This window comes from Neofelis nebulosa, chromosome 9 (genome assembly GCF_028018385.1).
Source record: "Neofelis nebulosa isolate mNeoNeb1 chromosome 9, mNeoNeb1.pri, whole genome shotgun sequence".
Taxonomy (NCBI): domain Eukaryota; kingdom Metazoa; phylum Chordata; class Mammalia; order Carnivora; family Felidae; genus Neofelis; species Neofelis nebulosa.
In genome coordinates, this window is record NC_080790.1 from 58,813,519 (window position 1) to 58,935,414 (window position 121,896).

Below are 121,896 nucleotides of genomic sequence, written 5' to 3' on the forward strand. Positions count from 1 at the left end.
TTCTGCACTGTTAGTAGGAATGCAAACTGGTGCAGCCACTGTGGAAAACAGTATGGAGGTTCCTCAAAAAATTAAAAATAGGATTACCATATGATCCAGAAATTTACTACTGGGTATTTACCCAAAGAATGTGAAAACACTAATTCAAAATATGCACCCCTATGTTTATTATGGCATTATTTACAATATCCAAGTTATGGAAGCAGCCCAAGTGTCCATCAATAGATGAATGGATAAAATATATATATATATATATATATATATATATATATATATATATATATATATAATGGACTATTGCTTACCATAAAAAAGAATGAAATCTTGCCATTTGTAACACCATAGATGGATCTAGAGAGTATAATGCATATGTGGAATATAAGAAATTTAAAAAAACATGCAAAATTAAAAAAAGACAAACCAGAAGAACACTCTTTACTACAGAAAACAAACTGATGGTTACCAGCGGGAGTGGGTAAAATAGGTGAAGGGGATTACGAGTATACTTACTGTGAGCACCGAATAATGCATAGAATTGTTGAATTGTTATATTGTACATCTGAAACTACTATAACACCATACGTTAACACTGGAATTGTAATTTTAAATACAAATAAATAACAATTAAAAACATGAAAAATTAATAATTGCCAAATGAAAGTCCTGATTTTTTTTTTTTTAAGCAGACAAATGTGTTCTAAACACAATTATTTACTATGGAGTTATTTAACAAACTGTTAATACTGTGTTCTGTACAAGGTCATTTCAGAGATGAGAAAATCACCTCCACTATAAAAGATTCTTTATGCTAACTGATACATGTTTTGGTGTTTCTCACTCCCATCCTTCTCAAAATGCTACCATTCATCTCAGATGGAATACTGCAGTGAGGCGGGAGGACAGTTTCTTTGCTACTTATACTTAGGACCCTGGGAAGGTCTCCTTACAATGTGCCTTACTTTCAGTAGTACAAGGGAAGTGAGTTGGTGTGAGGGCACCGTGGGTGTTGGGAAGATGGGGGGAGGGGAGAAATAGTATCTCTGAAGTCAGCTCTAACTCTGGTAACCAATTTTCACTGTAATATTGGTGTTTTGTTTTAATAACAAAGGCTAACTTCAAACCCAAAAAGCTCTGTATGTACACACACATGTGTGCATGCGTGTGTGTGTGTGTGTGTGTGGGTGGGTGTGTGTTTTAAAGGTTTCCTTTCTTTTGGAGGGATGGGAACAGCAGGAATTCCTTGCTGTTCCGGTCTTTACCACATTCCAACATTTGTCGTTGTCTAAACCATATCATGATACTTAAGACACAGCGAATATTCTGAAACTCATTTTTATTATTCTTTTAAGATTAAAAAAAAGTTTTAAGCTTATGTATTTATTTTAAGAGAGAGAGAGAAAGAGTACAAGTGGGGTAGGGGCAAAGAGAGAAGGAGAGAGAATTCCAAGCAGGCTCCGTGCTGTCAGCACAGAGCCTGACGTGGAGCTTGAACTCTGAAACTGTGAGATCATGACCTGAGCCAAGATCAAGAGTCAGACACTTAACCAACTGAGCCACCCAGGCACTCCTGAAACTCATTTTTAAAAGCCTGATTTAGGGGCGCCTGGGTGGCGCAGTCGGTTAAGCGTCCGACTTCAGCCAGGTCACGATCTCACGGTCCGTGAGTTCGAGCCCCGCGTCGGGCTCTGGGCTGATGGCTCGGAGCCTGGAGCCTGTTTCCGATTCTGTGTCTCCCTCTCTCTCTGCCCCTCCCCCGTTCATGCTCTGTCTCTCTCTGTCCCAAAAATAAATAAAAAACGTCGAAAAAAAAAATTTAAAAAGCTCCTTACATTAAATCAGGCTTTTAAATTTTTTTTTTCAACGTTTTTTATTTATTTTTTGGGACAGAGAGACACAGAGCATGAACGGGGGAGGGGCAGAGAGAGAGGGAGACACAGAATCGGAAACAGGCTCCAGGCTCCGAGCCATCAGCCCAGAGCCCGACGCGGGGCTCGAACTCACGGACCGCGAGATCGTGACCTGGCTGAAGTCGGACGCTTAACCGACTGCGCCACCCAGGCGCCCCAAATGTAAGGAGCTTTGAAAACATCTTCAAAAAGAGAAGATAATAGTGAATATTGCATCCATGATCATAGGTAAAGATCATCTCTGAGTAAAAGGAATATTTTTATCTTCTATCTTTTCACTAACGTGAATCATTTCAACTGAGCTAACTATATAAGTAGTTTCATTTTATAAGAATAAATGTTGGCTCTTCCCGTAAGCAGCCTGAGGTGATCTCTGAAAACGGTTTGCTATTCACTTGACCCGGAAACCCAACAAAATCATGCAAATCAAGAGGTTCAAATCCTCGTGTTCACTTTAAGAACACACGTGAAACTGCCCAGACCATCAAAGGTATGCATATCTGAAAAGCCACCAAGTATCTGAAAGATGTCACTTTGCAGAAGCAGTGTGTGCCATTCCATTGCTACAATGGTGGGTTGGTAGATGTGCCCAGGCCAAACAGTGGCGCTGGACACAGGGTCGGTGGCCCAAAAGAGTGCTGAATTTTTACTGCACATGCTTAAGAATGCAGGGAGTAATGCTGAACTTAAGGGTTTAGGTGTAGCTTCTCTGGTCATTGAGCACATCCAGGTGAACAAAACCCCCAAGATGTGGCATAGACCATACGGGGCTCATGGTGAGATTAACCCATACGTGAGCTCTCCCTGCCACATTGAGATGATCCTTACTGAAAAAGAGCAGATTGTTCCTAAACTGGAAGAGGAAGTTGCACAGAAGAAAAAGATGTTCCAGAAGAAACTGAAGCAACAAAAATGTATGGCCTGGGAGTAAATTCTGTATAAAATAAATGCAAATGAAAGTAAAAACAGACAAAAAAAAAGAATAGATGTTGGAATAATATTTACTATATTAAGAGAAGACTTTCTAACGAATGGCAATTGTTCAAACTACCAAGAACTACTAAGTTTCAGAATTACACGTATCCTAAAATACTATGAGGATAGTGTTGCTATCATTGCTGTGCTAGCAACTCTCCAGTTGCACTACTGAGGGTGATGGAGAGCTCTAGCACCGGCACCCACAGTGACTTTGATGACCTGTGAAGGGGCGACAAAGGAGTGGGCTCACCCTCATGAGACCACCAGTGCACTGCAGAGGCAGGCACAGCACAGGGTTTTATCTAGGAGACAGTGGCTCCCATGGTGCAGGGTTTGGAAGACAGAACAACGCAGCTGCTGTAAGGCAAGTAGGGCTCCATGCAGCAGAAGCTCCATGCATAAAGTGCTGCTGTGCTCAGGCCATGGTGACCTGTAAGCTGGAGAAGTTCCAGGACCAGCCAGCCTGGTGAACCCACATTACAACAACTAAGCCAGAGACTCGTTGGATGTAGGGAGCAAGTATGTGGACAGGCACATAAACCACATTACTTCCATGATCAAAAATGTAAAGGGATTTCCCCCTCTCATTCACTGAGGAATGAGAAATTTTGCCTACAGGGCCACCAGAGATGGGAGCAGGAATCTGTTGAAAAGAATGGAATGTTTTCTCTTTTAAGCAAAACTAGGAAATGATGAAACCAAGAATTGCAGCAAGTTTGAATCATATGTTATTTGCTACTGGCTGCTTTGCTCCATTATGCATTTTAATCCATAGAATTGGAAACAGAAGAAAGTGGTGCTAAATTTTAGGAGAGGGCTAACACAAGATTTTTCCAGAGCCCAGATTTCATGCAATGAGAGCTTGTTTTGACACTATGGATCTCTCTTGTCACAGCAAGCCAGAGCCCTCTAGGTACCAGATTGCTCTTGATAGACAGGTAGCAGTAGGCTGGGAGTATCCTCTATCCTGCTTGTGGTCTGGTGCAGTTTGAGGAGGGGTAATTGTGTTTGTTGCCAACCTCTCATATACCAACAGTACTACCGCATCATTTCCCACTGGCCATGAAGCAACAGCCATGCGGTTATATCCAATATGAAGAGAAAAAATACTTGGGTGGTATTTTTCTTTTGCTTGGTTTTGTATTAATGTTCAAGGGCCTGGAATTGATTAAGATGTGGAAGTAAGAGAGGACTGGTCAAGAGGAGAGTTTGAGAGGCTCCTGATGGATGTGCCTTTCTTGCTACCAATGCACGGCTATGCTTTTCTTGAGGTTCCTGCACATCGCATCTTCCAGCCTTGACCCCACATGATACCTGAGAGGTACGTGTCACACTGGTTTGAGAAGCAGAACTTCCCTCTCACCAGCTGCCATGATGGCCCCCTGAGCCTGTCTTCCTCCGCTATTCTGCAGGAGAACGGTGGGAAGAACAGTGACACTTTGCCTTTGAAAGAAAAGGGGGATTTGAATTATAATATGTACCAGTGTCCGGGAATGTACAATGAAAGATGGATTCTTGGCTGCTAAATTAGGAAGAGTTGTTAAGTACTGGGTTTGGGAAGACCTGTTTTTTGTTTTTTTTTTTTTCTCAAGCAAATGGAATTAAGGTCTAAACATGGCAGGCATTGCTTACTTAGCCCCCTGAAATTGCAGAGCCCCTGAAAAGGTGGTCTGGCAACAATAACGATAAGGAAGCTATGGATCCCTCAGTTCAAGGGAGGGGTAGCATCCCCTTTACCAAATACCACTTCCTGTCAGGCCAGGGGCCTCTGGGCCATGCCATCTTCCTTCTTCAGCACTGGCATCATGCTGATTAGGAGGATCTTGTTCACTTTCTACTACTTATTACTTACAGTAATAACATAGCCTGTATGTTTGACGTTTCAAGGCTATGCTATATTTGCCTAGTGATTAAAAAATAAATAAGGTTTACTACCTCCTCCCCTAATTAAGCCCCAACTAGGAATCAGTCCAGTATTTGAATCCCAGCCCCTCAGTTTACTAGCTAGGTGGTTTGGGCCAATTATTAACCAGCCAGGGCCATGGTTTTCTCACTGGTAAAATACATGGGAATCATTTTGCCTAACTTCATGGGTAAGGATCAAATCATTTAATGTAGATAAATAGCTCGGTAACTAGTAAACCCTCAACTGTTGGGGACTATGAGAGTTCACTATTTGGATGAAGAGGATATGATTAGGAATCCTCCTCGAAAGATCTAGGAGAGGAGGGTCTGCAGCAAAGTGTGCAGTGGGTAAGGGGAGTCAATGCAGCAGGTGCATCTCCTGTCCTTGGGAACTCCTAGGAACGGCCACATCAGTCCCCATACTGCTCCCAACACCCTCACCTGTGCTAATAACTGCTCTGGTGGAACTGAAAGTACATGGAGAACTTTGCAAAGGTCAACTGTGGCTAACTATGGCTAATTATCCATTCCCCTGAGAATCCCATACCACAAGAAGACACACACACACACACACACACACACACACACACACCCATGCACGCATAGACACTGCTCTGGCTTCAGAGCAACAAAAATCAAGAAGGTAGGGCAACTCTAGAACATGATTTCCCTTGGGCTAGAGCAAGGTCAGAGATACTCTGGGACCTATCTTCAGGGCAATTATTTCTAAGAACCTTGATAAAATGTACAAAGCTAGACTAGGAAGCAGCAACATGAAAGCAGTGGTTAGAAAGAAGGGTTCTCTAAGAGAAAGAACTAATTAAATATTGATTCCTACTACCTCCCTGATCAGCACCTCTTTCCAGATGATGAAAAAATGGTGAACATACAGCAAGAGGGCCTGGCAGATGCACAGAGCTAAGCTGACAACCATCAATACTGCCCCCTAAAATATGTGCACCCCTCGTTTTAGGGGAATTGCTTCTTCTTAGGGTCCCTCCCACTACTTTCCTGGTAATAGCACCTAAAAGGCTATGAAACAAATCCCAAATTTGGGTCAAATTTGTAGCTGCAAGAATACAGCACGGGCTTTGGAGTCACACAAAACTGGAGATCTCTTAATAACAGCCCAAAAACTTGGCTAACTTACTTAACCTCGTAGAGCCTTAGTTTGCTCATCTTTTAAATGAGTCTTTTTTTTTTTTAATTTTTTAATGTTCATTTGATTTTTGAGAGACAGAGCACGAGCAGGGGAGGGGCAGAGACAGAGGGAGACACAAACTCTGAAGCAGGCTTCAGGCTCTGAGATGTTGGCACAGAGCCCAACACGGGGCTTGAACTCATGAACTGTGAGATCCTGACCTGAGCCGAAGTCAGACATTTAACCAACTGAGCCATCCAGGCGCCCCTAGATGAGTCTTAATAAGGTCTACTTCTCTGGGTTGTTGCCAGGATCAAATGAGAAGTGTATGTAAAGTCCCTAATAGGGTACATGATACACAGAAAGCACTGGAAAAGTGGTAGAGCATCATCATTAAGTAAAAGGTGTATTGATTCTTTAATGGTTTCTTTTAACATGGGAGTTTCTATCCATCCCAAATACAGGAGAGCTATTCTAATATTCTATTCTAACCAGTCATTATTGGAGTTTGTGATTATGCGGTCCAACCCCAGTGTTCCTAGAATGTTGAATGTAATCAGTCTGAAGCCCCCAGCAAGTTCCCTGGGCCTGGATCTTTAAATCCAATGTCACTGTGGCAAAGAGCTGGAGGAGGGGAGAACAGCACCACTGTATCAGATACACGCTCCTTCCCTTTTTCCTAAAGCCTGTTTGTCCCTGTCTCTTGGTAACTCTTCAGTTCCCAGAGAGCAGAGACTCTTGGGAAACAGGAAGTAGCAAAAAGCCTGTGAGAAAATCCCCAGATGAAGATCAGCAATAATCTCTCCAGACAACAGTTTGGTCAGATGAGGGAAATTCCCCACCAGCCCTCAAAAACAGTCCCTCAAGAAAGCTTAGAGGTTAATTTGGGAAATCCCCTCAGAGGCAACAGAACAGCAACGGAAATATACTTCTTCAGAGGAATCTAAACAGAGTAAGACAATTAGTTGGTGCCTGGGGAGCTCTCTGTGTAAAGCCACTCCGCTGCTCCTGCCCACCTTCCTCCTTTTCATCCTGATCCTGAGGGTAGCCCCAAAGGTTCCCAGTTGCCAGGGCCGCTTGTCGCCCACTCTTCCCCACACTGCCAAGCCAGGGGAACTAATACCACAATTCTTAGCCTCTTGACTTGAGCTGCTGCTAAGCCAGATTGACTTCCAGTTAGGACCTCCTGTACACCCTCCCTCTCTCTTTCCTCCTCCCCATGGTAGACTATCAAGCCACAGTTGTCATACTGCAAGTTTCCCATCAGGTTTTACTGACTTCTAATCTGAATGTGACCTTGAGGGTCACATTTTTTAGCTGCTGCTAAGCTCCAGGAGGCAGGGAAAAATCCTTCCCATAGGGAAGGGGGAAAAAAATCACATAAACCTTGTTCTATGAAGAGCCTAGAAGGACTATCCACTGATGAACTGTAGCACAGAAAGTGTATAAAGACTGTAGGAAAGGGGCCTGGGGAGCGGAGGTGGGGGAGACTGTTGGCTCTGTGGTTCTCTGATCTCCACATGCAACTGAGGCTCAAGTCAACCAGCTCTCCACAAATCATTCCCTTCTGATAGGGCTTCTATGTGGGCTTTTTTTTTGGGGGGGGGGGATGGGTGACTTAAAATGACATTTTAGGAAGATGACAAAAATGAGATTTTAGTAAAAGAGAGAGGAAAGTAGTCTCCTTCATGAAAGCTAAAATTTCCTTTACTGTATACTTACCCAAAATAGGTATCAAATTTTGGTAAAGAGGAGTTTTTAAAGGCAAAGTACTCTGAGTTTAAAATCCTATAATATATTGTGCTCTAACAGGATGTGTGCCCTTTTACAGAGTCAGGACCTATCACTGTGTGATTCACAATTACAGATTCCACTTTCAAATATTTTCTGACTCCTAGAAAACAACAAATCATTTTCCTGGTACCTTCGAGCAAACATGGTTCTTACTCACTTCAATTCATGGGGCTTTGTTAAGATTCTCTTTCCAAAAGTTGTAAACATTCTCAGCCACCTACTTTTCTCCATGCTTGGAATAAGCCAGAAAACTCCTCGCTTTGGGTTTGCATGTTTCTATGCAATTTGAATAGTCTTTAAATTCATCCGGTATACACAAATAATTACAATAGTTACATTTAAATCACTATCAGTCTCCTACACTGGCAAATTTTGGATAGATCATCCACAAACCCTCAATAGGTATTGTTCCATTTTTTTCATTTGGGAACCTAGGAGATAGTCAACCCACAGTTCCTAACAAGACCAAGGAATATTTCTGATTTCAGGGGAAATTTTTCATCTGCTCTCAGCTCTACTGTAGTTATGAATGTGAAATCAATTAAATGATAATGCACATCAGCAAAAAAACAGTCCTTTCATGCAGGCACAGATGAAACAGAGTCCAACATGGGTCTGAGAGTAATAAATAAACTAATAAAAAAAAAGGAAAGCAGGGAGAAACTTTGATGGAAATAAGCTGTTTGCCTTTGCCCTGGAAAGTTTATAGTGTTTTAAACAATTGTAAACATGTCAGTATACATGGATACTGTTTCCATAGCAGCATAGCAACAGTTAAGAGTTTCTCCAAACATACCCAAAAGGAAACTAAAAATAGCTTGTCTTCAATATCAAAATACATACATATACATATTCAGACAACAGTACACAAAATGATGTGTAATTAGATGTTCTGCAGACACCGACCTTTCACAAAAGCACATTGCAGGTAGCTTTGAAAAACAATGAGTTCAGTACCTTTAGAAGTGGGGTAGAGACCAAAGTGCCCAATGGAGGGAAAGGCAGATGCCAACTTGAATTCTAAGATCAGAGGCTCTTGACCCTAAATGCCTCCAGCCATGACTTTGCCTGCTCCACCTGACACATTCCTGGCTGCCAAGGGCCCTCGCATCCTATTCACCTCAAGTTCCTACCAAAATTGGAGTTGAGTGTATGATACATAGTATTACCTCCGTTTACCTCAGTGTTCTCTCTCTTCTTGAGTTTTCTAACTGGTTTTCTGTCCTCCTGCTGGAGATTGAACAGTACTTGCATTTTTTAAAAATAACGTAAAACCAAATGCCACACTTTCCCAATGAACTTACTTCACCTGATACATGGTGACAGAAATAGTGATTCCAAAATGAAGACAGAGTGTCAGTACATTTTGGGGGCCTTCACTGTTTGTGTTTTTATTTATATCCAAAAATTACAAGTATTTCAAAAACATCATGGGAAATAGTGGGAAATATTATTATAGGGTATATGTAATTTATCACCCAAACTTGGACACTTTTTAGAGCGAAAGGGGGTGCTATTCATAATTATTGGGGAAATAGGTGTAAACCAGGACTGACCAGGCCAGTCAAGATGAACAGTCACAGAAGCGTCTTTAGGGCAGGGATGATGTTTTGTTTACTTTTATATCTTCAGCACCTAATACAATGCTTTACACCTAGGAAGAATTCAATAAATGCTTGTTAAATTAAGAAATTTTATGGGGTGCCTGGGTGGCTCAGTTGGTTAAGCATCTGACTTCAGTTCAGGTCGTGATCTCACAGTGGGTTCGAGCCCACGTCTGGCTCAGCAATAACAGCTTGGAGCCTGGATCCTGCTTCAGATTCTGTCTCCCTCGGTCTCTGCCCCTCCCCCGCTTATGTTTTTTCTCTCTCTCTCTTAAAATATATAAAGATACTTAAAAATGAAATTTTATAATTAGGTTATGTTTTTGTAAAACTTTTGGAAGTATTTACATGTAATACTGTAAAATATGAGCATATTTCTTTTTTTCAGTCCACAGTCCATGTGTTGGGGTTAAATAAAATCCCACAGAGCTCTACAGGGTGAATCTTACTTCATCATCTAATCTTCTCCTTGAAAGTAAAATGGATAAAAATGGAGAAGCAAAATATATCTATGAGTCATAAAGAAAATAATTCTATCAGTCTGGGGTGGTTTATGAAAGCACTAAAAATGGGTTGGAGTATGAATTCAGATAAGAAGCAATTTCATAATCTCTACAATGGTTATTATCCTGGTTTCATTTTCTCTGCCAGGAATGTTGGTCCCTGGGGAGAAATGCAGATATTGGATGAGTGCACTCCAGCTGGGAAGAACGCTATTTATCTTTCATGATGAGGAGCTGAGAAGGGTACTAGCCATTGGCGAACTCCCAGGAGCGAAGGTGAGAGCCTCTTTACTTTCTGCCCAGATCTCCCAGGAGCACAGGGAATGTCTTACGCAAGTCACTTTCCCATTTGATGGACCGCCAGTTCTTGGTTTATAAGCTGCATCAAAGGATTACATTCAAGAGAAGCGCTTAGCAGTCCTCCTATGAAAAGCACTATAAATCTCCCTACCCCTCCGTGGAGAGGCAGCAGAGTTTGGGAGGTGGTGTGGCCTGTCTTTGGGATCTCAGGATCTAACTCTGCAGTCAGACTGTTTGTTTGGGTTTACAAGACAGATCACCCTACAGCATTTTGGGTAAACTTTCCAGGCCCCCATTTCTTCATCTCTTAAAGAAGGAAATAATAATTGTACCTACTTAAAGGGTTGTTTGGGAGGGTTAAATGATACTCATGTGAAACACCTAGAACATGAATATGAGTTATTACTCTTATCCAGCTCTATATTTCTTTGGATGTCAGGCAAGAAAACTATTGGAAATAAATTTTTAATTAAAGGAAAAAATTATGCTTTCATGTTTCCAATCCAAATCAACCCAAATGTGTATACCTAATGCCAGGAGGAAGCTGTTAGGCCGAAGCCACTGTAAACTAGGTCCACGCCTTTCTCTCATCAACCTCCTCAGAATTTAATTGCTTGTCACTCTAACATCAAGGGAGCGTTGCACTTATTATTATTACTCATTAAATTTCATTAAATCTGAGCCAGTTTGTAGGCTGGACTGTAACTAGCCCCTCCATTTCAGGGAGAACTGAAAGCCTGTACCAAAAGAATAATATCTCTTTTTAAATATCTAACTTAGAGGCTAGGAAAGCTCTAGAGAAGTAAGGGGGTTTTTCGCAGAATTATGTAAGTCTTTATATTTAATGAATTTCTGGTGTCTGAACTGGGGGGAGGGGGTGGGAAATGGGCCCTTTATAAATATCAAATCATGTTGTTATCTACAGAAAGTGTGCCAGTTGGTTACATAGAGCCAAATTCTGTTCAGTTTGATAATTACTGAATTTGACGTTCATAGAGGTTCTTGTTTAATTCTGGGAATAAGAAATCTAAAAACTCATTAAATTATGAAATGTTCCAACCCCATTATCCTAACATAATTACCCCATGGACTACACTGCCACAGGAAGTCATCGGGACCACTCCTGGAGTTTAGGAAGACTCAACAACAGGGATTCAATTCATATAAAAGTCACCACAGTGTGGTTTTAAAAAATGAAACACCTGATTTAGGGTTATAGTTAATAATCTTAAGGAAAGGGCCGCCTGGGTGGCTCAGTCGGTTAAGCGTCCGACGTTGGCTCAGGTCATGATCTTGCGGTTTGTGAGTTCGGGCCCCGAGTTGGGCTCTGTGCTGACAGCTCAGAGCCTGGAGCTTGCTTCAGATTCTGTGTCTCCCTGTCTCTCAGCCCCTCCCCTGCTCATGCTCTGTCTCTCTGTCTCTCAATAATAAATAAACATTAAAAATTTTTTAAAAATAATAATCCTAAGGAAAGATAATGTCATTCACACCCAACGCAGAGTCTTCTGTCCAACAAATCCACAATGACATTCAAAGAGAAGAAAGGCAAAAGAAACCTGTTTAAGAATATTTGAGGGAAGGAGAATAGGCCACAACATCTGTCTGTTTCTTTTGAGTAGTAATAGTAATAATTCATTTATCTAGTTATATTGCCATTTCTTCCTCAGTCCCATCAAGGGAAATCTAATTATTTCTCCCAAAACGGGAGTTTCTAATGAAACTTTTATTATTCAACACATTTAATAAACAATGAAGGTCTAAGCGGCACCTAGCTTTTCTGAGTCTTTAGAAATCCTGTCTTCTATCCTGCCTGAAATATTCCTGGGCTAATGAATGGAACAAGCATAGTGGAAGGAAAGTCCTTGGGACTGGGAGTCAGAGTTCTGTGACTTGTAGCTACAAACTTGGGCAAGTCATTTAGCAGTGAAATGTTGTTGGAGAACAGGACATTCACATGGTCTCAAAATATCGCCCCACAGAGTAGTTCCTAATTACAAAGGGGGAAGATACCTACATAATAGAGAAATCTTTTAGACAACTCCTTAACCTAATGATCCAACGTCATCATCCGTAATGGACAAACTGATGTTATGTGACCTCATTCCATGCCCATAGCAGACATCATGAATGGTTCTCAGCGCAGTTTCCCATGAAGCCAGGGCACAACCTCACAATCTTTCTCAAGATGGATGGCATCCTCCTAGAGAAGGAGTTTGACAATCTAACATGGTGCTGATGTCATCCCACTTTGGCCTGCAAGTAGCAAACACAGCAGAAAGTGGTGCCACTTCTACAGTAATGAGGGCCTCCAGGATATCTCCCTGGTGGCTCTGAGGTCCTCAGTAGAGGAAGGATTGAAGATCCTATAGGGCCTTGCAGGTAGTACAGTCAAGATGGCGTTACTGATTGAAGAGAAGAGAAACTGTGTGTATGTGTGTGTGTGTGTGTGTGTGTGTGTTTAAGCCAAAAGCAAAAAAAAAAAAAAAAAAGTGAGATACAATCTATTTGATATTACAGATTATTTGTGGCAACTAAATTTGCTGTGGGAAAAGTGGGCTCTGCCCCGTCCATTCAGGTTTCAAAACTGTCCTCCAAAATTAAAGCTTACTCATTTGGATATTTGTGATGGTGGCCAAGTGGACACCCTTTAATGCCGAATTCGTACTTAGATGTCACTTTTCCCATCTAACAAGCTGGTTTCTTCTCCAGCTCAGCTCCTTATCTGTTTCCTTTATACCATTTATCCCAACTGGCACTTATTTTTTTTTAATTTGTTTGTTAGCATGTTGTTATGGGGGTGGTTTTGGTTTATCTTTCCAATTCCGTCAGCTCCAACAGAGCAGGGACCATTTCTGTCTTGCACATCACTGAATCCTCAGCTTCTAACACAGCCTGGCACACAAAACAGTCACTGGATGTTTACTGAATAAATGAATCAACAGATGAATGAATAAATGAGTAGTTCTGATTTCTTTAATATTCCAAGTTATTTGGAGTTAAGTCTATAGAGGAGAAAAATAAGTCATCAGCCTTCTGTGACAGGGCTAAAAACTGAGGTGAAACCCTATACAGTCCTCTGTGGTTCACAGACTAACCCTGGTTCTATAGGCAACTCTAAAATAAAAAGTTCCAAAATGCTTTGGAGCAATAGTGTCTTTGCTAGAATAAGTATATGTCTCCCAATGTGACTCCTTGAAGGATAATACTAATTTGAATGTATAAATTGTGTCATTTTTTTTTAGTTATGTCTGTTTTTAAAGCAAGTTTTATTCATTGCCTCAGAGTCCTGCATGCCCCAAATATCTTACATAACACATGGAGAGGAATGTTCTCACTATAACCCTTACTTTAGAAAACTCTCTGGTTGTCAGCTGAAGCCCATGAACAAAGTGTTCTTTCAGTGCTGAGCAGGACCACAGCTGAATAGCAGATCAGATTAACCAATGCCACCATAGCTGTAATGACATCCTTAGAAACACGAGAGTCCTCACTGAAAGAACAAAGATCAATATTTAGTTTCTTATATTCCTTCTGGCCACTTTTATGGCCTCCTGTTCTGCCACCTCCCTCACCTCTAACTCCAGTTTGCTCTTCTCGGAAAATAAAAGGTCGGACTAGAAATAATAGTAATACAAATGTAAAAGCACTTTCAACAAAACGTGAAGTTTGGATCGCAATATTTGTGATTTGTTAACACCAAAGTTTGCCCTTTTTTTTCCTTAAATGAATTTTTTGCTGATCTATTTGCAAACCTTTAAGTATATTTTTAGTACAAACCAGGTGGACTTTACTCTTTATTAACGATCAGAGGAAAGGAAGAAGCAAAAGTTATTGCCTAATTATTTTATATCCATTTTATTCACTGAATCCTGCAATCCCAAGCTTTGCGATTAAACTCTTGGCCTCAACCATTCCCAGATATAGACTTTACACACTGCTGCCAAAGTTCCAACTCACGCTAAATACACCAACCTCCTAACTTTCACACATTTAATTTTTTTTACATGGGCTGAAAACATTCTTTTATTGAAAAACTATATCCAGACATATAAAAACTGTATAATTATTATAAACACTTTTATTTATGTGACTTTACATAGTGTAATCCATGCAACAGTGCTTCAAACATATCTTTAAAAGAAGTAACACTGCACTTATTCATATCCAATACTACCATCCTTATAAACATCTGGCATGAGCTCTTAGATAGTGTTAATTTAATTTTTTAATCAAACAAAAAAGTTAAGACTAGTTTTGGAATAATAAAGTTAAGCTGTCCACCAAAATATTTGGGTTTGGAGCTGATGGTGTGGTTGGGAGTGTTACTGGTGGCCAGTATAATGTGATGTAATATCAGGTGCAGGGAGGAGCTAAGCCTGGTCCTGGTCACCATCCGTCGTTCCCATTTAGAATGTATGAAATGGTTCTGAGAGTCAATTTCCAATGTGGGGAGGGAGTTTTCCCACCAACACCAGCAAACAAGTCTCAGATACCTGCTGGTGTCTGAGAAATCCAATTCAATCCTGACATTATCTACCCAGAAATGGCATCAGATTTCACAGGTTAAGGGTTCAGTCCCACAAGACTACTCCTCCCCCCACCTCAGATTCTAGGTACAAGTCCAAGTTGTTACCTGTGCTTCTGACCAACTGGCTATAAATCAGATGTTCCCATGACCCTCTCCTTGGATTCAATTAGTTTGGTGGAGTAGCTCCCAAAATTCATAGAAACATTTACTTACTAGATCACTGGCTTATTATAAAAGGACATAATTCAGGAACAGCCAAATGGAAGACATGTATAAGGCAAAGTATGGGAAAAGGGGGTGGAGCATCCATGCCCTCTCCCCCTCTCCAGGAGCACTGTCCCAGCACCTCCATGTGTTCACCAGCCTGGAAGCTCTCTAAACCTGGTTCTTCTAGGTTTTTATGGAGGCTTCATTACATAAGCATTGATTAAATCACCAGCCATGGCGATTGATTTAACCTGCAGCCCCTTTTCCATCCCAGGAAGTCAGAGGGGACTGAAAGTTCTAACTCTCTAATCACATGGTTGGCTCCACTGGTAACCAGCCTCCATCCTTAGGTAGGGTCCAGTGGTCACATCATTAACATAACAAAAGATACCTTCGTTCTCATCACTGAGGAAATTCTACGGGTTTGGGGAACTGTGAGCTAGAAACCATGGACGAAGACCAAATATATATAAAAAATATATATTTGGTCATTCATATGACCAAATATATATTTCTCATAAATCACAATATTACGTAACATCTATTAGCATTGCTAAGGGGCTCCCAAGTTAAGAAATAACAAGACGATTGCCAGGGTAAAAAATGGAAGTTATCTCCCAAATGGAATGAATGACCAATATCACATGAACAAGACCACAGCCAGAGGATGATGAGACAGGGCCAATCAGATTTTCAAAAGAGTTGGGTGGCACGTAGCACCAAGTGTGACAAGGCTTCCCATCCCGTATTCCTACAGCAGATGCGGTGGAGAGCATGGAGAATGGCACAGCTAATGATTACAACCTACTGCCTTCTGCAACTCCGCCAGACGTCACCATGGACCTTTTTATTCCCTACGTTGTTAATAACCATTTTTATGCCTTCACTATTTTCCATAAACTTATTGTTTGTGGAAATAAATTCCCTGGTCATAATAACAAGATAAACAAATAAAAATGGCAGACATTTTTCTACTGACTGGAGCATATTTCATTTTTTTTTCCTATGACATAATTCACTTTTATGTTTTTAAATTACTCACTTCTGATGACCCTAACCATCCTGTCAAGCAAGAGAGAGATGGGGAACCTTGCCTGAGGTGCCCAGGTATTAGTTGGTTGGACCTCTGGGTAGTGCTACCATTGTGGTTCTGTCACAAGTTTCCTCTCTACCTCTTCCCACAATGCCCTGTCCCCACACACCCACCCAGCATGCCTGTCGCTGAGGGCCTTGGATCCTCAAAGTGAGCCTCATATTTTTGTAGCCTCATATGAAGAGACCAGCCATGTGAGGGGTCCAGCCTCATGCAAAAATGAGAAGTTGAAATGTTCCTTTGTTTCCACCGTGTCTGCACTCTCTGGTATCCCTCTCCTCTGACATTCCATAAAGGAGGAGGAAAAGACAGAGGGGTTGTAGGAACATAGAAATCTTTGTGGGATCATCTCTTTCTTTGGGCTTCAACCTACATCTTCTGATATGCCAAGAACTTTCCATTGTCAGGAGGAGTCAGATAGGAGTCAGAAGGTGGCCGGTCCACTGGCTTAATGATTTGTTACCCAATTTGTGTTTGAAAATTACTTTATTGGTTTGCTGTTTCACCTGGTTGTGAATTGTCAATTAATATTTAATAAAACTTTTAATTCCATTAGAGTATTTTGTGTTTAACCATTCTTTAAAATGATGATTTATGATATCTTGTTCACTGTTCCCCACTCTACAGTTTTCCACACACTCAGTTCTTCTAATTTCAGAGTATACTAGTTAGGGTAACACTAGTGCTATACTAGATAACTATCAAAATGTTAATAGGTTAGCACAATATATCTGGCAGCCTTTCCAAGTTATTCTTCCATGACAAAAAATCCCCATATCAACAGCAAAGACTTATTTTTTGCTCATGGTATATGTTGACTATGTGTTAGTTGCAGCTCTGCCCCATATGTCTTCTTCATCTGGAACCCAGACTGAAAGCTTCTACGTGAAGCTTGCTGTTCTCAGGGCGGGACAAAGAATAATGGTGGAGTCATGCCACAGCTCTTGCGGTTTCTGCTCACATGTGGTCTATACCAATTCTGCTGACATTTCACTAGCCCGAGCAAGTCGTATGGCCAAGCCCAATATCAGTGAGCAGGAAGTACAATCTTCCTTCGGGGAGGCTCACCACCAAAGACCCCTGCTGTAGCTGTGCAGCAGCAGAATGATGGGAGCAATAGCACAATCTGTCAAACAATAGAATTTTGTTTCTCACTCACATAGCAGTTCAGTACAAGTGTTGCTGGTTTCCAGGCAGCTTTCCTCCTTGTGATCATTCAGACCCAGGCTATTTCCATCTTGTGGTTCCACCATCTGCAAGCAGCCAGCAGATGGGAAAGAAGGAATGGAAAGAAGCTCCCTCACTTTTTATTTTTTTATTTTTTTTAATGTTTATTTATTTTTGAGAGAGAGAGAGAGTACAAGCAGGGGAGGGACAGAGAGAGACACACACACACAGAATCTGAAGCAGTCTCCAGGCTCTGAGCTGTCAGCACAGAGCCCGACGCGGGGCTTGAACTCACAGACCATGAGATCATGACCTGAGCCAAAGTCAGACACAACCAACTGAGCCATCTAGGCACCCCTCCACTCACTTTTAAAAAGCCTGGCCCTAGAAGAGACACATGTCCCTTCTGTCACATTTATTGATGACCACCTGAATGCAAGGAGTCAGAGAAATGGGTCGTGGTGAAAAATGTAGCCTCTGCCTGAATGGCCACAACAACTCCACTAGGGAAGGGAGAGGATGAATTTTTGGTGATCTCCTAACGATTTCTGCCACACAAAATTTCAGACTCCCTATCCTGGACGTGTTTAGGCTTTATTTCGAGACCCACTTATGCTGAAATTGGAATGGCCAAAAAATATTCAGGACCTCATGGTTTGGTTTTATTTTTGTTGTTGTTGTTGTTATTAATATAGATCTTACTCAAATAACAAGGCATCCGCTACTTAGAAAATTACTGTGTTCCTTGTCTAAGATAGATGTTTACTCTATCATGTTCCAAAGACCAAGTATAGAACTTTATGTTTTGATAGTTTAGAAGAAAACCATTAGTAACGATTTTCACAGGTTGCCTATTGTCCATTGCCAGTTTGGGGTAACACAACCCCCAACATAGTTGTGTTTGTCTCCAAACCCCTGAATTTGCACATGCAATAACCTGCCTACCCAAGTGAAAAAAAAAAATGGTTGGCCATTTTAAAGCACAGACTTGTGAGTAGGAAGAAGGACCTCACAAAATTGGGGATGCAAATATATAGACTAAAATTGAAAATTGGCCTCAATGACCACAAATAGCAAAAGTGGTTGCTTCTGCAGTCATCTGATAACCTCTTGATCACTAAATACCCCAACTAACTGCCATCCAATCCTTCTACTTCTGCCTTCTCTAAACCTAATGGTAGCCTAGACGCATAAGATATTGGCCCAGAGTTCTGTGCCACCATAGCCCAGGGCTCCCAGACAACCTTGTTTTTACCTCTTTCTTAGCACAGTCACATTCTATCTTGTACCTTAGTGATTTATATACAGCCCTTCTCTTTCCTTCTAGATAATAAGCTCCTTGAAAGCAGGATCCATGTCATGTTCATCTTCCTATTTCCCACAACACATAATCAGTACTTACTATGTATTTGTTAATGTGAATTAGGTCAAGTTACAGACGAATCTAGGCCCAAATCTGAAACTAAGGCCACATTCAGATGGTGCTTCCACTAATTTAGCTGCTGTACGCCCACGTTACATTTGCTAGGTTGGGTGCCTTCAGGCTGCTAATTCCCTTCTCACATACCCTCCAATTCTATCTTTTCAACAAAAATTGCTGATGTCACTGAATCTTGTTTCTTACAGCTTCACATGCTAGAAGAGGAACTTGAGAAAGCAAGGGAAATCTTTGTCCAGACTTCACCCTTAGGTTCCTTTTTTCCTTTCTTGGTTTCCATTTTGGTCATGTGACAAACACAGGCAAATGTTTTGGAGTTCTCACTATGAGGCTCCTGAAAATGTAGAGAAGCCTCCTAAAACTCTGAAGGCTTCTTTTGTGGTCTCTCCTTACCCTTACATTCAGAAGCCAGAAAGGTCATCCTGTTTCCTTTGACTTTTTAGAAAATTAGAATCTAAACCAAGACAGACCTTTCAGACTTCTCTACTGTGAGACTTTACACATCTCACTAGTATCTGTGAAGAAACCAGAATCCTACCTTACAACAAAGGAAGAGGAAGGAACCATAGGAAGTAGATATGACGTGATGGAAAGAACCACCTAAGCAGGAACGAGATGACTTTGGGTTTGATCTTTGGCTCTTTTCCTTTTCACCTTGCTGACCCTGGACAAGCCAGGTCAGCCCTCTGGATCTCACTCCTCAATATATAATGAGAAAGCTCATTAGGGCACCTCAACAGTCCTTTCTGGGCTAGGAAGTTGGAGTCACTCATTAGGCAGGCGATGGCCATTGTACTGGACCCAGCATCTTAGGCCACCAGGGGTGTGGTTTTCAATCCAAGCATCTGCCCTCTGCTTTTTTGCATGTTAGCTGCCAACCCATCACCTGGGCCAGATATAAAATCTTATCTAACGAATTAAATGACATTTCTCCCATTTCCCATTTAGAAGAAGTACAGAAATCCACATCCCAACCCAATAAAAACAGATTTCTGTTTTTTAAAAAATGTGACTAGAAGAACAATACTCTCCCAGCACCACCACCTGATAATATATCTCCAAGTGTTTATTCTAGATGGGACGATAACAAGGCCTGAACTTCCTCTCTTCCGTGTAGAGCCCAGTAAAGTAGATAATGTTCCTAAGTAAAGAAAAAGCTTTAAAGCTGTGATTTCTGAGCTCTAGTGGGAGCAGGGGGTTCTGTTGTTTGGCAAGATGTTCTAGTGAGCTTCTCATGGTAGGAGTTAGGGCATTATCTGGTGACAGGAAAAAGGAACTGAAAGTGTGTTCTGCATGAAAAATGTAAAATTCTATCTCCCTTGTGGGCACAGGGATTTGGGCATTTATGTTGTATTTAGAAGGGAAAAAAGTTGGGCGGGGGAGGGGGGTCTTGCTCTTAATTTGAATTTAGTCTACTTAGTCTCAGAATTGTTGCTTTTTCTTCATGGGCACCTGCACACGTGTATGTGTTTGTGGTGTGTGTGTGTGTGTTGTGGGAAGGAGGGGAGTAAAGGAGAGATGTTCTCCTATTCACCCACCCAGAACAGAGCCTGCAGGAAGAATAGGAAACTTTTGCACATCCCAGCAGTGAAGAAACTGTAGAGAGGACCTTTCCTGGAGGGCTAGAGCCTGCTATTAACTATCTTACTTAAGTTCCCATGGGGCTGTTCTTAACTAAATAACTCAGACCTTGGGAAATGGTGTTGTGGCACCATTAGACTACCTCCTCAGACAAACAGAAGCATCTGGTACTGAATTTAAATAGAATTTCCCTGGCGTGCCTGGGTGGCTCGGCTCAGGTCACGATCTCACAGTTTGTGGGTTTAAGCCCCGCATCAGGCTCTGTGCTGACCGCTTGCTCAGAGCCTGGAGTCTGCTTCGGATTCTGTGTCTCCTTCTCTCTCTGCCCCTCCCCTGCTCACGCTTTGTCTCACTCTGTTTCTCAAAAATAAATAAATGTAAAAAAATTTTTTTAAATAAATAAATAAATAGAATTTCCCCCTTTGGCAGTTAGTTTCATCCCTGAGTCCAGTTGGCAGAGAACTAAGAAGGAAAACATAGGGTTCTAGATTTCTTAGGTGGCTTTACCATTCCTCTTTCCTGCTCACACTTTTTAGACCTGAGGGGTAGAAATGGGAAGGGGTTTTCTTAAAAAGAGAGTCAGGGAAAAGCTGGACTGGACATAAGCACTAGAAAAATTGAAGAATGGGCCCCTCAGAAAGAAGAGACAAGAAGAGTCTTTGAAACACTAGAGCAAGGTTAAGAACGGAAGTGTGCCTACAAAGAAAATTTATGGACAGTTTAAATTGCTTTAATGATTTTACTTTGCTCTGCCAGAAGATGCATTTTCAGCAGGGATGGTAACACCCCAAGGGGGTAAAATTGGTCTTTGGAGGATGAAAAAATTTTTAGATATTACAGTGGTTTGTAGCTCTCCAAAAGGCTGTGGTGAATAAACAGGTATACAGTGTATCATGGTGTTTAAATATTATGGGCAGGAATGAGGGATGGGGTGGGGTGTGAGTTGGAGAAAAAAAGGTCCAGAAGGTCTCCTTGGTGGGGGGTGCCTGGGTGGCTCAGTTGTTTAAGCATCCAACTTTGGCTCAAGTCATGATCTCGCAGTTTATGGGTTTGAGCCCTGCATGGGGCTTGCTGCTGTTAGCACAGAGCCTAGAGCCTGCTTCGGATCTTCTGTCCCTCAGAGAGAGAGGGACATTAAAAAAAATTTTTTTAAGTCTCCTTAAGGGGGTGATAATAAAAAAAATGTTAAGGAACAGAGTACTAGAACTCAGCTTCAGTTTCACATTACCCACTTCTGTTCGTAATTCCCTCTAGTTACAGTAAAACCTTGGATTGTGAGTAACTTGTTCTGTAAGTGTTCCACCAGACGAGCAAACATTTCTAATAAATTTTAACTTGATAAACGAGCGATGTCTTGCAATACAAGTAGTACGCAATGCCCAACGTCACACTGAGCCAGTGGTTCTTGAAATTTGCTTTGATATACAAGTGCTTTGGATTACTAGCATGTTTCCAGAATGAATTATGCTTGCAAACCAAGGTTTTACTGTATTTCTATCTTTCCATTAAACACACAAACCTCAGGGCACCTGGGTGGCTCAGTCAGTTAAGCATCCAACTTTGGCTCAGGTCATGATCTCATGGTTCATGGGATTGAGCCCCGCGTCGGGCTCTGTGCTGACAGCTCAGCCTGGAGCCTGCTTCAGATTCTGTGTCTCCCTCTCTCTCTGCCCCTCCCCCACTCATGCTCCGTTTCTGTCTCAAAAATAAATAAATATTTAAAAAAATTAAAAACAAACAAACACACAAACCTTGTATTAAAGGGGATGTGGGGAAGTTAAACCTTCTTCCCATGGGCTCCCAGCAGTGGCCACGAAGAGGAAGCAGCTAGAGGCCAGGGATCCCACTGGTGATATGCAGTGATGGAAGCAATGGCCCAAAGCAGAGATAAAGGCTGGGGGTGGGGAGGAGAGAATGCTAGGGTACAATTCAGGAGCTGACAGAAGGCCAATTTCCTCTGTGGTTCTCAAAGTATGGTCCCAGGATGGGCAACATCAACAATCATTGGCAAGTTGTTAGAAATACAAATTCTCAGTCCTATTCTACACCCACTAATCAGAAACTCTGGGGGTGGAGCCCAGCCATCTGTTTTAACAAGCCCTCCAGGTGAGTCTAAAGTGAGTCAAATTTAAGAGGCACTGAGCTAGAAGCTGGTGACCCAAGGGAGTGGGGAGTCATCCTTTGGTGATAGAAGGAGATAGAAAGTGGGAGTTCAGTAAATGAAGATGTTCTACTTTCTAGTTTTTAGTCATCTTTTAAAAATTTCCTTTAGATCTGACTAATATAAACATTGCTCATTTTCACTGGCAAGGGAAACAACCCTGCAGTCATATTTGCCGAGTATAAAATGAAGGGAAGTCCACACCAAGCTGGCTAATTAAGGCCACGTAAGTAATCAAGGCAGGCAAGTCAAGCACAATAAACCTCAGACTCTGCTGGTTTTTTCTGTCACTTCACTGATCACCTAAACCAAATAATCCTCAATCATTTCTTTGGTTTTTGCTCTGTAGACATTGACAAAATGCTCATAAAGGGTTCTTAATTTATAGCAGAAAGATTAAGTGATTTGCTCAAATCTTTACATGGGGAAACTAAGTTGCCTATTCAGGATCACACCATCACCGGTAGGCAAGATCCAGCCTCCAAGATTCTGATTGTAAACTTGCAAGTTCAAGTTTTTTTCTTTCCCTTTTAATTCTTTCCTTCTTTATTAACTATAGCAATTTAATGTATAACTTTAATTTGTTCCATTTATGAAGCATTCACATTATTTGTCCAGAAAACAAATTGCCTATTTAATAAGAGGTAAACTAAGGTTGAACTCAAACGGTTTGGTAACAACTCACTTCAATTTAGCCAGTTCCGTTCCTTAGGCCACTGCCCATTGTATGAGCTTACAAAACTCTGCATTAAAACCCAGATTCCCAAGGATGCTTTTTTTCAGAGTTAATTTCTATCAGGGACCTACTAATCATAGACTGATTATAGAAGAAACCCTATAGAATAATGACCTTCCAGTCATTCAAGTATTAGTCCCTCCCTCAGGTTACACTATGGATTTTTCTTCTTGACCTAAACTAGTTGAGTCTATAAAAATTTGTTTGGTGTGATTAATGTTGAGGATATAATAATTATGCCTCTGCGTTATTCATGGTTTTCATTTAAAATGACCTTGTATCAAGCGTTTTGATTCCTGTGGTAAGAGATAGTGAAAAGTAACCTAAAAGGTTATTGGGTACCCCCTCGCTGTAGGATTTAAATTGACATTTACACCCCAGGATTTTTTTACATTTTTTTCCCCTTTCTCCTGCTGGGCCAGGTGACATGACACTTTCACAATAACTTATCCCCTGTGTTTCTCAAAGGCATGTCCTGGCCTAGATCACACATTGATTTTCAGATCTGTGTAGTTATTTGAAAGCTCACAGCATCTTTCTTCTTCCCATGAGCTTTTTAATCAGATCCTCTTGTACACGGGTACAGAGGTCTGCCTCAAGCCAGCACTCGCTCCCAAATCCCAGATACAGACTGACCCAGGACCTAATGAGAATGTATTCCTGCAGGAGAAAAGGACTCTCTCAAGATGTGTACTGTCTCCTTTGTCAAGTTCTTCAATTGTCTTTTTTTTTTTTTGAGCAAGTGAGACCGTGAGCCACTAAATGTCCTATTATGTTATCAAATTGGTGTAGACGTAAGGAAAGCCTATTGTTTCATTCTTTTTGTTATATGTAACATTGAATTAGCCAAATAATTCAGGCTTAATGGCAGGTGTAATCCTTCTTAAGGACATTTCTTAAGGATCACCACCCTTAAAGTGTACCTGATTTTATTCGAACTACGAAGGGATACCCAGGGGAACTTCTATATTCCCAGGGCACAAACTGTAGATAAACGAATGAAACCACATCATAAAAGCAAGCCTGAGCTGCAGATAACAAGACCTAATGTTTTTTGACCGTTTTGGGTTTTGGCCAGGTGCAACCTATATGTTTTCCATGTATTAATTTGTGCTTCTTAACAACCTGATGACATAGGTACTCTCATTATCCCCACTTTACAAATGAGGATAGTGAAGCCCAGAAAGGTTAACTTACAACACGTCACACTCTGGTGAGTGGCCAAGCCGGTTCACAAGAGCTCCCCTTCCCTCGCTGTTACTGCACTGCCTCCCACTAGCCCTCCTTCCTACCCCCACCCTATGCATTTTATACTGTGGGGTTAGCCTGGATCCCTGGTTGCCTTCAAGCTCCTTTGTCTCCCCAGATCCTGTGTTCCTGGTAGCCACATCCCTGCCCCTGGCTGGAGTCACACAGAAAGCCTCAACATCTGACACGCATTGGTCATGCCTCCTCCCTTTGGGGACTAATTTCATGCTGTGCTTAGTGATGCATACAAGAGCATTATCTCCTGCTGCAAGCAGCAGCCCCTAGGGTATAGTGTACTCTGCCCTTGGCTAAACTTGGGGAAACCAAGGCACACTAACAGTGCAGGAGTAACTTGATTCCTCAAATGTTTTTCAGATGAGACAAGGACAAGATGGGTATTTTTGGACTTGTGTTCCAGTCTGGTGGCTCGTCTATCACACTGCCCCTCCCCTCAAGCCTTCCTCCCTCAAGGACCTCTTGGTGGGGTGTTGCCCAGCCCACACCCAAGCCAAAGCACACTGACAGAGCACTGCCAGGACACCAAGCACCATTTCTAGTAAACGCAAGTGACCACTGCGACTTCCTCTTTCCCCTTATGTGAATACCCACGGATATAGGATATCTGACCTGTGTGTCCTACCTTGAGAACCCCACAGTATCAATTGTCATTAGCTTCCAAAGCCTACAGGATAAGAGAGAAAAGAGCCTGTCCACGAACAGTAAACATACTGTCCTCCTCTGCTCCGCACCCCACCAAATACTTGTCAAAAGCAACAGGAGGCAGCAATTGTTCTATTCAGCATGTGTCCACTTGAGACCATCTTGGGGTCTGCCTTATCTCTGCCAAAGCCAAATCCATGGAGAGTTTTAAGATGAGTCAATGCTAGAGCAGGTTTATCTTGGACCATATTGAGGCTATTATCCCAAACTTATTTGAGGATGTTTGCTGTAATATTCAGGAGTTTGGGAGCCTGCTTAGGGGAAGCACAAAGCCAGGCTCCTGGTAGGGCTGAACTGTGGCATAAATAATTTCTCTTCATTCCACAGTCAACACAGATTGATGGTGTCTGCCAGGTGCCAGGCCCTGAGCATGCAGTGGTAAGTGCCACAGACAAAGGTGCCTGTCCTGGTGAGACTTTACAATGGCTTCTTCTGGGAGATTCTTGGACACCAACTATTTACTTTCAAAAGACTCAGAGGGAATTATTTTAATTTAAGAAATACTCGTGACAGCCGGTTCGGGGGCAACTTTTCCAAACATGCTGTAACAAAATTGGCAATTTTAGCTAAATCACACCCTGTTCTTCAGACACTTGACTCAGATTTTTCTTTACTACGGTAAATCTGTGTTCAGCATGTGGAAATTTGTAGGGACCAGCCACTCCAGCTCAACCTTAAAGACAGGTTTTCAGGCTAGACTACACTTTCTAGAAGAACAAACCCTTTAAATATTTTTATTCAAAGAGGATAGTAACAACAACTTGCAATAGACAACCTGAATATTTTAATGGAAGCCCTAGGCTTTTGTACTGGGAAAACCAATGGAACTAAAAAATTTAAGAAATGCCAGAACGTCTAATAAAAAGGAAAAGAAAACATATACCCTCTTAGAGATGTGCTAGTGTTTTCCCAAGACTTAATTAAGCACTGGACACTGCCTCAGATTCTGAGTGACTTAATATATTAGGTTTTTTTACACCTCATCCTTCATGTTATCCAACAAATGCCTAATCCATGTTCATTATGTATCAAGCACTGTTCTAAACATTTTACTAATGTTAACTTTTTAACTTAAGATCTTCCAAATTTTGTAAATTTTATATGTGTTTGATGCTGCTATTTCTTTTTTCTTTTTTTTTTTTTTTCTCCCTGAGGGTGGGAGAGAGGCAAAGGGAGAGATAGAATCTTCAACAGGTTCTACACCCAGCAGGAATCCTGATGCGAGGCTCGATCTCATGACCATGAGATCATGACCTGAGCCAAAATCAAGAGTGGGACATTTAACTGACTGAGCCACCCAGGCGCCCCTGATGCTACTATTTTTGTTGGTGTCTTCTGAAAGTTATGCTTTTAGGTGTATTTTCCTCCCACATCACTAAAATTAGTGTTATCGAAAAGCCTCTGTATATTCTACATGCCTTAAGTAAATGTATTAATTTTCTGTAAGATCACTATTCTTATAAGCATTAAAATAAAAATGAATATGGTCTTCTGTTCGTTCTTCCATTATTAATGGAATGTTCCATCTTCTGCTTTCAAAAATTCCCAATTTTTCAAAGCTGCACATTTCTCCTGTTCTGTTATATATGATGACAGCGTTGATAAGTGATTGAAAGAAGATACATTTCCCTTAAAGTTTTAAGAAACGCCCCATTCCATGCAAAATTTCCAAACAAAAATTAATGAAAGAAAGGTGGCACAATAATTACAAAGAATTCCTCTTTAGAGTCCAAAAGACCCAGGTTCAAGTCTCCAAACCCCAACTCCACCTCTTAATAGTTAGTGTGACCTTAAGCAAGTTACTTAATATTTTAGACCTCAGTTTCCTTATCCACAAAATGAAAATATCAACACTGTCCTCAATGTTACTCTGAGGATTAATTGGAACAATACTTGTATCCTGCTTAATCCAGTGCCATCATACAACAAGTTCTCAATAAGTGATTGCTAGTATTATTACCAACACCTAAGAGTGCCAGCTATATGACAGGCAGTGCTGGGAGGTTTCACATATCCTATCTCATTTAATCCTTCACAATCCTGTGAAGCAAGGACAAATTCTTCCAGTTTTATAGATTAGGAAGGTAAGGGTCAGAGAGGTTAAGTAACTTGTTCAAGGCAGGGCTGGGATTTGCAGTCAGGTCTACCTGACTCCAAAGTCCATTTTCTTCCACCACGGAAGAAAACTGTCCTTTCCAAATTTCTTTTGCTATTTCCTGAAAAATGTGGATTGCCATTTTCAGTTTTACATTAATGCATAGCTATGTGAAACCACTTATTTTATCTACATTATCACAAATAACCAATACGTCTTCTACCCCATTCAGCTCCTTTATCATTCCACTCAAGATAAATATTTTGCCTAAAAGTTGTATTGGCATTTGGAAGACACTCAAGGTCTGTACTTAAGATCTATAAACAAAAACCAGATGAAATCACAAAGTAAAGTGATGTCTGTTTCTCCAATTCCTGGTGCTGGATGTGGATCCATCTTGATCTGAATTTGAATTATAGTCATTGTAGCCCATCTTTTTACATTTCTTCTTTTTGAAGAAGAATGTTGAATGTTAGATGAATTAATCCCAAGTCTTTCCTTCAAGGGACTTTAAGTTCAATAAGAAAGGTAAGATGTACCAAAAGATCAGTAATTCCAGACGAGAAGTAAGAAGTCCTAAAAAAATAGAGATAAAAAGCTAGGGAGTCTCAAGGATGGCAGTTTCTTCCTCCTGGAAAGAGAAGGATCAAAGTTGGCTGTAGGGGGAAAGTGCCCTCCTCGATTAACAGCCCCATCCAGGTGCAAACTATTCATGAATTTGCTTCAAAATAATACAGAAAGGAGTGAGTAGATAGGCAAGCAGATGAAATAAGACCTGTGAGTTAATCTGTGGAAGCTCAGTGATGGGATACACAGAACTTCACCACCACTTCTGCATGTGTTTGAAATTCCACATTAGAAAAGGTTGAAAGTGGGGCGCCTGGGTGGCTCAGTATGTTAAGCGTCTGACTTTGGCTCAGGTCATGATCTCACAGTTCGTGGGCTCAAGCCCCATATTGGGCTCTGTGCTGACAGCTCAGAGCCTGGAGACTGCTTCGGATTCTGTGTCTCCCTCTCACTCTGACCCTCCCCTGCTCACACTCTGTCTCTCTTTATCCCTCAAAATAAATAAACTTTAAAAAAGTTTTTTTAAAAAAAGTTTAAAAATGGGGGCACCTGGGTGGCTCAGTAAGTTGAGCACCAGGTCATGATCTCACAGTTTGTGGGTTTGAGCCCCGCATCGGGCTCTGTGCTGACAGCCCAGAGCCTGCTTCAGATTCTGTGTCTTCCTCTTTCTCTGCCCCTCCCCCACTCATTCTCTCTCTCTCTCTCTCTCTCTCTCTCTCTCTCAAAAATAAATAAACATTAAAACCATTTTTAAAAAAAGGTTAAAAGTATTCACCATATCATTTTCTTAGGTAATAAACTACATGTAAATGGCTACAAATGATAATATAATGATTTGGGCCTGGAGGACTGACTGGACAGATAGGCCACTGATGATCAATGGTGAAAGAAGCAGAATTCTCCTCCCTAACCACTACTATTCCCCGCCTCTCCTTTCACACACAGAAGACTGTGCAACAAGAATTCCTTCATGTAAAACTCTAGGTCAGAAAGAGTAAGCATAGGGTAATAACTCAGGGAATGCCCTGGTACCAATGCCTACCTCTGGAGAGAGAATGAATACATGTCCTGATGAAAATAGTCAGTGTGGGTTTTATAGAAAATCGAAAATCCAATCAGTGAAGCTCAGGGGCTCCACGATATCTGCAGACTTGAATTTTGAGGCAGTATTCCATCCCTCTGATCACTCATGAAGATCTTACATGTAGGCTCAGGGAGGGATATGTGTCAATATTTGTAGGTGAGATAAAAACATTCAATACTGCATTGACCCAAGAGTTCTTCATGGCTCTATATAGCACATGTCCCCAGAATGTTCCATAGGTGTGTTATGCAGGGATTTCTGTTAATTAAGTGCAATATAATTTTGATAGAGTCATGCCCCTAGCCTAATTCAGCTGCAGGCACATCAGGTAAATGGTGGGGGGTGGAGGGGGGTGGGGGGAGAATAGAGCTCAGCCACCTGGCAGCATTCAGTAAAATTGGACAGATTTATTATAAAACATGGCACTGGGGGAAGTGGTAGATACAATCTTATACTCTTCTGAGGATGACAGAATGTATTTTTCTTGGCCATTCTGCCTGGATATTTTACCAGAATCATGATGTTTTGAAGAGGCTTTGCCACCCTGACTCCAAACCCCAAATTAAAATTATAGCAAGTAAAATTAGAGAGTGTCACATGCTACTTTAATTCTGTGCTGCCACACTTTAGTGGCTTCTCATTTAAGAGTACATAATTATTTTCAAATTATCATTTATCATTTCACGGTTAAATTAGATTATCAACTAGAACTTTTAGGGAGGTTGGAATTCTACATGCAAACTAGATTCTTCTGATCACTATTTATGCTCCTTTTGGTTAACTTTATTTCCTGAACCTTCAGATCATGTATTTCACAGATAACCATCCTAGGGCACTGGGAAGTATTTTAATGGGAGAGATCAGTACTGTTTCATATGGCATATTTGCAAAAGACATAGTTTGTCTATATGAGAGACATAGTATTCAGTGGCGGTTTAGGTTTCCAAGGATATTAAAATATTTCTTTAAGGAAATGTAATTCACGTGACTTCTAACTTCTTTATTGTACCCAGGTGTGTGCATGAGTGTTTTTGTGTGTGTTTTCTACACCTTATGTTAAGAGAAAAGTTCTTCAAAGTGTCTCTGACTTTATGCAAGGAGACAAAATGACTTGGAAACTCCCTGGATATCCTCTGACCAATGGTTGTACTTGCAGTTTTGACGGCTTTAATGCTTCTGTAACACCAAGTTCCTGATATTCTTCTTCTTCTTTCTAAAGAGAAACAGTGATTTTATTTACACATGTTGATATGATAATTTTCTAAATGTGTTTCTGCCAACCCTGCTTGATCTCTGTAGTGTCAACTGATAAAATCTATCCCTTTCATAGAGCCAAGCAGCTTTCAGATCCCAGGTCAGCGGTCACTTCCTTGGGGAAAATCAGAAGACTTTAAAGAGGTTGAAAAGCCTGGATTTCCTCAGAGAAATTGCCCACGTGGGATAATCTTACAACCTTCATGTTTTCCTAATTCCTACCAGCCGTGTGATTATTTGCTTGGTGTTCATCTATTCCATAAGACACTATAAACTCTATGAGGGTAGGGTTTGGGTTAGTTTTGCTCACCATTATGTTCCTAATGCCTGAAACAAATAAGGTGCTCAAACAATATTCATTGAATTAATGAATGTAAATAGATAGATAGATAGATAGATAGATGAATGAAGTAAAGAAATTGCTCAAAAAGACTTTATCCGTAACACTTTAGAATAGCACTGTCCATTAAATAGCCATTAGCTACACATACATTGTTTAAATTTAACCTTAAATTAATTAAAATTAATAAAGTTAAGAATCTTGTTCCTCACTTGCACTAGCCACATTTCCAACACTCAATAGTCACACACATCTAGTGGCTATTGGATAGCACAGATTATATTTGACAGTGCAGATTACAGAGCATTTCCATCATTGTAGAAAGTTCTATTGGACAGCACAGCTTAAGTAATTCTGAAATCCCAGTCAAAGGAGAGTATTACTCTTCCAGGCTCGATCAGCTCATTATTGTCACTGCTATTGTTAATACTAACTGGGTGACTTAAACCCCTTTCCTATAAAAATGTTCTCCATTTGATGATTGAGCAGAATCTTCATCTCTTTTTCTTCCAAATCATCAATAAATCATTTGGCTGCTTTGATTTATAAGAGTCCAAGCACCTGTAGTTCTACCTACGTTCCCGAGTATTCGAAAGAGTCCTTGAAATTGAGAAAACCTACTGTTCTAAAAGTGCATTTATGACACAGGCTGGGCCTCTGTGTGCTATACTGGGAATAAAAATGGGAAAGATATAATGTGTTCTAGAAGTCATCATTAGTGTACGAGGGATTTGGATTTGTATTAATTTATTTAATTATGTTAAGCGCATGATTGCACACATTCTGAAATTGTAATTATGCATTAAATTTGTATAGTCTTCCAAATGAATAGCATTCAATATGTTTACTGAGTTTTTTTTTATTTCAACAATTAAGCATTTTTAAAAATATAAGACCATAGTTATAGTCATCTTATTCCATTCACTACAAGCAAATATTTTATCTCCGAGAGCAGAGACTAGAAAGCTGCCAGGGGGTAGGAGAACAAAACTGTGACATTGATACTTAATTAAAAGTAATGATTTGATTTAAATACTCATATAAGCAAAAGCATCTTTAGTGGTGATACAACTGCTAGAAAAAGGTAAGAGAGTGGTGAAGATGATACGATGCTCAGATTCAGGCACACAAACAGGAAACAGAACACACCAGGAGAAATATTCAGATTTCCAGGAAGCTTTTCGTCTCTTGTAATAAAAAAACAGGTTCTGGAGCACCTGGGTGGCTCACTCGGTTTAGCAGCCGACTTCAGCTCAGGTCACGATCTTGGGGTTCATGAGTTCAAGCCCCGGGTCGGGCTCTGTGCTGACAGCTTGGAGCCTGGAACCTGCTTCAGATTCTGTGTCTCCCTCTCCCCCGGCCCCTCCCCTACTCAAGTTCTGTCTCTCTTTCTCTCCCTTTCTCTGTCTCTCTCAAAAATAGATAAAAAAACATTTAAAATTTTTGAAAGAAAACCAGGTTTGGTCTCCTTTTAGCAAGCTAGACTATATATAGTCCCATTTTTCTTCATATCTCTCTAAAAAAGTTGTCCTCTAGTAAATACTATGGTTACCATAACTGCATCCATATTTTACATTATATATCAGAAACCTGTCCATCTGTATCAGAAAATACCCAAACCAGTTTTGGAACCAGATACTTTTTACTGCACCATCATTATCACATCCCAGGTTTCAGGGACGTTAATAAATGCAATGAATACTAGCACTATTTTTGACAGGCAACAACCCCAATGCCAAACATGCTTGTCAACATATCTAAAACACTATCATTTACCATATTCTGATAGCTTCAAATTTTCATTCCACAGGTGTTCCAAACCATAGGAAATCAAATATCACCCTGAGAGTACACTTTAAAACTTCAAACCCTACAAACTGAAAAGTACACAAATAACTTTTGTTTTTCCAAGTGCCTTTGCAGGGATTGCACCTACCAAGTGCCTACCTACAAACAGGCTTGGATTTTCTACTTCGCTCTTAGCCTTTATGTCTCCGGATTTTTTGTTTACCAAATGCACATCACACTTGGCAAAGGTGAAATTGTATGGTTCCACCACTGGGCTTTTAAGCAACTCAGATGTTATTTCTTAGAAGGTAAACCTAGGGGTTGTCAGAATGCCACACAGCAAGTTTATCGATAAAGAACTTTAAAGAAAAAGTTCGAAGGTGAGAGGCCAGATGAGTAGAAAAAAAAATTGAGAGGATTCATGTCCCTCATCTCTGCTAATTTCCCTGTGGAAATCCAAGACCAGCTAACCCCTTTGAAATCTGTCCTCTGAGAGACTGTTACTTTGTAGGAGTTAGACTCTCCATGCCTTCTACGTGGACTCTCCATGCCTTCTCCATGCCTTCTTCTATAAGGGATATAATAATTGATGAGTGACATAAGGCTAGGTGACAGATAAGGAGGGATGAGTGGGAACTGTGATAAACCCCATCTGAAAACATTTAAAAATTTTAAAAAGTATTTAAAAGATAGCCCAAGCCCATTGAGTACAATCTGTGGAGTTGCAAATTTGAAGTTTCTGCTCGAGCTTAGGGCAGAAGCCAGAGTTACTGGCTGGTGTAATTTAAGGGACTTTGCATGCCAATGAAAGTCACAAGGCCATGCTTTTAAAAGGGCCAGAGAGTCCAATTAGAACAAGTTTTTCAAGTTTTAGGTTGTAAAATTATATCTAATTATCAACTAACTTGAACCTTTCTTCAACTTTTCTCTATCTCCCAAATCCCTCAGCCTTCTGTTGGCTTGATCACAAAGGTGCTTTGCCCAACACTGCCACATACTAACCAGTCCTTTCTGACCACTGGTGTTGTCCGCATCACGGAGAGATTTAGAATTTGCTCCAGTTTTGTGTGAGATGATAACAACAAAAACGGACTTCTGAGATCCTTTGCAGGTTTTGAAGGTGCTGTGTGCCTGAAGATGATCCTCCTACACGTGGTACTCCCACTTTTAATGGGCAGAGTATTTAAAATGGTTGGGCTTACATTATACCACTGCAAATAAACAGGTACCGTGTTCAAATCCGTACCCACCGTGTGATGTGGGCCAAGTAAATTATCTTTCTACTTCAATTTCCTCAACTTTTAATGTAAATGATGATGGTATCTAGCTCATAGGGTTGTCGTAAGCATCATATGTGTTGACGCATATAAAGCTACAGTGCATGTTACCTAGTGAGTACTCAGTAAATAATATCTATTTTATCGTAACACTTCTCACGTCATTTACTAATTATCCTGATGATGATACAACGCCAATGACAGTGAGAATTTGGTAATAGTGCTTACGTACAACTTGGATTCAACATAAGAGGAAATGGTTTGAAAACAAAGGAGAATTTATTGGGAGCTCACTAAGTGTCAGACACTGTGATAAGTGCTTTCTTTACATGTATTAGGTCTCATCTACTTTTTACAACATCTCCACAAGTTACGAACTGTTAATAACTGCATTTTGAAAATGACTCATAGGGTGATTTGTACTGCAAAAACCTAGTTAAATTAGACCTAGGTTCCCCAGAAGCTGCTTCCCTGTACGGTTCTCAGTTTGATTTGGCCAAAAGTGAAATTCACATTAGATTTGGAATGCAGAAATAAAGCAGCAGCCATTGCTTAAGGTCATCATGGTTAGATGCAGCAGGGTCAGATGTAGAGCCGGTAGGTTCTCCTCCATTCCACATCCTGCTCTTCTGAGGACCTCTGGCCGTGTTGATGAAACACAGATACCTGCATGCAAAGCTTCTGAGGCAACAGCTCCCCATGGATTTCTTCACAGCTCCCTATTCACAGGCCCATTCTGGCAGTTGGTCACGCCTGTCATCTCAGAGGGACTGGTGGGTGACCCCTCTGATCTTCCACCCCCCCCTTCAGACCTTCACTTCTGCAGTGCCTCTCACACTAGTGGTTCTGTTTCCCTAATCAAACCTCGACTGATATACAAGGTAGTAGCATTGGGGCAAGATTAAGTAGCTCACCCAGGGTCACTAGGTGCATGATGGAGCTAGAACTGGAAGACTTAATTTGTTTCTAAAGCCCATGTTCTTAATAACCACTATGCATCATTGCCTTGAAGGAAGGAAAAGGAAGAGAAGAAAGAGGCTAGACTTGAAGAATATAAATGAGGAGGGAAATAACAGAGGTAACATGGCTAGAAGGAAGCAGGGAGGAAATGATAAGAACTATGGTAAGCAATGGGGTGAGGGGAGGAAAGTGCAGAGGAAAAACAGATAAAAGGGGACAGGATAGTGGCATTCCCAGCTCTATTTGGTCTGCCAATACATCCCCTTCAGCACAAAGGGGGAATTTTAAGCATAGCTAATATATGCTGGAGGATTGCAGAATGCTGGTGCTCAGCTGTGAAGGAAGCAAATGTCCTTGTGGTTTTATTCTTCTATTAGGAACTGAATCTAAAATGTCATAAAGGTTTTATTTTTAACAGAGGACCTAATAATTTCTCACGTTATTCACCCTTTTCTTTAGCCATTGCTAATTAATTTTTTACAATCTCACAAGAGTCATTGGTAAATATCAACTTGTAAGCCAGCAACCTTTGTTACAGACTCTGTCCATGAGTTGAGAAATCAACTATTTTTATGCAACAGAACAATGATGAATAATTTAATTACAGATCATCATGTTCAACTGGGGTGATAATTTAACTATGTGATATTTAACATGAGAGATGTGGCAAACTCTGCACAGAATTCGAAAATAGAGGTGTGAAATATCATTTTCCCTTGTGACTACTTGGTTTACCCCAGATATTTACTATGTTTAATATTACAGCTGCCAAGGAGGCACAGAAATTAATTTAAAATCTTGTTGGGCTTTATTTTCTACTTTGAAGCAGCTAAGCCTTTAAAAATATCCTGTTCAGGGTACAGAAAGTGCTCTTCGAGTGTCCTGGTGTGCATAGAGGCGAGAGGACATTATGCCTGACTTGGAGGACAAATCGTCTCATCCCCACAATCATCCCGAATGATTGCCCATGCATTGCTCCTGACTTGCATTTTAAGCATTGGTCAGCATGCTTTTGGCAAGATGGTGCCAGGAGAACAGGTTTTATGAGAGCACAGTGATAAAAGATGTGACAACCTTGCCCTAAAACCATCCCTTCTCTCCTTTGGACCTTGATATCATAGTCTCCAGTCAAAGGAACAGGCTATACAGGAACAAGGGGACGCCAAGAATGCTTTTACAACCAGTTGCTCTCTTCCTGCCCCTAAGTGAGCTTTAGAAGGGCAGGCTTGACTCAACATATTTTTTTAAATCCGGTTATTTAAAAAAATTTTTTTAATGTTTTATTATTTATTTTTGAAAGACAGACAGACTGTGAGCAGGGGAGGGGCAGAGAGAGAGACACAGAATGCAAAGCAGTTCAGGCTCCGAGCTGTCAGCACAGAGCCTGAAGCTGGGCTCAAACTCACAAGCTGTGAGATCATGACCTGAGCTGAAGTCGGACGCTTAACCGACTGAGCCACCCAGGCGCCCCTAAGTCCAGTTATTTTAAAAGACTAATTCTCTCCTGAATTCATTTCACTGAATTTTGGTGAATTTTGCCTCTTAAGAGACTACCACAACCTCTGAATGGCATCAGAAGGCAAATTTCCATATGTTATTTATATGGTATGTATTATTATAAAAATTAATAGTTAGTAATTTTCTTTTAATTATCATTACACTAAATAATTGTTCGTTATTTGCTATTGCTGTGAAAAGAATGGGCAATGTTAGTCCACTGGAGCTTCTGAGGCAGGGCCTGGAAAACCACCTTAACCCTTTAAGCCCATCCTTTTAGCAGCCACATATAACTGGGCACATGGAGTCCCATCACCTTCAGCCTTTGTCCTGTACCTTTTCGTATACCCGTCTCACACCTCTTTTCTCTACTAGTTTTCAGCCTTCCCAGATTTTAGCATCTTGGGTTACTCTCTTGTCTACAGCCTCAGGCATGATGCTGTTTACCACTTCCCTCGTGCTAACCTCTGCTTCTCCCTCTGTTCACAATTTGGATACCCAGTGATACCATGGGTTCCTACTCCTCCCCACAGACTCTCCCAGGTAGCAAGTTCCCGGTTGACCCAGCACCAAGGGGACGTGAACACAAAGGTAGAAAGCAGAGAGACATGGTATTCCCTTAACTCTGGGGCAACTATTAACAGCTCACTCCAGTCCCTGCGTTATGACTCTGGGGGATAGTGTGGCCATTGTAGTGTCAACATTATACTTGCACTAAGGTTTCCTCTACCTGAACTTTGTAACACTGGCAGGGCAGTGGGGAGTGGTGGACAGAAAATATGGAGGGATTGCAAAGCAGGGAGGTGGACATTCAACAAACAAGTGTGTTCGCATTGCCTGGGCTTATGAGCAGTAAGGTGTTCTCATACCATGGAGGCAGCACCCAAAAAAGAGCTCCACTACTCAATCATAGCCTTCAATTGGACTTTTGTTTTTTTGTTGTTGTTGTTGTTGTTGTTGTTTTGTGTGTTTTTTGTTTTTTTTTGTTTTTTGTTTTTGTTTTTTTTTTGCCTAAATCAAGTTGTCCTCTGCTTCCACAGTTGGTTTTGGTCAACTGACATTCTGAGCTTTGGCCTCATGTCCCTGGCAATAGTTTGAGCTGTACCTCTTGAGTTAGGGTTAGATGGTGATCCTCTATTACAAATACTGATTTGCCTTCTCAGGAACACTTCAAACATGCTTTGTAGAATACATGTATTTTGTAGCCCAGCAATAGCAATAATCTCTACACGCACCCCTGTATGGGACTCTAGCCCTCAGCATAGCCCAGTTTGCTCCAGTCCCCAAGAAAGGAGTTTGAACAACTTTAGAGAAAGCATAGTAAGGGAGAGAGGGAAGGAGTTACTAACATTTACTAAGCCCTGTTACAAGCTAAGTATTCTCCTAGACATTTTTTTCATAGTATCATGAACATAGTATCATTTTTTTCATAGTATTTCATGATCCGTTAAAAAGTAAATTCCGTAAGATCAGAAAACTTTGCTGTTGTACTTCCAGTGCCCAGAACAATACCAGGCTGATAGAAAATGTTCAGGAAATATTTGTTGAGCGTACGTAGCACTCAGATTTTGGCTTCTAAATGCCATTCCCTAATAAAAGGAACCAGGACTCTTTGGAGAGATGGTTGATTTTAGAACTAGAGCAGGGAAAATGCAAGATAAGCCCAGAGCATCTTACAGTCCCAGAAAACAAAGAAGTGCTAAAAAAAAAAAAAAAAAAAAAAAAAAAAAAAAAAAAAAAAAACCAGAACAAAACAAATAACAAATAACAAAAACAAAAGGATCAGAGTATGTCAAAGGGGGCACAGGAACCAACCTGAAAGTTTGGACAAAGCTGGAGCATTTTGAACAAAATAAATAACATCGCATTAGATTACTACCTAAAATATAAACTATACATTAGTCCATACTAATATAAATGAATGAATAAGATTAAGTAATTAATTAAGAAGAAGAAACAATTCTTCCTTACAAAAGAACTCCAAATATTATGTATGGATATTGCCCTCCAGGAGGCAGAGCTCAATCCCCTACTCCACACTCCCATCTTGACTTGCTCCCACCTATGGCCAGCCTGGTTCCCAGAGTTCACCACTCTAGCTAGGAATTTACAGCTTATAATGACCTTGTCACAGTAGGTGTCCCAAGTTAAGATAATCTTAATAACTATTTGCCTGTTTAATATAATCAAGTCAAATTCTGCCTCTAATATATGCAATTTATATTAAAGCATTTGAGTATTTTGTACAGTTATCCAAGGGCTCAGAAAATATTTTCTTTTGTGTCTTAGGGTTTGAATAATAACTTATACTTATTGAAGTCATATGTGTGGGCATATATGTTCATTACTATAAGCCTGTAATTTGTATTTTCACAAATAAGGAAATTGAGAGTCAGCGAGGTTAAATGACTTTCCCACACAACTAGTGAGTGGTAAAGCCAAAATTTAAATTTATTCTGATTCCTATGCCTATATTTTTCCCACTGTGCCATGCTGCCTAACCAAAAAAACTCTAAAAGTTCTATAGATACAGTATTCCATATGCAAAGCACTATGAAAACAGGTACAGCTAAAATTATGTCTCCCAATTTTGTTTCAGATTCTACATGTGTGCTGAGCTTATTGTTTCTTGCCTGACAATTTACTTTCTATACTTGCCTGACAGAGAAGGTAACAGATGTAGTGTGAGAGCAAAAGAAAAACAAAATGTGTCCTGATGCCAAAGTCAAAATTAACTCTAACAAGAGGGAAAAGTTGAAGGAAGAAATTTTCTTTCTCTCTCTCTCTCTCTCTCTCTTTTTTTTTTTTAGAGAAAGAAAGCATGAGCAGGGGAGGGGCAGAGAGAGAGGGAGAGAGAGAATCCCAAGTGTCTCCATGCCCAGTGCCTCCCAGCTCCACACCCATCACAGGGCTTCATCTCATGACCATGAGGTCCTGATCTGAGCCAAAATCAAGAGTCAATATGCTTAACCAACTGACCCATCCAACTGAGCTTCCCAGAAATTTTCTTTTTGATAGAGTTTAGTTTGGATCATCCATGCTTTGTAACATTTTACAAATCATGGAGGATTTTGGGACTCTACCTTATTTTTGTTTTTCATTGTTTCTTTAAAGGAAAGGGTTGCACAATTTTAAAGAATATATAGTTTAATGCTTCTCAATTATTTGCTTACAGTGACTTTCTTTCCCTACCAGGTTCTATGATCCGTGGAGACCACCATGTCTTAATCATCTTTTTAATCCCCACTGCCTAACAAAAAGTAGGGACTCTCAAAATAACGATTGAGTGAATGAATAAATGAATAAAAGAACAGCAAACAAATTATTATCAAGTCAAAAACAGTCCAAAGGAGGATGGGGCATTTATGGATGAAGCCTTTTCTCTCTCAACCAGAGAGTTCTTTCCAGTCCCCTATCAATCCTTTTGATAGGACAGATTTTCTTTCCTGAAAGCTACAGGGAGGTTAAAAATATTCAAATTCAGTTAACACCCACAGAGAACCTGCTATGTGTCAAGACAGTTCACGTCCAATAGTCTATGTAAAACATCTAATAAACCTGTAGCTATTATTATCCCCATTTTTCAGATGAGGATGCTTAGGCTCAAAAAAGTTAAATGCTTTTCCCAGGGTCTCACAACTAATCAGGGGCAGGATTGGAAGCTGAACCCGGTCCCAATTAAATTTCAGCACTCACTCCATTCCCCTGCCGTTTCTCCACAGTGAACCAACCCAATGCCACATTTTGGTAGAATTTATGGCACACCTTTTTCATAGCTTAACATCCCTGAAATAGAAATGCATTTTATAAATGATAGCCTTTTAAATTACTTGAAATGTGGTCATGGTTCCTCAAAAAATATTAAATTCACCATCCTTATCCTGTATCATTACCTCTGACTAAAAGTTAGTATTGGAGACTTCTGCTTGTAATGTCAAAAGAAAGCTGGAAGAACCTAACTGCAATAATTTAAAGAGCTGTAGGAAGACAGATCTGATCAAAAAACTTTTCTGCATTGTTTTTATTTTGTCACTTAACGATCAGAAATTCTTAGCTGACTTAATAGCAGTTTAATTGCTAACGTCCTCTTAACCTCAACTGAGATCCCCTCAGAGGCCATGAGGGTTTTGATTGGGAGTGGAATGGAGGCCAGTGAGGGAGTTAACACCATTTGAGAGGGTAGTGGAATGCTGTGGGAAGATAAGAAGGTTCCTCCAGGGAACATGAAACAAACAGGTCAGGTTAAGGAGTGAAGTTTAAAATGAAACATTTTCAGAAGGTGAACACACTCCAAATAGAGACAACCATACATTAATAAGAATATTTGTAAGAAACTGGTAGGTGGGGTGCCTGGGCGGCTCAGTACTTAAGGATCTGACTCTTGGTTTTGACTCAGGTCATCATCTCACGGTTCGTGAGTTGGATCCCCACACTGGGCTCCATGCTGCTGGTGCAGAGCCTGCTTGGGACTCTCTCTCTCTCCCTCTCTCTCTGTCCCTCCCCTGCTCTCTTTCTCTCTCAAAATAAATAAATTAACTCAAAAAAAGAAAAAAAAGAAACTATGGCAGGTAAGATGGTGGTATTAAGAGCAAAGGGAAACTCTTATTTCACATTTTTTAATAAGTTAACCAAATGCTCAGGGTGAAGTGAAATAGTTCCTAATTTTTATTTTGACGTCAAAACTGATTTTAAATCACTGATTATTACACTGCTCGAAAACAACTGTTGCCTTTTGTGCCTATTATCAACCAAAAAAACACTCTCAAAATTGAATATGTAGTTCTTGATCAAAGATATCTAAGAAGCCAGAAATTTCCTGCATTTGACCTAGAGTCATTGGGTCTACTTTTTCTGTCTCATCTAGAAAGACTTGTCAGCTCAACAAAAATTTTGTCCTGACCCAGAAGTCACAGGTCAAATTTTCAGGTCAAGATCAAGGCATTTGTGCAACCAGTTCAATGCCCTGTGGGCACAGCAATGGAGTAACATCCTCTCACTGGCCTGAAGGATCTGTATCCTAGTTTACTAAGCAAGACAAAATGGTACCTACCATATCTACAGCACCTATCTAACAGGACTCCAACCCACAGTTCCTGCTGGTGGGTAGGGAGGAGAAGAGACCTCAAGCTTTTCTTTAAGCATGGGTGGCCATGTTTTGTATCTCATGACCCAACCTCGTGGTTGTTGCTACCTGGACCAGGGGAGGCCTTTCTAATTCAAGGAAAGCCTATTTGTAGACTACCTAGCAGCCTATGTAGTCTGGATTGAGAGCGCTTTCTGATGGGGGTCTAACTTGGGACAATCGAGTTCTATCTCTTTGAAAGATAAATGATTCGGGGATGCAGAGATGCAATGATACAGAGAAAGACAACTGGCAGTTGGAATTGGGAGAAGACAGACACAGAAAAGGGCATATTGAAAGGGAAAAGCTAAGTTACTTTAGTGGTAGAATAGTAGAGTAGATGTGGGCAAAAAGCATCATGAACAACCTTCCAGTTCTATTTTCTGAGACAGCTGGCTGTAGTTCTTTTTCCTGAGATTTTTTTTTATTCATATTTATCCTGAGCTCTCCTGAACCCCAGTGCATTCATCAGAAATGGTTAAGTTTTAACTAAATGGTTAAGGTAACACGTAACATGAATACCTCAGCAGTTTAACACAGTGAAAGGTTATTTCACTTTTTGCAGAACTCGCTCCAGATGTAAAAGACTGTTCAGGGCACACGTTCTTCAGAATTCCAGATTTCTAGCTGAGACCTGACCACTGACTCAAATACTTCTCCCTACATGTGATGTAGCCCTTCTATTCCCAGTAATTGGCTGGAGCTTATCACATCATCCAGTTAATGACAAGGAAACTGTGAAATGTGATTTTCCAAGTACTGGGAAAAAGAAAACTGGAAATATGAGTGAATCAGGTACCTAAATATGGGATACCTTGCTACCATACCTTTAACCTTTACTTGGCACTTTATGTTAATCATTTTAGCCCTTCCTATGCTTCACTGAAACCCATCAGGTAGTGTTACATTCATGTTATTTAACTCACCTTTGACTCACTGTCAGACACACCTAGCCATAGCTCTCTTGTCACTAGCACATTTGATGTCTCACAATAAATGTAACAAAACTTGTATCAAGCAGGCACTTGCATCCTCGAGTAGATGCTTTTAGATGCTTTCAGTAGATGCTTTTTTCCCTTCTAAAATAAGAACAGTAGCAGACTGATGGATTTTTGCCATGTGTCAGAGAAGGCAGGGGAGTCAGGTGAGAAGATAATGAGAGCTACTGAGATCATCTACTACTGTAGATGACCAAACTACTGTAATTTATTTCTTTGTAAGTTATTATAGAAAGAATAAGTTCAATCTAAAAAGTAGAAAAGGGGGGTGGCTAAAATTTACTAAGTATCTACTACATGCCATCACTTCATACAGACATTACCTAATTTATTTACCACCAAGCATCTATGGGCTAGATATTACTATTGTCCAGTTGATAAAATTGAGACATGAAGAGGTTATACAATTTGCTCAAAGTCACACAGCTATGATGACTGAGAATTCAATCCAGACTTCTAAATCCAGATCTCCAAATCCATGCTTCTCACTGTTTTATGAAGCACAGGCAGCAGCAAACCTCAAATACATCTTGGAAGAGAAAATCCAGATTTTCTGGGGCTTTTCCTAAAGGAAATAAATTTCAGGAAGGATTGAGTTGATTTTAGAAAAGCCCTCAAGACGTTTGAAGATGGTGATCTCAGGCATTCATTGATTCATTTAATAAATGAGGATAAAAAGGAAGTGAGGATAAAAAGACAAGATCTACAATCGCTGTTCTCAAGTTGCTCACTATACTTAGGCATAGCCCCACAAGTAAACAGACAGTTATGATGATATAGTGGAATAAGAGTTATGATAGAAATAAGCAAGTGATATTGAGGGTCCTACTCAGTGTTGCTTCTTAGTTCCCTGTGAAACAGACTCTAAGATGGAAACTTGTGCACAGAAGGCTTGATTTCTGGATCAAGACCTATGAGGGAAATGAAAGAAACTGAACTGGACAGAAGAAGTTGGACTGTGGTGCAGTCACAACAAAGTCCTTGGCCTTTTCATGGGATGATTATAGGGCTAGGGTGGCCTGCAGTGCTGTCCCAATTGGAGCAGTGGGACCAAGGCTTTATACTTTATACTTCTGTTTCAACTAGTCATTGCATATGGGCTGCCCTTAGGAAGGAGGGCATGACCTTAAGCAAGTGCCTCTCTTCAACCAAGGTCAATCTCCAAAATGAAACTTAGCTGAGATCTGTTACCAATGCTCTCAACAGTTAGGGGAATGAATGTTCCAGTCTTAAGGCGGTAGAGGAATCCAAGCAGCACACCCCTCAATCCACCACACCCACTTTCAGGAAAGGTTTTCTGGAGAAGATGGCCCTGGAGCTGAGTCCTAAAGGACAAGTTAGCCAGGAGTGCAGCATGTATGAAGATTGGGCAGCCTGAGGAGAATACATTCGGGACAGTTTATCATGCTTAAACAAGTAATGCATAAGGGAAAGTAGTGAGTGCTGAGGTTTAGATGTAGAGGCCAGATCCTGCAGAGCACAGCATGCGATGTAAAGAGTTTGAACTTCTCCCTAAAGGCAGTGGGAAGGCATTCAAAACTTTTATTCAGGGGGTGATATAATCAGATTGGCTTTGTGGGAAAATCATTCTGACAACAGGTGGAGAATATATTATATGGGGATGAAACTGAAGCAAGGGAAGCAGATTCATTAGGAAGCTACGACAGTGGTCCCAGAGAGAATAGTAATACTTGAATTGACCAGTAACAGTAGCAGTGAGAAGAGATAACAGTGGATATTAAGGATATTGCAGAGATATTAAGTGGGCAAAACTGAGAAAATGTTAAGAAGTCAGTTAAATGTTGCAGATAGGGAAAATTTTTAAGTCAAGCCTGGTTCTATTTACTGTTGATGTTAAACTAGAGGGAAATACAGTAAGTTCAGTTTTAAACATTTTTCCTGTGGAGCATTCACATGTTCCTACATACATTTGCCCTCCTCTGGAGCTCAGGAGAGAAATGTAGGTTGATTATAAAGGGTCACAGTCCACTGGATGGTAATAGAGATCATGGGAATGGATGAGATCACCCAAAACACATGTTCTAAGATGTACGTAGACACAGAAGAAAAGCAGTATTTAAGGTAAAGAGGAGCAACCAAAGAAGTGCTAGGAATGTAGGAAGAAAACCAGGATAGAGGGATGTCCTGGAGGTGAAAAGAGGGGAGAATACTAAGAAGTTCCAAATGCAGGGGTACTTGGGTGGCTCAGTGGGTTGAGTGTCTCTCTCTTGATCTCAGCTCAGGTCTTTTGTTTTTAATTTTATTTCTTTATTTGGGGGGGTGGGGCAGTGAGAAAGAAAGAATCCCAAGCGGGCTCTGTGCTGTCAGCACAGAGCCCAATGCCAGGTTCGATCATTACCAACTGTGAGATCACGACCTGAGCCAAAATCAAGAGTCAGACTTAACCAATTGAGCCACCCAGGAGTTCCTCTCAGTTCAGGTCTTTATCTCAGTGTCATGAGTTCAAGCTCCATGGTGGGCTCCATTGCTGGGTATGAAGCCTACTTAACTGAAATTAAAATAAATAAAATAAAAATAGTAAGTCCAAGTGCAGTGAAATGCCACTGAAAGATTTAAAAAAGATAATTTTCCACAATATTGACTAAGTTGGGGGTCACTGGTAACCTCGGCAAGGAACACTTCAATGACATGGAAAAGACAGGGTCAGAATGAAGATAATAAAGGAAATATGAATGACCTTGAGGACATTATGCTAAATGAAATGTCAGCCACCAAAGCATGAACATTGTATGATTGCTGTTATATGAGGTATACAGAGTTGTCAAACTCATAGAGACAGAAAGTAGAATGGTTGTTACCAGGGGCTGGGATGGGGGAGGAGAGGAGGAAAAGAGAATTAGTGTTTAACAGGTATGGTTTCAGTTTGAGAAGATGAGAAAAGTTCTGGAGATGGATAGTGGTGATGGCTGCATAACAATGTGAACTTAATGTTGAGGAGCTGTGCACTTGAAAGTTAAGATGTCAAGTTTTATGTATATTTTACTAAAAGGAAAAGAAAAAAGAGACAGTCAAGGATTGAATGAGAGATGAGAAAATGTAGGGACGACTGAAGGTAGCCCTTTCTCAAGAAGGTTGGATGGGAAGAGAAGGGGAGAGAGAAGGTAATAGATAAAGGAGGGTGTATGGTCCTGGGGGCATTTTTGGGAGAGAGCCAGTAGAGGGGCTCTCTGGAGACACCAGAGGTGTCCTCAGAGAGAAGTACTGCTGCAAGCTGAGATGGAGTGATGGTAAAATAGGGGCCGTGAGAGCAGTACCTGAATATCATTCTGGTGAACACTGAGAAAGGTAGAATGACATAGCAGAAGAATCAATTTGACCATGAAGGATGAAAAAGGGTTTTCCTCTGCCCAGGTGATGAATTTAAATTGAACCATCAATGCTCTCTTCAAGTTTAAAAGTCAACATCTATTTCATTTGGCTGTTTTGAGCTGCTAATAGTGGCCACATACATCATTTATAGATTAAATTGGTAAATCACATAATATAGTGTACTGTATACAATGTACAGACACAATGATAATACTGATATATGTAAGTTTTTATTTTCCAATTACATATTAAGTGTTTTATTCAGTAAAGGGCAAAAACACTTATGAATGGAGCTCACTAAAATATCAAAAAAGAGTATTGTCTAAATTTTCAGGAAGAGTGTTATTGTCTGAAAGTTACAATCTTAAATATTTCCCTATTTAATTAAATTTGAAAATACTGTATGTTTTCATAGTATGTTATTTTAAATACCTATAAGAAAAATATAGTCAAGTCACGGGTTCCCTTGAGTCATAAGGAAAAAAATAGTAACGTAAAAGCAACTTATTTTCTCCAGACTAAAAAAAAAAAAAAAAAAAAAGAGGGGTCTCTTTAGAAGGACCACATTTAATGCATATAATTTTAGTCTGTCTAAATGGTCTATGCAAATTATTATCATACACATCAGAAATAATTCTTAAACATTGCACTGTATTTGTTTCTGTCTAGACATAAATGTTTATAAATTACAAAGATAAGAATCTTTGATATATCTATTCATGAACATACACATACATTCACAAATGCTTGTGGAAGATCTGGCTATTGGCCATGATCATGTGAATTTGCATCATTTCTTAGTATTATAAAGACACAGCACCAGGAAACAAAATACAAACAGAAATGCTCTCTCATTTCCAGTCCTCTGACATGAAATGAGTTTTGGGCTTTCTGTGGCAGCTTTTAGATCTAATCTATATGAATATGTAGATGATTGTAAGAGATCTCCTACTTGGTACGTGTGTATGAACTTGTCATTAAAAAATACTTTTGGGGTCATCAGACGAATCGGTAATAATGACACTAATATACAGCTTTCTGGGAGACTATATGCATTAATCTCAGAAAAAGCAAATTTTAAATCTTTATTTGATAAGTAAGAAGTATGTCATAACTATCACAAAAGATATGTAACATAAGTATGACGCAAAAACAAGTATGTCTCAGAAGCCACCAGTATCACACCCATTGTGTGTGCCTGGGCATTAGAATATTGAGGATACAACACATTAAAAATGAGAGATCATATTGTCCCCTGAGGTCCGGAACATGTGAACCAATTAAAAGTTGTAAACAGAAAAAGGAAAGGAAATTAAAAGATTCGTCTTTTCTGAGATGTCACGCAGTTGGAGATAAGGTTCCCTTTCAACATTTTCTTTTAATAAGCAAGGGATAAGTACATCCTGTCTTTACACTGCTGGTGCTAGAATGCTTCCTTTCCTTTAAAGGGGAAGAAAGACATTGTGTTCTTTCAGTGAGTCTACTATCCGAGCCTCCTCTAGGTGTGCAAAGTACTATTCTAGGCCAATTGCTCAGTTGTTGCTTCGACAAAGCCTGTCATACTGATTCAATATTTAAATGACTGCTTAGGAAATAAAATAAGAATAAGTGTTTTTAAAAGGAGAAATATATTCTCCTACATGGTTGAAATGCTGTCCTAATAATAAACGGACTCGTTCCAACTTACAGACTAATCAGTATATATGTGCTCTTTGCAACCTTAAACTGGAAGAAAGAATTTTCAGAGTGTCTCTGGAATAAGTAAGCTTCATAAATAGATGTCTCCGTGTTGTTATAAACTTATATCAAATTTCACAAAATTTCTGAAGCCCATTAGAAGACCTATTCACAATTAGTTACACTTTATTAATTAGATGCTCTAAGTCTTTAATGAGTGTGGGACCCACCTGTAGAAAATCTCTGAAGTTCCTAAGTATCCTTTAGAAACAAAGTCAAAGTAAGATTTTCCTTAAAATATTAGACAATTACTCTCCAGGGTGTCCAAACACTTTGAAACAAAAATCAAAATGAATGGTCTAATGTGGTTTTTAAATGGATTATTAAAATTGGATCTGTCTTAGAAAATCTTAAAAAAAGCAGTTATAGTACACATACTCCATCCACCATCTATTTCCCCAGGAAGAAAATATTTTCCTTCCTCTTATACTTTAAATTACATCCATTTCTTTGATTTTTCTAATTCCCCACAATTAACAAAAGGGCTTAAAACTAACTTTATGCATAATTATGTTTTTGTCATTGATGTAAAGCACCACTTCTGAGTGAATACATATATAGGTCTAAATTAAGTAATTATCTCCCACACAAAGTTTTCTTGTAACCCAAGTAAAATGTTAAAGCTATTCAGTAACAAATGGTATTTTTTGTTTGTTTGAATGTTGTCTACGATCATTAACCAATTGAAAGTTTCTTAATACCTATTTTTAAATTATTAAAAATTTTCATTAAAAACACATCAAACACCTAAACAGAACATGGAGCTTTAAAACAACATGCAAGTCAACAAAAGTAATGTGCAGTAGATGAAAATATTATTTTCTTATATTTCTGGGAATCCTCTTCATAATTTTTTTTTCAAATGTTCCCATGAATAGGTTGGAGAGGGAAATTTTTTAATTAGTATTTGAATTATCTTAAAGAGGCTAGATAAGCATTGTTGGCTCATTTTTTAAAAGGTAGTAATCAAATGTATTACTTTCAAATTACATTTTAATGTAGTAGCTCTTTTGCCTTTTTGTAGCACAGAGGGCACACTATGGATCATGATTATCATTATGAGACCAATCATCAATATAGCACTACAGATGGGGAAAGTATAGGAAATAGAGTTCAACACTACATGTAAGACAGACCATAAATATTGCTCTTTAAAGTAAACCCTTGGTTTACTTGGTGCTGACTACCTGAATTTTAAGTTCAGAGGTCTTTGAAGAACGTGTGGTATCCTTTTTGTCTCACAGAAGTATAGAATGCGGAGAAATCCAACTATTTTACTTTTCTAATAGCTTGAATTTCTAATAAATTATAATTTCTTATTACTTGTAGAAACATATTTTAGATACTGTATGATTCAGGATTAACACATAATCTAAGTTGGTATTAAAGTGTTGGCACTGTTTTTATTGGGCCCTATGATACAAAATTTTCTTAACCTTTATTTTAATATGTCTATTTGTACTGTTTCCCAAAATAGGAAACTTGGTTTGTCTGTTATCATTAGAAAAGAGGTATTCCACATAGGAGAATTTTCCAGATACTTGAAGCTCATCCCTTTAAATGCACAAGTTTTACTTTAACCGTATCTATTTTTAGACTTTTTAAAATATGCTATACTTTCCCCTGTGTTCTTTAACAGAGAGTAATCAACATAATGTCACTGGTTCTTGATCATTAAGGTCTTAATTATACATATTTTATTGTACCATTTTTATATTCAACTACTTTATGTATTCAACAAAGCCCTCACAGGCTGGTATAGCATTCAGGGCTCTTCCCTTTTATACAGGATGGTAGACTAAATGCTTCTGTAGGTTCCTGTTTCTGGGGGTTTGTTATAGTAGTGAGGTATGGGAGAAAGAAATTAACATTTCATGTCAGACAACAGACCTGGTTTACTATTTACTAATTATGTAATTTGGGGAAAATTTATTTAACGCTTCACAACCTCAATTCTTCATCTAAAAAGTGCAGCTTCCAAGTTGCAGAATGGTTGCAAAGAGGGAATTAAATAATAACTGTACAGAGTCTGGTGCTCCCACCCCTCCACCCGCTGCCTTGTTGTACTGTTCCCAACAGCTCTTGCTCCTGCCAGCTCATTCCTCTTACCGTTCCCCATCCCTTGTAGATCTTGACATCAGGAGCTTCCCCAGACCTGTTCATCACTGTATTCATAGTCCCTGATGTCTGCCATCAATACCTGAAAGTGTGGCTTCTGGTAAAACACTTGTACTGTATTTGAATCCTAACCCTCCTGGTTTCTATTTGTGATCTTGGGCAACTTTGTCACCTGTCTCCATCTCAGTTTCCTTGTCTGTGAAATGAGGGGAATCATAATATATACCTCATAGGATTAAATTAGCTATTTATGTAACTATCCCTCACACAGTCAACACACAATAAATGTTAGAGTCTATAATAACTGGAGTTTAAAAAAACAGTACATTGCTTCTAATTTTCTGTGGCTGGGGGAATGAAATATCAAGTGTAATATTAGAAATTTTCTACTAATAAAGTTTGTGAGCTTTAGTATACAACTTTTTAAACATTTTTTTCCTTCTTTTCCTTTTTTTTCTTTCTTTTCTCCTCCTCCTGCTTGTCCTTCTTTTTTTTTCTTCTTCTTCTTCTTCTTCTTCTTCTTCTTCTTCTTCTTCTTCTTCTTCTTCTTCTTCTTAGCAGCTCAGAAGCTTTACATTTGGGTTAATAGGTCCTATTTTGATTGCTGGATAAATGATCTCAAGATAATTGAGATTTTCACCATATAGGACTATGATATAACCTATCTTTTTATTTCTCTTTTTCCTGCTGTGTCATTTGATTCCATTTTCTCTCTTCCATTTATAAAGATAGATTTAAAGTTTCTTCTAAGCTAACCAGTTTGTTCGTGTTCTCATGTAGAAATGTTTGCCTTTTCTTCATGTGTGACCAACTGTATTAATAGCCAAGGCCATAACTCAGCATGTCATCAATAAAAATTCACAGCAATTATAGTTCCAAATCTTAACATCTAACTTATTTCGAAATGGAATGTTTACATTATGTATTCCATTTCTTTGTGTTAAGTATCACACTCTTAGCTCAGTCTACTCCTCCAGTTGAATAATCTGTTGGAATTTGGAATTGAAGAGAAAAAGATGAAGGTAGAGAGCTATAGTTGAGGAGTGAATAGTGACAAATTGCTTTGGATAGCAAAATAATCTCTTGAGTGTTATTATATGGTTCTAATTCAATGACATTTAGAAACTGAATAAACAAAAGCTCAAACTGAACCTGCAATTATGAAATTTACTTTTTTGTTTCATATCAATCCTACTACTTTATATGTATAGGATAGAGTTCTTACTGGATTCCTTTTTATTCTTTTCAATAATTCAAGTCACTTCTGAGTGGCAGAGCTTTCATGAATTCTAGTTTTCTAGAAGATAAGAATTACTTCTATTTCCCTAAGTATCATTATGTCTGGTCAGCCAGAAACTAAAATGTAAGTGTCTGTCATAGTAATGATAAACTTTATATGATCCAAGTTGCTTTCTTTAAAAGTATATAATACTAATGGGCTTTTACAGTACCATTTCCCCCTCTACATCAAGGATTCCCACCACCACCACCCCCGCCCCGCCCTGCCCCGCCACTTCCTAGAGATGGTCTTTGAAGTTCTTAAAGCCGGAGAGTAACTGGTGAGAGCGGGCAAAATGTCCAATAAGCAAAGTGAGACCCAGGCTAGTGACCCATGATTTAGGGCATGCCATTTATGAGAGCATCATAGGAGAGAAAATTACAGGAGAGCTTTATGGGTATCCTGGTTGGGGTTAAGAAGGAGGTTAGAGTCTCTCACCATAGGGATATAAGTGTTGTGGTCAAGCACTAGAATGTCTCTGTGATTTGACTCCAAGAAGTATCTTCGGCCTGATATCTGACCTAGAAAGAAATTTTAAGGGTGAGTCTGAAGCAAAAATCTAGTGGTATATTTTCTGTTGTCACCTCTCAAGAGAATAGCACTAGGGATAACGGGTGGGAAAATAATTGTTTTGGTATATTTGGAGAATTTGGCCTTTATCCTATGTGTCACCTCTAGTATCTCCGATAATGTTCTTTACATCAGCATTTGCTTAATGTGCAGACAGTCAAATGTATGGCTATGATTTACAGAGGTCTTTCAGAGCAGAAAATCTTTCTCAATATGTAAATCATCAGGCATTCAGTTTTATTATTCTGACTTGATGTCACTCAGTTAATTAATCAGACTCTTTACAAATTGTTCTCTAAGATTCAAAATAGAATGGGACATTTTCTTTATCCATATTCTGGAGTCACTTGGTCTATTGTTGCTATGGTTTACTGTACACATACCCTCAAGTCCAAGTCAGAACTATTTTCCTTTTCATTAGTGAGGCAGACTTTTCTGTTTCTATTACTTCTCATCTCCCAGGTCTATTGATTCTTCTCATCACCAGACATCTTCCTTAGGTAGTATGTCTGTCACTCCCCATTCACTGAAACATCTTAGAACTATATTTTTTGCATTTATTGTGTACTAAGTCCTTAGTATTTTCCTTCTTTCAAGTCAGATTTTAAGATAGTTTTTTTAGACATTTTTGTATTTATCTTTCTAGACCTCGTGCCATTTCTGCCTCTCCATATGATATTATTTTCCTCCCCTAAGCAAGAGTAAAAATGTTAGCAAACCCAATTTTACCTACATCTTCAATCACAATGAGTTATGGTTACTCTTAAATCTACACATATTTTGAGGAAGGATACCTCCAGCAAACCCAGCTCTCATGGAATATAGTCCCGCTGAGCTTGGTAAAAAGAGGGATCTCATTCTTCTTTTTAGTTGCCCAATTTCTGGAGATTGAAAAGAGATGAGAACCTGTTTTATGTATAGAGTTGAACTTCCTTATTCATGGAGTACGTATTTGTGAATTTGCCTACTCACTAAAATTAAAATCAATGCTCATAGTGCTCTTGCAGGTCATTTATGCACATGTAAAGCAGCCAAAAATTTGAGCCACCTGACACCCGCATACCTAGCAGGGGCTGAACCAGGCAGTGCTCTGCCCTCTTGTTTCAACTCTCACACTTTAAACAAGTGTCCTTTTTGTGGTCCATTTAGCACTACATTTTTCAAATTTTTGTGTGTTTTTTGGTGGGCGGGGGGGGGGGGGTTGGTGATTTCATTGTTCAAAATGGCTCACAAACAGTGCTGAGGTGCTGTCCAGTGTTTTTAAGTACAGAAGGGCTGTGACATTGCCCTCAGAGAAAATATGTGTTAGATAAGCTTCATTCAGGCATGAGTTATAGTATTGTTAACTGTGAGTGCAATATTAATGAATCAACAACATATATTAAATAAGGTGTCTTTAAACAGAAGTACACATAAAATAAGGTTATCTATTGCTCAATTGACTAAAATACCGTGACCAGATACCCACAGGAACTTAATCCCATATTTCCTCTAGGAGGCATGGTTCAGTATTCACTAATTTGGTGTTTGCAGCAACTTTAAAGATCATAACGAGAACAAATAATGAAATTCAACTGTGCATGTGTGTATGTATATTTCTATGTAGCAAAATTATTGAAACCAGCTAATACCTCATTAAATGGCATATTATAGTTTATAATAAGTCCCTGACTTATTATTATTATTATTATTATTATTATTATGCTTCTAGATCTATCAATTTACAGAAGATTCAAGGACAGAGGAATATGTAAAACATGTGGATGCAATGACAGAATCCAGACTAGATATTCTACTGGACAAATTGACCCGGATTCTTCAACAACAACCAACCTCCTATACACACACACACACACACACACACAAACTTAGACCTTAAAAGAGACTTAGCACAGTTTTATGAAAGAATGTTAATAGCAGCGTTATTCTCAATAAGAAAAACCTTCATTAACCACATGTCCATTAACAGAAGAAAGGATAAACCTATTACAGTAGTGACAGCAATTATAAGAAGCAGACTGAATGAATCTCACAGACATTATACTGAGAAGAAGCTGTTTATAAAACAGGATAAAGTCTAGAACAGACACAAATCTAAGGTTAAAAAAAAAGTCAACATAGAAGTTGCCTGTGAAGGGGTAAGAGGCACAAGGGGACCATCTAGGGAGATGTAAATGACTACATGATGATAGGGATGTGGGTTACATTTGGTATATCCATTTGTCAAAACTGTACAGCTAAGATTTGTATATTTAAATATATGTACATTTTAGCTCAAAAACTTAAAAAATAATGGAATGGAAATTGGAGACTGGGTGGAGGTATAGATGATACAAGAATGACAAACTGCTGATCACAGTCAAAGCTGGGTGTTGAGTACATATATTATACTGCTTACTTTGCGTATGTTTGAAAATTTCTATACTACAAAGCTTTTTTAAAAAGAGAGACTTAAGGGGTGTCTGGGTGGCTCAGTCAGTTGAGTGTCTGACTTCGGCTCAGGTCATGATCTCATGGTTTGGGGCTTTGGGCCCTCTTCAGGCTTTCTCCTGACAGCTCAGAGCCTGGAGCCTGCTTCAGATTCTGTGTCTCCCCCTCTCTCTCTGCCCCTCCCCTTCTTGTGCCCTCTCTCTCTCTCTCTCTTTCCCCTCTCAAAAATAAATAAACGTTTTTTAAAAGTTTTTTAAAACAAATAAATAAAGGAGAGACTTAAGAGATAATAACAACCAATGGCATTTTTGGATCTCAAGTCTTAAAAACTGGATATTTGAGGTTATTAAAGAAATATTCAGAGGGATACTTTTAGGTGTGATGATTGTGCTATAGTTTTGTTTTTAAAATAAAGATACCCAGTTTTTATTTTAAAAAAACTTTAAAAAAATTTTTTTTTGACAGAGAGAGAGAGACAGAGAGACAGAGACAGAGTGCAAACGGGGTAGGTGCAGAGAGGGAGAGAGAATCCAAAGCAGGCTCCAGGCTCCGAGCTGTCAGCACAGAGCCTGACATGGGGCTCGAACTCACAGACCGTGAGATCATGACCTGAGCCAAAGTCAGATGCTTAACTGACTGAGCCACCCAACTGCCCCAAAGATACCTGGTTTTTAAGAGAAACGTATGGATATACAGATAAAATTATATGGCACCTGGGATTTGTTTTGAAATAAATCAGTGGGTGTGGCAGAGGTAGAGACAAAACAAGGTTGTCCAGGGGTTGAAAATTCTTGAAGCTGGATGATGGGTACATGGGGTTTGTTAGACTATTCTCTGTTCTGTATATTTTGAAATTTTCTATAATAAAAAGTTTTTAAATAATGCATTAAAAACATACTCCCATAAATTGAAAAACTCCAGGCTGCTAAGTCTAGTCAAATGGATGAAACTGCGCTTTGCTAACGTGCAGTGCTGATTTTATCTGAGAAGAGACAGGCTGGGGGGCAGGAGACCAGGCTGGTAACACTGGAAGGGGGTGTGTGGTGACTCAGGTTGGGAGGCTGGGAGTTTTGTACAGTGACACAGTGGGGTGGGGTTGTGAAGAAACTGATCTCTGAGAGGTTACTGTGGAGGCAGGACAAGCAGGAGACACAGATGCTTAAGGCAGGTTGTGAAACTGAATAGGAAAATTATTTGAGAAAATATTGAAGCAGTCCCAGTTCAGGAGACCTAGTCGTGAGGACTCAATCCTGAAAAAGGCAGAACTAGGAAAATTCTATTGGCAGAGTCCAGGAGTCCTATATTCAGGTCATGAACTTGCCAACTTTAAATACGTTTGTTTAGGGGCGCCTGGGTGGCTCAGTCGGTTAAGCGTCCGACTTCAGCTCAGGTCACAATCTCACGGTCCATGAGTTCGAGCCCCGCGTCGGGCTGACGGCTCAGAGCCTGGAGCCTGCTTCCGATTCTGTGTCTCCCTCTCTCTCTGACCCTCCCCCATTCATGCTCTGTCTCTCTCTGTCTCAAAAATAAATAAAACGTTAAAAAAAAAATTAAAATAAATAAATAAATAAATAAATACGTTTGTTTACCCTAAACCCCCTCCACGACCTACCGTGGCTCCCCAGTATTCCCTAACCTTGCAACCAGAGTGTCTATACTACCACTCCAGAGATGGTAATGCTGAACAGTCAGTATATTTCTTTTTTTTTAACTTAGACACTAGTGAAGTAGTATTTTAGAAAGTCAGATATGTTTTTAAAGGTATTGGTAAAAGATTTTAGAAACCATTCTCAATTAAAAAAACAAATTAAAAAAAGAAACCATTCTCAAAAACAAATGAAAAATAGGCTCCTACAACATGGCAGGCTGAGCTAGTTGGAGACACATTTTCTGATACAAATAAACAGACGTCCTGGGTAAATACAACAACATAGCTGAGCTTGAGACAAATCAAGAGAAATCCTTACTGCCAGAGTGGGGGAAAATGTGTCAAGGGAAGGGGACTCAAAGTCAGAGACAAATATAGGCCTTAAGGGCCTGGGGCCAGGGCTTTAATGCCCATGTAGGGATAGGAGATGTGCACTTACACTTGCAGTGCAGAGGTTAGAACTGGGGCCCCTGCTGACACCAGGACGTTCAAATAGCTGAAAGCCAATGTCCAAGCTTAAGGCAGTCAGGCAGGCAGGAGGAAATTCCTCCTTATTTGTGGAAGGGCCAGCCTTTTTATTCTATTCGGTTTTTCAACTGATTGGATGAGGCCCACTCGCATTAGGGAACAAGATCTGCTTTACTCAGTCTAGTGATTCAAATGTTAGTATCATCCAAAAACATCCTCACAGACACACCCAGAAAAATGTTTAACCAAATATCTGGCCCAGTCAAGTTGACACATAAAATTACCAGTCACGAGTACTTATCTCACAGTTGTGTCAAAGATTAGATGAGATAACATATAGCAGGATGCTTGGTACAACCAAGATCTTAATAATGTGGTAAATGTTAACTATTGTTATCATTATTGCTCTACTCACTACCCCTGGGGGATCTTATCCACTCTCGGCTTCAGTGATGGGATGGATGGATCCTCAATATTTAACTCATGCCTACTGGATATCATCACATTCACTTCAAGCTCAGTTGTCCAAAATGAAATCCATTGTTCTCCACAAAGTTGCTTCTTCTCTTGTGTTCACTGTATTAATGAATAACCCCAAAGTATAATGTCCAGTTACACACCCAGAAACCTCAAAATTATCTTCCTCTCCTCTTTCTCTCATGTCCCACATCCGATCAGCAGTTAAGTCCTGTTCATTCGACCTCCTGAATGTCTTTGGCCTCTGCTCTCTTTTTCCGTTTCCCACAGCTACTTAGTTTGTCCATCACCCCTCACCTGAATTATTACATATTCTTTTAACTGGTCACCCTGCTCAAACACAAATGTGATTTCTATCACTCCTCTGTTAAAATTCTTTCAGCAGTTTCTCATTCCCAAACTCCTTGGCATGGCATTCAAGGGCTTCTGTGATCTGATCCCAGAAAATTCACCCAACCTCATGATTCAGGGCGCCCACATCACATTCTATGATCTGGCCTGAATTCCTTGTAGTTCTCCAAGTGGGCTTGGAGAGCCCATGTTATTTCATGTTCCAGTCTTTTCTTATAGTGCGAGCTCTACTAAAATGTCTTTGGCCACCTGGTGAGTACCTACTCATTTTTCAGGACTCAGCTCAACCACTATCTCCTCTTTGAGGTGTTTTCTGATTGTATTCTTGTGTAAAATTGATTATTCTCTTGTCTATATACCCACTGTTCCCTAAACATACTACTAGAAAAGTGATTATAAAATTTTGTTGTACTTATCTATTCACTTGCCTATAAGCTTTTTGAGGGTTGCAAACATGACTAATCTTTACATACATAGCTTGCCACTATATGAATATTCAGAGAAAGAATTAATGCATGAAATTTGAGGTATAAAAATACAATTATTCCACAAGCAGATAAATCAATAGGGATGGAAACACAATCTGAATCTTCTCTTCATGAGTTTTCCACTTCTCACATTATTTAGTAATTTTTTTAAGTTCCAAAATAACTGCTTGCATACATGTTGGTTAGTCTAATACTGAGAGTATACAGAGTATACTCCATTCTTCGGTATGTAAGCATACTGCTTTAAAACATTAAAATTTTAACTAGCTTGTCTTTGACATTTTCCAAATATATCTAAAATGTCAGAGCCAGCATTTGGGGCCTACAAATCTTTTGAGTGAAAGCCCAGGCCTTCGAATTGTGTGCCATTCACAGGTTTAAAATAGGAACATGTTCCATGTTGACTGTGAGCTATTTGGGGACTTTGAGGACATTAAAAAGAGAATAATTTTATTTTAGGGAGGGTTATTGAAAGATAGCAGTTCTAAGAGATAAACTACATAATATATGAATATTGAATGCAAACTCCTCTGCCCGCCCCCCCCCCAACATTATTACTTTCAAATCCGAGAGTTTCAACAAGACTTGAGTTTGCAGTTTGGGTCTTCCTGATTCCAAAGGGAAGTCTGCCTGCATTTTTAGTAAAAAAACAACTTTCAACACACATGGACTAATAGGATATAATTACTTGTCAGTACAAAATGTGAGAAATTGGGAGAAAATATGAAAAGATATGTTCAATTGCTACAGATGAAACATTTGCAATAAAAGGAGAAAAATAAGCTTGCAACAGTTTCTTCAAGTCATAAGAAAAGATTGGTGTATCCAATTCCCTCTGCATCATTTACTAGCAAATTAGATAAATTGCATGATATTTTGGAGAAAGGTATCAATGTTGTGATTTTTTCCTTATATTCATATTCTAAGTGCCATTTTTATGTGTGTTTGGAAGGAGAGTAGAAACATAGTTTTAGCTGATTCTTACATAGTCAGATGGTGGATAAAAACGTTGGAATTTACTCAGCAAATTCCTAAGATCAAATTTTTTTTTTAGCATTGAAGGGATCTAACAAAACCTAAGTTACTAGTCCCCCAGCATTCACTTTCTTACTGGAATGATTAGGTATTTGAATATACCAAATTTGAAAGTGCAGGTAAGCAACAAAAGGAGAGTTGCTTTGGTCAAAGAAATGTAGGTATTAGATATGTAGACTGAGGAGATGGTAATTGAAGGTGTACTTGTTTTCTGTGACCAAAGTTTCACGAATTCAAAGGACTGCAGATTTTGAAGCACTATAAAAAAATATACGGTGAACACAATTTCAAAAAGAGATTCATGGATTTTCATGTATAAATGAATGCCACTTTGATTTTGTACAAACCCCACAGTATGCCTAAATTGTGGTATCTTAACCTTATTATGGTGGGTGTTTCAAAGTAATATATATTGACTGAGACTTTACTATATTCCAAGGACTTTACATGTATTTTCTCTTTCAAGAAAAACTGATTGAACTAACAGCAAGTGATGATCTTACAAAAGATAAACTCTTCCTGGAATTTTAGTGACAAGTACATAAAATCCAGAATTATGTTGATGTTGCTGGCAATAAAACCAAATTTTGAGCAGTATGTGGGTCTGCCTGATTCTGGGGAATATACTTTATTTCATGAAACTACTATAAGCATGTACATGACATAGAATACAAAATAACAACGCCTATAGGGTACCTGGGTGGCTCAGTCATCCAATTCTTGATTTCAGCCCAGGTCATGATCTCATGGTTTCATCAGTTCAAGCCCCGCATTGGGCTCTGCACACTGACTGTACCCAGCCTGCTTGGGATTCCGCCTCTCTCCTTTCTTTGCTCCTCCCCTGCTCAGCCTCTCTGTCTCTCTAAACAAACTTTAAAAACACCTATAAATAAGATAGAAGTTTATTTCTCTCTCACTTAAAAGAGGTCAAGAAAGGGGCACCTCTCAATCGGTTCCGACTCTTGACTTTGGCTCAGGTCATGATCTCACCAGTTCGTGAGATTGAGCCCCGTGTCAGGCTCTGTGCTGAAAGCAGGGAGCCTGCTTAGGATTCTCTCTCTCCCTCTCTCTCTCTCTGTCCCTCCTCCGCACTCTCTCTCTCTCTCAAAATAAATAAACTTAAAAAAAAAAAAAAAACGAGGTCAAGAGATAGTCCAGTGTGTCAACTCCATGGTCATTAAGGACACAGATTTCATCTTTCTGTTTCTCCATTCAAGCATACTTTTTTAGGATTTCATTTATCTCCATTGTTGAATTATTAGCATACATGTTTGTTTTCTTTCTGATGGGTGCTCTAAGATTTAAAATGTACATTTTTTAATTACAATGTGCCTTCAAATAATAGTACATTTCACATATAATGTAAATTCTAACAATATAATTCTATTTTCCCCTTCCATCCTTTGAACTACTATTGTCAAGCATTTTACTTCTACATATGCTATGAACCCTATAAAACACTGTTATATATTTTAAGTAGTCAATTATCATTTTAAAAAATTTTTTAAAGGGGGGTAAAGCCTTTTAGGTTTACTCGTATAGTTACCATTTCCAGAACTCTTCATTCTTTAGTATAAAATCCAAGCTTCCATATGTGTTTTGTTTTTTTTGTTTGTTTGTTTGTTTGTTTTAATGCTGAAGAAGTTGCTTTAGCATTTTTTGTAGTGCAGTTCTGCTGGCAACATTCTCTCAGGTTTTGTGTTCTTTAGCTTTCATTGAAAAACATTTTTTTTAATGTTTATTTACTTTTGAGAGAGAGAAAGCAGGGAAGGGGTAGAGAGAGAGGGAGACACAGAATCTGAAGCAGGTTCCAGGCTCTGAGCTGTCAGCACAGAGCCCAACGTGGGGCTCGAACCAATGGACCACAAGATCATGACCTGAGCTGAAGTTGGATGCTTACCCTACTGAGCCACCCAGGCACCCCTTAGCTTTCATTTTTGAAAGATATTTTCTCTAAATATAGGATTCTATATGACAGATTTTTTTTCAGCACTTTTTTAAATGCCTTTCATTGTCTTCTGACTTGCATAGTCTCTGATTAGAAGTTTATTAATTTTTGTCTTTGTTTCTCTATATATAATGTACCTTTCTTCCCACTGGCTGCTTTTAATATTTTCTTCTTATCACTAGTCTTCAACGATGTAATGATGATGTCCTTTGCAGTGTTTTTGTGAGTGTGTATAAATGTGTGTGTTTACCCTGCTTAGGGCTCATTGAACTTTTTGAGTCTCTGGGTTTGTAGTTTTTATCAAATTTTTAGCTATATTACTTCAAATAATTTTTCTGTCACCCCTTCTCACCCTTCTCTCATCTGGAACTCTAGTTACACAAAAATTAGAATTGTTGGTATTATCCTGCAGATCACTAAGAATCTTTTTTTCTTGTTTTTGTTCTTGTTTTTTTCTTGGTTTGCTTTTTACCTTGGCTGGATTCTACTGCTATGTCTTCAGGTTTACTAATCCTTTCATCTGAGTGTCTAATCTGTTTGAGTGTTAATCCCATCCAGTGAAATTTTTATGCCCATAGAAATCCCATTTTTTTAATATCTTTAATTTCTCTCTTTCAGCATATGGAGCATATTTATAATAACTTTTAATGTTGTTGATGGCTAATTCTACCAACTGTGTAATATCTGGCTTTGTTTGTGTTGATTGACTTTTATCCTGGTTACAGATTACATTTTTTTACTTCTTTGTATGTCCTAGTTCTCTTGCTAGCTCCCAGGCATTTTCAAGATCTTCCTATTTACTCCTTAAGTGTTGATGCTCCCCAGGGTGCTATTACTGATTCCTCCTTTTCTGCTGTATATACTCCCTGTGGGCAATTTCATCTATTCTCATAATTTCAACTACCATCTATATGATGGTATATTCCAGTTATATCTCCTACTGTCCAGATCTCTCCTTAGAGCACTAGAGTCATACATATATAACTGTCTACTCCACTTCTCCACAGAGATGTCCAGAGTTGTCTCAGACTCAACATATCCAGAGTGAATTAATCAAATTCCCCCTCAAAAGCTGTTCAATCTCCTGCATTCCCTAACTCAGTGAATGGCATCACTAGCTCAGAAATCTGAGTCATCTTTCTCCTTCCTTGTCATACATATTGTTGTGCTCTCCCCCTCCCCATCAGCCTCCATTCTACTTTTTCTGGGCAATCACTTTAGTTTTCTTTGGGAGAACCATACCTCCTCATCACAACTTTGGGGGAAACTGACTCCTTTGGATCTAGGGGCAGAGCATTTGTCTTTATCCTAAGATGATTAGCCTTATGCCATCCCCTGGCCATACATAGAGACATGAACCAATTCTTGAGGCTTTTGAGAAAGGTGTAAGATGTTTTCTCTCCTTTCTAAAAGAGTTTTCAAAAATTACTCCTTTTTCTTCTTTTCATATACCTGGATGGTGAAACTTAAAACCACAGGAATTTCTGGTCACTATCTTATATGGTCAAAATAAAGCTAATACTGGGGCACCTGCATGGCTCTGTCAGTTAAGTGCCTGACTTCATCTCAGGTCATGATCTCAACAGTTTGTGAGTTTGAGCCCCGCATCGGGCGCTGTGCTGACAGCTCAGAGCCTGGAGGCTGCTTTGGATTCTGTGTCTCCCTCTCTCTCTGCCCCTTCCCCACTCCTGCTTTGATAAAAAATATAAATAAAGCTAATATTAAGGATGGAAAAGCAACAAAACAAGAGAGAAACATGTCCTTAATGGCATCATTTAACTGCTGAATCATTCAGCTCCATAGCCCACCTTTTCACTGGGCTTTCTATCTAGACAGGTAATATTGGTTTATTGGTTAACCCAGTTAGAGTGAGTTTTTGCTGCTTGCAACCAAAAGCATCATAATTGATAACTCTCCTTCACCCTTCACCCCCAAACACAGACAATTGCTCACTAGGTTCTATTAATTCTATCTGTCTCTTGAGACTGAAAATGTCTTAGTTCAGGCTCTCATCTTTTTTTAAATGCATAAAATTCATTTCTAAAATACATATCTTAATCAACATTTCATCTGCTTACAGTCCTGGCATGAGTTTCCATTGCTTCCAGAAAAGAGTTCACATTCCTTAGCATATTGTATAAGATTCTTCATGATCTAAGCTGTCGTCTCCCTTACCTTTTCTGTGTCTCGTCTCACCACTCCCTCAACCCTATTCTACCAGCAATGCCGAACTCTTTGCTGAACCAAAACACTGTTTGGTCTCGTGCCTCTAGTGCTTTGCTCTTGTTGCCCTCCACCTCCACTCCTAAATGCTCCCACCCATTTCTCTCTTCCCCTTCCTCTACCAAAACACACAAACATACTAACTGGTAGTCATCTTCAAGTTCAAATGTTCTTGGAAGCATCTCCCGACCTTGCTTGAGTCTAGGGCAGCTGTGTATCAAAGCACCTGATGTGCTTTCCTGTTATGGTATTTGTCACAATGAGTCAATTTATTTATCTGTCTCCTCTCTGCACAGCAAGCACTTTGAAAACAAGGAATGTTTCCTTCATATTCTTGTATCTCCATTTCTGAGAATAAAGTGCCTGGGATGGAGTATACTCAGTAAATGTTTTTTTTGTTGTTGTTTTTAAATTTTTTTTTAACGTTTATCATTGAGAGACAGAGAGACACAAAGCATGAGCAGGGGAAGGGCCAAAAGATGGAGGAACACAGAACCCAAAGCAGGCTCCAGGCTCTGAGCTGTCAGCACAGAGCCCGACACGGTGCTCGAACCCACAAACCGTGAGATCATGACCTGAGCCGAAGTCGGACGCTTAACCAACTGAGCCACCAGGCGCCCCAACTCAGTAAATGTTTTTTAAATGAGTACTTATGTGGTCTACAAACACAAGGATTTCTGATCTTGAGATTCTATTTGAAAACCTCAATTTTTCTTCCTCTACATGTGTTTCTGATTTATAAACATTAATCTTTCTCTTCCAAGGTATGGGTTTCTAGACAGGCAGAGAAGGAAACCAAAAGAGTTTGGGACAGGTTGCCTGTATTTCTTCTGAGATCCAGTAACTGTGTACTGCCTTTCATCACCCTCCTCCACCACCTATTCACACCTGGGTGCCCTGTATGGGTGTAGACTTAGCTGACCAGCCCAACAGCATACTCAGACCCTGGTTCAGACTTCTGTTACTGCCAAATGAAAGTTTGCCAATATATGTAAAAAGTAAACCATTTTCAACTTCCCATATCTTTTGAATTTATGAATATTTCTTAAAAGTCATAGGCCTCAAAATAATCCAATCTGGATTATTTTACACCAAGCAAGTGAAATATACTAACCTTAATCCTGAACTTTTACCTTTGCTGGCCTTAAAGTTTGATGTGACTAATTAGGTGAAAACATTATGGGATTCTGACAGTGGATGTTCTTAACAGTTATCACTTAATTGTTCAGTTACTGGAAGCAACTACATCTCTACAAGTCTTAGGTAAAAAACAAACCTGAATTTAAGGCAGAGAGGACTCGTTTGAGGGAAGGGAGGGAAATGGGTATTTGTGACAGAAAATCAGGCAGGAGGGAAGACCGAAATATCGACAGGAAGTCAGACTTCAGTAGGCACTTGTGAGTGGTGAGGTTAGGAGTTGGGGGTGGAGCGAAGTAGGAAGGACTAGCTGAGGGCGGGGTCCCTAACAGCACCTTAAGACAAGAAGGCCCTTGTTCAGCCAGCAGCAGCAAAGAACACGTTTTCTTCCTCAGTGTGTCGGTGACCATAGTAACAGCAGGGGGCTGAGCCTCTCTCTCCGAGCATGCGCAGTGCAGTGAGAGCCGGGACGCTTCCTCAACCACGATTGTATCCCTTTTTTCTTCAGTCGGAGAACTACAACTCCCAAGAGACCACTCGGCGCCGCGTCACCGCCTCCCGCTGTGGCCCTGCCTTGTCTCCTCCCTCCCGCCCCGCCCTCCTGCTAGTCCCCTCCCCTCCCTCCGAGTGTGTGTCAGTGACCCAGAGCGGTGTGAGGCGGAGGGACCGTCGGGGGGCGCCGCCGCGGCCGCCGCCTCCACCAGCAGCACCAGCGGCGCCGCGCGTTCGGTTTTGCTTCGAGCCCTTCGGAAGCGCACCACAAAGCGGGCTCCGTGCCTCTCCCTCCGCCCGCGGCTCCTCAGCGCTCGGCTCCGCGGCCAACTTCCCTCGCGGGGCTTGACCGGCTCGTGTAGAAGGCGGCGGCAGAACGCTGGGCTGTCTGCTCGCGCTCCTCGCTTACGCACACCTCTCACCCCCTCGCTCCGGGTCTCGGGGCCGTGCTGGATTGCGGCCGCCAGCAATTGTCCGGTGAGTGCGGCCGCGGCGGGCCACGGAAGGGATGGTGGCGAGGCCAACGAGGGGTGCGGGCAAGGCGGGCGCGCAACTTCCTCGGCGGTTGCCGGGGGCGGCCGGCAGGCTCTCCCCGCCCGCCTGCGCGCCCCCGCGCTCGAGGCGGCCGGGAACGGAGTTTGCGGCTCCCGCATCCCGCGCCCTCGCAGGAGGAAGCGCCTTTGTCAGGAGCCGGCCCAGCGCGCCCTCCCCCTCCACCTCGGAGCCCCGCGCGCGGCGGCCAAGTCCGAGCCCCGCGCCCCGCGCGGGGCCGCCTGCTGCGGGAGGGGAGCTCCGCGGGGGCGGGAAGGAAGAGGGAAATGAAAGAGAAACAAAGGGGGCGGTGGGCTTTTCTTTTGTTTGTGCGAATCTGCTAACTTCTTTCTCCTTCCTTACATAACACAGACTTCCAAGTTAGTCATTCTTTTTATTGTTGTGATTATTGTCATCTCCTCTGCGTGTCTCTCGCATTTCCTTTCATCTCTGGATCTCAGAGCGTTTAAAAACACTAATTAATTACACCTTCGTGGTCCCCACGAAACAAGTTAATACGCCCGTATTCCTAAGTGGGTAAACTGAGGTCCGGAAGAGCTCTCTAATTGATGGATACTCTTCATCTTCCACCGCGCCTGGTGTCTGAGGACCTGAAAGCATTTATGAGTAAGAACTCGTTCTCCGATGCCCCGTGGAAAAGTTATAGATGCTCATTTTAGTTAAAGGTTAACTGAAGTCTAAAAGAAGTCTGGGTAATTGTTAGGTAGTTCAAACAATAATTCTTGCATAGTGTTTGAATCTTAAAACCTCAAAGGACTCTTGAAAAATGCTTTGAGTGTGGAAAATACTGTAAATCATAAACCCACCCCACCATCTACTTTTATTTTTGTACATGCAGGTCTTTTATGAGGCAAGAGTGCAGTGACGGGGGAGCAGGAGGACAGAGGGTTTTTCTTTCTTTCTTTTTTTTTTTAATGTGAATTTGACAGATTTTAATCACTACACACGAGGAGATGTATCTTGGTTTTAACAGCATCAACAGCCTTCCCATCGTTTAATCATCAAACAGTATGTTAACAAATAATTGAGTGAGCATTTTACCCATAAGGTACTCGATGTGCAAAGAACTGAAGCTTTAAGTGTATGAAAAGGTCATCTGTTTGTTTTGGTTCAAAGCTGTGTACTTTTCCTTCTCTGCAAAAATGTTATTTTGTTTTCATAGCAGCTGATCTTTTGTTTCAGAACTGGCTTTGTCTTTTTCTACTTTGAATATGTATTATAACTGAGGAGAGATGTAAGGTGTTTGTTTTTTAATTTGAATTGTAGTGTGAATTTAAATTTTTGAATTGTGGAGAAGGTTTAGTTTCTTCAGTTCTTCTGCTTGAGCTTATGATGTTTTCTTTAAAACAGGAAATGTTTTCTCAAAGGGATCAAATTTACATCGCAAAACATTGTCTTTATTGTACAAACAGATCATATGAATTCCTTTTGTTTTTTTTTATTCACACCAACAGCCTCTTCTGGAAGAGAATGCTTAATTCTGAGGACAAGTTTATTTTTGGTAGTTGAACCAAACTGGATCGTACCAAAAATTTAAGTGAAGCATCATTTCTACTATTTATTTCTTGAGATGAATAATGATCAGAACCGTAGTGAATACTTTTACCTATTACTGTTGAATTTAATTTTTTGTGATACAGTTGCCCCCAGATTTTAGATCCTGGTGGTTCCATCAGAAAAAGAAAGTGAGACGTTTGTTTTTTTGACTTTTCTCCCAAATCCTCTAACCTGTCCCCATCCTGTGGGATGTTTAAAGAGATCTTCAGTTTAAAGCAAACGATTGGAAGTAGAACAGTTAAATGTATGGAAAGTTGCATGTAGTGGAGTGGTTTTAATGCCTCATCTAATAAATTGACACTTTGTAAAGAGAAAACGTTCACTCGGGTTTTCATTAATGTTTTAGAGGTGCTGTAATGCAATAATAGTAGTACTTATTGACTTGAAAAAAAGCTAGAAATTGTGCCTTAGTGACAGATTTGGGGGGAAGGGGAAGAATCTGTGCTCTCTTTAAAATTGTCATTTCAGTGACCTTGCAGTTGGTTACGATGAACTTTTTTCTGTAGCTTTTACAAACCAAATTTACCAGAGGCGTTTGTACTTGAAAGGAAGCTACTAACAGGACCTCTTGGCTCAATCAGTGGAGTCCAAAGGCAGAAGTTAGTGTCGACTGGCCAAGGCTGGCACTGCAGGTTTCCTGATATCTTTGGGACCCCTTAAAGAAATGGCAGAAAGGTACAGGGTAGGGAACTGAGTCTGGTACTGCCAGATGCTAAACAGGCACGTTTCAAGGGGAAGCCTCCGTACATTGCTCTTTGACGTCGTTTCAGCTTCTTTTCAGGTTGTCGTAATGTCACTTGTATGTTCAGAGTCTTGTCATTTAGAATGTGCCGGTGGGTCAGATGATAAGGACTTTCTATGCCAATTCTGCTTTGTGAACAACTGGTTGCACACAGAAACTTCTGGAGCTAATAAAGATTTTAAGCCCAAACTTAGAATTGAAAACTATCTTTTTTTTTTTTCTTTTCAATGTCTATTTATTTATTTTTGAGAGAGAGAGAGAGAGAGAGCACATGCAGGGGAGAGGCAGAGAGAGAATCCCAAGCAGGCTCTGCGCCCCAGCACAGAGCCCAAAGCTGGGCTCAAACCCATGAACCGAGAGATCGTGACCTGAGCCAAAATCAGGAGTCAGATGGTTAACTTACTGAGCCACCCAGGTGCCCTGAAAGCTATCTTTCTAACATTCTCACACACATACATCTTGCCATTGCACATCAGTATAAAGCTATCCTAGTATTTATGAAATCAGAAAGGTTTGTATGGATTATTTTATTACATATATTTTAGCTATGCAGTGTATATTAAAATTTCAAAACGTCAGGTATATGATGGCATCAAGATGGTTGGTTCCAGGACTTTCTTTGGAAAAAATCATGTTATTCCAAAAGTTACGTTTATGTCTTTTCATTGAAGAGAATAAAACAAATTTAAAAGCCAGTTGAAAGAAGGAAGAAGAAAATCAACAGAAAGAAACCTGATGAAGATGTTTTTAAAAAGTACAATATGAAAGATTCCTGGCATTATATAAGGGACAAAATTCTAGCTAAAGTCTATAAACAGTGAATTCCACTTAGCAGTTTCTGTTTATAGATTTCTAGCCATCTTTTCCAGATTTCCTCTAAATATGTTACACAAGGAAAGTAAATAGAAATCATTCTTTCAAGGGATTTGGGTTGTTGGAGATTTTTTTTTACACATGTGGTAGTGGGGGAGGAGGCGGTCATTGTTTTTCTTTAAGTTTAGCCTCTGCCAGAGAAGATTTTCCCCACACTAATGTATGGAAATCTCAGAACAAGAACTATTGGTCACTGAAAGAACTAGATATAATTTCAAGTTATGCCACTAGCTTTTTCTTACATTATCTTGAAAGACCACTTCTTTTTCTTTCCAGAGGTTGAAAATAATTGTTTAACATGTTACCCTTAGTAGGTCCTACATAATTTTTGTTGTTATTGCTGCATTGCTTTGCAAGTAATAAAGAGAAAGTACAAGATTTCTTGAGTGAGGGGTGCCTGAGTGGCTCAGTCGGTTAAGCATCCGACTTCAGCTCGTGATCTCATAGTTCCTGAGTTTGAACCCCCATGTTGGGTTCTGTGCTGACAGCTCGGAGCCTGGAACCCACTTTGGATTCTGTGTCTCCCTCTCTCTACCCCTCTCTACAAAGCTCACGCTTTGTCTCTGTCTCTGCAAAATAAATAAACATTGAAAAAAAAAGATTTCTTGAGTGAACATCGGGGAATTTCTGATTTTTTTTCTTTTTAAATAGAAATAAGTAATCAAAACATGAACATATGATTGGAGCCTTTCAATTACCATAGCTTCCTTCAGAAATAAAGTTGAGGAAAAGGGATTTGTTAGGTAATTTAAGAGAAATGAATTGTAAATAAGTCTAAGAAGATGTGATTATTTTTTCAGAATGTATACATAATGTTTTAGAATTCTTTTTGCCACAATAAACTGTTTCAGAGAAGTAGAATTTTACATAGTACTACTTGCATTACCTCTGTAAAACTTTTATACACCTCAAAATACCGTTTACAGAAAAATAGAATATGTTGTTGTTGCCTGTAAAGAGAAAATTCTGACATTTGTTATTCCCCAGTTAATCTTGACCATTCCTGTAGTTTTAAAAAAAAGTTCCAAATTCAATACACATGTAATCTACTTCCTTTTCAAAGAATTTATTACTGATTTTTCTTCTATAATGAACCTCTTGGGATGTTGCTAATTCTAAAAATATGTATTACCCCTAGTTTCCCACCATCTTCTGCAGTTTCTTTTTGTATCATTTTTTTGGCTACAATATGCTTTCTCCCCTAAATTGTCTAAAATAAGCTAGCTAAGAAATGTTTACACATATTTGACAAGAAATACAGTCATTTATTATGCTAAACTTCAGCTAAATTTCAACATACAGGGGCCATTGAATCTGTTTTGGAGATGGAAGTACACTTATTTTGAAAGGAGGGAGGTAAAGCAGGGACAGCAAATAGATTTCACCTTGGGTACCAAATCTGATTGCTTGGTGGTGGCTCCCTGGACTATATTTAGAAAACTGGGAGTCCTAGTTCAGACTCAACAGGAAAGAGTGCTGTGATTAGCAGTTTCTGCTATTGGGTGGGCAGTGGACTTTTGGCATGAACGCCAAATATTCATTCAGTAAGTATTTATTGGTTGTCTTTTATGGGTCAGGCACTGGTCTAGATGCTGATACCATTCACGCAAATTAAAATTAAAAGCTCTGGGACCCAGGCAATAAAATAAATAAAAAATTTCATGTTTTAAGGATAAATGAACTCATTTCCTCAAGAAATAAATAAGAAATAAGAAAGGGAGAGGAAGCTCTAAGATTAAAAGAGACTTCAGAGACATATCCACTAAATGCAGTATATGGACCTTAGTTAGATCCTGCTTTGAGCAAGCGAACTGTAAAAAGGTATTTATGAAAAATAGGGGAAGTTTGGACATTGAATATTTGATTAAAAGGAATTGTTAATTTTTGTAGGTGTGATAATGTATTCTGGGTTTTAAACAAGCGGCCTTAACTTTTAGAGATCTAGTGTATTTATTAATTAAAATATCATGTCTGGATTTTTGCTCCAAAATAATTTGGAGGGGAGAGGAGCATTGATGAAACAAGATTGGCCATGTATTGAGAGTTGTTGAAGGTAGATGATGGATACCTGAGATTTCTCATATTCTCTCTACTTTTGTGTATGTTTGAAAATTTCTGTAATGAACAGTGTTACACACACACACACACACACAACACACACACACACACACACACACACACACACACACACACACACGGGAGAAGATAAAGGAGAGAAGGGGAAAAGGGACCAGGTGGGATGTGAGTATGGGATGGGAGGAGCATGGCAGAACACACCTCATTGAGAAAGACCTGAGGTAGGTGAGGGGGAGTAAACCTTGCAGATAATCCTGGAGCAGGACGGAGGCACAGAGAAGGGCATGTACCTTGGCCCTGAGGTAGAGAGTCTTGACTGTGCAAGAAACTACAGGATGACCAGTGTGGCTGGGTTAGAATGAGAGAGTAGCCGGAGATAGGGTCAGAAAGGTAAAGGGAGGGGCCAGGAGACCAGATTGTGTGGGGCCTGGTTAATTATCTATCCTTGCTTTAAAGTAAGGACATTTATTTTATACTTACCTAAAATATGTCTACCTTAGTCACCCTGGGAGCTATCTGTACACTTTCTTCAATGATACTAGCATTACTCAAAATATTTTTGGAACTACTTTTTTTTTTATTTTGGTAATTGCCTTTTTAAGCCAATTTAAGAGCCACACATGAAAATAGCTCAGTACTATATATTTGCCCCATGTTTTTAGGGGAAAAGGAGGTCTAAAGACATGATATTTCATTTATCAGATATGACTCAGAGGACAGAAAGAAAGAAAGACAGAAAGAAAGAAAATAAGAAATAACTTCAGGCTATTTCTAAAATTCACATCCTCTTTAAGAAGGCAATTATGGTTTCTTAAAAATCAGGTCTACCCATAGACTGAAAAGGAGTTTCAATAATGTTGTGGACAATTGTAGCATCATTTGGAATAAGGATCTAACCTCTGAGAGTAACTGGTATGGAAGAGACTATTACACTCATTTAGATATTTGTGTTTTGTCTGGTGCATTGAAACATATGTATACATACACACAAGACTATACATACTTCTTAATAATTAACTACTCAAAACAGTCACTGCAGATAAGTTTCTGTGTCAGGCATTTAAGACTGAAGAGATGGCATTTATAATGTAATGAAGTTGTATAACTTTCTTGTTGCTATGGCATACACTAGGAGAATTGAAAGACCAGCGCACATTTAGTGTTAGAGACTAATCTGGCTCTCAAGTCTTATATTCATGCTTCATTTCTCAGATTAATAGTTGCTTCCAGAACATAATGATTTCCCATAAAGAACTGTATTTAAATCTTTATTGTTACAGAAAAATTGAACCCATCCTTCAAACGTTTGAAAGACTCCCTCAAAAAAACCCTGCATAAATATGGACTTTAAAAATCTTCTACTGATAGGACAGTATACATGTAGGGATTTCTGGTTTTGAATGATTTGACACTGAATGATTTAAAATGATAAATGATTTTCATTTTTTGTAGGAATAAGTTTCCAAACTGAGAAACTAAACTTATTTCAATGATTTTTACTTTATGGATAACATTGAATAATAAAGAAAACCATTTTTTTTTAGTTAACTATGCATAATAGGAGGGTACAATATTTTCTTCTGTATCTTTAACCAATAATATATAGGATTTAATGGGATTAAGTAGAATTTGAGAATTTTTTAATATATAAATTCCAGGGGTGACTGGCTGGCTCAGTCAGTAGAGCATGCAGCTCTCGATCTCAAGGCTGTGAGTTTGAGCCCCACATTGGTGTAGAGATTACTTGAAAAAAAAATGTTTTCATAAAATAAAATAAATTGCATAAAGTGACCACTAAGAATATAAGTACGTAACAGTATAAGGAATACTTTAACAAAACTCCCTGTTTTGAACATTTTTCAGAAAATTCTTTAATTTCTTTTTTTTTTTTTAATTTTTTTTTAACATTTATTTATTTTTGAGACAGAGCATGAACGGGGGAGGGTCAGAGAGAGGGAGACACAGAATCTGAAACAGGCTCCAAGTTCTGAGATGTCAGCACAGAGCCCAACGCGGGGCTCGAACTCACAGACCGCAAAATCATGACCTGAGCCGAAGTCGGCTGCTTAACTGACTGAGCCACCCAGGCACCCCAGAAAATTCTTTAATTTCTTTAACTCACTCACTGGTCCTCTTGGTGTGTATATATGTGTATATGTACATATAGGTAGATAGCCAGAACGTTTCTTCATATACTATATATTACTACTAAGATTGAGATGGTAGGCTAGATTATTTAATGTATTTTTTTTGGTTTGTTTACTTATTTATTTTGAGAGAGCAAGCATGAGTAGGGCAGGGGGTGGAGAGAAAGAACCCCAAGGAGGCTCCACGCCATCAGCACAGAGCCGGATGCGGGGCTTGATCTCACAAATGGTGAGATCATGATCTGAGCTGAAATCAAGATTTGGTCGCTTAACTGATGGAGCCACCCAGGCACCCCTGTTTAATATAGTTTAAACACTAGCCTGTTAGCATGAACACAGAGCCCATGTTTAATTCTTGGGCTTTCCATTAATTCTGAAGGTATTTCCAAGCTATCTTTGATTCATCTATAAAATACAATAAAATAATAATAGTTTTTTCATGAATGACTTTGAAATTCTGTGATGGGACCATACTGATGTGTGGCTCATTTTAGAAATAGCTTTCAGTCTGTTGATTTGTTGGTAGGATTATGAGTCAGTGTTTCATTTCCATTTTTGTGAAATAAATAACTTATGATGGACAAGGAAGAGAAAAGGGGAGGGGAAGGGAAGGAAGGAAAGAAAAAATCGTCTCTCGCAAAATAGTAAAGGTGACCATGGATAATTCTTGTAACTTGGATCTACTTAATAGATAAAATGTATAAATTAAGTAGAGAATAGTAATAATAATACAGCTTCCATTTCAAGGAAAAAAGTTGCTTTGTAAAAGGTACGTCTTAAATTTCATGGTGGCTTAAACTTTGTGACCATGATAAAGCCTGTACTTATTTTGGGAAATAATAATAATGATGAATTGATAATATTAATAATGATGAATTGATAATATTAATAATGATGATGATGCTAATTAACAGTAAGGAAGAATTATTTGAAAATTCAGTCTATTACTTAAGCTCTGTAGATTTTTGCAGCATCAGCTTCCAGGGTTTTTTCAACTTGTGCTTTGCAAGATACGTGTATTCCATATTTCTGCCTCTCTCACTTCACCTCTCTCTTACTTTCATCTCTTCCTCACTTTGTCACTGGCTTTGTTTATCTTTCTTTACTTGCTTTAGTGCCCATTGTTCTTCTGTCATGTTTTCTACACGTCTGCCATTTTTATACTTAAAAGTGGGCTTGGAATGAATTCAGGGTCTTCACAAGTATAAAAGGAGTACTTTTATATACTTCAAAAGGAGTAACAAATATAACATTCATGACAAATATAATACTCATCCTCTTTTTGTCTTACCTATTTAGCTTCTTTTTAACTTTCCTTTCTCCCTTTTTGTGTGTGGGTGTGTTACAGTGGAGAGATGGTATATTCCATCAGCGAGGCACTAATAGATAACTGTGTGACACAGAGGATATAGCACTTTTTGAAATGAATAATGTAGGAAACAGTAGTAAAGTCTTTGGTTTGAGAGCTTCATGAGTTAATTCTGCATCCATCCAGAACCTATACCTAAACTAGCAAAATTTGATAGAATTATTAGCCTAGTGGAATTTCAAGTGCTGTTTTCAGCTCTTGGTATATGTTGTCTTTTCCAAAAACCTCAATCAGGGATTTCGTCATCATTGTAATAATAGTTAATCATAAATGGCTTTGGAGAAAAACTGTCTGAACTTAAGATGCTTTTTGACAATTAAGAGGAAAAGATAGAAAAATCAGTAATGTGGTAAACAAGTTAATAACTTCCGTGTCCTTTCGTGGAATGAATCATAAGGTGATTGGCCCTGATTTGTTGCCCGTTTTTAAATGCTCATTGTAGTTTCAACATATCAGTTGGCTTAACTTTAGAAGGCACCATTAACTTTATTTTTTTAACAATAAGTGAAAACAATTGGAGGTGCTTTGCTGGTTCCTCAAAGCCTTAGTGTTGGATTCCTGGTTCTTGGCAGATAATATCCACAGTACCTCATGTTCTTCTGGGTCATGCCAAGTTTAATGAGCTACATGTACTGGAAGCACTAAAAGCTGATTTTCTTTAATTTTAGATTACAGTTAACATAATGGATTTTCCTTTGAATTGTTTCTCACTACTATTCTTTAAATTTACCAAAGGACCAAAACTTCCAAATTACAAAACTAGTTAAGTTTATCATTCATGAGAAAATGTGTTGATGTGGGTTTCTTTTATAAAGTAGTGGTTGCTTCTGATTAGAAACCACAGTCATATAGACAAGCTTCATGTATCTGAAAGCTTTTTAAATTTACTTAACTGCTTTACTGTAATTTTCATTAAAGTGGGATGATTCAGCCTTGAACTAAGTTTTTTCAGTTCACCAAAGGAGCAGTGAATTTTGAGTTAGTGTCTTAAACTCTTCATCCTAGAGCTATCTGTTACTTCAGTGACACCAGACCTTTTTTATAATTCATCACTGATACTTAGTAAACAAAAAGAAAATCACATTTTGCTAAAGCTTCTTGGTTATGTCTCTTTTAGAAATTGTATGCCAGTTAATTTGCATGTAGTTCAGCACTTAAAGACCAGTCTTTAAAGTCTTCAGCCAGGATTTGCCTCCTGAAGCTCTTTAAAATGGCTTCCAAAAAAGGATTTGCTAGATGTCAGAACTGAGTAGGATGTTAATGATTCAATATGCCCCCTCATTCTCCTCCTACTTCTTAAATTGAAAGCTCCTTCATAGCATCTAGGTGCCCTGAGTCATCATGGCTAAACTCTAAAGAAAAAGTGTCACATGGAAAAACTCACCATGAAGTAAAATTGTCAGAAAACAATCTGAGTCAGAGATCCTTCATTGATCACGGTGATACAACCTAGAGCTTGTGGACTTCATTTAAATCTCTGAATGTACTTGCATGTAAGTCTTTGTTACAGGACTTGAAATTGTGAGGACTTGTTTGTTCTCAGTTAATTTTTAATTGGTTTGATTTTTCCTATTATATTTAAAGGATTTTATATTGAATAAATGTATCAGAGAGGAACAGCAGGAGGATTCAGGATAAAAACCACTATATCAGAAGCTAAGAGACTGAGAGTTCTGGTCCGTTTATTTAGTATGCATCTCATATATTTCATTTAACCTCTCTGGGCTTTACTTTCCTCATCTTTACAAGGTCAGCAGCTTGCCCTATGATTACCCTCTTTGGAGCCAGTCCATGGTAGATATAGCTAATAGCTGACCCCATCCCAGCTTCATACTCCCTTTTTGGTGCTGCACTGTCAGCAGCTGTATAGTTGGCATTCTAGATGAAGTCTGTCACCTCAACCTTATAAAGTCCCTTCCATCTCCATGATTCCATGGGTTTAAATGACTTGCCAATAGAGGCTGTCTCTTTCTGAGTCTTTACTGTTTTTTCACATTGAACATTCAGAATTGAAACTTACTCTGTGAATTAAGAATTCTATGTAGTCAGAGATGGCATGTTTATGTTTTGTGTAATTCCATAGACTGAATGTTTGCGTCCCCCCAAAATTCATGTGTTGAAACCTAATCCCTAATATGATGGTATTTGGAGGTAGGACCTTCAGGGAAGGGATTAGGTCATGAGGACAGAGCCCTCATGAATGAGATTAGTGACCATAAGACTCCAGTGAGAACCCTCACTCCTTCTGTAAGTGTGAGGACACAGTGAAAAGATGACCATCTAGGAAGCAGGCCCTCACCTGACACTGAATCTGCCAGTGTTGATCTGGGACTTCTCAGTCTCCAGGACTGTGAGGAATAAATCTCTGTTGTTTATAAACCATCCAGTCTGTAGTATCCTGTTCGAACAGCCCCAGTGGGCTAAGACATTGTGATGTTAAAAACAAATACTGGAGAAAATTCATGGGAACACTTAAAATCCCTAGTGGAGTGGAAACATTCAGAGTGGTTAGTGATGGCTTGATTTAAACTCCTTTCAACTCCTAAATGTTTCTGTGGCAAAGCTTCAGGTTAGTGAGGTTCAAAGTGATGTGTCTGTTTGAAGGGCACATAGTGAAGCAGAATGAATGCCTGACTGAGAGGGAAGTGTTCTAGCTCTGCATACTTAGAAGTTTGACACTAACCTGGTTAGTGTCTTCGTGTAATGGTTTCAGACCATTCCTTCTCAAACATTAATGCATTACGCAGATTATCTGGGGGTCATATTGAGATACATATTCTGATTCTCTAAGTCTGGATGAGCCTTTGAAATTCTATGTTTTTAACAGGCTCCCAAGTGTGTTAACTGCTGTGTACCGTGGAACATGTTTTATAAATGTGTTACGATGGTTTGAGGTTCTTCTGCCCGGGTCTTCAAATCTTAACTCCACTTCTTTTTCTCTGACTCTTTCACATGAAATTTCATTAAACCTATTTTTGAAGCCTCATTTTTCTAGGCTTATTCCCTATTTTCTTAGTTTGATAGTTCGTTTAGGTTTGCTTTTTCTCTCTTCCCAGAACCAACTTCATAGGTGGTCATTCAAGTTAGAGGTAAGGTAGTATATTAAAAAGAGGCTTTGATTTAAAGAAAACTGGATTTAAGTCCTACCACTGATTAGCAGCTTTGCTGCCTTGGACAGTTGACTTAGTTTACTTAACCTCTCAAAGCTTTGAAAGCCTTCTTACAGAGTTGTTGAAAGGAATAGAAATAATATATAAAGCCCTCAGCACAATGTCAAGTGTGATGTAGGTGATCAAAAATTGGAAGCTGTTTTTATTCTTACTAGCATCTTGATTTGTAGAAGTGGAAAAACAGAAGAAAAGATCTGTCCCCAACCCAGGACCTCCCCGCTGTGTGCCACATTTAAATTTTCAACTGCCTGCTAGACATATTAATCCAAATTCTTCAAACTTGCCATTGTTAAAAAGATCTCTTTATTATTTTTTTCCCTATCTGTTCTGCCTCCTTCAGTCCTGATGGAACTTAATGTTTCACTCTCCACATGCCCAAGCCAGGAACTTGTCAGTTCCGCCTTGGTGTCTCAGGTACTGCTTTTCTCTATCCTCATTTCCACGTTCCCTTTGCCTGGGTTCTTTATCCTCTTTCACCTGGGCTCTTTGTATCTGATCTTGTTGATTGTAGACTCCTCATGTTTTTCACATCCTCCATAGTGCTTTCAAAGTTACTTTCCTAAAAATTCTTTTTTTTTAAATTTTTACAACCAGTATTTCTTAAATGCTTACTATGTAGAAGGCTGTTGCAGGCATTGAGTGTATGGTGAGAGAACAGAATGAGACAGCTCCTGATGAAAGTCACAGACTAGGAAGGGCAATAGATATTAAAAACAAGTAAATATATAAGTAAATACAGAACAGAGTGCTAAGAGAGAATGACAGAAGGGGACCTGTGTTATATTGTATATTGGGTGGTCAGAGAATGCTTTCTAAGGAATTAACATTTAAGCTTTTATCTCCAGAATGAGGAGTCAGCTAGGTAAAGAGCAGGACAGTGCTGTTCCAGGCTGAGGGTACAGCATGTTGTGTAAAGACCTCAAGTAGGTTTTTAAAAGTGAAATGATAGGACATGGTGATAGTCAGTATATGGAAGATGAGGGAGAAGGAGTTATTAAGGACTTCCAGGTTTCTGGTAAGAGCAATTACTGGGTTAATAGTGGTGCCATTTACTGAAATAAATTAGGGATAGGATAGGTGAGAGCAGGGGGTAGAATCATGAGTCTAGTTTGTCAAGTTTAAGAGTCAGAAAAAAACAAATATAATTATGTCAGTCTATTCTGGTTCCCCATTTCCTAAAAATCTAGTCCAAATTCTATCTTATAAAGTCCTTAAATAGTTGACCCTTATCTACCTCTAGCTTCTCCCTCACTTCCCTTTATTACTGTGCATAAGCCATAATGAAATTCTCATTGTTCTCAAAACAGTTTTGAACCTTTACATATGTTACTGCCTGAAATAAACCTCTCTGGCTGAGGCCTTTTTGCCATTCAAATCCTATCTTGAATATTACTCTTCTATAGAATTTTCTCCAACTTTTTCATGTTTAGGTTAGGGTCTTGGGCCTTTTTACTGCCATTTGGTTAACATTTGGTAATACGTCTTTTATAGCATTGATCACATTGTATTAGAATTTCTCTTTTGACATACCTGGACACATTTCATTAAACCATGGGTTATGTGGATCCAGAGATCTAAGCTTGTTGTTTTTGTGTTCCTGGGATCTAGTGTATAGCAGCTGCTCAGAAAGTGAATGACTGGATATTGTTCTTATATAAAGCAGTCTAATCCTACCCCTAAACTAGGATGAGTATTCTTTGTTTCCATGAGGCCCTGAGACTACTTTTACCATATTACATTGATGTTAAATTGTTTTACATCATTTCTTAAGGACAAAAACCGAGTCTTGGTTTTTGTTTGTTTATGTGGTGCCCATTACTGTGCTTAACATGCAGGAAAATTCCAGTAGACTATAGTTTCATATTGTGGAATATTTCATCAATACAGCCTTCCTTGGATGGGCATTATGGGAGCTGGAGGTAGGAAGAAGGGAGACTCAATGTAATGATCAACATACATCAAATGTTAGTTTGCTGTTCCTGATAAACAGATATATAACTGTATTTAATAAAATTCTGTTATTCTTTTGAAATACCTCTGGAGGTCACTTACTCTCTCCATATTGCTAAATTTAGTGATACTTTCTTCAGTATTTAGTTACTTGACCTCTCAGCAACATTTGACATTGTTGATTGCTTCCTACTTTTTGAAGCATTCTTCTTCACTTCCAGGACATCATACACCATACACCAGCACCTTGATGCTGTTGCTTTTTAAAATCGCTTTCAGGAACTGCTGCTATTCTTTCAGATTCCTAAATTTTTGAACTCCTCAGTGCTTCTCTAGACTTTCTTCTCAAACTCTGTACTCATTCCCTAGGTAATTTCATCTGTATGTTGAAGATTTCCAGGTTTATATTTCCAGCCCAAGCTCCAGACTTGTATATATAATTGCTTCTTACTCTCCATGGATATCTGAAAGTTACCTCAGATTGCCATGCTCAAAGTCAAACTTACAGAAGCCTCAAGAGTACCTGGCTACAAAAGTTCTTGAAGAGTTATTTACTACCCTTCATAGAAATTAATTTCCACTGTTGTCTGCCTCACCCCAGTTCTCTTTTGCAGAAGGTAGTTTCTATACTAAAGTAAATATTTTAAACTAATTGACAATATAAATATTCAAGTAAATAGAAATTAACTGTCAAAAAACTATAACAATATATCTTTATTGAGCTGTTGCTATGTGCTAGACACTTACTTTTGAAAACAACTCTTTGAGGTGGGTGATGGTATGTTATTGAAAGGTAATAGACTATAATGCTTATTTGTAAGTATCGACTCTTAACCAAGACTTCTCAGGTTCCCATTCCAGATGCCAGCCTTACCACTTAATTAGCTGTATGACCTCTGGTAACTTACTGATCTGGGCCTCAGTTTCCTCATCTATAAAACAGAGATGATATTATTCATCTCCTAAGAACGTTATTAGGAGTTAGAGAATAAATATATAAAGCTCTTTCAAAAATACCTGGCACCTATTACGATAAGCACTGTGTACATGTTAATGTATTACTTATTATCTTAGGTTTACAGGTGAGGAAATTGAGCCTCAGTAGGGTTGGCCCAAGACTTACAGCTATTACATGACAGTACCAGGAGTCAGCATAGACAGTCTGACTCCAGAACTCCATTAACCACTCTGTTGTACTTCATCTCAACTAATAATAATCTGTCTCATCCTCTTGCACACAGACTTCATATTAATGGTCTCATTGTGACCATGAGAGTATTGTAATTCATTCTAGCACTCATACCTGGTGTTTAAAATGTAAAAGATCTAAAATATGCAGGTAAAAGCTCACTTTAATATGATATGAGAAACACAAGGATATGCATTTTAATTCCGTTTTATTCCACATGCATTGTTTCTTTTTCTCTTGTTAGCAGTTAAGTCACAAATCCCTAGGAAGTAGGAGTACTAATTTTATATTACTCTTAAGTGTCTTTAGTTGTTGTGAATTACTTACTCTGTTAAATCGTGTTCTGCTAAATATTTTCAGGATAACTTGGGAGGTCAAAAACATGTCATATTTCATAGTATGCTTAAAATCAATAATTTTTGTGATTATGATCACCTCTTTTGAAATTATGTAGTTATTTGCCTATTTTTAAAAGACATTTCAATTTACCAATGAAGTTTTCCTTTTGATTTTATCAGCTGCTTTTTGAATAGGAACTTCAATTTTAGTACTTTAAGGTCTTTGTATTAGGTTCTGTATGTAGTTGAATCTGCTTAATTTTGTAAGGTTTAGTCCCTGACTCTCATTTAGGCCTTTAGTAAAAAGTGCATCTGGTTATTATTTACAGTTTCTATAGATGATTTACTCCCCCACTTCTCCATTGCTTATAATTTTTCCATTGTTGGTTTTTTATTATTTCTTTGTGGCAAAAAAAAAAAAAATTCCTTTGTGTTAAGACAATATAAAGGCAGAAGATAAAAAGTCTTTTGTAGCCTTTGAACTTAGCAAGGAGAGGGGGTTTTGAGAAGGAGAGTAGACTGTGAACCAGAATCATTTATGAGGAAGAGTCTGTTTTACCTTGTTTTTGGAACTGAATTCTATGACCTACTGTATTTACTCTTGAGGGAAACAAACACACTTAAAATAGTTGTTATATCAGTTAAGACTCTATTGAGACAGAAAACTCCACTCAAACTGGCTTAAGAGGGGAAAAGGTTTACTGGTTTGTGTAAACTGGACCAGGATAGGTATGGCTTCAAGAATGACTCCACCCAAGGATTTAATAATGTCAACACTCAAGTTCTGTGCTTTTCTTGGCACTGCTTCCTCCCTGTTGGCTTTATTCTGGAGCCCTACCTGAGCAAAAGATAACTTTAATCCCTTCAGCCCCTAAATCCTTAAGGTGCCCTCTGTATCTGGAAAGAGGGACCGTCTTTTTCCTAGAAGCCCCAGCAAAAGTCTCATTGCATTTTACTGGCTCAGACTGGCCCACTCCCCTTGTGGCCATGGGAATGTGAAGCTTGGCTTGTCTGGGAATAAGCCATATGCCCAGCCATCGAGTTTGAGGGCACAATCAACACCACCAGATACACATAAACTGTAATTTCCAGAAAGGAAATGAAGATACCGTTACAGGAAGCATGAATGTATGCTGAGCAGCAGAAAATAGATGTCCTTAACTCTGGTTTGTATCTTTTCCATTTTAAGAGTTAGGGCTCATCTAAGGAAGACCAGTTTGATTTTTTTTTTAATTTAGTATTTAGTGCTAATTTGGAATTTATATGATTTCACTTCCAAATTACTGTTTTAAAGCAATATATAAATGGTAATTGCTAAGACTTTTCACCTTTGAAGAACTTTGAGAATATCAATTTTTTTTAATGTGGTCCTACTTTAACAAATACCATGCTATTAATTTTCCTATTAGCTGTAATAATCAAATTTGCTGATAACTACTAGTTCTTGTGATATACAACAGTGTCTTTATAGATTCTGTGTTTTTCTAGGTTAATACTTTAATGCCTTGAGCACACTGGGTTTTGAGAACAAGAAGTTCATAAAGAACCTCCCCTAGATACTCAGGGCCTTGGGGGAGAGGAGAAGCAGTAAGGGATGATGAGGGACACTAACAAAGGCTTTATGTATTGATTACTGGAACTGATTTTAGTCTGAAAATGGAAACTCAGTTATTACTGAAAAGGAAAATTCAATAACTATTGTACTTTTATTCTTTTTTTTTTTTTTTTTTTTCAACATTTTTTATTTATTTTTGGGACAGAGAGAGACAGAGCATGAACGGGGGAGGGGCAGAGAGAGAGGGAGACACAGAATCGGAAACAGGCTCCAGGCTCCGAGCCATCGGCCCAGAGCCTGACGCGGGGCTCGAACTCACGGACCGCGAGATCGTGACCTGGCTGAAGTCGGACGCTTAACCGACTGCGCCACCCAGGCGCCCCTATACTTTTATTCTTTTTAACACCAAAAATATGAAATGAAGTGGAAAATTATATTTAGATTTCAGTCTCTAATATAATCATTTAGAGAGCTCCTTAGCTCCTTCCTTTTTTTTTTTCCTCCTTCCATGTCTTTTTTATGTCACATTAATATATGTGAATGAGTACAAACATCCCCATAAGGCCTTACCATTCTATAGTATTTAGGAAATTTTAGGGTTTTTTCTTTTAGATTTCTTAACACTATAGAAATATTTATTCTTTACTCACCAAATTAAAATGAAGAGTTCACAATATCTAACTTAAACATATATTTAAATTTTCTTTTCCTTTATTATTAAGTTCTACAAAATGAGCAAAACAGTTTTTCCCTTAGAGGAATTTTCAGCTCAAATAGGAGATAGCACAAGATTGTACCTACTATAATCTAAAGCTGGATATGAGGATAAGTGTTTAGAGGGTAAGGAAGGACCTCCTGATTGGAAAAGGCATACCAAATGGATCTTGAAACATGGGAATTTTTTACAGGTGAATAGTGATAAACATTAAAACAACTATTGTTTACTGAGCATTGTTTCTTTTTTTTTTTTTTTTTGTCAAAAAAAGTTATATATCATTTTAAATCTAGAGAAAAGCTGGAAGAATTTGAATTATGGTGGATCCTAAAGATATATGGTTTAAAACTTAAAAATCAAAAGTAATGGAACTTATTGGGACATATCAAATGGGAAGTTTTCTATTTCAGCCACCACAATAACACTTTGTAGTATAAATAAAAGTTGATAATTTCTAACATAAATTACATTGTTTCTCAAGAGGTAATCAATGATGAGAATAAAAACTTAGTAGTATATACATTACCTTAGAAGGTGCTAGATTAATCTTCTAATATTAGTCATTAAAGAAATTCCTGTGATTGTGTATGGATCAGCAATATTAGCGATTGTAGTCTGTACTCTACATCTGCTAGAATCAGCAATGTATTTATTTGCTTAGTTCTTATGTATATATTAATGTGTTTTACAAATATAAGATTGTTCATTTAAAGTGGACTTTCCAAAATACAGTGTGACTTTAAATGAGTGGTCTTGGGAAATTTATAAATACTCTGAGTATTTACTGCAGAACATTTTCATAATCACAAAAAAGAATAATATATTTCATAAGTTATTAAGAAGTTATGTCCTTTTTTGAAGTACTAAGAAGAGATTAGACAGAACCTATTTGAATATGATTTTAATTGCAGTTTATTGAGTTACATGTCAAAGAGCTCAAATTAGTTTAAGTAAATAAGATTTAAATTTATGGTATTCTGAGCCTAGTACTTTTTCATTGAATGTCAAAGGTATGTTAAAGTTTCTACATTTATGTTTCTCTGAAAAAGATTGTTCTGACAGTAGTTTTAAGCCATTTTCACAATTTATTGCTGTCTAAAAATTTCCCCTGAGTTCACATTTTGTTCTGAATGTCTTGGTTTCTTTCCTCCACCTACACACAGTGTAGAAGGCAAGTGAAGCAGGAGTTGCAAAGTAACAGTGAATTTAAGAACCTTGGCTTTTTTTCAAAACAAAATAAACCTTTATCATAAGATTGCTTTTTATTGATACCACAAAAGAGGTAGGGGGGCTTTTGGCAAGTGTTCAGTAAATGTGTGAATGTGACCTAATTGATTTAGCTGGAATGAATAGGAAGCTTTGCCATTTGTCCTTATAAATATTTGGGCTCAGTAAACACAGTGATAAACCAAATACTTTATGGTCAAAGGTTAAGGAAAAAAAACAGTCCACCAAACTTACTGATCCAAATATCAGCAATTTTATGTCCGAGTCAGGGCCTTCAAAGAGAAAGAACAATATGTTAATTACAATCTTGTGTATTTCTATTATGAAAAATAATTATGTTAACTTATGTAAAGTCCAATTGTTTGACAAATGTTGATATGTGAAAATATTAATGGAGATCCTTGCTGAGAATTGTAAGCTATATGAAATTCAAAGATATGTGTAGAATTTAAACATACTATCATATATTCTATAATAAATCTCCAATAAAAGCAGGAGTCATTATTAGCACCAATAATTAGAGATGACAATAGAAGCAAATTAAGAATTTTTTAAAAATTCATTATGGTTTGTCACATTAGTTCAATTCAGTCTCTAACTGTTTTAAAAATGTAAAATTTTAGGAAATTTTTGAGGTCTTATAAAAATGTTTTCCCTTCATTGAGAGGGAAAGAAGAAAGAAATGTTGATGGCAATTAAAATGTATGCAGTACTTTTAAAAAGTACATTTGCAAATCTGATCTTTTAGTTTTAAAAGCATAGAAGTGTATCATGTATAATTTTATTTGCCTCTTGGCTTATATTTGCTTATCTAAAGCTTGTATTTGCTTACATGATTTAAAAAAAGGATATCAGAAAAATTCTAAAGGGGAAAAAAGTGTTTCTCCTAATTTTAATGGCTCCTTTAAGAAAGAAATATTTCTCATTTAATCTTTGTATCTGCAACTCCTAGCACTGTACCTGATACTTGTAGGCATCCTGTAAATGTTTACTGAACTAACCTCAATTTTAGGAATTTCGTAATAGGATAGTATTATCTTTCTGGGCTGTAAAACTGTACTTCTCCCCTCCCCACACACCCACTTTTGTACCTCAATTTTGGTACAAATAGGTTCTCAGTTTTGAGCGTGAAGAAAACTGGTTGATAGTTTCATCTCCCCAATCTTAGCCTGAGCTGAAATTACCCAAAAGGGAACTTGACTTAACAGCATACCATCTTTTCAGGCATCTAGAGTCTAGAATATAGTTTCTAAATTATATGAATGGGAAGAGTCTGTTTTTATCTGAGATGATTGATGGGAAATTTTCCTATCTAGTGGTCAGTCCTAACAAATGTTGTTAGAGGGTAGCTAAATTCTAACTTTCAAATGTTAACTGAAGCAAAAGCCTAGATTTTACTTTCCAGGTACAGGTATTTTCCAATTTCAGGTACAGCAATCCTTTGACAACAAGGAATAAAACTAGGATTAGCAAAATTGCAGTTGTTGGAGGGGCTCATTGGAAATACAGTTTGAGAAAAAGTTAAAACAGCATTAAATGAATATTTGGCACAGCATTGTTCCAGATGACATCCACTTCCAATTCAAGCCATGTTAACCAATGTTAAAAACCTGACTCACTTAACATTGTTTAGGAAACATTGCTGTGATGTCATAATCTACCAAATCATAGTCTCGCAACAAGTATATAATGAAACATGCCTCTGAAAAGTTTTCAGGTCAACTCTTAATGGCATGGAATTTAATAGGTTTTATGCTTTCATTCTCCCTTGTGTTGTTTTTTTAATAAGCATCAGCAAAAAGGGATATTAACAACCTGGGCTTTTGCAAATTAATATGTTTTAAGGGAATGTTTTTTTCTGGTCTTGGTAGTCTGTCCATTGTTGAAAAAATAGAAGGTAAAGAGATTTTCTCTATTGTGAGGTAATAAAGGGGAATCGATAAGCGCTGACATGCTTTTTGTTTGCCCTGAACTGAGTTTTTGTAAGTGAAGTTTCATATTTTGGTATACAAATATTGAAAGTCCTATTGGTGAGGAATTTCTTTGGTTTTCTTCCAGCCTGCCTCAACCCAGCTTCTCATTCCTATAGGTAAACTCAGACTTAGTCAAGATTGTCCTGGTTCTCAGTACCCAAAAGTATAGAGACCATGTCCAACATCAGAGATTTCTTTTGATCAGTTTTGACCTGGCTGGTTTCAAATGGTTTGATAAACATCTTCCAGCTGCATATACAGTTTCTTATTCCTTTTACAAACTTAAACTTGCATTGCAGAAACATCTATGTAACTCATCTCACTCTAAGAGCCCACATTACTGGCCTGTTCTTGATCCATTCGCTCTGAGGAACAATAAAGGTATAAACCCATCCCTCTTAGTGACCTGAATGGTCTCCTGCCTTCCTTAGGAAAAGAGCCTTCCCTCTGGGAGAAGTTGAACAATAACGTGCACAAATGCTGAGGGAGCCCACACCAGCCTCCTATATTCATCAGTATATATTTTACAATTTCCTAAATAGTAAACAATTGCCAAGACACGTGAGCAGAATCAGTAACTAGAAAAAAAAGTCCAGGCTGCCTGTACCTTTACATACATTACTTCATCCATTTTGTCTTCATGCCTATGCATCTTCAGATTCACTTTTGTATCGGTTTAATCTGTTCTGAAGGATGACTGTTTCTTTGAGATGACTTTTCGAGAATCCCCAAAGTGAATTTTATGTGTGGTACTACAGCCTAAATTTTGGTCACTCTGTCCCAAAATTCCACCCAAATTTGACATAATTTGACATAACACAGTGTTTTTATCGTAAACATTTTTGGCAATTTCTGGCCCTGGTTTGATTGATTGATTGACCTTTGCTGTGTGGAATGGTGGAAAGGACAAGGGTTTAAATTCAGATCATAACTTTTGCTGCGCAGTTTCAAAATGACCTTGAGTAAATTATTGAGCCTGATTTCCTCATCTGTTAGAAGACAGTTGTAAAGATTGAGTTTAACACTTAACAAAGTTCTTAATACCTGCTACCCAGTAGATGACACACTTGTTTTCTTCCCCTCTCTGAAACCTTGTGTAAAGACTTTTGATTAACTCCAGGTCCTTAAGGTCCACTGTATCAGGCACTTCTTTGCCTTTCAGCTGCATCCCATTCAGTTATTAGATAGACATTTATTCAGTGTTTGCTGATAGTGCCTGAGCTGACAGAGACATGCTCCTTGATTTCCACAGATTTACTGTTTATCTGTCTCCTAACCAATCACTTCCCTCCAGGGAACCTTTTCACTTACCCTTTCTTGAGCACACAATCCAGTTTTTACTCCCTGCCTTTTTTGTCTTGATGCATGTGTTTGTTTCACCTGAACTGCTTATTTCTCTGCTTATCAAAAACCCCCTTCTGTGAAGATTTTCCTGGATCCTCTTCCACCAAAGTGGTAATACTTTTCTTTGCAGTCTTTCAGTACCTCTGGTCTTTTGCTTTAATGTAGTATCTGTCCTGTTCTGATTTAGGTTGGGCTGACTATAAATAAACAAGTGGTGGTGTAGGGAATTACACCTTTTGCATTCATTTGAATACTCCCAGAGCTTCTGGCATCATAGTGAATGTTCACTGATAATTTGTTGAATTAGTAATTGCATTACTAGTTACTCTAGATGCACAAAATTAAAGGTAAGGAGATCACAGCCCTCAGTTTGAAAACTACTCAAACATCCAAGTTAATTAAACCACAAGGGACACCTACAGTTGCTATTTTTAGTAGAAAAAAAAATCATTAATAAGCATTTAATGGAAAATACCAACCTAGAATATTGGAAGAGGGATAGCTCTTGAAATCTTGTCTTGTAGAGATTGCATCATCTGATAACCTAGAAATAATAGTTTTTAAACTATTTTTAGCTATTTAACCAAACAGGATTGTAAGGTATTATATGTAGCTAATATTTCCTTTTATAATAAAATAAATGTAAGTAAAGTGTATTCCTGAGTTGTGTGAGCCATACTAGTAAATTATGGAACATGAGGAGTGGGGAATGGGAACCCCGGATGGATAGCCTGTTAGTCGAAAGTAAAGATAGCCTGGGATTTGTGACTGGCATTGGAAGTGGGATGGTCTTTTGGGATTGAGCCTTGTAACATGTGGGATCTGAGTTAACTCCAGGTAGATGTTGTCAGTTGAATTGAATTGTTGGACACCCACTTGGTGCCAGAGAATTGATGAATTGATTGGTGTTAGAGGAAACACTGTGCTCAGTTGCATCAACTGAACGTGGTGTAAAATATCAGCAAAACGTGAACCAAAAAAATTTGTGTCTACAATTAAAGCTAGATTAAAATAATATGAGGTTAGAAATTCCAAGCCTAATTGTGAATTTTGTGATCTCTGACACAAAAAGCATTTGGTTTGGAAAAGTCTTAATTAAGCTCTGTTTGTGAAAACTTGTAGAATGTTCAAATGATTACTTTCCTCAGTTTCTCTGGTTCAACAAGTAGTAGGAGTTAAAATATTTAGAATTTTTTAACTTATGCAAGTTCTAAAGTTGCATAAGTTCTTCTGATCTCTTATTCTTTAAAAGATCAGTATTTGAATTCCAGATGAATGCCAGCATTCGGTGATCTCAAGTCTATGTCAGAGTTGGGTTTTTTTAATGTGGTAATATTTTATTTATTTGTTATTTATTAATGACAGGTTTATTTGAGATGTATCATACAGTTTACCCACATCATCATGATCAATTTTAAAACATTTTCATCACCTGAAAAAGACACCCCTTAGCCTTTAGCCATCACTCCCCAAACCCCAATTCCCTGCCCTTACCCTATTCAGCCACTAATTTTACTTTCTTTCTGTGGATTTGCCTATTCTGGTCATTTCACGTAAATGGAATCATACAATACATAGTCCTTTGTGAGTGGCTTCTTTCATTTAACGTGTTTTCTTTAAAAAAAAAAAAATTTTTTTTTTACATTTATTTATTTTCGAGAGACACAGAGAGACAGAGAACAAGTGGGGCAGGGGCAGAGAGAGAAGGAGACACAGAATTCGAAGCAGGCTCCAGGCTCTGAGTTGTCAGCACAGAGCCCGATGAGGGACTCGAACTCAAGCTCAAAACTCAAAAACCGTGAGATCATGATCTGAGCCAAAATCTGATGCTTAACCGACTGAGCCACCCAGGTGCCCAATCATTTAACATGTTTTCAAAGTTCGTTCATGTTGTAGCATTTATCAGTACTGTCAAAAGTTCATTAAAAAAACAAGTAAAATCAATGAATCACTTAAGGAGAAATTAGTAAGAGTTTATTGCGCATACACCAAAAAGACAGTTTGTAAACTGGGAGCATTCAACCAAAACATGAAATGAGGCTCAGATACTTGCAATATTGGAATTTTCTTAAAAAGAATTGGTAACTGGTCACCCCTTATCAATTTGGGGGAACTGTTTTGTTTATGATTTTTAGAAGTGACACAGGTCAAGTTAACTTCACCTGTCTTGCATAATAAGCTAAATTAAACTTTGCTTGTATGACTGCTCAGGGAGTTTTCAATACTGGTCACCATTTGTGTTTTATTTTAATAGCTCTTTATTCATTTTTATTGCCAGATATTCTATTGTATGAACATAACACATTTTGTTTATTCATTTATCAGTTGGTGGACATTGGGTTGTTCCACTTTTTGACCATATGTGTAATGCTGTTGTGAAGATTCGTGCACAAGTCTGTGTGTGCACATATGTTTTCATTTCTCTTGGCTATACACCTAGGAGTAGAATTCCTGGGTCATATGATAACTTAATGTGTAATCTTTTAAGGAACTGCCAGACTGTCTTCCAAAGTGACTGCGCCATTTTACTTTCCTACCAGCAGTGATTGAGAGTTCCAGCTCTTCCACATCCAGTACTTACTATTGGTCTTTTACTGTGTCATCCTAGTGGCTGTGAAGTGGTATCTCATTGTGGTTTTGATTTACATTTCCCTAATGGCTCGTGAGTTGAGCATTTTTTCATGTACTTACTGCTCATTTGTTCGTTTTTAGAGAAATGTCTATTCAGATCCTTTACCAGTTTTTAATTGGCTTTATATTTTTATCATTTAATTGCAAGAGTTCTTTATATATCTGTATCTAGATATAGATATATCTGTGTGAGAAAGTGATTTGCAAGGACTTTTTTCCCATTCTGTGGGTTATCTATGGCAGTACTTTTGACATCTAGGTTTCTTTGGTTTAAGGAGACTTCCAGGTTAGCAAAAGCCTACAAAGTGGGAGAGTGAGCAGACAATTCAGGGAGGCATAGCATCTCTGTGAGCAAAGAGAAATCTCCATCATCAAATTTTTATTTATGTAATTTTCAGCTTTCTTTTTATGATATAAATTATAACAACCAATACAGCAAATAGAGCTAAAGGTGGATCTTTAGCTATCTCATGTGATAATATTTGCACAGTACAAAGTATGAGTTACTTGTTGGCTGACTGCTCTTTATTTAGTACTTGCAGTATTGCCTCTAAAACTAATGAACCAGACTAACATAGAAGTCAAAATATCTGTTAGCTAGCTCCACTCCTTAGCCCTCCAACCTCATCAAATAACCTACCCTCTATAACCTATAGATTTTTCTCATCTGTAAAATGAGGGAATTGAACAGAAAAATAGGCAAGTTGAACAGAATATTCTTTAAGGTTCTTTCCAGCTTTAGACTGTGACTATATGGTGCAGTAATACCTGTGACTTTCTTCTTCTTCCTTCCCTCCCTTGTTGAAAAATCTTAGGCCCCAGTGTATCTTTTCCTGGAAAGGAATGGAGTTAGATGAATTTGGCAAGTAAAAAACCAGGCACAGGTAGATACTCAGTATAGACATGATAGAATAGCCAGTGCCATCTGTGTGGGTTTGCTTATGGATTAGAAGAACATGGCCTGTGCATCATCAGTGAGGCAGAACTAAAGGATGAAATAATTTACACACCTGCTGTGGGTGTGGCTAGAGGTGAAGGGACCATGAGGAATGAGTCCTTGATTGTATCCGCGGAAGTTTTCAGAGATCACATTAGAGAAGAAGCAAGCTTTCAGAGGTTAGTTGTGTCCAAAGGTGAAATCAAAAGCTAGGCTATAACGAATAAGAAGAAAAATAGGACCATAAGAAAAGAAACATCTGGAAAGGCCTATAAATCATGAGGTAAGTGTACTTTTGTTTAGTCTTTTTCTGGAATGATATTTATTTATTTATTTATTTGAGAGAGAGAGTGTGTGTGTCTGTGTGTAAGCAGAGGAGAGAAAGAGAGAGTAGACACAAAATCTGAAGCAGGCTCCAGGCTCTGAACTGTCAGCACAGAGCCTGACATGGGGCTCAAACCCATGAACGGTGAGATCACGACCTGAGCCACCCAGGTGCCCCTCTGGAATGATTTTTATAAGTTTATCATTGGTCTCCAAGCTCAACTGAGATATTGGCCAAAAGTTCAGACATTGTAGATGGAGACAAGGAAATTTAAGACAGCTGTAAGCCAAGCTAGATATGGAAGAAGTGTAGGAGAAAGATCACCAAGATTCAAGTCCATTTGCCAGTGTTTGGGAGCTTTGAGTCCCACTAGCCAAGAAGAGTACTTAAAGTTTTCTTGTATTTGACTGGTCTACATGATATTATTAATCAGACATTATTGTAAATAAAGCACATGTGAAAAGCAAAAAGTAGAATTCAGACTGGGAAAGAAAAACTTGGAGATATAATTTTTGCCCTTCTCTCCTTTATGAATATGGGTCTTTGTTTCATTATGAAAATAATTCACCATACTCACTTAGAAAATATGGATGTTTTGCCTTTAATGTCTTCTTAGAGTTCTTTAAGAAAACTATATTCCCTCAGGAAACTATTTGGTATAAACACAGAGTTTGAAATATATAAGGAACTTTCATAGTCTTAATGCTTTAATTTTAATCATTAAGGTAGTTCATGATGATAGCATATGAGCTATTGATATCTCAGTTACCTTAGTTGTTGAGCAAGAAACACTCCCAAAATTAAGAGAGTTGATATGTTGGTCTAAAGACTGGCAAGTCCTCAGGTTTTGTTGTAGAATCCAGTTTAAGGCATAGTCCGTCACAACTGCATTCTATTTAGTATGACTATTGGACCTGTAATGTCCGGCTTCTTGAGCAGTTTCATCAGCCTAGAGTCACATGACAAGGCAGGATCAACAAATAGCAAAATCTTAGAATGTGTCCAAATCATTTTTACAGATATGCTTCCTGGACTGGACATGCATCTACACTGGTTAAACAAAAGCACGATACTAGAGCAGATTTACTTCGCAGTAACCTTAAAGGCCTACTGCCAGCAGAATGGGCAAAAGAAACATGATGTAGACTTACTGAAGAACAGCTTCAGGGCATGTGACACAGATAGGGAATGCTGGGAAGCAACAGAAGTAAACTTGCAGCTATAAGATAGAGGGAGGTGTAGTTTGTGCCAAGGCGTTAGGTGACAAGGTATTATTAGACATAGGCCAGCCAAAAGCATTTATTTTTGTGTAACAGAATATCAACCCCTAGACTCGATTTGGACAACAGTTTAATGAGTGGAGAGTATAGATCGCATAGGCAGCCTATTGAACAGGTATAAACCAGCATTTATTCTTATGACTTAATTAGCGTGCTTTAAAAAAATCCTAAATGTAATTAAGCACAAAGCACGCTCACCTTTGTGTTGAGGAATAGATGAGTTCCATGTACAACCCTTCATAAGAAAACACATTTCTTTTCCTAAGAGGAATGGGGGAATTTGGAGTAACAAGAAGTTAACTCTTCAAATGAAGTTTACAAGTAGGATGGTAAAAGAGCATCTGAAGTCTGTACTGAACGGTGTGTCCAGTAGCTATTTGGTGAAGCTTAAACAGTCCCAGCTCACCTCTGGGTATTGCTATTGATTCTCCATGTTCATGAGCACCAAATGAACCTAGTTTATTTTAAAATACAAAATTAGATATAAAAAAACATGATCAGTTGAAAATGTGATCAGATGTTCACCTGTTCTTATGCCTGGGATAATGTAGTCTTTTGTAACAAGACAAAAAGAGTCTGATTCATTAGAGAGTGCTAAACAGACACTGTTTCTTTATATATGAATTGTGTCGATTCTTCTGTGTTTTTTAATGGAATGTTTCTTAACAGGTTGAGTATTATACCAAATCTGGTAAAAATAGACTATTACACTATCGTGAAAGGGTAGTTTGGTATCTTCGTTATACTTCTGACATTTTTAGAGCATTTATGTAGTTAATTCAGTCAGCCTTTTAAGAAATAGAATATTTCCTTTTCAGGTACCTTATTCCATAACTTGAAATTAAGCCTGTGTTAAAAACTGTTCTATGCTTCCCTCTTACTTCCGTTTCTTCCCATTTGGGCCACAGACTTCCTTAGGGAGGAGGTGAGGGAGAAGTGAATTCTCACTTGAGCCAATAGAATTTAGAGTTATATAGTGTTTACCTATTTTGCGTAACACAGGCCCACCCACACACATTATGAAGTGCTTAAGTGAAAGAACACTGAGCAGGCTGCTATTCAATGTGTGATTCCAAGTGTAATTGGGAGATGCTTTAATACTATCTGGATTTTATCTTCTGCTGAGTGGGTTGTTTATCTATCTTGTGGTGATAGCAATGGAATGAAGAGGTAGGTATTCTGTAGCTTAATATTAAGTGTCACGTCAGTGCTTCAGGTTTTAGGTAAGGTTGTAGTTGTAACAAATGATTTGAATCATAATCAGATTGCTTATGTTTGATTTTTTCACATTCAGCTTTAGAAGTATGTTATGTATGAATTACATTTCCTTCTGTCTTAGGGAAAAGGTTGAATAAATCTCAAGCTCCAAGGCTTTTGTGTCATTAGAGAGGCTTTACAAATGTTAATCTCACCTCCCATCAGTCCTACAGAAAAATAACTGCAGGTGTTTATTGCCCATTGACTGTTGGTCAACAGAAACCTGAAAACTCTTCATTTGTAATATTTTTCCAATCCAAGTATATAGTTTTTTACATGTTTTAGAACTTAATGTTGTCCATTGTTTTCTTTTAAATTATTAAATTTGAGAATTATGTTGCTCTCTGAAGGAAATTAGTTGGAAACCAGAATGATGGTGCTGTTATTGTACTTTGGTTAGCTATTGACAGCTTATTCAGAATCTTGTCTTTTGACCATAAATCTCCTCTTGAGATCCTCTCAAAGAGATGTAGGCCTTTGAGATAACTACAATTTACTATTTAGACATTCTTACAAGATAAGGAAAAATTGTAAAGATTTTTTAATATTGAGAATCTTGCTTTTAAGGATTTTAAGTAATGTTTCTACCTTGAATGTTTTGTTGTTCCTCCTCTGATATGATAGGAAGAGATTTAATAATTTAGATCTGATGATTGATGAGAGGGGGTGCTTTCTGCTATAAAATGAACAATCATAAGTTCCCCAGTATTCTTTTCTGAAGCATTGTGTTTTCATTTAAAAAAAATGGTTATAATTGAGATTTTGTTTCTTTTTATAGGAAATTTATTAAAAACGGAATCTGTTTGCCAGAATACTGACATGCTGCCCAGTAATGTGTGTTCATTTTTTATCAAATTTTCTAATTTGTTAGTGAGAGGGAGGTACTCACTCTCTTGTACATGTATAAAATCGAAGTCAGTAACAAGAGAAAACTTGCAAATAAGGAAAAATTTATCATAATTTTACATAATTGGGGTATTTGTAATGTGATAATATAACATTAATCAGAGTGGAGAGAGGAAATTTGTAGAAATACCTCAGCTATATGTATGTATCATTTTCCTAATGAAAAGAGTTAAATAGGAATGCCACACTTAGTGATTTAAAGTATTCACTCTGCTAAAAAATAGATGTTCTTAGCCTCCCACACACAATGTCTCTAAATTACTGCTATAAAAATTTATGGGGAAAACATGATTTGGTCAGAGAAAGATCAGCTGCTACTTCTGAGAACTTTTCATGAGCCAGAAAGAAAACTAAAACTTACAAAATGAAACTTTTTTTGTTAGTGAGATTAATAATAGTTGTCATCCTTTAATAAGATCTTTTTCTGACTCTTAAATACTGAGAACAAACGGAGGGTTGATGGGGGGGTGGGGGAAAGGGGAAAGTGGGTGATGGGCATTGAGGAGGGCACCTGTTGGGATGAACACTGGGTGTTGTATGGAAACCAATTTGACAATAAATTATATTTAATATAAAAAAATTAAAAAATAATGATCTCTTTCTATAGGTAGTTGACCTTAATGTTAAAACAATATTGGAGATGATTTGTAATTTGAATTTTCAACTACACTTTTCTTTTTCCAGTCCTTTTGAGTAGAACTTATAATGGAATTAGGAAACTATTAAAAGTTGACGTTAACTTCCCTATATGAGCAGGTAATATGTATACAAAATCCAACTGGACTTAGATGTACTATTTTTACCCTATTAAAAACCAAACATTTATACAACATTCAACCTTAAAACTAATTGCGATGATTTTTGAGGACTTCATTTGTATTTCAGAGCCTGGTTAACTATATTATAAGAAGTAGAAAACTAGAACTTTCATAATGTCAAATTTACTTACAAAGAATAGATTGTAAACATTTGTTTAGGTACTAAGAAATAAAGATAAATCTCTGAGAAAAATCTAAAGTGATGAAGCAGTATCACCATAAATTAACGAAGTATTAATAAGACCTACTTTGTATGCCTAACTAAATACATACTAGGTATTTTAGCAAGTACTTAAATTTTTTTTTACTCTCACAGTTTAAATAATTTTAAGAGACCCAAAAGTCTATGACTTAAGTATACAGTGAGTGAACTGAGCAGATGGCCCAACATCCAAATCTCAAAGCAGCTTTGTTGTTCTTACTCAGTCCTAGTGACAAATTCTATGAAGTATGGAGAATATTGTCACCATTTTATTGGTAGAGAAAATCACGTGCTACAGAATAGCAGAATCATGTGCTACAGAATAGTAGATTGGAGAATTCATGAAGGACCTGGATCTAGCCCTCATGACTGTCCAGGGCCAGAGTTCTCAGGGTTCACCCTAGGCAGTCACAGCTTAGACCTTCACAAGTGTCTCTGCTAGTTTAAAGAAAACACTATCATAATGAAGTAATTAGTGAATAAGTCAGGAAAGTCCTTGACTTTGTAGCTTTTCAAGATTCTGTTTTAATGAAATATATCAGAATTATAGGTTGATGCTGCTTCTTCCTAACTCTTGCTCCCTTCTATTCCTTTTCATAAATTCTTTAAGACCAGGATTCATGTGTATAGGTGGACAGAACTCAAATTCAAATACTGTTAAAAGATGTCAGTTACATGCAAATGTCCATACATTAACTGAATTTACATGTATAACTGATTTAATCCCCAGAACAACCTTATGAGGAAGGAACTATTCTAAACCTTCACTTTATAGATAAGAAAATTAAATGTAAATGCATGAATTCAGGAACTATGATATTATTGCATATACAAAGTGTTTTCTTTAAAGCATATAAAAAAGATTTTTTTTTAATGTTTATTTATTATTGAGAGAGAGACAGAGTGTGAGCAGGGGAGGGACAGAGAGAGAGGGAGGGAGATACAGAATCCAAAGCAGGCTCCAGGCTCTGAGCTGTCAGCACAGAGCCTGATGCAGGGCTTGAACTCATGACCTGAGCCAAAGTTGGATGCTTAACCGACTGAGCCACCCAGGCACCCCTCTTTAAAGCATTTTTTTAAGTGTTTATTTTTGAGAAAGAGAGTGCAAGTGAGAGAGCGCCAGTGGGGGAAGGGCAAAGAGAAAGAGAGACAGGATCTGAAGTGGGCTCTGTGCTGTCAGCACAAAGCCCGACATGGGACTTGAACTCACAAACCATGAGATTGTGACCTGAGCTGAAGTCGGATGCTAAACTGACCAAGCCACCAAGGGCCCCCAAAATGTTTTCTAATAAAGCCACCTACAACATTAATAGTAAAGTTGCCCTTATGTGCATAACTTTTTTTTTTTTTTTTTTTTTTTTTTTTTTTAAGAAAAATCCATGAAATATCGTTCTGCAAAATTCTGGTCAGTGTGGGGATGGGTCATTTTGGTTCTGGTATCACTCAGTCCGTCGAGTGGCCACACTTGTATAGTAACAACTTTCTTGAGCAAGGGGGCTGTGGATGGGCAGTTTCATATCAGAGAAAGAACTTGAGACCTGGGAGGCGCTATGACTTGACAGGACCAGCACACAGCTTAGATACATTGCACCTTTAGGTTGGGAGTAGGCTGAAAGGAGGCAAAGTTTGAATCTTGAATTCGTCTTTTAATGCCTTTTACTAAATTAAAGGGCTATTTTGTGCGTTCTATTTTTGTGTCTTTTTTACTTTTTATTTTGAAGTAACTTTAGCCTTACTGAAAAATTGGAAAAATAATTCAGCAAGTTTACATACCCCTTTACTCAGCTTCCTCCAATGTAAACAGTGTATGTAACCAGATTGTATTTATCAAAACCAGGAAATTTACACTGATACAATACTATTAACTAAACTATAGCCCATATTCAAATTTAACCAGTTTTCCACTAATATCCTTTTTCTGTTCCCGGATCCAGTTCATGATCCCATGTCCAAGATAGTTATTGCATCTCCTTAACCTTTTCCAGCCTGGGAGTTTCTCAGTCTTTGTCTTTTATGACTTTGGCACTTTGAGTGAGTACTGATAGTTATTTTGTGGAAATATTGTCTGTCAATTTGGGTTGGTCTGATGTTTTCTGGTAATTAGATTGAGGTTATACATTTTTTTTGGCAACATACCATGGAAAGAAGTGATGGGTCCTTGGTGCATCATAATCAAGGGATTCATGATCTCAAAATGTCTTATTATGGATAATGTTATCCTTGATCACTTGGTTAAAATGGAGTCTGTCAGGTTTTCCCCACTATGAAGTTTCTGTTTTCTCCTGTATAAGTAATAAATGTCTTAGGGGAGATATTTTGAGACCATTGTTGTTGCTTTTTTTAAAATGCATACAACTTGGTCAGCGTTTCAAGAAAAATAAAGACTAGAGGAACCCAGAAATATCTAGGAGTAATTTAACTGTCCAAAATAATTATTACTTAATACTCTTTTTGGAAGAGCCCACAACCTACAGAAGATTAATATGGTTTACTCCTAAAGATTAAAAAGATGACCGTGGAGGGGCACCTGGGTGGCTCAGTCGGTTAAGTGTCCAACTTCAGCTCAGGTCATGATCTCACCATCCGTGAGTTTGGGCCCCGCGTCAGGCTCTGTGCTGACAGCTCAGAGCCTGGAGCCTGTTTCAGATTCTGTGTCTCCCTCTCTCTCTGCCCCTCCCCCACTCAGGCTCTGTCTCTGAAAAATGAATAAATCTTAAAAAAAAAAAAAAAAAGATGACCATGGACTCATTGTTGCATTTTTTAATGGTTGGGAAAGTGGTTGGGAAAAATCCATTTTATTCATTTTTTTGCCATGTTTAAATTTTACCCAAGGGACTTTTAAATACAGCTTTAAACAATTGATTGAATTACTGAGAAAATTAAAATGGCTAGTCAGTATTGTAGTTTATTTCCATGTTAGGACAGTAGAATTTATGTAAGCTCTGTTTAATATTTTATAGTAGGAAGAGTTGGGGGGTTTTCTTGTGTGTTGTTTGGTTTCCCATTGTAGTTCTCTCCTGTGTACCCACCACCCACGTATAGTTTTAAACTCAATTATTTCAGCAGTTCCAGAGAACTAGCTAGAGTTTGAGTTGTAACAACCTTAGTTTTCTTATCTATAAAATAAGGGTTGTAATAGTTCCTACCTCATAAGTTTGTTCTGAGGATTAAATCAGTTTATACATGTAAAGTGCTTAGGACAGTGCTTGGCACAGGGACAGAACCCAGTAAGTGTTAGCCACTATGAAAAAAAAAAAAAAAAAAAGGTAGCATAAGCATGAGTTGACTGCCAGTGTTGGGTGCTGACTTTAGAAAATGATAGAATTTTCCATGAGTATACTTTTATCCGATGTTTTTGTTCCAAATAGCTATCAAATCCCACTGAATTTGCTGCTTTCTGCAGACTTTTGTTCAGGACTTTAGTGGTTAAACCTAGGGGAATTTCTAGTCTTGCTTTCTGAGAAGCATATTATCATTTTTGGAACTTTGGTAATCTGAAAGGGTCGCATACAGGCCAAGTATGGGCAGGAACAGTACAAATGTTTGAGACCTTAGTTGTGTCTTTTTAAAATACGTTTCTACGTATAGGAGATTAAGTGATCATCGAGGTCAGCCAGTCAGGAATACTGCCTTGCAGTTTTTTCTTGCTTGTCCCTTTTTAGGGAGTACATGAAGGCGCTTGCCTATAAGCTATCTTGACACTTCTAATACATGTTTTTCTTCCTGGTGGTACCAGGGATTTGCTCTGGTGTAATACCCTGCTTTTCACCTGAGGTTACTTTCTCCCTTTTCCTTTTTTAAACAACCATACAAAGTCCATTTCATTCACTGAAGTTTTTATTGTTCATTGCTACCAGGAAACAGGATTGACAAATTAAGTGAGCAGTAAGGAAGTGACAAAGTTATTCAACAGACTCAAAAAACACTAGTCATAGTTGCATAGTTGTTACTAGTCTATACTGGAGTGTAATTTGTTTAGTTTATCTTACCCAGCTATACTTTCTCGTCTCTCTCCTAAATGGTCCCATAATAGTGCCTTTTATTCTTATGTAGTAATTAGCCCCCACCTCCCAATCTTGGGTGGGATTTGATTGGTGGTGTCAGAAAACCCAGATAACTTATAGGAGCCACAGTCTCTCCATTTATAAAATGGGGACAAATGATTATACTTGACATAGTTGTGATAGAAATTAAATGAGTTAATGTGTGTTGTATTAACATATGGGTTTCAGTTCTAGCTTTGCCAGATATTACCTGTTTGACCTTGAACCCATCATTGGCCTTTCTGACTGACACACTCAGTTCCCTTATCTGGCAAATGGAGTTAATAAGACTTTGCTACCTAATTCACAGGGCTATTGTGAGAGTCAAGTAAAATAATCTTATGTGAAAGCACTTTGCTAATTAACATTCTGTGCCAGTGCAAGATAGACTTTAATCCAAGGTTGATTCACATTGACACCCCTTTTGATTTAAAAAGATTTCCCCATGCTTTCCAAAGCTTGCTTTTAATTTCTCTAGATATGGGTCCCCTAGGTCAGAAAGATAATTGCTTATCTGGCCTTCACAGATTAGCCTTTCTCTAAATGTCAGACTACCCAGCAGTGGCCTCTAAAACTACTTCTGTGGCCACCCCAACTTCAGTCCCTTTCCTTCAACTACTTGAGAGAGGTTGCTACAATATTAAGATATTTTAAATACACAGAAATATTAATAATTAATCATCAGGGTAAGATGATAGTTCTTTAGTTTTCACTTCCAGCCACTCTTATCGACTAACAAAATACTGAAACTGCAGCTACCTTCTAAGCCATTGCCTTCACTAACACAAGGCTTGGTAATAATCCTTTAAGACATCAATATGATGATGTAAGAAAGCAAATATGTATTAAATATCTTACTTTGTGCCAAGCACTATGCCAAAATAGGGGAAATCCCCCTCCTAAAACAAATTGCCCTCCTCAATTTGAGATTCGAACAGTGGTTCTCATAGGGTGAGGGGTGGGAAGGAGAGTAAGAGATGGGGGGAGGGTGGGAAGGTGGGACATTTTTGATCATTGCAACTAGGAATGCTACTGGCATGTAGAGGGTGTAAAGGCCAGGTATTACAGAACCTCCTGTGGTGAACAGGCCAGCCACCCACAATGTCAAAATATCAGTAGTGCCAAGGTTGGGAAACCCTAGTTTAGAGGAGCAAATACTGTCTGTGTGGGAAAGATGTTAACTGCTTTCCCATCAGGATGAAAATAATGTTATCCCTGTAGGTGGTAGAATATCAGCATGTCATTTGGCTGTCCTAACAGGGAAGACTTGGGTGTTTGCACGTGGGGTGCCCTGTATCTTGGGAAGCAGAACATGGACTTTACTTCCTCCATTGCTGTGTTAAAAGTAAAAAGTCACTGACAGGCAGTAGTAACCTCATACTCCATTGTTTCTTTTTTCTTTCCTTTTATGGATGAATGCTGTTTATTAATCCTGCCGATTGTAAAAGAAGGAAGAAAATAATTAGATTTTCACTCATCAAGAAACTGCTATAAATTCACCTCCCTTCAATCATCAGTTTAATTGGTTTCATAAAATGGCTCCATCACAAATATACCAAAACAGTTCTGTTTGAGTCATCCTTTTGAAATCAACCAAAGGGGAACTCTAGTGTAGCTGGGAATCTGTTTCATTAGAGACAATATACGCAATCCACGTTATGTTTTTCACCATAAAGAAGCATTTCATGTTTTAAAACATTTTCCTTTTTCTTTTTTTTTTTTCCTCAGCAGTCTTTATGCCTACTCATTTCCCCTTCAAAATAGAAGTGTTCAGAAGATTATGTAAACATCTACCTAAGATTGGTTTTGTTTTTTGCTTAGTGTTTGTTTTGCTTTGTATTTTTTCAGGGCAGGAATTTTGTATTTGTGTTTAGTAGGTAGTAAGCAAAAGTCTGTGTGCAATGTAGATAATAAAAGAAAAAAATGTGTAATGTTGAGAGGGCAACCTGAACAAAAAAGATTGATTTCCCAGTTTTCCTTCTTTAAGTGAAACTGACAATTATATATTATAGAAAGTGATTCCTTTGGGAAGAGTTGATGTTAAAACAATTGTACTTCACTGGCTTTTATTTATTTTATTTTTTTAATTTTTTTTTTCTTTAACATTTATTTATTTTTGAGACAGAGACAGAGCATGAACGGGGGAGGGTCAGAGAGAGGGAGACACAGAATCTGAAACAGGCTCCAGGCTCTGAGCTGTCAGCACAGAGCCCGACGCGGAGCTCGAACCCACGGACCGTGAGATCATGACCTGAGCCGAAGTCGGCCGCTTAACCGACTGAGCCACCCAGGCGCCCCAACTTCACTGGCTTTTAAACAACAAATGATTAGAATGTTTTATTAGTCAAAGTAATGAGACTATTTCTAAGAAATGTATATTTTATTGCTCATTTTTTTTAATGTTTTCTCAGCCTATACAGAAAATAACACTGGGGCCCCTGGGTGGCTCAGTTGGTTAAGCATCTGACTCTTGGTTTCGCCCTAGGTCATGATCTCATGGTTCATGAGTTCAAGCCCCATGTCAGGCTCTGTGCTGCCAGCGCAGGGCCTGCTTGGGGTTCTCTCCCTCCCTCCCTCCCTCTTTCTGGCCCTCCCCTGCTTGTGCTTTCTCTCTCAAAGAAAGAAAGAAAGAAAGGAAGAGAAAGGGAGGGAGGAAGGAAGAAAAGAAAGAAGAGGAGTTGAAAAAAGAGGGAAGGAAGAAAGGAAGGAAGGGAGGAAGAAAAGAAAGAAGAGATGAAAAAAGAGGGAAGGAAGAAAGGGAGGAAGGAAGAAAAGAAAGAAGAGGAGGGGGAAAAAAGAAAAGGAGGGAAGGAAGAAAGAATACTATTCTAGAATAGGTTTCTTTAAAAAAATTTGTTGAACTTGGGAAGGCCCCTGCTGATGAGAACATGCTCGCTTTTTAAGGATCAAGCGGAGGTTTAAAATAATAGGTATTATAGAAAACAGTTTTACTATTTTAGCAAGATTTTTTTTCCAGTCTCAGAATTAAGGGCATTATTTAGTATTATTTTTGTTAGATCATCACATTAGGATAGAACTGAATATATGTGGTCAGACCAACTAACTTAATTGAATATCAACAGGTGGAGCCAGTAATTGAGTCATTAGAATTTATACATTTACTCATTTCATGTTCTCAAGTGATTAAATTTAGGAATTAATTTTGAAGAATTACATATCTTATTTAGATTTTAAATACAGAGAATATACAAAGAGAATGAGTGCAATATCACTGTCTAGCAACTGGATTTTGTTAAAGATTCTGAACTATTGTGAAAATCATGACTCTTCAGAACCTAATATAAAGATTCTAACAACTTCTTTCCAACAGTCACCTATCAACATGTTTTAGAATTGTAATAGAAGGTTCCTGGAGAAGTAGCTATCATGGCATATGTTATTAATAGTTTAAGAATGCCAGTTTATATAGCATTGACCATTTAAATTTAAGAAAACTGTTTTATCTTGGGTCATTTAAGTGTATGAACAATACTACTAAAGTGTTTTATTATAGGTTTCAGATTATTAGATACAGAAATAGAAGCCAAGTTTGAGTGTGTTCCTGTGATTGAAACTTTGATATCACTGATAAAATATCCCCAAATCAAGCCTTCTAATGTATCTAAGCAGACTAAGAATAAGTATAATTGGAAATCTATTGTTTTTCTTGGCTAATTAGGCCAAGGGCTCCAGGAAGTATAAAATGGTGAATGTATGCTAGCCCTACTCTAGTTATTTGTCAAAACTAAAAATTGTTCCTTTTGCTGTAGAGGCAATGGGCCAAATCTGTGTAGTCCTATATGTACATTACTTGTAAATTCTTATGTTAGAAGATGGTCTCATATTTTTTTACAGCTCCAAAATGCTCTTCATTCTCCTTCAGTCCCATCATTTTTAGAGATGAGGAAACATTGCTTTGTTCAAAGAGAGCTAGAACTAGAACATAGGCTAATACTTGCTAACCACGCTACGTGCTAGTGTCAGCCAAATATGGGCATTCATTTCTATCACTTCCAGATTTCAGATCACAGTACTAATACTATTTAATACCATTTAAATTGCTTACCTCTTTAAAGTTTATTTTAAAAGGAACATTTTACTACTATAAATGGAAAATTATCACTTCCTAAAAATACAAAGTAACTCTAAAAAGGAGTCCAAATCAAGACAAAGCTATGCTATTAAAATTTAATTTAAACTTTAAATTTAATTCTTATTATTACATTTTTAATTCTTGCTGTTCTTGGTCAGAAATGTGTCAAAGCCGTGTTTTCCTATTTGATGGCAGTACCTTAATTGTCTAATAAGAAAGGCACAGTTAAAGCTTCTAATTAAGCTTTGCTTAGCTTTTTGTTATAATAGGATGCTTCTTTATGGGGGAAATAAGAAGGTATGAATTCTTGTTCATATTAAAGTATGATTTAACATAGATCAGAAGGTCTTGTTAGATGGAACCAAAATTGTTCTTTAGTTAATTTGAATTAATTCTTTTTAAAACTCTTAAATTTTTACACTGAAGATTTTAGTTAGCTTTATATTGTTTCTTTTTCCAAATGAGGGATATGATCAGAATAGTTTATTTTACTGAAATAAAACATTTCTCTGGGGAGAAATTCATCTGGGGAGATGCAAGGAGTTTATAGTGTATCTGAATGGAGGAGATGTATGTTTTATTTAAATAGTTCTTAAGCATGGGGGTACCTGGTTGGGTCAGTTTGTTGCACGTCCAGTTGGGTCAGTTTGTTGCACGTCCACCTCGGCTCAGGCCATGATCTCACGGTTCATGGGTTCAAACCCTGGGTCAGGTTCTGCACTAACTGCTCAAAGTCTGGAGCCTGCTTCAGATTCTATGTCTCCCTCTCTCTCTGCCCCTCCCCTCTTTGTCTCTCAAAAATAAATAAACATTTTAAAAAAGTAATAAATAGTTCTTAAGCATGTTTTATTTCTTTAAAATAATTTAGTGTTTTTTAAATTTACTAATAAAAATTAGTGTGTTTATCTGAATTGTTGGTCTAGATGTGTATTTCAGTTACAAGAGATAAAAGAGGGTGAAAATGGCTAAGCCTTTTCCTTTTGCTTGTTCTCATTCATTGGGCTACAAATAGTCTGTGTTGTCTTCTCTCTGAAAGTGCTGCTGTAGAAGCTGTATTTCACTGTACTGTAGAAAGGCTTTTTTTTTTTTTCATGAGTTTCCTATGAAAACTGTTGGTGGATGTAAAAAACCAGGAGACTTTCATGGGTTAGCTAGTAAGAGTTTTGTTGTAAAACCTTTGTAACAGGTCTAACAAGAAGACCATAAAGAGAATAGATGCAGGAATACCTGATCCCATTAAACTGCTGATAAAGTAGACAGGCTAGTATTATGAGGATTGTTTATAGTAGCAGTTTTTGTGGCTTATCAGAAGTGTTGTTATCCCTATGTGTGTCAAATTTATATTTTTTTTTTTAATTTTTTTTTCAACGTTTTTAATTTATTTTTGGACAGAGAGAGACAGAGCATGAACGGGGGAGGGGCAGAGAGAGAGGGAGACACAGAATCGGAAGCAGGCTCCAGGCTCCGAGCCATCAGCCCAGAGCCTGACGCGGGGCTCGAACTCACGGACCGCGAGATCGTGACCTGGCTGAAGTCGGACGCTTAACCGACTGCGCCACCCAGGCGCCCCCAAATTTATATTTTTTAATAAGGCTTTTTTTCTCTTTCTTTTCTTTTCTTTTTTTTTTTTTTAAAGAGTGAGAACACTGGGTGGGAGGTGAGGGGAGAGAATCTTAAGGAGGTTCCATGCTTAGCACAGAGCCTGATGTAGGGTCTCAATCCCATGACCCTGAGCTGAAATCAGGAGTCAGATGATCAACTGATTGACTCACCCAGATGCCCCTTAAATTAAGCTTTTTAATTTGAGGTCATTGTAGATTCCTATGCAGCCAGAAGAAATAATACAGAGATTTTGTATACCCTTTACACAATTTTCCCCAATGGTAATATCTTGCAAAACTACACTGGTAAAGATACAGAACATGTCCATTCACCACAGGGGTCCTTCCTATTGTCCTTTTGTAGCCACACCTACTTCCCTTTTACTCCCACCCCCTCCTTAACTCCTAGCAAGAATTTATCTGTTAACCATTTCTATAGTTCTGTCATGTCAAGAATGTTACATGAATAAAATCATTTGTGTAACCCATTGAGGTTGGCTTTTTTTACTCAGTATCATTCTCTAGAGATTCATCCATGTTATTTCATATACCAGTAGTTTGTTCCTTTTTATTGCTGGATACTATTTCATGGCATAGATGTATGACAGTTTAATCATTCACTCAGTAAAGAATATCTGGATTGTTCCCAGGTTTTGGCTATTATGAATAAGGTTGCTATAAAGATTCATGTACAGGTTTTGTAACATAAGTCTTCATTTCTCTAGGATAAATGTCCAGGTGTGCCATATATAATTGTCTTAAATATTTCCTTTACATACATTTAGAACCACATCAGATGGTGTTAATTTTTGCTATAACTTTCAGACATAATGTAGAAATTCAAGGAAAGGAAAGCGTATTGTATTTACCCGTACTTTTACTTACCATGTTGTTTCTTCTTTTCTGATGTTCTAAGGTTCTTCTCTTTTATCATTTCTCTTAGAGAATTTACTCTAGCCATTCTATTAGAGTAGATCTGTTGGTGACAAATTTTCCCTCACCTGAGACTGTCTTGATTTCTCCTCCATTTTTGCTGGGTATAAGATTCTGAGTTGACAGTTGTTTTAGTACCTGAAAAAAATAAGCTACTTTCTTATGGCTTCCATAGTTTCTGGTAAGAAATCCACTCTCATTCTAATTGCTCTTCCCCCCTCCCCCTCGCCCCCTAAGTAAGACGTAATTTCTCTTTCTTTCTGATTGCTTTCAAGATTTCTTTCTTTCTTTCTTTCTTTCTTTCTTTCTTTCTTTCTTTCTTTCTTTTCTTCTTCTCCTTTCTTCTTTCTTCTTCTTTCTTATTCTTCGCCTATTTTCTCTCTTGTTAAGATTAGGTAATTTCTATCTTCTGGTTCACTGATTCTTTATTATGTCCCTTCTATTCTGCTGGTGAATAGAATATCCTAAAAAGTGAGCTTTTAAATCTTTTGTTTTTTTTTTTTTGTCAAGACTTTCTATTTTTTGTTTGTTTGTCCCATGTATGTTTGTGATTGCTTACTAAAACATTTTTATCATAGTTGGTTTAAAATCTTTGTCAGGTAATTCTGACATCTCTGTCATCTCAGCTTTGATATTTATTGATTATTCTTTTTGCATTGTCTTAAAAATCTTTCTAGTTCTTACTATGATGAATGGTTTTCTATTGAAACCTAGATGTTTTGTCATTATGTTCTGAGACTCTGGATGTTATTTAAATCTGCTTCCACTGTCTTTTTCTGACACTGCTTTGGCAGGGGAATAGGGACTGCCTCCTTATTACTGCCAGGTAGACCTAGAACTCCAGGTCCCATACTCAGCCTTCATTGACACCCAAGGGAAGGAGATCCTTGTTACTGTCAGATGAGGGTGGAAGTCCAGGCTCCCCATATGGTCTCCACTGACATAGCTAGAGTAGGGGTGAAGACATGTTACCAACCAGGAGGGTGGAAGTCCTGACTCCCTACTTGGCTGCCCTTACAAATACCTTGGTTGTCAGGAGCAAGGGACTCTTCATTATGGCCTTCTGAGGTGGAAGTCAAGGCTCCCCATTTGGCTCTTGCTTGTGTGGGCAGTGGTAGGGCCAGTGATTTCTGTGGTGGTTGGCTGCAGTAGACTAGCTATTGTCAAAACCTGTCTTGCTAAGGCTGCCCCTTTCTCCTTCCTTTAACTAGAGTGAACAAGCTTTGGAGGTGGCTTTTTTTTGTCTCTGCCAATTGACATTTCCAGATTGCTGGATTCTCTTCAGCTCTAAATCTGGGATATATTAAGCAAAAAGAAAACCCAGAGAACTCAGCACTTTGTCGTTCCTTGTGCCCCAAGGTCCCTAGCTGGTCACCTTCTCTACTTTTCAGAGTCTTCCTATATTTTATATATAATATCCAGAGTTTTTAGTTGTAGTTAGTGCAAATAATAGGGAAAAATACTCCTACTCTATCTTCCTAGAAGTGGAAATTTCCAAATTTACATTTTTAAACTATTTAAACAGTTGGACAAAATATATAACCACTCTTCGGAAAAATGTCACACACCTTCTATATAATGTGATATATTTTGCATAATATTGTACTCACAAGGACTGCTAGAAAATAACATCTTTATTTTAATTTTTTTTAATGTTTACTTATTTTTGAAAGAGAGGCAGAGTGTGAGCAGAGGAGGGACAGAGAGAGAGACAGACAGAATCTGAAGCAGGCTTCAAGCTCTGAGCTGTCAGCATAGAGTCCCATAAGGGACTCGAACCCATGAACTGTGAGATCATGATCTGAGCCAAAGTTGGATGCTTACCCACCTGAGCCACCCAGGTGCCCCAACATCTTTATTTTAACTGAAATTCATTGTTCATATTATTAATGAAAGCTTTTCCCTCTAGGAGATAATGCTAAAGGTGTCCAAGGCTCCTGACCAGTGAACAAAGATTTGAGAAAGACAACCAAGCTCATGTTTTCTCCTGATCAAGAAAATCATCCATCCAAAGCACCAGTAAAATATGGTGAACTCATTGTCTTAGGGTAAGTTTTCCCCATCTGATGACACATAAAACTGAATAATAGGTAGTAATTTTGGCATCTAAATCAAACCTTTTTAGAATGTATTTCCTACCTATTTCCAAAAACAATTTAGAGCTACAAGGTAATATTATCTCAAAATAATGTTGATAATATTAAATCAAGAAACTCTTTCAATTCTCATTTTTATGCCATCTCTTATAAGTGCTCTAATATGCATAAATTTTGCCTCACCCTCACCCCCAGAAAGCACAAATCCTCTTAAGATAAAATAGTGTATTTATCTAAAGTCATATAGTCATTACATTTGTCTTCCCTCTCCCATCTTTTAGAAAAGTTTGCCTCAACTGTCTTTACCAAAATCCCTTCCCCCCTTGAGGTCATTTCACATAGGTTAGCATTTATTTGTTACTTTATACCTCTGAGGAAGTTGTTGCTTTGTGCTTATGGCCCTGTGCTGCTTATGATAGGGTTGTATAGACATAATGATACGATGACTTTGAAGGCCAGGATCTCACTACTTATTTGCTTCCTAAGTATTCTCATCCATTTACATAAACACAATCTAAAGATTGAGGAACAAATGATTCCATTATTTCAATTTATTTAGTCTAAACTTGCATTAATCAAAACAGAGACACAATATTAGTCTACTAGCTAGAAATCTCAGAAACTAGAAATTGCAAAATTTACTTTCCCTTTCTCTTCTGTCTAGAAAACAGCTCTCTGTACATTACAACATGCTTTAGAATCAGGTTGGTACAAGTTCTTGTTTAAGTGAGAATGTGTCCATTGTTTCAGATGAGAGAGTAAAAGAAACTAGACAGATCATATGGAGTTAATGACCTTGACTGGAAGTCAGGAATGCTACATTCCAGTGCCTATTCCAACATTGCTAGTTATATATGACCTTGGGCAAGTTACTTAACCATTCTAGGCGTTAGGTTGCTCTTTGGTAAAATGACAGACAAGATCATCTAAGACCCTTTGAGACCTAAAAATAAAAACAACTTAAAAGATTAGAAACTTATGTAGTAACTACAATGTTACAATTTCAAATCACATAGATCTTAATGTATTAATAACAAACAGCTTTTAAGTACCAAAAAATATTCCAAATTAAATTCTTCTGCCAGGAAATTTGAGTCCTTTGAAGACTAGAATTGATTTTTTTTTTTTTTTTAATGTGCATAAACACAAGCAGTAGAGGGGCAGAGTGAGAGGGAGAGAGAAAATCCCAGGCAGCAATTCAACTTCCAGGAGTTGGATACTCAACTGACTGAGCCACCCAGGCATCCCTGAAGACTAGAATTTAAAATTGAGTATATGGTTTAAACTGCCTTTCTTAGCCCAGCAGTTTCTCATTTAACCCTCAGTTAGTGGTTGTCTCTGCATTGGCACTCTTGGTATCTTAAAATACAAATAATACTTTTCAGCCCCCTAGGAGAAATAAAGCTGGATATGGTTGTCAGTTTGGTGTTGTCACTACTTAGAAAAGAGCTTTGAGCGATGGTAACACAATGAGGGAGGGGAGTATATTCCCAGAAGAGAAACAAGTCATGCAACTTGGCAGACAGAAGGGTCAGGTACCCACAGTGGGTCTGGTGGCAACACACATCCTGGAATGAGTAGTGTATTAACTAAGGGGCACTGCTCTGAACTCTGATTAGCAAGGGCTTTCTCCAATAGAAATCAGTGTGTTTAGTTTTGTATAAAGAGTTAGTATAATTTCTGTATGTGGCAGTGTAAGTTTCTTCCTCTTCCTTCTCAGCCACTAATGTAGGCCATTTTACAATTATATTCTCCTTCAACCTCAAAACTGTCCTTAGTCCCTGCCTCATTTTCCCTCAGATTGACCAACTATATATGAGAGACTAGCAAACCAAAGATTTTGTCAGAGGGCATGGGACAGTGAATGAGGAGATTATTATTAAGGCACTGTTCGTGCCATAATGAAGCAATAAAGAATGAAAAAAGCATGACAAACACCTGGATTCAAATCCTAGTTTTTCCATTATCACTTGTGTGACCTTCAGAAAATGGCTTAATTTCTCTAAGCCTCTAAGGAATCTTATTCCTCTGAGGAATAACTTAATTCCTAACCTGTAAAGGTTGAGTGATGCCAATCTCAAGAGTTTCTATGAGGATAGATGAAATGAGATGTTATGTGGTAAAGAACACAATAGTGCCTAATACATAGTAAACACCCAGTGTTTTGGTGTGAACTTCTTTCCTATTCAGTCCTCACTTACTTGCTTATTTTCAAGACATATATATGTTATCATGGAGAAATGATTACGAGATCTGAACAACAAAAGTGTATTTAATCACTACTTATCAGGCATCTCCTTTGGACAGGTTTTGCCAATGTGTATGTGAATGTGTATGTGTGCATTCAAGTCACTGAGACTTATCAAACAAATCTAAAAACTCTCAAAAGTTAAACTATTTAAATGACAATTAAAGGAGATTCTGTTTTAGACAATTCATACTGGACTTTTTTAAAGGTTGTATTAGCACATGCAAACATTTACCTTTAAAAGACACAGAATGAGTCCTAAGGAATCAGATATGCCATTAATCAGCTCTTGATTATCTTGAATAAAAGAGGGAAGAAAAATACATATAACTTAAGACTATTTATAATCCAAAAAATACTTCTTTGTAACTTGGAATGTAAGCAAAATCTCATTTTGTTTCATACTCGTAGACAGCTGGTCTGGGGATCAGCAGTGACTAAATGGAATTTGAGATACTTACAATGTGCTAATAAATGATTAATTGGGGATTGATTCTTATTGTAAGGCAAAAGTAAAGCATTTAATTTAAAATTGTGTGGTTCTTAAAAGAGATCACCTAGACTTTTTCCCTCCACCAGGTATAATGGATCTCTCCCAAACGGCGATAGAGGAAGAAGGAAAAGTAGGTTTGCTTTGTTTAAAAGACCTAAGGCAAATGGGGTGAAGCCCAGCACTGTGCATATTGCTTGTACTCCTCAGGCTGCAAAGGTAAAAAACAAACAAACACAGATTAAAATAAATCTGTTAACTTGGAGAAATTGAAAGACATGTACATGTTGTTTATATTCTCTAGCATTCATTTCACATTCTGTACCAGAAGTTTCCTTTTGTTTGGATGGGAGAAGACTCTTTGGAGATATAATATTTGAAGGGCCGCTGTATGGAAGGGCATCAGACTTTTTTTTTTAAGTGACACACCATGATCAGTGGGTGGAAATTAGAAGGAAACATTCCCTTTTCTTATTTAAAAAAAAAAAAAAAAAAGGTAGGTTTGGGCCAGGGCTTCCACTATTACCAAAGGAGGTCTTGCCTGGGCTGGACAAGGAATGTAGTATATAATAAGCATATTCAGGTTCTAGAAGCATAGTTTGGATGAGGTGATTTTTCTAAAGTAAGGGTCTTTATCAGAGATTCTGTGTATGCTCGTATGTTTTGTTTGCTCATTTTATGACCCTCATAGCTTTTTTTTTCTTTTTTTTTTTTTTCTTTTTTATTTTTAGCACTAGCAGGACAAAGGGGCAGAGGTCAGGGGCGGGAGAGAGAGAGAGAGAGAGAGAGAGAGAGAGAGAGAGAGAGAGAGAGAGAGAGAGAGAGAGAGAGAGAGAGAGAGAGAGAGAGAGAGAGAGAGAGAGGGAGAGAGAGAGAGAGAGAGAGAGAGAGAGAATCTTAAGCAAGCTCCATGTTCAGAGTGGAACCTGATGCGGGGCTTGATCCCATGACCCTGGTGACCATGGTGACCATGATTTCGTGACCTCAGCCGAAATCAAGAGTCTCCTGAGACACCCAGGTGCCTCTGACCATCATAGCTTTTAATATAGTGCCTTGAACAAAGTAGACCTCAGTAATTATTAAAATGAATCAAAGCTGTAAAAGCAAATACCCAGCTGTATCTACAGTTTAACTTCTCAGTCTCCTCACATATTTAATGCTCTTAGCTCCTTTTTCTTTCCTTATCCAAATCTCCAGAACTGGGCCCTCATTTCAGAACACTTGGGCTTTTCCTGGAGTGATAGACAATTAGGGGGAATTTCAAATCTTTACATTTCTGTGAATTCCTCTACTTCCAACTTTGTAACATAAACTGTATTTGATATCGTGTTGAATGAATAAAAATTACAAAGTGTCTCTGAGCTTCTGGAAATACCTGTGTTTTTAGCTAAGCAGCCCCAGGATGTGCGTCAATATTATACCATCTGAGGCATATCTTTGTCAGCTAAATAAATGAGAGAGAAATTGACATGTGATGACTTGTTTTAGGTCATAACTCCAGTCCTGAAGTTAATTGGATTTGTTTGTGTCCAGTGTAGTGTCTAGAACAGTCCTCTTGCCTTGACGAGGCCTTCTCTATTACTGTTTGAGACCCAGTAAATGTAGAAAAGGGACAATTTCTTTTAAGTGTCTCTTTTTGCAGAGAAGGGATGTGCTAAGCAGGTAGTGAAAGTGAACAGCTAATTGATCCAACCTGAGGAACTTTATTCCAGAATTGCCTCTGCAGGAGTGCTATTGCATTTTGGGTATGCCATTTCTATGCAGGATTGTCCCGTATATTGCAGGACATTTAATATTCTTGTCCCAACCACTAATGCCATTTAAGCCTTCAAATCATTGTGACAGCCAAAATATGTACCTACATATTTCCAAGTACCCCTTACACAGCTAATACTACCTGTGGTTGAGAACCACTATCATAGGGAAAATATTTCTGATCCGACTTTTAAAATACCCTATTCTGGCAGTCATCTAGGATATGATTAAACCCTGCTTTTCAGTCCAGTGAGAACTTAACTTGACATAGTTCTTATTCTTAATCTAAGAGTAGGTTTAATAGCTAAAAAAAAGCCAGGGATTACAGTCTCAATGTACATAAAACCCTGTGTTTTCAAATCTCTTTAGCCATTAAGAATTAACTTCTAAGGTTCTGGGCAGTTATTTGAAAAATCACTGGTTTGTGCTGAATTAAAGTAATTCTAGGTTTTAAAGCCTGTAAAACGATTATATAATGTTTATTTTTAAAATGTTAACAACGTGCATGGGAATGGATCTACAGTGCATTTAATGAGGTTAGATACCTCTGTGAAGAGAGGAGAGTAAGAAGAACATGTAAGCAGCATTGATATTACCTGTTGAATTTAATTTCTTTTAAGAAATCAGAAGTAAAAGTGGCATTATTATGCTTTGATAGAGCTGGGTAGTTGGTACCCAGGTGTTTTGTTTATTCTCTTTAAATATTGGAAAATTTCACAATCTTAATTAATTTTAAAGCTATTGTTTTAGGGCTTTATCTATTACAGATTACCTACAAATTGAAACCAAGTAAAGATTTATAATACCAAAGTTCTAGTTAAGAAACATTTTTAAATTTAGCTTCTTTGCTGTGTATAATCATTCTTTTCTGTTTTCCTTTTATGCAGTCTGTTTCCACTTCCTTTGTGTAGGTTTTCCCCCTTTCTGATATTATCTTCAACTCATATACATAGAAAATGCCTGAAAACAAAACCAAAAAGTTCTTTTTAGCAATGTTTTTAGTTTGGGATAAGTCAAATACAGTCGTAAGCATTATGTCCATTTCCTTTGGTAATGTTTAATCATTCTATGAATTTTTCCATATTTGGCCCAGCGTATGGCAAATATTTGTCATCTGTAGAGCCACAGAATGGTTAAAACCAGTTAACTCTGCTTGTGGTAACTTAATATAACTCTTTGAGTTACTTTAAAAATAATTTTCTTCATTATCTTGAAAAATACTGTATTTTCTCCTTATTAGAACAGTATTCAGTACTGTTTTCAGTTTCTACATGGGACTTGATTTTGATTATTTTATCATTTAAAATATTTGTAAGGGAGATCCATGTTTTATAGTGTTTTTATACAATGAAATTATGTTCTTACTCTATAACATCTTCAGATTATTTTTACACCCCACTCGACCCAAGAAGCTACTGTCACAGCTGAGGTTATGGAAGAGTTATTAATTTCTCCCTTAAATTTTAGGAGAAAATATGTCAAGTATGTAATACATTACTTTTCTTTTTTAAATTTGATTTGATTACCCTACCAGCTAATTTTTGCTATTAATCTTTTCTTTCTTAGGCAATAAGCAACAAGGACCAGCACAGCATATCGTATACCTTATCTCGGGCCCAGACAGTAGTGGTTGAATATACTCATGACAGCAACACTGATATGTTTCAGGTATTATGACATCTGAATTTTTTTTTTTCCTTAAAACAAAAAAGTTAAAAACCTATTGTCAGTGACTTTTCCTGTGTTCAGATTAATGATTAGTATATTTTAACCACATATTTCATTAAAATATATTTTGATTTCTAAATCTCATATATAGAAGTCAGCATAGCATGGTTAAGAAATGAGCTCTGAAGTCAGAATTCCTAGTAAACATTACTTAGCCACTCTATGCCTCAGTTTCCTACTATGAAGTGCAGATAATAGAGCTTCCCTCATAATGACATTTAGGAGGCTTAAATGTGTTAGTACATGTGAAGTGCTCAAAGCTCTGCCAGGTGGCTGGTAAACACTTAGCTATTAATAATAGTAGTTATAATAATAGTTCAGTTAGCTATTATCCCAAAAAAGGAACCAAGAAATATTCTGCACATATTTATGACCTTTTTTGCCACTATTTCCCACCTTCCTCTCGAGGCAACAAAATGTATGGGCAGTCTGTAAACTGTCCATATCATGTATGTGTCAGGCTTGTTTTCCAGCACATATTTGCTCCAAGCTACTACTGATGCAGTAAAAGGTTTTTTTCTCTCATTTTTGTACCAATCCAGTGCTGATTGGTACATTGGTAAACTTGATATATGATAGAACAGTCAAACCGAAAGATGAAAACTAAAATCATGGTCTTCTCCTTTATTTGGTTTTGTAAAGCCCTGGGTTTTTTGGAAACAAATAGGACATTACTAGTACCTGATAATGTTGCTCTTATAATTACTGTCCCAGTGACTTTGCAGTTTTTCTTTATTTACAAGATTGAATGTGGAAAGGCCTGGGATGTCTTTAATTATAACCAGTAACAAAATATTTCTCTGAAGTCACTCACTGCCCTTCTAATAGAATACTGAATTTTCTAGAATAGTGTCTCTGTAGTTAATATTAGAATATGGTTGTATGTTTTTGTCTTTCTTGCTTTTCCCAAAAAAATTTAAAATAAATAACACCCTTAATGAAGATGAAGGTTGGGATCTTAATGAGAACCTAACACAAGCTTTAGGATGATTTCCACATTTTTTTTCACTGATAGCCAGTTAAAATGAATGTGCCTAGTTAACTTTTTTAAGAATCAAGATGCTATCTAGATGTTTGACCCCAGAATTTTAGTTTTAGATAATACCTTAAATTTATTTGTTTATCCCTTATTTTTTGTCAATAAAGTTACTGAAATCTTGTGAATTCAATGTTACAAAGTTAGGTGGGGGCAAAATTGGTATTAAACCAGGCATTCTGAATTATGGAACAGTGTCTTTACCATCTTATGAAGGTCCTTAAATAAGTTGTGCCATTTTTGGTTTTCTCCTTTTCAAAAAGGAATGGAGAGTTTTTCCCAATATAATAGACATGATGCTCCTTCTACAAGCATTATGTGTATGGAAAATCCAAACATTTCTATATCAAAAAAATGGAGATACATCAGAAACCACCCTGATAAATTAGCCAGTCTTTGAGAAACTGGTTGTATACACATTCTAGGATTGCTTCCAAACTGAACAAGATAATTTATTGTTCAATTCATTAGCTATACAAACTCCAACTCTGCATTGGTGGACACTGTGAAGTTAAATAAAGGAGACATTACAAGTTGATTGTATTCATAGCCTACACTGGTAGTCTAAATGTGAAGCTTCTGATTGGATTGAAGAAGGGTGAGGGAAAGACTTTAATAGTAGTGCCTTTTTGTCCGGGCCTTTTTTTTTTTTTTTTCATTGTTTGTTTATTTTCAAGAGAGAGACAGAGAGACAGCACGAGCAAGGGAGGGGCAGAGGGAGAGAGGGAGACACAGAATCTGAAGCAGGCTTCAGGCTCTGAACTGTCAGCACAGAGCACGATGTGGGGCTTGAACCCACAAACCGTGAGATCATGACCAAGGCTGAAGTTGGACACTTAACCAACTGAGCCACCTAGGTGCCCCTCTCCTTTTTTTTTTTAGTCAAGTTGAGCAGGATTTTGCCAGTCCAGCCTGTAGAAAGGCATTCTAACAAAAGAGATGGCAAAGTACACAGTGTGGTAGATTGACAAGTAAGCTGCTTGTAGCTAGAATATACTTTTCGTGTGAATAGCAACGATACGAAATTAAACTGGATTGGTGGGAAGCAAATTGTGAGGTCAGTTTCTAATTATTATAGAAATAAGAAACTAAGAAGTTTGGATAGCCTGTAAGAGACCATTGGGGTTTTTAATGAGAGTGGGAGATAACATGATAGGGATCTATGTTTTTAAAGCTCATAGTAGCAGTTCAAAAGAGAAAGAATTACAAAATTTATCTTAACACACAAAAATTATATTTTGGAATCTGATCATGATCACAGAGGTTTCTTCTCTTTATAAATTCATGAGATTTCTTCCTTCTTACCTGTCTTTACCAATATTGCTTTGTTGTCTTAAATATCCTCCAAGTCCCAGATCAAATATCAACTCTTCTGGAATAATCTCTCCTCCCAAATAAGTGCCATTTCTGAATTTCTTGATTCTAAATATCAATCCTCAATCTATTTCCTGGCCTACATCTTTTGGATCTAAAAGAGCCTTGGGGCGCCTGGGTGGCTCAGTTGGTTGAGCATCCGACTTTGGCTCAGGTCATGATCTTTTGGTTTGTGAGTTCAAGCCCCACGTAGGGCTGTGTGCTGACAGCTCAGAGCCTGGAGCCTACTCCGCATTCTGTGTCTCCCTCTCTCTCTGCCCCTCCCCCATTCATGCTCTATCTCTCTCTGTCTCAAAAATAAATAAAACATTAAAAAAATTTTTTTTTTAATAAAAAAAATAAAAGAGCTTTTATTTTTGGAAATATTTTTAGTTTCCAAAGTCAGGGACCATTTTCTTTGGCTATTATTATCTTAAAAAGCAGGAAAAGGGACATCCAGTCTTACATTTGTTAACCAACCAATTTCTTTCAAAAACTATCCAAACTAATGACTTACAATTGATGATAGGACAAAAACACTAAAAGTATTTTATCCAAAGGTGTGTAGGTATGAGGAATTCTTGAGGCTCAACTATGCAAAGAATGACTGAAGTGTCATCTTTGTGGAGGGTCAGTGTTTTTTCTCAGTATCCAGTTTCCTCAATTTTAGATACTACTTTGTAACAAACCCGTGAATGAACTGATCATTTTTAAATGTTTACTTTAAAGCCCTGTGACACTTGTCAGTTCTGTCATCTGTTCCACTGATTTCCTTTTCAACTTTCATCTTTCAAAATGAAAATTAATTTCTTTACTAGCTGGTACTTCTGAAGATGTTTTAATTTGCTGACCCACCCACCAGAACTCTCCTTAGCTGGGAACCTTATCTTTCAGAAATATGGCCAAGAACCAGGAAGAAAATAAAAAAGGACATCTGGCATATAAAATAATGGCCACACAGGCCATGGGCTGAAATTCCTTTTCTTCGCTCTGTGGAGACTCTTTTAAGATCTCACCAAGAACCTTTTGAAATACTGTTCTTTGAGGTTTAGTTTTTTTGATTTCTCAACCAATATCAGAATAATAGTTAACTGGTTAGAGGCGAGCATGCTGCTAAAGATGAGCATGCCCAACAGTAAGAAATGATAGCTGACAAGCTGACAGAAAACACACAAGAATATCTGTAAAGTATACATAAGACCTCAAAGCAAACCTGTGTAAGCTCTTAACATTAACATAAGGATCAGCATTCTTGTACACCTTTATAGTACCTGAAGACATCACTGCATTTCAGTTTAATTTAAATGGTATTTATAGTTTAATGTCCTTGAGTCATCATAAAAGATTTACTTGTATGTTCACTACATTCTGGTAAAGAAGGTAGAGTAATACATGGCAGGCATATTTCCATCCAAAGGGGTTAAGATTAAAATTTGCAGCCATCTAAAATCTCAGCCATCCTAAGCTCTGCATTCCCTGAGGGTTTCATATATTCTGGGTGGTAAGTTCCCACTTAATTCTTTCTGCGCTCTAAATGATTATTACATCAGAACAAGTTTGACAGATTAGTTTTTTACGGTGTAGATGCTCTCAGAGTTCAGTATAAGTTTATTAAGCTTTAGAAATTCTAGAAGTTTAATGATTTCATCTTACTATACCTTTCTTGAATGGATTTTCCACTGTATTCCTTTCAATAGGTTTATAGATATTTCTTTTTCCCTTAGATTGGTCGGTCAACTGAAAGTCCAATTGATTTTGTAGTAACTGACACAGTTCCCGGAAGCCAAAGTAATTCTGATACACAGTCCGTGCAAAGCACTATATCAAGGTTTGCCTGTAGAATCATATGTGAACGGAATCCCCCCTTTACAGCACGGATTTATGCTGCAGGATTTGACTCATCAAAAAACATCTTCCTTGGGGTAAAAAGCTGTTTTCCTAAATGATGTGTTATTTTATAACCACTTCTGTTTCCAATTTACAAATAAATGGAAGTTCACTATTCTTATTGCTACTAGGAGAAGGCTGCCAAATGGAAGACATCAGATGGGCAGATGGATGGTTTGACCACTAATGGCGTTCTTGTTATGCATCCACGCAATGGGTTCACAGAAGACTCCAAGCCTGGAATATGGAGAGAAATATCAGTGTGTGGAAATGTGTTCAGCCTGCGGGAAACCAGATCAGCTCAGCAGAGAGGAAAAATGGTAAGTATTGGGATGTAGTTTCTTACCTAGGTACAGTAAGCTGTACCTAAGGTGAGTTAGACTGAATGTATTACGTATTTACAAAAACTCTTTTTTCTTTTTTTAAGTTTATTTATTTTGAGAGAGAGAGAGCATGAGCAGGGGAGGGGCAGAGAGAAGGAGAGAGAGAATCCTAAGCAGGCTCCATGTTGTCAGTGCAGAGCCCGACATAGGCCTTGACTCTGCAAATTTTGAGATCATGACCTAAGCCGAAATCAAGAGTCAGATGCTTAACCAACTAAGCCACCCAAGGGCCCCTCCAAAAACTCTTAAATCTCTTGCTGACACAAGTCTGACTATAAAACAAAGACTACTAAATATTATACTAGAGGATAATATCTGAATGTTTTAATCAAGACACTTGAAAAATTTATTCTTTCATATCATGTTAATATGTTTTAAAACCTAAGCTTTTCTAAGTTAAATAGCACTGTGATTTTCTATTTGTATCTATATCTCTTCGATCATGACATATATTGGAAATATTAGACTTACTGATGAGCCACATGTTTTAATCATCTGTCGTCTTTACCATAAGGCTGAAAATAAATCTGTTCTTGCTCAATATTTTACCTTTGGTTTTCAAGCTTACATTTTTCATGACTACCATTAGAGTTTCTTCTATTTAGTAACAGTCATAGGAAATCTCAATTCTTGAGTAAGGAGCATGTAAGACCAAAACTCTCACATGAGAATTGAAAACACAGTGGTGAATGTGTTTTTTGATTCTTGTTTCCTCTAGGTGGAAATTGAAACCAATCAATTACAAGATGGCTCATTAATTGACCTCTGCGGTGCAACATTGCTGTGGCGTACTGCAGAAGGCCTTTCCCACACTCCTACAGTGAAGCATTTAGAAGCTTTAAGACAGGAAATCAATGCAGCACGACCTCAGTGCCCTGTCGGGTTCAACACACTAGCGTTTCCTAGTATGAAGAGGAAAGATGTTGTTGATGAAAAACAACCATGGGTATATCTAAACTGCGGCCATGTGCATGGCTATCATAACTGGGGAAACAAAGAAGAACGTGATGGAAAAGATCGTGAATGTCCCATGTGTAGGTCTGTTGGTCCCTATGTCCCTCTGTGGCTTGGATGTGAAGCTGGATTTTATGTGGACGCCGGCCCTCCAACCCATGCGTTCAGCCCATGCGGGCATGTGTGTTCAGAAAAGACAACTGCCTATTGGTCCCAGATCCCACTTCCTCATGGTACTCATACTTTTCACGCAGCCTGCCCCTTTTGTGCACATCAGTTGGCTGGTGAACAAGGCTACATCAGACTTATTTTCCAAGGACCTCTAGACTAACAGACAGTTGTCCTCCAGGACTACATTATAAATTTATAAGCTAAGTGAGTTGGGTTTTCCAACCTGTTGTCCATGTCACAGTTTCTCTGCTCTGGTCATTTGCATTAAGATGAAGAATTTTTTTAAACATTTATAATAAATAGCAACAATTTCTGATCAAAAAAATCTGGGAAACTCAAGAAAAGAATTTCTGAAAGTACCAGACTTCTGAATTCTGAGTTTTGAAAATCTATTTTGAGGATAAAAAGACATAGTCTAATTTGTTGCCTTCCTTTTAGTGTTTTTGAATCACCCATCCTCAGTGTTGAAAAATTGTTTTATATAACTGAGGGTACTGTTGGTTCAAACTATGTTAGTTTACAGTTTGTTGCAAACATTGTAAAATACAGCAACGTGTATATTAACTTTTTTCTATTTATCTTTATTATAGAAAATATCTTCGAATGTTCTTGATAGAGTAGCATGGTAACGATGGTGTCACACTCTTGGTGTGAATGGTAGTTTAGCGAGTATAGCTCAAGGATTTGCAAGCTTAGAAAGAAGGACAAGAGAGCCTCTCCCCACCCCCCTTCTAAATATGGAATTTGGTAAATTAGAATACTTTGTAAAACCAAATTCATATTAATTACTATTGTGTAAGAGCTGTTTGTTTTTAACCACGTTGAATATAATCAGGAAAGTTCTTTTTCTTAATGTTTCTCTCAAGTGTAGTATATAACGAAAACTTAATGCTAAGAAACATTTTATATGCTCCGTTGAATATGCAATTTAATCTAGATTATCTATTTTTCTCCCATGATAACTAATCTGTTTTTAGTACCAGCAACATTTGGCAAGTTTATTTTTTAGATATAAACTGTGGTTCATCTGTTCACTGTTTCTAGAAAAAAATCATTCTCATGAGAAAAAAAGCATAAATTAACAAGGAAGAGAGTGACTTGATTTGCTTTTAGAAAAAGAAATGCTTAACTAATTGATTATTCTGTATGTGGTCTTCCCAGGCATTAAGAAATCTAGAAAGAGATAAAGGGTTGAATGACAACAGTGCCCCCCTTTTTTTAACCTAGCAGACCAGCCTTTACTGTGTGGGCTTTGAATTCTAAGGAGAGTTGCCACCGTGTGACTCGAGGAAATGTTTGGTTGGCAGATGAGCACCAGTGACAGCCGAGTAGAGGAACATACTTGCACGGTATGTTTATTCTCTAATTCCAATGAGTTCTTTGCTTCAAGAAGCAAGAAAATGTTTCTTCACTCCCTCCCCTCCCCTTTTCATAATGTACCACAAGGGACGCATAGACAGTTGCACTACATCAAACCCTTTGTGACCTTGTAGAAATCCGTACACTTTTAGATTAGACAGGATCTTTTTTTTTTTTTTTTAATCCTCTGATTTGTGTTCCTTTAGTTTGAAAGTTGTGTAATACTTAATTGACTCTAGCAAATTTTTGTATGTGGTAGTATAGCTTTAATTTATCATAACTATTACTATGCTGTTCTGAATTTTCTTTTAGTTTAAAAAAAAAAAAAACCTGTTGCTTAGAAGCCATGAACTATTTTTACTTTAATTGAACTTGTCAGAATTTCCTTGTTTTTAAAAATGATCATTTGGGTTCACTCAGGAAATGCATGTCAGGAAACTTGTATTATAAGTTTACTAGTTGTGATGTATCAGTAACTGCTGTTATCCCCTTTTCAAAGAAATATAATTGATTTTGAAGTTTTCCACATAGTCACATGCTTTGTGACTAATGCAAGGAAATCAAGTCCTGTGTTGTATTTGTTCTAGTCATTTCTATTCAGGCTATATATTGTAGCTAATTTTTATTTGCAATTAATTTATTCAAACTAAGTAAATACTTTTGAAAATAGATACTTGAATTTGTCTCTGTGAGTTCATTATTGCATAACTGAGAATGGGAAACCAGACACAAAAACTTGTGGACAAATCTACCTCTCCCCCACTTCAAAAATACTCACTTTAAATAGGTGAAGAATTTGCATTTAATGTAACACTTTAAATCGCTGGTCCTCTTGGGAAAGCATCTCTTACTTATTAATAAAGGAACTTTGTGTAGTGGTTGAATAATTGAGGCTTTAGTTAAGTCCTG

The 121,896-nt window shown here is 38.1% G+C and overlaps 1 protein-coding gene, 2 long non-coding RNA genes and 1 pseudogene across 3 annotated transcripts; 3 read left to right on the forward strand and 1 right to left on the reverse strand.

The window, feature by feature from the left end:
- The first annotated feature begins 2,301 nt into the window (after positions 1-2,301).
- LOC131486210 (large ribosomal subunit protein uL22-like) lies at positions 2,302-2,838 on the forward strand (annotated as a pseudogene).
- A 7,148-nt stretch (positions 2,839-9,986) lies between these two features.
- Positions 9,987-15,845, forward strand: LOC131485024 (uncharacterized). The gene is made up of 2 exons (XR_009248586.1): positions 9,987-10,108; positions 15,625-15,845. It is a non-coding gene; the product is annotated as an uncharacterized LOC131485024 (long non-coding RNA).
- Positions 15,846-49,086: 33,241 nt separating this feature from the next.
- LOC131485026 (uncharacterized) lies at positions 49,087-63,821 on the reverse strand. Its single transcript, XR_009248587.1, has 3 exons — positions 63,568-63,821; positions 50,896-50,978; positions 49,087-49,260 (listed from the first exon to the last, which is right to left on the reverse strand). It is a non-coding gene; the product is annotated as an uncharacterized LOC131485026 (long non-coding RNA).
- Positions 63,822-64,063: 242 nt separating this feature from the next.
- PELI1 (pellino E3 ubiquitin protein ligase 1) lies at positions 64,064-121,658 on the forward strand. Its single transcript, XM_058683928.1, has 7 exons — positions 64,064-64,201; positions 107,437-107,575; positions 110,451-110,580; positions 113,683-113,784; positions 117,958-118,155; positions 118,252-118,440; positions 119,222-121,658. The coding sequence occupies exons 2-7, from the start codon at positions 107,505-107,507 to the stop codon at positions 119,786-119,788; spliced, it is 1,257 nt and encodes a 418-aa protein (XP_058539911.1). The 5' UTR covers positions 64,064-64,201; positions 107,437-107,504; the 3' UTR covers positions 119,789-121,658.
- Positions 121,659-121,896: the final 238 nt, after the last annotated feature.

Coding starts and splice junctions, on each gene's coding strand:
- PELI1 (XM_058683928.1), top strand. CDS start 107,505: ATGTTTTCTCCTGATCAAGAAAATCATCCATCCAAAGCACCAGTAAAA. Junction 107,576..110,450: donor GGTGAACTCATTGTCTTAGG/GTAAGTTTTCCC, acceptor TCCCTCCACCAG/GTATAATGGATCTCTCCCAA. Junction 118,441..119,221: donor CTCAGCAGAGAGGAAAAATG/GTAAGTATTGGG, acceptor TGTTTCCTCTAG/GTGGAAATTGAAACCAATCA.